The following is a 144179-nucleotide window of genomic DNA, read 5'->3' as shown; positions in this document are numbered from 1 at the left end:
AAAACAAAGTAAAAATTAATGACTAAAATATATACCTATAGAAAATATTATTTTGTGTACTTTAAAAAGAATATGTATATATATATATATATATATATACATTTACTTGTTTATTTAGTACAAAAATTAACAACATAGTCAAGTTGAACATTAAAGTAGTTTTACATATTTGAAACATTGGTATATCACTCTTTTGAAACTGCATAGATAGTATGCAACTGCTCACAAAAGTATTCGAACGTTTGCATACTAAATTGTTAACGAACGTAATTTGTGCGCTGAACTTGTATTTACAAAACAATACTGCAGGAAATGGAAGTTATAAGTCTTGAGAATATGTAGATAAAGTTCGAAAAAAATCCGACGACGTAAAGTATTCGAACACGTAGAAGTACAGGATATAAACACTGTACCGAATGTAAACATTATATTTCAGTCGATGTTGATACGTCGTTTAAGGCACAGAGATTACGTAGTAAATAGTAAAATTGTGAAATTCATAAGTATGGATGCAAAAAAATCAGAAATCAGTAAGTGTGAGCGTCAATAGAGTGAAACTGCATACAGAAGGAAAACCTTACCAAGAAATTGCGAAACTTCTAAATAGAAGCAAGTTGACTGTACATTACATGATTAAGAAGTCAAAAACTAAAGGGAACATCACAAATAATGCTTGTACCAGACAACCAAAAAAATTAACTGCCAGAGAAAAGCAGCTTATTGTACGAGAAATAAAGAAAAAGCCAAAGCTCCAAAACTTGCTGAGATGACCGCTAACAATTTTGGAAAGAATGTTCAACCCGAATTGTGTCGCAAAGATCTGCGGATCAGCAAAGTAAATAGTAAGAAAAGATTGGCCTTTGCAAAAAGCTATATCGACATTTTGGGACAAAATGATCTTCTCAAATGAGAAAAAATTCAACATTGTTTGAATCAGATGGACAACATTATACATAGAGAAAGAAAAATGCAGAATTAGACAAACGAAATTTACTCTCGACTATAAAGTACGGAAATGGTTCTGTTATAGTATCGGGATGCATGGCGGTGAATAGAACCGGAAACCTCGTCTTCATTGACGGAATTCTAGAAAAAATATAAATATTTAACTGTTTTAAAACACAAACTGAAAGAAAATGCGAATAAATTGAGCTTGTTGCAAGATTTTTATTTCCAACAGGATAATGATCCAAAGCATTCCGCTTTTGTTGTTCAAGAATGGTTACTCTACAATACACCTCCCACATTAAAGACTTCTCCGTAGAGCCCAGATCTTAATTCGATCGAGCACTTATGGGCCGAAATAAGAAGGAGACTTAGGAATTACGAAATAACGTCGGAAGAAATGTGAAAATCGAAAATAATGGAAATATGGAATTCCATAGAAAAAATACAATGGAAACGCTTGTACATACTATGGAACATCGATTGCAACAAGTAATTAATGCCAAAGGTGGTCTCACTAAGTATTAACATAAATTAATGGACAAGAAATTCGTGCGTTCGAATACTTTCATGAACTCCATAAAAGGTATGTTCACATTTAATATTCGGCCAATTCTGTATGCATTGTCAAATTTTTTTCAGATTTTACCCACGCACTATCAAGACTTGTATCTTTCATTTTTTCAGTATTCTTTTGTAAATATGAGTTCAGCGTGGAAATTTTATCTGTTATCAATTTTGTATTCAAAATACAAAAAATAAAATCGATCATTTATGTAAATTATTGGTAAAATAGTTACCGGAAATTATTGCAATACATTAAGCAGAGTAACAGACAATTAACCTTAAGGCGCGACGGTGAACATGAAAGGTAAATGTGATGTAAAATTCGATTTCACACTCGATAAGTACCCTATTGATGCTACAAATTCGTGAACATAGTTTTCAAATCTCTGTGGTTTCTACATTTCAAAATTCATTTGAGTAAAATCTAGAACCATGAACAGAATCGCAATAGCATGATTAAATTAACGATCGATAGATCGACATCCCGCTAAAGGTCAAGCTAAATGGGTTCACCTAATTTACGCCATCCATCCCTGCCTGCCGACCCGCTCAGAAATGTTAGGTGCGCGTGTGACAAAGGCCACCCCCACCTTCGCGATAAAATCGCGATCTGGCGACATGCGTCACCCGGAAAGCTGCACGCCGACTATTGGGGTGATTCTAATGCCCTCAGTCATTTCACCCTAAATACATAAATAGTGTTTAGAATGTTACATCTAATTTCGTTATTTATCTTTCTTACGTATAACAATAGAAATTTAAAAAGAAAGCGAATAACAATTAACAAATCTTTTATTTTCTCACAGATTTATAAATTTTTATTTTGGTGTTAAAAGAATAAATATATTTCTATTCACCAAAACATTCTTTCATACAAGATTCTGGTTTTTTTCAGTAATATTGGAAATGTTTTTATTATAGCAAATTAAATAGTATAGCTTAGATAATTATACTATAAGAAATCAGATAAATCAAATAAGATAAATCTATTCTTTGTGTACACTCATATATACTATAGACGTATATTATATTATAAATTAAAAAATTTTAATTAACGATTAGTACAATGTGTTTTCGTCAGGCTTGCACCTAGTCAAATGAAGAATATTATTTTGATATAATAGCACTAATTTACAAAAGATATTCTTCACTAATATAATTTTCGGATTCGTAAACCAGAATTATACATTGCACAGGTTTTATATGTTTTATTGTATTATGTACCATGATTGAAGAGTGATTCTACATCAGCTTTCCTTCAATTATTATTAAAGCAAAACTAATTAATTGTTATATTCCTTGTCCACCACCTTAGAGATGATTTCCATTTCAATTCTAAGAAATATAGAACTTCTGTATTTGCACAAAGACGAATAGAGAAAACAACTAGTGAAGATAGTGTTTCGATAAATTACATCAGCAAACTACCTTTCACAATCTTCATTTTGTTACATGTTTAAAATCGCTTCAATTACGTGTAGGTTAATTAGTGACTATACCTTATTCATAGCTATACGCTGAAAATCTTTAACTTTGGTTAAATTTTTTTAACAGTAATACGAATGAATCTCTTATATTCTGCTGATAAAGATGATACTGAACACGACCCAATTCAGATCGTTGTCAATCTGTATCATACCATTGGATGGTTAGAGTATTTCACGTTTATTGCTACATGTTAGAGTACCGCGTATTAAACACCCAAAATTTTTACTCAATAGCTTTGACAATTGTTACAAATGCATTGTTTATACCTTTCAGACAACTCTAATACTAGACACGATTGTAGTGGCATCAATTGTACAATCGGAACTGTCTTGGTGCAATTCGATGCAGTTTGGTGTTACATTAATGTTGGCATTTGTAAGAATTTTCAAAGCTGTTAAGTAAAAATTTTGGGTTTTTAATGCACTGTACTATTTGTAGCGTTTAACTGCACCCGGGCATCCAATGGTATGACACAAGTGATTGACAGCGATTCGAATTATGTCGTGTTTAGTATCATTTTTATTAGCAGAATATACGGAATTCATTCGTACTACGTTTAACAAAATTTAACCAAAATTCGAGATTTTCAATAAGTACCAATGAACGTATTCGCTAATAAGCGCAGTCTAAAGGAGGACTCATTGGGCCCCTCGCCTTTTGAAGTCGAGCGCACGTTGGTTTATGACCCGATAATCAAAGATTTATAACTTTGCCTCAAAATGTCAACTCTGTTATGATGCGTGTTATTATTATAAGAGCGACACAAATGCATTTCTTATGTTCTGCCGATTAAAATGATACCAAATTCTATGTAAATCGGACTATGTTTAATGAGGTTAGGTTAATATTGTGCAAACCTTTTTTGTACATAATTTTTTTACTAATCATTGAAACTGTGTTGTGTTTAGTATGATTTTCATCGGAAAGACATGAGGAATCGATTGGTAGTGTTTTTATGTCGAAATATGATAAGAAATGTAGAATTGCATATTTTGATTTGCTAAGGCCTAGTGCTGCCTTTGTTTTAGAGGTTTTCCTTTTCTCGCACAGAGGAACCCTTTGCAGACCAAGGGATTGAATACGAAATTAGTGTCCATGTAACACTTATCTGCACTCGATGTGTCCCGTATTAGGTGCAGTTATGCGTTACACTACTTTCTTGGTATGATGTCGATGTTAGTATATCAGTGAAATTATCCTTTATTTTGCAATCTCTTCTTTCCTGTGTGTACTTTTGGCATGCCACAATAACGTGACCTATTGGTAGGTGTAAGTTGCAAGCATCAATCATAAATAGATGGTATTGCTTTAAGTATGTAAAGAAATCAATATCATATGTCCACATAATGCCCAAAATAATGTTATTATTGTATTGTAAATCTGAACGAGTCTTAATATTATAGAAATTTGAAATAGATTCATGCGGAACACTTGCTTCTTGTTTTACACCACTTCCACACGGCGATTCGTGAATCGTGATTCATGTATAGCGGACTCTGACCGTATATATAATTTAATGGAAGCGTTCAGATAGGGATCCTCGTAAGATACAGAATCGCGATACTTTTTTCATATCGAGGTGACTGACAAGACATACAAACAATTTGCTGCATTTACATGGCGGCTGCAGCATCGCATACATGAATCGCGATTCACGAATCATCGTGTTAAAAAGATCTAATGTATTCTCCAGCTTACATCCCATTTTTGTTTACTCAGTAGTACAGTATATTTACTAATATCTGAAAATGTGTTACATATAAAATGGTCTGTTAGTATTATAGTACATGCGAGTTTTCCTGGGAGATCAGCCATATCATTTCCAAATATGTTTTCATGTGATGGAATCCAAGTGATTACATATTTGTGTAATCTAATAATTTTTGTTGTATAGTTCTTGGATGAGTTTATTCATTCCTCTGTTATTAGGTATTTATGTTCTGAGTTATTTTAATACCAGAGCAAGAATAAAAAAAAATTATAAACTTGGAGTTAGTAGAATCATTAACAAATGTATAGACTGTAAAAAGTGCACATATCTCAACTAGCAACTGAAATTATCTCTAACATGTTTGTCTTTACCTCCTCTTTATTATTCCTCAAATACAAAATATGGTGATAAAAATTTTGAAGATTTGGTTAAGTAAGCAAAAAAAGAGGGACGAGCTACTCTCATGCCATTTGCCACCTTGTTCCCAGTATTTAAGTTCGGTGCGAAGATCCAGCGTGTTTGTACAAGCTTTAAATCCTCCTCTCCTGAACCACGTGTTCTGCATCCTCGCGGAATGCTTACACCTTCGAACTCAGAGTGCTTTTCACCTACAGATACGAGCATAACGCACACATACACTCCACGATCGTCGTGATTTACCGGTGAGAAATTCACGCGTGGTGGTTCGCCCCGAGTATTGGAAGTTAATTGCGTGGAAATTAATTGAGATCGTCGCGGGAACCGCTACTCGTTGAATTTTGTAGGAACGCACACTCACGAACGATCGAACCGCGTGATCAGGACACATGCAACCCCGTCAATACTAATTACCTAGTCCAACTCTTTTTCTAACTCTAATTCATTAAACAATGCCTTACATGTACAGGATATTCCAATGCTGTAAAACAAATTTAAATACGATTTCGAATAGTTTTTAACACGTTTGACGGCAGCTGTACCTTCAATTTTAAACAACTTTTAAATATACTACGATTACCCATTCAATGATATCTTTATCATCCATTTCCAGAATTTTTGTTTGCGAATCAATCTTTTGTTGATTGATGTACATTATAAATTTCAAAAAGCTGAATATTTTTGGCAAATTTCCATATCAAAATGAAGTTAAATATGGCATGATACAGCTTGTATTTATTCTTAAGTCTATGAAGCATCATAATATGATCCTATAACATATGATTCCGTGTAAAAAAAATTACATTCAATTTCAAAAATAGTGTTTAGCAAAATAGAAAACTGTATTCTCAAGCAATGCAACAACATAAAATATTTGACTATTAGCTATTAATTTTAATATTTTTATTTACTATATTTCTATTCTGTAATATTTGTTAGCACTACTTAAATATTCAAAATGTTATAAAATTATAGAAATTGTATAAATATCAAATACATCGAACATGTAGTTTCTTATGATATAAATTACTCAGTAAATGAAAGATGATTGCCGCTAGAAATACGAAAATATAACGACACACGTAAGACTTAAGTACCACTGATAGCGTTAAAATTTAATTACTTTCGAAAATCATTGCATAAGCTGTTAATGCGCTGGGTTTCTTTAAAAAATTAATAGCAATGGAGTAAGCGGGCGTTTAACAATTTGGAACATTATATTTACCGTTTCTATTATTTTCATAACAATAAAAATAAAATAAAACAATAAATAGAATCATAAATTAACATATGTCAAATTCCTCAATCTCTATTATTTAAGCAATCTCAATTCTAACAGACAAAATAAATTTTGACTTATTTTAAATATTCTATTATAACCATCAACATGCAAATACTTCTTCATACCATAAGAATTACAAAATTGAGTACTGCAAATGACAAATTCTCGAAAAAGATAGATCCTAATTACTACTGTGAGGAAAAGTACGCGGTAAAAATAATTCCAATCCACCCCCTGATCACAGTGTTCGTTGAAACGCTAACCTACGCTCCTCTTCGCATATAACCACTTTAATCTCCACTTTGAGATCGTCCGTTCACTGAGAAAGGCAAAGAAGTTGCTTCCACGAAACTCTCGTTAGTCTATTCACGACAAATCCCGAAGTAGACGACACGATATACTTTTGGTCTTTGAGTCGGTTTCCTCCCTTCGTCGAAGTCACCTCCCCACATATCCGGCTTTTCCATGAAATATCGAGCTTGTGATCGTTGTCACATACAGAGACAATCTCTTGGAACATCTCTAATGTAATTGATGACTTTATGTACACACCTTCGAAAATATTCTCCATTCGTAAACCAAAATGATTGTAAGAAACTATAAATAAAAGTTATCACAATCAACATTATATTATGTATGTATTAGCTGAAGTATTTGCAGACATCTGGTTGTTATAGTTTCTCAATAAGAAAGAAAAAGATGGTTCTTTTAAGGGCGGGTTAAACCATTCTGCAAATAGAAATCAAAATTATATTATTGGAAAGCTTGTGGGTTTTAAGTTAAACAATAGGTATTACACATTTCACGATTATTAAGGAATTATTTAGCTAAAGTAATAATCTTAAATAGTATACGGGTATACGGTGTATACGATTTATACAATGTATACCCGTACCTTGATGTTGAAGAGTTAATTCAATAATTTGCATTAGCGATTTTCCATTATTTTCAGAGTTCTCCACAGTATATTTTTTAAAATTAAAAGTGAAAAAGTAGTAAGAGTTTCAAATTGAAATTATTATACATTTTATAAATGGAAGCAATATTTAATAAAATATAATAAAACAAGCCATAAATTTTATGACAATGAAAAAGTTAATTATATGTATATGAATTAGGATAACTATCATGAACGCATTAAATGAATGATAAGTATAAAATATATAAATGATAACAATCTATGAAATACACATACTATATGTGTATGACATGCTATATGTATACACACACTGCAGTCTATTAATCATTATTTTAAACAAACGGGAGAAAAAAGTTTTTATTTACACTGTCTGTATTAAATGTAGTTGTGCTCAAAAAACATTCAAACTTTTACAAGTTTGATACATAGATGTGGTATTACAGATAAGAATTTTTTCCCTTTAACATATTTAGTATTGAGCGTAAAAGATACCAGAAAAAACAATAGAAAAGATACAAAAGGGACGGAGAAGTACCGAAATAATCGTTTGCTCCGACTTGAGTCAAAGTTCGCACAGTACTCGATAAAACGTACCGGGGATAGGCTGCAAAAGAGAGATCAAACTTTTTTCTCTACAGACTACCATCTTTAATAATTTCACACTTGAAAAAAATGAACAGAGTATTCATAATCCTTTCCCTCGGCAGAGAAGTCCTACTCTCACCGAAAAACCCGCCAAAAGCGATCCACAGTCACCCCCTCGCTTCCGTTCTCGTTTCTTCCCCTCGCTCTCCCGCCGATGGTGCGCTGGCGGGTGCTCATTCATTTAATTTCAGTCATTGCTGGCAGTCGCACCCCTGTCGTGCGACCGACAAAAAATAATTAGTGAAGCCTTACACCCCTCTACCAGCCTCCCTGGCGACCTCCCCTAACTCTCACCCCTCATTTTCGACTTCATCCTCCCTCAGTATACGACGACTACGACTACCACGACGACGACGACGACGACGACGACGACGACAGCAACGGCGGCGGCAGCGGCGACGACGACGACGACGACGACGACGAAGATGACGACGAAGACGACGACGAAGACTACGACGAAGACTACGACGAAGACGACGACGAAGACGACGACGTCGGCGACTCGACTCCCCCTTACAACCCCACGTATACGTACCTTGCGCTCAAATTCCCTCTCTCTGTCCTTCCCTCCCTCTCCCTTTCCGCTCCTGCCCCGTTTCCCTGCCAACCTAACCAACCAACGAAACACCCCCTCGTCCTCCCGAACCTCTACCTCGACTACCCCCTTTTCTACCTCCTCCTGTTCCACGTCGTTCTCCTTCACCTCCTCTCTTGAGCCACTCTACTGAGCGGCAGCAGCAGCAGCAGCAGCAGCAGCAGTAGCGGCAGCGGCAGCAGCAGCAGCAGAAGCAGTAGCAGCAGCAGCAGCAGCAACAGCAGCCGCCGCCACCACCACCGTTCTGCCGCCAAAACCCTAGCTCAGTCAGCCACCCTCCGTTCTATGTTCCCTCCCTGCCTCTCTCTTTCTCTTTTACGTTCCCTGTCCTCTGTCCCCCGCGGCCGCTCACCCACTACGTGGCCCCGGGCGGGATGATTCAGGCGCCAGTAGGGCGCACCCACCTTCAACAGGGTGTGTGTCCGTGGGGTGAGTAGTCGGAGCGGCGGATGATGGCAGAGGTGAGGAGGGTGGTAGATGTGGGGTAGAGAGAGAAATGTAAGGGAGAGGGGGCTGGGGGAGGGGGAGGGGAAGGGAAACGGGTGGATGGTAGTGGGTGGAATTGGGGGAGAACAGAGGAGAACAGAGAGTGTATCGGGGACTAGGAGGGTGGATAGCCGACAGGGGGAGAAAGCGGGCTGGCAGAAGGTGGATGGAGACAGAGTGTGGCAGAAGGTGGATGGAGACAGAGTGTGGTAAAAGGTGGGATGAGGCGGGAAGGCAAGGGGGAGAGATACGCGTACGGAAGGTGGTTTTCCTCCGCTGAGATATAGGCACCACCGACGCCGCGGTGGGTTATATCCAGGGCTAAGTAATCCAAGGAAAAGTGCTACGTGAAGACCCCGTCCCCCTCTTTCTCTCGCCTTCTCTTTCTCTCTCCTTCTGCATTTTTCTCTTTACCCATGCTACTCCGCACGGGATTGTCTGTTCTCCTTCTCCTACCGCTTCTATGTCTTCCGTCCCCTCTCCGTTTCGCTTGCCTACCGTCTTTTCTGCCGTTCTCTGTTTCCACCACGCTCTACGGTGCCGCAGTCTCAGCAGCACAGGTGCATGTCGTGATGCATTCTCGAGGGGAATGCACCGCATCGAATATAGGGGCCAACTTTCTTGCGCTGACGAACTCGGCTGTCCAACCACCACGAGAATGAAATGAATTACCGTTGCTCATTAACGGATACTTTGGCAAATTATGTTGTACGGATGTCGCGCAATGGTCCCGTTCCGCAGGAAAACACGTCCTTCACGACTCCTCTTAAGCGGAAACAGCCTGGGATAATCGTTTCGGATCCTTTCGTGCCTTCACGACCCTGTTTTCTTGCATTTCCGACGAGCTCCTTTCGGTCTTGATACTTGATACTGTTGCATGTGTCTGAAACGAATAGAATAAAGCTCACACTCATCTAGTATAATGAAGAGTTGTCTATAGAACAAAAACTATAAGGAAAAAAATAATGCCTCACGGAAAGGTCTTATAAGTCAAGCAATTTGTGGGTACCTAGGGTATTTCAAGAAGTTAACATGAACTATTAACAAAAGCAAAACCATTTAGCACAAAGCAAAGCAAGTTAAGGGCTAATGTGATGAAATTATTTTGAGATAGGTACTTTCAGATACCTTTTCTGTATTTTAAATATTTAATGAAATTAACCTTCATTGAAATTGTTGCATCTATCTCGACTGAAAGTACGGAATCTATGCCAAATGTTCGGAAAAAATGTCACACTTTTCTATTTCCATGTATTTTGTAAAAAGATAACCTATTTCGGCAAACAATATTCCATAGAATGCTCCTAATATATTACAAAAGCTAGAATATGAAAAACTATGAATGTTTAATTACTATGTACAGTATGCAGTAGCAATATGTAGCAATAAACATGAAATACAATTATAAAGGCAACGTGTGATAGACTTACCTCGAAAAACAGCAAACTTTCCACAAATAACAGAGGAAATTCGCTCTCCATTAACTAACATAACTAAATAAACAGCAATAAATTCATACGAGTGACAATGTAGCAATTATTTATCGCCATCCCTTAAACGTCGGCAGTGCGGCATCTCTCCCATACTTACGCTATAAATCGTAATTAATTGTCATTGTCATTTCGATTAATTAATTAATTGAAAAGTAATTATTCAGTGCATATAAATGTCAACTAATTAGAAGTATACGTAGTATTATGTAATATAATATTATATTAATACATAGCAATTAATAATATATTATTATATTAATATAATATAATATATTATAATGCATCTCATGATAAGTACCTTCAGATATAACCAATTAATGAATAGTAGGTAATGGAAGAAAATATATGGAAACTTGTATCGCTACTTTTTATATAGAATGTCATTGTGAACATATTCGTTTACTTTCAATTTTTCAAGTTTCTACTACGGTGGTTTCATGTTCTTTTTTTAATATTATGCTATAAATATAAATGTATTTTCGGTTTGGTATTCCAGACATATAGAAAAAAAATAAACAATGAAAATAAAGAAATAAATAAATTGAATAAACAATTTTTATTCATAGTAACATTCTACACGAAAAATAATGATAAAAGTCTCACTATATTTTTGGCCTATCACCTACTATTCAATAATTAAATGTATCAAAAAGCACGTATCGTGGAACACTCTACATATATAATCATTGAAGATTGTTCAATTAATTATTCAGTTTCAGCAAATGATATAAAAAAAAATAACCAATTTCATAAATGTAATAATTATTATAGTAACTATATCGAAATCTGACAAGAGTTGTTATAATAATTAATTAAATTACTAAATTCACTAAATTGAATATAATTTGTGTTTTGAATAGAAATAGCCTGTTTAATAAAATAAGTTTGTATAAAATTCTGCAATGGGAAAAATGACCCATTATTTACAATTAGTTATATTTTACACTTTAACCCTAAAAGCACGTTATATTTCAGCAATTTCTTTAAGTAAATTTTAAACATTCCTAAAATATTACGTATAAACGAAAAAAAAAATTCCCAGACCTACGTATCCAAACCTTTTTTCATCCTTAGGCTACATTTTTGATGTTACAATATAGAAAAGTTGTCCGACAATAAGTGTTAGAAGTTCGATCGGGTGATTCTATATATGAAAGTAAGACAAAAATCAAGAATGACAAATTTTATTTGAGGCTTCGTTTCAGAGTTATTAAGTATTGCAAAAAGTCTAAAATTCTAAATAAAAAATTCTACTGCCGCCGTACATTGGTTGGATCCGACACAGCGAGTACAGTAGTACTCAATAATTACTAACTCGAAAACGAAACCTGAAGTGCAATTTTATCTATCTTCATTTCCGTCTTAGTTTGGTATATAGAATCATTCCTTCAAAATCTGTCGCAGAACACCTTATGTATCAACGTAATATTAAAATCTAATAAATAAATTTATTCTTCTTAATTTTTAAACCACAATTATTATCAATACATATGCTCATATTTCAAGGGCTACCTAAACTTGAAAATATTTGTCAAATTTATGAATGTTTGAAAGCTTCTTGACAAATGGTATATTGTTAAATACATTTAACTAACATCTATAGTATCAAGTAGTATACTTTAATATAGTAACGAATAGAATATTATATACACCCTATAATATGCATTTGAAAATTAGAAGTGTAGCGAATTCAAACAATATCTACATATAATAAGTTGCGCGTCAGCTTGAATTGTCGCAGACAATACTAACGAAAGAAGGGACATTTCGTAAGGAACTAAATTCAGGAAAAAAATGTGAAGGAACCAGCTGAGCTAGTGGAAAGCCGACGTGGTAACTTGAGATGGATGACACATAGATATAGTTTGTAGGTTCCGCGGTCCGGGGCAAAAGAAATGGGAAGAAGAAAGATTTGCGTAGAGGAGTCGCATTTTTACTCATTACGAGTCACACGTAAGAACTATATGAATTTAAATCTCCGTAACGTTATTAGTAATTCCAAAATGACGTCAAAATTTGAATAATTATGTTCTCTATCATTTCTTTGAGTTACATCAATACTTACAAAGTGTTAGTAGAAAAATTCGTCAAAAGTTTGTCTATACAAAGTAACAAAGATAAGATCCCATAATACATATTTTTCATAAAATTGTATCATTAAACAAGAGATTACATTGCCCCATCTCATTGTAATGATAATAAAATCTAATGAATATTTGAAGACTATTATACAGATTATATTTAAACTTAAAATAATTACAATGCACGTAGTAAAATGTTTAACGCAAACAATTCTCATGACGGAAGAAAAAACAACAGAATCAATCAAAACTTAATCGATATAAACTGTCGCAACTATTCCGAAAACCGCGCCAAGAGCACATAAATTGAAATTACTTTCTTAAAAAAAGACTAACAAATTCTGTCTGATCAAAGATTCTACTCACATTGCAGTGTATTAATCTTTTTTTATTTTTACGGAAACTTGTTGAGTAGTTTATAACTTACTATACCTGCCTATGTATAACACGAAATACAGGGTGTCCCAAACTAAGTGCAGGAGCCGGAAATGGGAGATTCCTGGGGTGATTTAAAACAAAATTTTCCTTTGCAAAAATATACTCCGAAGCTTTGTTAATGAGTTATTAACGAAAACCCCCGACCAATCAGAGAACGCGAATAGCGAGCGCTCGGCCGACCAGCGACAGGGCACAAGCTACGCGGAGTTTCTGCTATTCACCGTGCTCGAGGCTTGTGCAAGAAACTCAAAATGTTTACGTCAATGCTCAATTTCTGCTAAACTATTGGATGAAAAAGAATGAAAAAAATTAGGACCACGTTAGCTATCGCGACACATATTACAGAATTTTTTCAAATTTTTAAATTAATTATCTAAGTTGTGAAAAATAAAAAAAGGAAAAAGAATTTAAAAATGCCGATTTAGTAAGGTAATGCCATAGTAAAAAACATAAAAAGCAATGTTTCTGTAGTTCCTACGGATTGTGCGTTATTTTATTGTGTATCAAAACATTGAAAACTGTACAATAATACTTATTTCATAATGAATGAACGAAAATTGGACGTATTAGTTGCTATAATCGGTAAAAAGTACGGAAACATTTATTTTTATTGTTTTAATTATGACGGATCAAGGCAAAAAATGTTGAAATAAATTGAGATTAATAATAATATGACTCTAGTAATACGAGTAATTACTATCGGTAAAACTCACCCATTCGGAGAGGATATTATGTGATATATCTTCCTCTCAAAGCAACTAGGCACACAATATTCTACAGAAATCTCTATAACGTTATTAAATTTGTGTATATAAAGAATAACTAAAAAGAAACACATTTTTCAATAAACATAAATCAATAAACGTATGTAGTTCAAAATAATATGATATTTAGTTAATATAAAAATTAATAAATACGGCCGCATATAAAACTCATATGGTACATCACTTAGTAATATTAAATAATCAATTAAACAAAAAGAGAATTTGTCTTAATCAAATGCTTAATAACATATCGATTTAAACGACTTGTAGTCTATATTGATTTAACATTCAAATTTTTAGGTCACGAAATATGTTATGCTTTTCTTCTAACATAGAAACAAGAAGTTGAATGCTATTTCTTTATAATCATAATGCGATCTCTAGAGCGCTAACTGTTTTTACTTTATTTTGTTGCTTGAAATTTGCATAGTCCCGTTCCTAGTACGAAAGATGAATAAATATTTTTTAGCAAACAGTACAGCTGGAAGAACAGTAAATACTAATACGGGAAGTAGACAGACTACAGACAGACTAGCTTCTCATGGTAGTTGATGCAAAAAATAAAATTAGAGTAGCATTTTGTGTTCATATTACCTGTTTAGATAAAAAATCCTATTGTAGATTTGAAATGTAATTTCAGATTGAATCCCAAAATTGTTTTTTGATAAAAAAATAAGAAGTTTTATACTCATTGTCAGTACTATTATACATTTTTCCTGTATCATATCCACCGAAAGCAGTAGGATATCAACACGAAAAATTCTCTCTTACACGGATAAAATTAGAAAGAACCTATGAACAGCAGAAGTGCGACTTCGTTTTTGCCTATGGTTTCTTCGAGCACAAGCATTAGGAACAGTCAATTATGTACATAAATATATTTCAAATGGTTTGAAATATGAAAACGGTATATTATTAAATGTTTTAATCTGAAATATTGAACAATGAAAAACAAGACGCAAAACGTAATTATAATCTTAAACAGTTATTAGTTTGTAATACTTCTTTAAGAAAGTAAAGGCATATATATAAAATGTTTATTTTGTAACTATTTAGGTTTTAAAATTATCCTGAATCCTTATAAAGTAATTATTAGACTCCGGATGTTTATGCAAATTCCTATATTCATAAATAAAATTAGAAGAGTGGAATCTAAATAAAAATTGTTTTCATCCTCCAAATACTACAAAGTGTATTTAACATTCAATATTTTGTACATTTTTAAAAAATGTATTACTATACTACTCCAAACAAAATAAAATTATGGTGTTCGCAACACATTTTATGGATATAAAAATATTACATTCATTGACAACATCTTCACTCTTAAACACCGGTGGTGTAGATTTGATTTGAAACTAAGTCTTAGCCCTTACTAACGTTTTAAGTAGATTTCAGTAGATATAAATAAAATTTACTAACTTTTAACGATAATGCTCGAAGAATACCTACACCTAAAAATTGAAATGCATGTTACGCTACTTAATGTGAGAAAAATCTGTGTTACATTTTTATACGTAAATTAATTATTTGAATAGTGAATAAAAATTAATGAAATTAATACGCTTTAACATCTAATAAAGTAAAAGATGCTTAAGTAATAAATAAGTATAACAGTCTAAATTAAACATTATTCTAAGCTTTTACCACATCCTAAATTCTGCGTCCCCTAAAAGTTTAGAGTAAATTGTCGCGTTGTTCAAAACACCACTACACAAATCATCCCCTTCTGCGCCAACGGGGAAAGTGAAATTAGCAAAAGTGAAAAGTGAAGACACCCCTCTTGTGTCGCTAATACCACGGACCAAAGACGAGCATTCCTTCGCACAAGGGGTAGCCAAGATAAATTACATAACAATATAAGTAGGCGTTGAGAGTGCAAGGTCTGTAGGGATTGAAACCCCTGGAGGAAGAAGAATAAAGCGCCGTGCAAACAGTTCTCGCGGAATCCACTCGCCCCGACGAAAGTTAGTCCGAAAAAAGAACGCTTTGTTTGTTTAAACGTGCTCCAACATGGTACAGCTTGAGAAACAATAGAGAAGCTCCTATCCCTTTTTACTCTGCCCTTTTGCGTCGAAGACTTTGTAATATGTACACAACAACATAGGGGTAATTACAATATATAGACAGTTAATGCATATTATAGTCATTTGTAGTACAAATCGAAATATAGGAAACTTGGCAATGCTGATAGTAATCGTTGGGATAAGTCGATTGGTTAAACATTTTAAAAACTTTATGCCATAGCCTCCCTAAATTAATGCTAGACATAATGAAATATCATTTTAATTCCATTAAATTTATATTTACATTGAATATACTGTTACCTAGTTTCAAATATTTGGACTTATATTTCATTCAAATTTTTAACATTTCATTTAACTTCTGCTATCATAAGTTGTTCATAAATTCAAATTTAAGAGTTCTACCGAGTAATTTTGTCACAGATACGAAGCATTTAAAAAAAATAACTAGAAGGAGTTCGCCTATTACCGAACATTTAAGGTGTTCTTAAAACAAATAAAGGAAGATGATGTCTTACTTTTTTGTTTTGCATTAATTTTAAGTTAACATTATTAGAATTTAAAATAAAAAAGCAAAATAACCAACATTATCATACTATTGATTAACTTAACTTTACACTTTAGTTTAAAATTTTAAAGGGCAGTTGAATAGTTCTTATTATCGGACACAACAAAGATTAGTGATATAACTTACGAGAGCACGAGATCTATAAATCGGGAAATTATTATTTGAAAACTGAAATTTCAGCACTTCTGATGATTGCACTTCCTAGAGCGATTAGATAAATTCAACGAGATAAATGTTCATCCGCTTGCTTGATTTATTAAACTCACCTCTCTTTATTTGCTGAAGAGCGTAGGTATACCACCACATACAAATGGATTCAAATTCATTATTCTCTATTTCCTTCTTTGGTTGCTTAGTCAATATAACTCAAGCAAATTTGTGTATTCTTCTTATATATTGCCCATACATTCATCAAATTTAAATACGATCATTGACATAGTACCTACCTACTTGAAACTAATCAAAAATGAAATATTTCCGTACCACATGGTCATTTTTTGTTACATGTTTAAACACGTGTACAATTTAAAGTTTCTTGACGATCACTTTTTTGAGATAATTTAATCTTCAGACACAAATATCTCGAGATACAATGAGCATAATAATATGGTCGGTATGGTCTTTGAATTTGTTTTTTTGAAAAAACTTTCTTTCCAAGATATGTTCTCGGTATAGTGTAATTTTGTCTTGAGAAGTATTTTCATATAATAATAAATAAGACTGATATTTAGGTGAATCCACTTAGCTAGTCCATGCTGTATATCAGATAACTAAATAAATAGGTATAGATACAGAAGACGATTTTTATCAAAATTACCCGTACAATTACTCCTTCTGAACATTTTATCCTCTAGAAATGTTACTTTTTCTCTGTCAATGTTAATTACAACTGAAGAAATGGTGTAAATTGTATACTTTGTTCTTGGTCAAAAGCCTGCAAAATTGACACTGTAATAAAAATAAACATATGTTAGCCTCAATTGTTCAAGTGTTAAATTGTAACACATATAAAATTGTTTTAAATTAAACTTATTCATTGAAATATTACACCCATTTTTAGAAATTTCAGTATAAAATTTAGCTACCATGATTAACTCGCACAATGCTAAAACTTATTTCATTATTACATTCTATAGGATAGAATATATAATATAATTTTTTAAACAATTTTAATCCATGAAAATCTGCAATTTTATCATGATATAGTAAATCTTAAACTGTAATTTGATAAAGAAGACTGATACTTCTTTTTAATAAAAAGAAAAGACATTCATACGTTAGGGAAAGTGGAGATGTAGCCGTAAACAATAAAAAAGGCAAAGATGCTTAGCAACACAAACGCGTGGCAACTTGTATCGAGCGACAACGTTTCAAAAGTGATACCGTGCAAAGGACCATTCATTTCAGTCACATTGTTTCGGTTAATACGTGACATGTGGTCGAAAAAACACGGCAAAACTCCAACAATGCACCAAGCAGCGAACCCTTTATCGTGCCAGAGAGGGGTTAGCGATTCATCCCTTCATTATTCGGGAATTAGTAACCCCATTTCGTTTCTCCTCCCCAGTATCCCCTCCACCTCGTTACTCCCTGACCCTGTTATCTCGCCGCTCGCGTCCACCTTTTCCATCATTGTGCCGTGCTCAGTAACGCGAAAAGGACGTTAAACTGATTTTTACCATAATGATATTTACCGTTTACTGTCGTTGTTCTTCATGCGCACATCCCGTCTTTGAATTTTAGAGACTCCTTCTGAAAGGAAAGCAATCTTATTGCTTGGTCGAATAAAATTCTATCTAAACATACTCACAATAAATCAAGAATTTCAATCAGCTTGTAGGCTTGGAGAAAAATGAAAAATAAGAAACACATAGCTTTTTAAAGAATAAAGTAACTGTCAACATGCCATTTCTTTGACACTATTTTAAACGATTATACACACGAACAAATGCTCAAGACGATAATCTTATATGGAAAGTACAATAAAGTTCATACTAACAATAGAGAAATTTGTTGAAGCAATAAGAAAATTATTTTCGTTGCATTCAGCATAAACGCAAAAAAGATAGGAAACAGATTTATCATAAACGTTTCGACCGGCTACAGGGTAGAAAACTAAAATAATTAACTGAATTCAATAATGAACATATACCGAAAAATTTTGGTCTGTGGGTTTGAAACAATTTTTCTTAAAATAGAATTTTTATATGTATTAATTATGAAAATTCTCATTAATGGCATAGTAATTGAAACAACTATTATTATACATACAAATATTAATTCGTAAGTTAAGTACTTTTTGAGACCATAAGTAAGGAATGAAAAAGATTTTTTCCTAATCAATTATCCTCAATATTTTTGTATCGAGCATTCATAATGTAACACAAAGTCATTTGAAACAATTATTAAAAAAAAAAGCATAATATGCTCATCAATGCAAAAGCCGTATTTACAGACAGATTAATTTTCATCTAGTGTTATCGTGTAAACATACATAGTGCGGAAAGTTAATCAAGAACATACAAAATTGTATTGATTTCTGAAACAAATTGGAAAAAAAGTATCTGCTAATAGTAAATATGTTTCCTGATGTTAACTAAGATATGAGTGCTAATTACTGTGTGCTGGCCGATTATTATCGATTATAAAAACATAAGTATTTTCAATATAATAGTGCTACATTTTGTTATATGTAAAAGTAAAGGTGGGGAGGGGGGCCAGAATAATGGGATCAGCACATAGTAACTGGTGTCCTTACCATTTTCTCCAGAAATTTTTCAAGACATTTCCACTAAAATATTGTAATAAACACGTAGTGATAAATCAAGTCCTATGTAACTTGGCTCTACAAAAACCGAATGAAATCGATATAAAACCAGTCACAATCACTCTGTGAGTTCAATAATTTTCACAAAAAATATTAAACACATATTCTCGTGTAAGTATCAGTATTGCTCATATATCCTGTGGGCGTGTAGAGTGAGCAGACAATATAGTAATGCACACGTTACCTCAACCTCACTCATAAAATATGTAACCATATAAAAACATTGAATAAATAAATTAATTGATTTTTCGAGGACCACAGGTCGATCAAGCAATCGACGTTGAGTGAGATCAAGCGTGGTTAAAATTTTATAGCGATCAGCGCAGCTAGTGATTGTCTATCCGCTCCAGCTGACTGTGACGACCGCCAGTGTCGAAGGGACGCATCACCAAAACCGAGAAACATCGCGCCAATCGGCGAGGATCAACGTCACGCCGCGGTACCATCGAAATTATTTATTTCGATTTAAACAAGCTAACGTAGCTGGCGCGCAACTAGGCACACACAGCATACACAGACACGTAGCGTACATAGAAGGCAGAGAGAAAGGCCGACACCTCGGCGCCGAACTCACCCCCCTGAGACTCTGCAGACTCACCTCCATCCCCCTTCCATACACCCTTTCAACCACCCCGCGGGCGAAGCATCCCAATGGTAGTCCCCGTTTCGCAAACCTACACCCTCCTCCACACCCTCCTCCACACCCTCCCACCTCCTTTCTCCCTGTACCTCTCTCATCCCGCTCCCTCTCTCCGTCTAACCTTCTGACTGCACTCTCTGGGTCCCCATCTCTCTCTCCCTCTCTCTGACAGCCCTCTGCTCTCGCCACGCTACTCGTCTCGACCCGACCATCCGCCCGCCCGACCACCCCCGCCCACCAACCTACAACTCCTACGTACCGAGCGACCCTCGAGCTATCTCCAAAATCATCCCTTACATTCTAGAGCTCGGCGCGCTATCCTTTATAGAGGATAGAAGCGAGTGGAGTCGGACGTCGTCGACGACGAGGCTGAAAGGGGGAACCAGAGAGGGAGGAAGGGAAGCTTGAAACGAGGGTAGACACTAGCCGGGATATAGGTAGGTATACTGGATACTACGAGAAAATAAGAGATCTTCCCGCACGACTCGCGATACGAATTACAATGGCCGCCGGGGGTGGCGGCGACCTAGCCATCTCCATCCACTTGCTCGTCCACCGTTCGCCTTTCTTACACAATTTGAGCCGCGGTAGTCAGAATTTTGAAACGACCAATGGCACTGGGACCGTGATCGGCTCCGCACGCGAGATTACTCGTAATAGGACTGTGCGATATGAGACGGTCTCAGATATTTGTTAATAACTAGATTTCCGCCAACCTCCTCAGAGAGGATGGCTTTGAGCGGTTTGAATTTACCCTAGGAGTGGTGGTCTAATTTCAAGCTGTACTCTTGGGTTAGATGTGAATTTTCTGGAAAGGAAGCAGGTGTTCTGTGAGTGGAGGTGGAAAAGGGATGTTCGTGTGAGTGGAAAATGGTTTATCTTTAAGGGAGATTGAATTGGAAGTGTTGAATGTAACTTTTACGGATGAATTTTAGTTTTTCAGACTAGTAATATTCTGTAACTTTTGATATGCATCATCTCACTACACAAACATAATGTAAATATAGCTGAATATCGTAGAATTTCGAGTAAACAGGTCACAATTATATCCTATATTTGTTATCCAAGATTTGGGACATACTATGTATGAAATAAGTTTGCGGAAGAGCCTTGACTCAAATTCATGCCATGATTTCATAGCAATCTGCTAAATAGAAGAAAAGTTAATTATTAAGATGGGCCTGAAAAGTTTTTTATTTTCATACAACTCTGATTCAATTTTGATGGCTATCCAATTAATCTATCTATATCTAATATACATATATTTACAGAATATATATACAGAATGTAATAAAACGTAATATGTAGTATGAAGTGTAATAAAATGTAATAGAAAATATTTAGAATTTCTAAAATACTTTACGCAGTATTGATGTATTCGTAAATATGTAAATAGGGACAAAGTGTAGGTACATATAACTATCAAACGGATAATTAATTATAATATACAATGTATTATGATTTTTTCATTAGTTCTACATCAACAAAATTGCATTATTTTCAATTAGATCAGGGAACATGCATGAAATTAACTTCAGAATGGCAGGAAGGAGTCCTTCGTAAAGTCCTCCCTATACCAAAATATTTCATTGAATATTAGTAACAAAAAATTTGCTTAAAAATATAATTCCTCCTTTTTGTAATATTTTAGTTACACATTGATATAGTTCAATAACAAGGTTAATACGGTGAATATTTCAGAATAAATGATTCAACATAATGATAACTAATTTTACATGTAGGAACTACATATAGTACTAAATAAAGAATATGCAATGACACTTCTTCGTCAATAACCATTTATAAAAACAAATTAAACCCCAATAAATATCAACTACGAGTATCTAAGTATTTTTAATTTTAGTCTATCATCTGGGGCATGCATAGCCCAACAAAACATTACTAATATATGTATTTAATACTGTCCTATAGACTAATAGATATTTATCGTAACAAATAAATCGAACTGCCATTGTGGTGTAGCCGCACAATTTGTTTTTTTCCCTTCACCCTTCCTATAAAAGAAGCGTGACAGGGAGATCACGAAATGCTCCCTGAAGAACAATAGACATCACGCACCAGGGGTTGCAAGCTAGCGACAAGGAATAATGTCAAATCGGCCGCTATTTGATCGAATTACATCACTTCAACCCCGATAATATGGTCATGGTCTTGTAGATAAGCCTTAATTGGTAAAACGTATCGTCGAAAATGGAAATCATGCAGAATAAATTAGCTATTCATTAGGCTATTTCAAAGATTTACTATTTTGTAGATATTCTAGTGTTATAAATGATGTTCAAGTCTCTTTACACTTGATTGAACAATACGAATTCAAACGAATCACCAACTTGGCTAATTATTGTGACTGAATAAGATGATAAAACATGTCAACAAGATGTCCAAACGAAAAAATCGTAATTTTATATAAGAAAATGTAGTGAAAATATAGAATAAAAGTATTCGATCTTATTTTATTATTAATTTTCATCTATTTTATTTACTGTTTTGTTTTTTGTCTATTCAATTTTCAGTTTTCAGGAATATCTTCTATCTAGTCCGAATCTTCGTACAGCATGAAAGCACGGAACACTTCATACATTCATAACGGTAATATGTCTTTCTTAGTGTGACAACTATGCCCGTCAGAATTGACATAGTGATTTATCAAATACAGTATCCCCCAATTCGAAAACCATCAACCGAGGCACCGTTTGAGCATCACCGACAAAACGTAGTTGGAGATCAATCTGTGACTTTCGATCGAGAATCCCAAACGATTTCGTATTAAGGAAACTACGTACATATATGTATGTACATATATGCATAATCGATCAAAAAATAAATTACGTATTTTAAAAAATGCATTATTAATTTAACTAACGACAAAACTAGAAAAAACGTGCACACATACATTATATTGTTAATAATGTACTTCTGCTAGAACGTAAAATATTTTGTGACTGATTATTTTGTCATAAAATGTCTAGTAAGTGTGTGTTGTAAAAAAATAAGGGTTTTAAGTATCACGAATAAATCAAAATATTCTATAAATAATTTGATCCCGCGATTTCTTTTATTTCAGATCAACCATCGTAAAAATATCGTACTTATAATTTTTATTCTTTGTTGAATAGATTCTTTTTTAATAACATTTATATTGTGACTAGTAGGTACAGGGCTATATGTATATGTAAATATGTATGTATAAAGTATCTATGTTTTAGTATTATAAATAGTACTAAATAGAAGTATCTCTATATCTTGTACGTTTATCGCAGAGTTACAATGTCTGACTTTCTTTTCAAAATGAAAGGTGATAATTTCTTTAGAAGAAATTTCATTTTAGCACTCGATTGTTATTAGGAATCAAAAAGCCCAATCTAACTTCGAAGAAAGATATTTTCAAAACGTTACTTATAACGATTCTAGCTGCTTCGTCTTCTGTTCAAGTTTCAATTATTGTCTGTCACTTCTAGCTATTACGCCGCCAGGAACTCGTTAGTACGTATTTGGCAACTATCGAAACTGGGTGTAGGGTCATTCTGACCCATGTGTGACAAAGTCGTATTTTTCGATAGAATCGGAGCGTTAGGATCTTCGTTGAATAAGTTATTAATACGGCTCCTCAAAAAACTGCTATTTTTGAGCTGAAGATATTTTAGTTTCTTTTATTAGTTATTGCAGAAAAAAGAAACGCGACTTTGAACTTTCGTTTGTCGCCTTGCGACATTTACACCTAATGTGGAATATGCACCGCAATTTCTTATGTATTCAAAATATTTGATGCAGGAACATATTTAGAATTGTAAAAGTTACTTTAAACAAATAAAAATAAAAAATTGTTGTACTCTTTATTCTGCTAAATTTTGTTGAGTATGTATAATTGCGCTACTTTTCTTATTCCAAAATTGCCCTCCTCGAATACGTCAAAAAAATACCTTTTTTGAAACATGCATTAAAAATTTATTTTTTTTTTTTAAATTATTACATCTTAACATCATCCTAAAGTTTTTGCAACGCAGGTTAAGACATAAAAAACTTATAATTTTTTTCACAAAACTGTGTTTTTTAGGAACTAACAGTCCTACAAATTTTGTTTAAACACAATACCATCCAATTTCTTAATTTTCTTCTTCACTGAAATATATTCTACAATGTTGAAACTATGTTCATTCAGTGTGATAATCAATTTATTCTACCGACTTTGCTGTATCTGACCTGTAGCGGGATTCTGTTAATTTCTACCGACAATTGTCGGTATCGATACGTATCGACGTTTGTAATTTGCGCTATCGATAGCGTCGATAAGGGGCGATTCTGTTAAACAGCGCTATCGAGACTTGTCGATGCAAACTGGAAATTTAGTGGTATCGATAAATTCGTTAGAGTTCTTAAAAATTACTAGGATTTTAAGGCACCAATGATCATTGCAGTAGTGAATTTTTATTTTGAGACATATGCAACGATCTCCTTATAGTATAAAAGTAAGTTTTGTTGCGTTTTCATAATTCAGAGGTAAATTTAAATTTCTCCTTACGAAATTATGTTATCGCTTTGTATAAATCGACAATATCTAAGACTATTATAGTTACACGCTTAATAATTGTAATAATTTCATCTATTTTTCTTAGCAAATATATAAAAACGCTCGCACCAATAAATACTTATTTATCAAATACAAGTTTTGGGTATTGGGAATACTCAAAATTATACAAATTTCTATTATACAACAAGCAACTCGTGTAACTCACAAACAAATACATGTATAATCCTTTTTCACACTTTTATACGTTACGACTTCTAATAATCGTAACATACATAATCAAAATAACCCTTCAAAATATGACTAACACGCTCTTCAAAAACTGTCGTTAACCTCTACCGATGGCCTCAGAACACCATTGACGATTATCGTCAAGTTAACGGGAGTTTTAACGACAAATATCGATACGTTCATGTAGTAGAATCACATTTATCAACAATTGTCGATAGAGCTCGCTATCAACACCGAAAATTGTAGATAGAAACTAGCAGAACCCGGCTACTGATTAATGCAAGTCAGCAGTAGAGTAAGCCCTAAGGTAGACACATTTCACGAGAATTTTAAACGTTTTTGCAACAACTAATAACTCTGAAACGAAACCCCAAACGCAATTTCGTTATTCTTAATTACCGTCGTACTTTTACATGTAAAATCACCTCTTAAAACTTCTGACACCTGTTATTCAACACTCAGTGTGCACTTGTTAACTTGTTATTTCATCTATTTACAATTATATTATATAAATAATAAATTTAATGGCGAATAAGTGACATAATAATGACTACACTACCGACTAAAGATAAAGAGCTATGTATATTTATAAAATATGAGCTATGTATGTTTATAAGTATGCACCGTGTATTTTTCTAATACCATGTACATACAGTAAATATGTTGCAGTTAATGTCTTCAGTGGTATATTCCTTGTATCGGGTTTTGTGCAATGCAAAGCATATTATGTATGTATATGTACGTTTCGCAAGGAAAGTGTAACCGTTCGTTGAAGTCACCGAACCGAGTTTCGGCGTTTCTTAATTTCCGCTGTTGCTCTCAAAGTTTGACAGTACCTTAACTTATTACTTACTCATAATAGTAATTTTAAGTGATGCATAAGAGTAAGAGAATATTTATTTTGGAAATTATTTTTATAAAAACCTTAGGAATTAATTTACGAATTTATATTGATTACAAAGTGATAACAACAAACCCCAATGTTTCTCTAACTGAAAATTCTTCAAGCATTAACACGTATTTTAAATAAAAATAATTAAAATTTCATATTATTAATTAATCATTATTACGATGTAACAATGATAATATTAGAATAAAAATGCATTTGCTTAAATTTCATTTTCAAAAAGTTCGTTATTTTGAAAACACCTCAAATAAAACATTTTCATCGAGTAAGTATTTCTTTAATTACAGACTTAAAGTACAATTTATTGGAATACCTACTTTACTTTGACTGCGGCGCAAAGTACGAAAGTCTTACCTAAGGTTCTATCAAGTCATATAAACATCTAATTAAGAATTAAAACTATTAAATAGCTGTAAACACAATCTGGATCAAACATAAACAATTTTATACCAATAACGAGACAATTCACGTTTATGAAATTCTTAACTGGACAAGACTAATTTCCTTCATAATTAGGAAAATACGTATTAATAAAATATATAGTACCTCAGAACTGGCAAGCAGAAAAGTGATAATTCTATATAACAAAATAAATCGAAAATATAGAAAGTTTTATCATATGCATAGTTTTCGAGAAAATTGATTTTGAAGTTTAGCCAGGGACAAGAGTACCAAAGTCGAGTTTCAGGTATTTGTAGACTAAACAGAAACTACGGGAATGTTTCTAGCATAGGGTAAAGAATGTCACTGGTCAGTATTCCCCTTATTTCGTATACCTTTCGAGCACCAAAATCTGCACCGTACGCTTGTATCCAATTATAATTCAAACTCAAATTTCTGTAGAATCACTACCTTTCCGCTTGTATCACCAATTCTAGGACACCCTCTAATATATTTTCTGCATATAAACAACGCCTATATATACATAGAAACACACTTATACACCTGCATACCGTAATATACTTAAATAAAAAAGTCGTTAAAAATTTGTACATTTATTGGAGATATCTAAAAATATTATTCTAAAAGTACATTTAAGAGTCAAATATTTTATAGTAAACTATATTCTGGAATTCGTTTTCATCGTGCTTTACAAATTCAATTTATGTCGTTCTTCTAGATACTTTAGTCTTTGTTTTTTATAATAATTAACTAGTTTGCAACTAAATAATTAAAATAATTTGTACCTATGCTTGAACACAGTTTATAATAATTGTTAAGTCCTGTTACATATGCAATATAGGTACATATACTATTTTGTTATAAGAACGTTTAATGTATCCAATAAAAGCTGAATCTATATTTAAAAGACTTTTACTGATTTTCACAAGTATATATTTCACATCCTTGACCTGTCAGTACTTTCCCCTCAACGCTGAAAATCACAGAAACATAAGAATTTCTAGAAGCAAGTTCAGCGAACATAAAATGGATATATTCTTTGAAATCTGCTTCCACACTAATCGATTAAGCATTAACGTTTAAAAGCAAAAAGTTATGACAGAAGAGGATCGTCGATATCCTCAGGCAGCAAATAAAGTCCATGGCAGGATGGGGTAGGAAGAGTGGCCCGACCTGGACAAGAACGGGAAGGAAAAAGAGAAGACACTTGGGTTCCTTAGAATCCTCGTTATTCCAGATGAGCAGAACCCGCCCTGACCGAGAAAAGCCACGAAATATCCGAAGAAAAACACGTTTCGAGGGCAGAATCGATAGCAACAATGCCGTGGCAAAAGCACGAGGTCTCGGTTCTGCCGCTACTCGGTAAGGGGTACCGAGGAGAGGGAAGCGCATTAGAGGGAGTCAACCAGAGCAAGGGTGAGAGAACAAGCGGAACAGGGTGAGCGGTTAAGATAGAAAGAGACAGAGAGGAATGGTAACAGGCAGAAAGAGAGGGTGGAAAGCACGAAGCACGAGGCTGCTTATTGGAACGGCAGAGAGGGAGGTGAGTTTTCCTAAAGGCTAGGCCAGGAGGAGGAAGAGGAACGGAGAAGACAGGTGGCAGGGGGTGAAGAATAAAGGAGAGGAGGGATAGAGAGGAACCAGGAGACTTAGGGAGAGAGATGGAAGTCGGTTGATGGAACGAGGTGCTACAACGTTGGCAACAGCCAGATGGGTAAAGCCTGCATTACCTAGGGTACCTCGAAGAAACGATCTTCACTGAGGAAGCGCCAGGTAACCCGCTTCTGCCTGTCCTCCTTCGTTACAGAAGACTCAATCATTTCTTCTTCTTTCTATGCGATATTAAAGTACGTTCAAGCACCTCCGTTACTATATTACTGGTCGTGTGTGGTCTACATTAACGAAAGAGAATTGAACATTAATGAAATTTTAATATTTTGTCACTCAAACGTCAATAGTTTGAGATTTTCGAAATTTTTGCCAGTAACAACGTACCGTAGAGTGATTACTAATTTTTGTCTTAATGAACAGATAGAGATGTATATTTATATATTGTTCGTTTTTAAAAAAGGGTCTACCATTCTTAGGAGCTGTTAAAATATATTAGGTACTTAGTTTATACTAAAGTAATTTGAATAAATGGTTTCATCATTTAAAGCAATCTCTCCCAAAAAATTTATACCTGAATGTTGTGAATATGTTTAAACACACTTTTTCTAGCTTCAGCTCACCTGTTCAAAAAACAGTCAACAAAGTATAAAATAACTAATACATATATTCCAAATGCAGTACTAAATATGTAGTAAGCTGAATGTAGCGCCTTAAAGGCAACTGAGAAAATTTACAATGAACCCTGTGCACTCTGTACTGTTATAACAATTTGCACTCAGTAGTGTTTTATAAGACCACGTTATGTTAATACTTAAAAAGAGTAAAGCGGATTGACAAAATTATTGTCAGTATTATTGATCGTGTGCGGGCCCCTTTATGGTTAGAACATTGCGAACGATAGGCTCTTTTTGCAACCAAATTCAACAGTTTGAACTATACACGAAGATGAATTAATGATTATAGGTAATCTTATTGTAAAATTTATTTCAGTACAAATAGAAAATCGACATGAACATCATTTTTCAGCATAGTCCTCTTGCTTTTCAACGCACTTGATCTATCGTTGAAAAAGCTTTCTTATGCTTTCGGAAAATACCATTTTTGGCTGAGCAAAGATCCACGCCTGCACCGCTTTTTTCACTTCTTAACGTCTTCTTAGACAAATTACCACTGTCGATTAAACACGGACCCATCATTACAAGCCGAAAGCTAAGTAACAGAGTGTGTAGTGGAAATGTCTACAATCACTTAGGAAGAAAAGTTTCAAAAGTCAATTATTCGCAGGAAAATTGATGCTTACAATTTTTTGAGACTTACGTGACCTAGTACTGCCTTATCTTACCCTTTTTGATGATCACGTGTTTGATTCACTCATCATCATTAAGGAGCTATCGATTCACTTTGGATTAAGCAGTAACGGAAGCAACTCATACGTGACTCACTGCTTAATTGAAAATGTTATTTTCTGAGAGCAAAAGGAAGTTTTTCCAACAATGGACCAAGTGGATTAAAAAGTAAAGGGAAAATGTAAAAAAATTATGTTAATGTCGATTTTATAATTGTATTGGAATCAAATTCATAGCTATTGTACATTGCAGTTAATTATTGATTTATTCTCCTACACAGCAATGATGAAGGTAGTAACCCCAAGGACCTTTTTTAGATACATGGTTACCATATTTTAGGAAAGCGAATTCACATCATGAAAAATTAATTTGATTATTAGAAAAGCTTACGATTTATTAGTTATTCGCTTCTGCGTAACAAACACCAGTGGATCTCTATAGAGCATTGAGAGAAAATCATAAAGCAACGAACTCAACATTTTAACGAAATTACCCACTAAGAGTTTAAAAGTTACCTGATCTCAACCGAAAATACATTCCATCTCAGTAAAATTTGTATAACCAATCATTTAAAAATCGTAAACTTTTTTCGATCTTGAACACAGACCTAAACGTAATTACACACCAGGACTATTTGGATCAGCCCTGGACGTTTAGTAACCTTATCTACATAGCAAGTATTTTCTGAGTTAATTATAGCCCTTTACTGAAAAATAATTAATAGCTACATAGGTTCAATAAATGTTGATCATTTTCTTATAATTATTAATAATTGCCTCAGATATAATTCGAATAAAATAACAAGTTACGACCACCCATAACAAAAATTACTTTTTTTATTTTATTTAATTTTTACTTCAAAAATGTTGATAGAAGACGTGTTTTTGCCATGTCTAGATAGAAAACTCCAAAATCCGATATACTGAGAAAGTGCGTATTTATATTGTAATCTAGTGTCCTACTAGTGTCCTCACGTGTAACTTAGACTATAATCAATCTGTATAATACATAACGTGAAGCATCTTTGTAATTAAATTAATTCTATATATTTAGTAATCGTGTCTCTCCCACGCCCATTTCTCCAACCATGCGCAAAAGTTCATCTTCTGAATAGTTTCATCTATTTATCTAACATCTTAGTTTTGTTAACAACGTAGATGAAATGAGCGAAGCAAGTGACTTCGCAAGCTATGTTTGGATAATAATGTTTGAATAGGACATCATTAAGAAGCATTCCTACACCTATAGTGTATAATATAGAGCAAATTTTAGTTAGAGACACGCAAAAGTATTGGAGTTTTTGTGATATAATAGTATTCAACAAATAGAATCCAAAAAATACTATTCATAGTTTTAGTAATTCATCCATTGGAAAGTTATGCGTTTGAAAAACTTAGTGATTTTAATTTGCTTGACAAGTTATCTTGATATTATATTAGCTTCTATGCATAGCCTGACTGGTTGATATTACTTCCACTTAATTAATTCTATATAGGTATGTAATTATTTAGAATTGCAAAAAAAAAAAATTGTTTAAAAAGCAAACCTAGACTTACTATGATCAGTCTTTCCGTTTCCTTCTCAGTTACAAAAATATTGAACTACTGCACATGGTCGAGATTTAAAAAAAAACTGTACCTTGGAATTCGACAAATTGCTCAAGTTCCATTTAAAGCAATCTATTTTAAACCAAAAACACATTCACGAGGTAGATTTCTCTGATCAACAAAAATTGCCCCACTTATCGAATTGTATCTAACTCGCCAAAAGGACCGTCACCAACATACACTTGAATACGGTCAATGCAGTCAGTGAATTGACTATGGATAGAAGTGCACATGGGGTGTAGGTGGTCTACCAAACACGGTACAAACACTAAAAATTTTGCATATGCATAGCTTTGTATCAAAGAATTCGTAACTTAAAGGATAATAGGTACTAATCTTGGTAAAAATTTTTTGACCGAACGCAAGAATACGAAGTTATTTAAAAATATTGCAGTTTCTAAAAATGCAAAATACTACCCTACCAAACCCACCTAATTTTCCCATAAATTTTCTATTCATATGACAACAGTTTACATTTCAAAAACTACAATATTTTTAAATAACTTCATATTGATACGTTTGATCAAAAGCTTTTTGCCAGGGGTAGTATTTTTAGATTTGTCGAATACTATAAGAATATACAGAATGTGTCAGAACTGGTGGTGCAAGCAGAAAGGTGATAATTTTACACGACAAAATAGGTCGAACATGTAAAGTACAATTTTTTCTCAGATTACTTCATTTTCGAAAAAACTGTCTTTAAATTTTAACTGAAAACGAGAGTACCGTAGTACAGTTTCAGTTATTTGAGGGTAAAAGACGTGAATAATTATGCATGCTTCAAAACTTAGTCTGTTTTACATTTAAATTTGAAATGATCTTTTCACATATACATATAAAAAATGTAAACAATAAATATATTTTAAAAATTTTTTCTCACTAACAATAGTTTTCCTTCGTGTTTTATAATTAAAGCTCATTAACAAAAGGTCTAGTTTAAAAAATAAGAATATTACATCATAATGTGTACATATCTTTTTATAACAAGAAATTTCAAACTCAGAAATTGAGAAAATTTAAATCTTTACGGTATCTTTTTTAAAGTAATAGTAAGTAAAGCCTCCTTAGTTTTTTACTTTCATTTCATTTTTTGTCAGTGATAGACAATTTGTGATGTAAAATTATTTTCTTAAACAGAGTTATGATTTGAAAGTTACTCTTTGTTTATAGAGTAAGAGGAAACTTGTAAACAAAAATGGAAAAATAAATTGCAATCGTTAATAATAACCATAGACATGAAATAGATTCTTGATAAAAACAGATTTCTATACCAAATCTTTCTTTCCGACTTGATAGATAAAATTGAATTGCTAAAATAAAAAATGAACTACTTTACAATTAGAGGGTATAGTGAAAGTAAATAAAAAGTCACATGTTAATGTTTCGTGTTCTCATATATTTTCCCATCTGTTTCAGGTGGTGTGCAATTTAAATATAATAAAATAATAATAATTAATAATTAATAATAATTATAAGAATGATAACTGTCACGGTGATAATAATAATAGCAGTATTACTCATACATTAATACAGTCGCGCATTTTATCACTCCTTAACAACTAATTGCATTATGTTACAACGATTATGTACAAAATAATAATATTCGATGCTATTTAACATTTTGAAGATTATCCTCTCCCTATTCTCGACTATCGGACGTCCTAACGCACATGTAGGATGTCTGTACGACTTTCGTTCAACTTTCGAGGTTCACTGGCTAACAACAAGCTATATATTACACGAATAAATACCCTTTAACTTTTAAATATTATACACGACATTACACGGTCGAAAATGCAAAAAACGTTTAGCGTACTGGCACACACCAGTAGAACCACTCGCTCTCGATGATGTTTCGTACATCGATAAACAGCCCTATCGAATCCCGAGGACATTATTGTTCTAGCAGTTTGGCCTTCTTACGATGCCTTTGGTATATAACAATGTCTGTGCAAAACAAGTTCCCTATCACTTGGAAACGGTACCATTTCGTTACAGTAACCAATACAACAAATAAGTTGACTTGTACAGCCAGAATTAAGCGTAATTGTGCGCATTATAATCGCGGTTAATATAGCATCAACGTTGGAAATTTCAATGACGAAAAATAATGCTTATTAAGGAAAAGTTACTATCATTGTTACGTCGGTTAGCTGCTTAATCCTTTAGTTCCGGCGCGTTTTAAATATCAAATAATTTAAGTACCTATTTTTTAATTTCACATTAATCTTCATAAACATTCACATGATCCCAAATAAGATGTTACTCCCAATATATTGGCTGCGGTTGAAGTAATTCTAAAACATTTTGAAGTCTGTAGTTGGTTGCCGCCGACGGAGTGTTACGTTATTTTAAATTTTATAATTTGTTCCTGCTGATGTAGTTCTACGTCATTTTAAAGATTATACTTGTAGATTTTTGGAACTTGTCCGCGGTATCCAGCTAAAGCTCTCATGTTAGAACCACCCATTGCAGAAGGATTAAGAAGTACATAGATATACGCTTGTTGCAGATAAAGGATTAATATACTAATTTGTTTCATTTTTTAATTAAACACAATCAAAATTTCCTTTCTGCATAAAATTCCAATCCGTGAATTATATTGACATTCTTTTGGTTTTCAGAAAGTATTTTTGCTGTAATGTATGTCAACAATCAAGCATGCCCGTATGTGCTACAAGCATTCATGAAGAAATTAAATAATAAAAATCGTTACATGTATCACTTTCTATAACAGCAAAGTTGAATTATCTTCCGAAAATTACTGAACAATGACTTATCAGACACAGAAGCCAGATATCGACCCATACTGATCCCATTTGATCATTAAGTATTCAGAAGCAATCCCCGCTCGACGATCGTTTCTGTCGGAGTCCGTCGTCCATTTCGGGGCCTGCCTAATGGACCGGATCTCTAAATATCGAACGCCAATGCCAAATTGCGAATCGGTGACGTGCACGACCGTCGACCTATATTTTGACAGGTTCACAAATAATTCGTCTCGTTTCGCCATTCCTATATCGAGAACGCAGAACGATCCTGATGCCCGATCCTGACTTGACTAACTGACGCTGACGTTGGGACGCCGGACGAAGTAATTGGTCTTATCCGTTTTAATAGATGTCACGTTGCCCGATAGTTTGAATGGTAAGTGGAAACGTGGTATTGGCCGCGCTTGAATTGCTTAAAGACCGTAGACAAGTTCTGGAACAAAATTTACCCCTGTCTTGACATTTCTTGATCGAGGGTGCGGCTTGCAACTAAAATAAGTGACTTAGTAACTGGTACCGCTTAAGTGAAAGTCAAATGTTCAGATGCTTTCCTTGTCTCTGCAAACATACTTCTAAACTACTGAATAAAATTTGACCGGCAATTTTACTATGTCACAGTCCAGTTTAGCGAATTTCAGCTAAAACAATAATCGAACTCTTTGTCCCTCGCTTCATTCGTTGCCTGAACTTTTCAGTAGTTCAGAAAACCAAGAAGACACGCAAAATACGTCAACGAAAGATACATTTAAGAGAAAAGGTTAGTTAGAAGAGCTTTTCTTCCATCCTCCTAATCAAGTAGCAGTACTTCATATGTGACTGTCTACCGTCTGTACAGACACCTCGGATCCCATCATCATTCCGTTGGTCAGAATATTTGTCGACGGGGGTAGAACGAGGGGGCTATTTATCGTCATTGAGGGTCTGAGCCTCTCAGTTAGGGCTAGCATCACTTGGCAGTGAAGGTGTTGAATAGTAGCCAGCAAATTAAGATTGGTGTCGATCAATCCGGTTGCAGGAGAAAATCTATCCTTCTCAACAGTGTCGATTTCTTCCGGCGTTACAACGGCAACCTGCTCAAGCTCGGTCTCTTTAAGTGCGGCAGCCTTGTTCTTCTCCGCTTGCAGCAGCCTCTGCTGATGCTTCAGGTACGAGGTAGTGATAGGAAGACTGTAATCGATAGGCGTGTTTTTGGGATCGAGCCCAGGGCTCCACGGCCTTGGCAATGGCTGACTGGGCTGAGGGGACGGCGTTCGCCCCTCTGGCAGCATCCTTTTCCTCTTTGACGAAGCTGAACTTCTTGAGCTAGCTCGATCGGATTCGGGAGTTCGCCTGGATTCGGGTAGGGTTTCAGTGCTGGGCAAAAACCCACCCGTTACGGGTTCCTTCTTCAAAAGATTCGTGATACTCAAGGGATTGTATTTCTCTTCTTTCTCCTTATCAGGTTTGTCCGTCAAGATGTTATTACTCGCCTTTTGGTGCTTCTGATGCCTATAACTGTATAGACCCTTATTCTCGCTAGTATGATTCCCATCCCGTAGTTTAGGACTACTTTGCACAGAGGTCGTTGACGCGGTCGTCAGAGCGGCACCACCTACGACTGGGTTAGGGCTCAACGGTGTCGTCGTTGACGTCGACTGCGACTGGTTAGATAAATTCGTCGGGCTTGGAGTTCGAGGACGTCGTTGGCATTCTGTGCAGCCCAACAGAAATCGTGTTACCGCTTCTCGAGGAAGGAAGGCGTACGTTTCCGTGATCTGGAACAAAATATAGTCTCCGTATGAACTTTCGTCCACTAAATTTTTAAAAATTGTTTTCTTCTTAATGTTATGCACAGTTATATAACTTCTAATCGTTTTCTATTGTTATTAAATCGTTTTATACTGTACGTGTAATTTTAAGAATTATAAAGTAAAATTTCGGTAGCATTATACGTGTAGAATACAACAGGCAAGCTTTTCTGAAAACAGAAACTATTACAGATAATCTTTACTTTCTTAGCTAATAAATAACAAATTTATTCTTCTCTCTTATTTAGTTCCTTAAATATTATAGACGCATATGCGTATGTAAATTTTACCAGATAAAACTCTATTTTCATAAACAGCTTACATTGAGTATTACAACTTCAATATCCGCTTAAACAAATTCACTCCATCACTAAAAATTATATTAACAGTACTAACATTAGAAGAGCATGTTAAGAAATCTGAAATTTTTAAATTTGTTTTAAAATCAAATCAAATATTTACGTAACTTAAAATATTTAGAAGGTTTTTTTGCAAGACTTCATGATACGTCATTTTTAGCAGATGATGAAAGATTCATTGTTACACCCACATAAATTATACTAACAAATATATAATTTTCTAGTAAAATATCACTAATTTATACACCTGACGATCCCAAATGCAATTTCCGCATCTACAGTAATGGCCTTCCTAACTTGAACCACTAGTAGTATTTAAAATAATAAGAAACGTAACAACATAAATTGATAACATGCGCATCTATTTCTAATCTATGTTTTCAGAAATTTCCACATAGATAAAGTATGTTTTTGAGAATGTCTACTAATATGGATACATTATGTTGGATCCAAACCACTTTTGCATTTGTGTTACTTGCAAGAACGGCCTAGATAGTTTTTCATTGCTTGCCTTTTCTCGCACAAACTAATGGAACAGAAAAAGAAAAAAAACCAACAGTATGACAAATGAGTATAATACTGCTTTTCTCGTCTCATCTTCTGACCTGCTTGCCACTATCGGAAATCCCTCTTCGAACTTCTCAAGCTAAAGATATAAACACGAAAGGAACTTGACAGGGGGATTATCAGCCTTCAACTAGATTTGACTCGCTCGAAAAAATACAGTAATTAACATGGTTTGTAAAAAAGCAAATAAAAAATCAAACTCTATCGTAGGAGTGAGAACAATTGGTTAAAAAATGTTTAAAAACGTAATGGTAGCTTCTCATTGTACCTATAGAATTATATTACTATTTTATTACTTGAGCGCAGCCTCAGAAACTGACAAGACTTTTCTGAACAGTTGGTACCACAAACATAACTCTCCACTCCAACCTTGATGCAACTTCACGTGGATACAATACTATTCAAGTATATCAAGAGCGATTCAGCCATAGTTGCAACCGTACTTGCAAGCAGCCATGTTCGTAAGCAATAGAAATGATCTGAACGCAACAGTCTATTTAGAAAGAAGTAAAAGCCAACGGTGTGTTAACCGCCATTTCTTCGCTCACCTAAATTTTCCTAAGAAAATCGATCTACCTCAAAGATAAATGATAAGTAAAAACCTAAGGTAACGAATTCTAAAAAAAGGCCATAAATTCATTCATATGATGAGCTGCACGACATTGTTCCGCAAAAAGCAGCCAGCAGCCCACGATTTAATAAATTGCGCACCGTAATACTGTCTTACAAGTAAAACAGTTTCAGGGTCGTGCGCGATTACTACATACGTGCGTGTGCGCGCATTAGCACCCTCGAGTGCGCTTGTGTGTGCGTGTGCGTTGGTATGAGTGCACGAGTAAGCAGGCAATGCAACAAGTGTCCTGAGGATTTGAATCACAAGCAGATCGCGCAGTGGTTAAGAGAGAGAGAAAGAGAGAACGCGGGGTACGCGGTTTGGGGAGGAAGGAAGGAGGGGGTGAAGAAGCGAGATGGGAAATGTGGTAGGGAAGTCGGGGCGGCAGCGAATGGAAGAAAAAGGTACATACAGGCAGAGAAAGAGAGCGAACCGGTTCGGCCGCAAGGGAAGAACGTGTCAGAGCACAGATATGATACCCCGGAGAGAGCTTCGCGCGACGCGCCCGCACCCGCGCCGGAACACGTGAGATGACGTGTGGTATCGAATGTTCAACGCTTGAATGCCTCGATGCTTTCCCCTGAGAACGGTAAATATCGCGTGTCACAGCAGACCATGCAAGAATTCGGCCTGCTGACGATACTGAATGGATTCGGGGTCACCAATGTACCAATACACCTTCCCTTGGGAGCACGTTGTCAGCATCGATTGAATTCTGATCACATCTGATGCGTCCTTGAGAAACTGTTTTCTCTTTGGAAGGAACAACAAAAGTTATAATAACTAATTCAACTGAAAACCTAGCCACAGTCACAGCAGTATTATTCGACAGCTGTATGTTAATATGTTTATATGAATATATCTAGAATGGTGGCAATACATCGATCTGAAATTCATCCGGCTTTACAATTCGTGTATGTCCCCTTCAGTTGATGTCAAAACGGACTTCACAAAGTAAGCTCTCAATGATAGGTACATAAGCATTTAAAATAAAGAACACATATCCGAAATCCGTTTTTACTAATAGGCCGTTCGGGTACTATGGCGTTACATATTGTTACGGATCGTGTGTGATTAATACGACTCATTCTTTTAAATCTATAACTGAGATAAGATTGTCCATGATCGCGAAAAAATTATACCTTCTGCACTTCCCTTTTAGAAGAAAGTTTCCCTGCTAGAAGATGTTGGGAAATTTCTGATATTTCTAGAAATCCGACAACGAAGATGAATTAGATTTTCGCTAAATCTACTATTTCCTTCTGAGGGCCATACGCATTTCTCTGTTTAAATTATTGTTTAAATTATTTCTGCTACGCAGAAAACACTCCGATGAAATGCCATCGCTACAATTCGTATTGACTTTAAAACCTCACTATCTTATATTGGATATCAACATTTCATTCGCATTCGATATTTATCACTTTACACTTCCACTCATTAGCAATCTTGCGAGTCAGAGAAAAAACATTCCAGATTTTTTAGAACTACGATCACCCATAATAATGATCCAGGTATGAGCCCAAACCACAAACCATTAATTCACTAAAACAACATTACTGTCTGTTAACAGAGTTTATGTGTGGTTTATAAGAAGAATCCTAAGTGGGAGTGCCTAAAGTCCCTCAGGTATGAATGAAATATTTAAGAAACCTTGGAATTTGAGGAAAGAGAGTTCAATCACCGAAAGGGATCAATACGTACATTTATTTTAATCATTCTATGCATTTGGGCATACACATTCAAAATCACAGACATTTGAACTATCATTTTATAAATATAGTATAATAATCACTATCATCAAAACACAGTCACAGTATTTCTCTGATTTTTTTACCAAGTTAAGACTTGACATTTTCAATTTTAAAGATTTCAGATTTATACGTACATATATTTACTAAAAATCCAAGAAACGATAATCAAGGTATACACATGATGTTTGAAACTCACCGTCCGGTAGGTCCTCTTCTGACCAGCATGCTTTCCTGGACGACCCTCAAGATCAACGTGGACAGCATGAATAATATCGAAGAAGTTTTCGACAATTGCGACTTTCTTGTACACTCTTCCAGGTGGAACTGTGTTCTCTGCACCATTTAACGTCTGAAATCAAAATACATCAGGATTAATATTCAGTTCGATAACAACCGCTTTGGTTTATAGATTTCACTGCCATCTAGTTTACTGTAAGTAACTACGCTCCAAAGGAGATTCCTACTTTAACATCCAATGTGCACTAGATTTCTTCAACTCTACCTTACTCATCAAGTATTCCAAACTTGTATCGACTGTCGGTAAAGTAGACAGCTCTTTTACTTCATATAGATAAGATGCGTTTTAGAATAACAAGAAATTATAAGTTAAATAACTACATTTCTAAGGCATTTTGAATTGCGTATCTCATAAAACGAAAAAAATTGTTTACTAATTGATTTTTTCAAACATCTTGAACAGTTAACAATCCTATAAATATATAACAGTTTTTTTACTTCTCAAAACCTAATCAGGTATTAAAAAGATCAAATTAATCTTTTTAGAGCTATGAGAAGAACTAAAAGGACAATATATTGTTAACCTCGAAATGACATTTTCACCAAATCCAAGCCCGAATCATGTGCATGACTGCAAAGGGAAAAAATTCTAACTTTCTAAAAAAAACTCAATTAACGTGGAGCGCAAACTGCGTTACGGTCTGCCCAGCATGGCTCCGCGGTCAAATTGTTCCGACGAACTTTGCGACCTTAAGAAGTTGAGGGCGCATGCGCGACATTATTGTCTTTCCCTGAACACCTGTTGAAGGGTAAAGTTGAACTCGTGTGGGAGGAGGTGGTGGGGCTCACAGAATCGGTTAAGTGGCTGCGGTTAGGTAGGATAACAATGCCAATATCTGGGTGACCGCCGCCGTCCCCACCTTAAAAATAACAACGCCCGCTCGATCAAACAACGGCATCCTCATTACAGAACCTAATCAAGATGTCAATTCTGGATGGCATCCACGAACAGAAATCAATGATTGCGTATGTATCAAAACAGCTCAGACATTTGATTTTCAAGCACGTTTGGTGTACCATTTTCAAATTAAGGTACTGACTGCTAGTTTCAGCCTGAATATTCAGTATATTTTTAAGTACTTCAATTCCCTTCATTTGAAAATAATAATTGAAGTTTCAAAATACTTTGAATTATCCATCTTTTAGACAATAAATGAAAGATCTATCAGACCCAAAGTAAATATACAAGATTTATCTATAGTATCTTTTTGGCTGCGGTTGGTTTGGAATCTTATCGCTGCAGCTAACGGAGCAATGAACTTCCCAAGAATTACCGAATAGGTCGGAAACTAAAGTGAGAAATATTGAAGGGTAGAGAAATACGATACAGTAATATTTCAATTATCGTTCCCTTTGTGAAATCAGTTTCAAGAACTGGCGATACGGTAGCGATACGGAGCTGCAACTAACAAGGTAAAAATCGCTATAGCTAAGCGAGTATATATCGTTCTCGTATATCACTAATAAAACTTCAGCTTGTGATTTGATTGACGATTAGATTTTTAATTCTGTATCGTCCAAGGAGTAGAGATTCTATAATACGAAAATATGCTCAAAATTAAGAGCAGTCATCGGTGACCCCAATCCTACATTCGCTAATAATTACAGACGATTCAGGAGTTCCGGGGTCGAGTGACGTCCGTCATCCCCATCGAGATAACCGGCTCGATCGAAACGGGCAGAGATTAACCTACTTGAGGGTGTATGCGTCTTCCAGGCGTGCTTATGTAAACGCAAAGGGGTGACTTTCATGGTTGAGTACGCCCAAGCGCGCCCTGCTTGGCATTCTGTCGCCTATGGATGGCCGTGTCACGCGTATAACAAGCGCATAGCCGCCTGATATACATATACATAGTTCTACAGGATGATATCTATCTATTGTAGGAGTGTCTATGTATATCAGCACAGACTTCTGATTTTTTCTCATGTTTAATTTCATGTGACTTCAATATAAATTATGATTTTCAATTTCCATTTAGTCACTGTGATTCCTTAAACCTCTCTATCTAAATGATCTCTTTAAGTCACACAGTGAGGAATACTTCTGTGATAATTTAGAAACTTTTAGAGCATTGATGCCAAAGAATTCACATTCTTTTTTTTAGTAAGCTACTAACTTGTACACATTTTTAACATGTAACATTTTAAACATATACATATAATTATGGAAGATTACATACACTCTTCAACCAAAGAACCTACATATTTTGCATGAAATCTTCAATAGTATGTAGTTTGTTAATCTTGCTATATTTTCACTACTGTCAAGTTTTTTAATTACATGTCTCGTGTTTTATATGCATCGTTACTACACCTGTTCCTTTAGTTATGATTATCGCATCGTACAGTTTCAGTTTCATGTTACATCGTAATGATCAGCATTATTTCTTTAGTCAAAGAAAAGGAAGTATTTGCATATTGCATATGGACACTTCATATTTGCAATAGCAAAATACATCCGTTGCTACGAAATACACTACATTTGAATGACAGAATATGTACTTGGAATGTTTGCATATTAAAATATTCAGATAATAAGTATTCGGATACCAGAGAGTCTACTGTAAGTGCAAAACTTTCTAGTCATCATTGCGCTTTCTTTCCACGCCAAAGCTATAGGTGATTCGTGCGGAAAATGACTTAACACTTTACTACCTGCTTCTCAATGAGATCTGTAACTAATTTCTCAATTTAGCGTAATATTCGAAATAATTAAATCGCGAACGTGAAAAATCTCAGTCACAATGGGTTTCGGAATAGAAATACGTCAGCGGTGCCATAAATCCGCGCGCAAGAGGTGCGATACGGGCCAAGTTTTGCGGCGCAAATCCGGGTATAGCGGGTGTTTTAAAACCCCGTGGACCACGAGTTTGCATTTTAAACGAACGGCCGGGTCAGGGGAACGAGGTGAGGGCGGAGAAGGTTGGGTGGGGGTAGAAAACAACGCGGCAGCCACGCAAACGCGCCGGCGAATCGGATTAAAAAAATTCACGAGGGAGTCGGCAGCCGTTCCACGAGCGTCGAGGCGCGCGTTAACAGCATGGGAGGGCGTCGGAGGAATCACGTACCGGGTGGTTCATTTGGAACACACTTTTTCTAATCACCGTCTGTCAGCTGAACCGTGCCGACATTTCATCAAAAAATAAACTTTGCGGACACGCTGAAAACCAATTCATATTTTCTATCCTCTCTTGCCTCTATAGTTATCTAAGTGCTCAATGTAAATAAATCGAAAAATAATTTCCTACTAGAATTAAAACAACCCTAGTTGCGAATGCGGCAACTTCACGCATTCTTCGATGACGCAACAGAGCAAGTGACGTCAAAAATTGAAAAGCGAATTCTGCAAATAGTTGTCTTGTCGGGACGCAATGTTAATGGGGCTGTCCTGGTACACCAGTCGAATCTAGGCAATGCAGGATGAGATCTAACGGCTCGTTGTAGCCATTGAAACGGTCCCGAGGTGGCGGCGTGTCATTGCATAACAACGATACTAGGAAGCGGCCGCGAAAGTGGCACGGGGTATCATTGCGGCCGGCCGTTAAATATTCTCAACGAGGTCGGATTACTTCCATTACGCCAAGGAACAACCACTGTACCGGCGACCGAGAAGAACGAGCCCATAGAGTACGCGGAACTGGCCTTAGGGACTTACAGCGTATACGGAGGCATTCGTTAGAACGCGTATACCTCCATATGTACTCTTAGCGTGAGGCCGAAGACAACATGCTTGAGTCTTGGAAGTGTTGCAATTCTGACGCAAAGTATGCAGATTGATTATACTCTAACCACGCATATACGTGTAAAAATACATTTCCAGTTTTACGCGTTAGAATAGTAACCCGATGTAAGCAAACGAGACCCTTTTAGTGTTCATTGCCCGATCTATTTGAGCAAAGGATTGCCATAGGCAAGAATTCAGTCGAAGCACAGGCATGCATGTGAAAGCAACTGTAATGAACAATTTGTTCATCCTTAATCTCAGTATTGTTTTTTGTCTAAATTGTTACCCTTTACATCTTTTATTGAGGAGAAATATCTGAGTCCTTACTTCACAATAAAAGGTCACCTGATCTGCAAAGCTTATGCAATCTAGATTTTCCGAACTTTATATTATTATCATAACCTACATGTTCCCCACTGAAACTTGCTAAACCTTTTCTTATCCTGTCTCTTTCCCGAAATTCCAAACACTTATTCTATAAGCCTAATTCTGTTAATTCGCATTTTGGTTTTAATTACAGTCATAAGTTCTACTCTCGAATTATTATTAAAATCATCTATCTTTAATGTTCAATGTTGAGTACTATCATCATAAATATAATGTATTTATCATACATTTAGATATTCAATATTTAAAATTACATATTTGCCAGAAAATTGTTATATGTTCCTATTATAAGTGGAACACTGATTTTACCAATTATACGTAGGTGAACGCGCAAGAATCGATTACATTGATGATGTATTTGTCATGATAACAACAATACTTTCAAGCCTAAGACACAGGACTTCGTAAACAGTCCGTAATAAACAAACAGTAGATACCTAATAAGCAATTGTTTCATAAAAAAGTAAAAAAATGAGAAAGTTTCCATTGGAAGTCAACCTGATAACTTCGAGCACCCCCTTCGAAATCTGACGTTTGTAAACGTGTTATGTCAGTACAAAGAAATCAAATTACCATACAATAATTCTCCATCGTTCTAGTACTAAAATCACTGATTAAGCGATATCTAGAAATGATGAAACACTACGTTGCTTCCACCTTGCATACACCTCAATCTATCTGAACCCTGGGTTCATCGACGTTTGTTTTTCGGGCTCCTTCATCTTACGCAGCGGACGGCCGCTCGCAGCCCCGTGTGATTGGGTTAGTTTTGGTTTGTTAGGACAGGACACTGCGAGCCAGGCCACCCAGTAGCCATTTAGATAAATGACCCGGCCCCTGTTGAGTGCTACGGGATGCCGGTAGGGGGAAAACGAGAGAGACAGAACGGCAGAATGTGAAGGAGAAAGGAATACTGTGCGAGAGAAATAGATATAAGTGAGGCGCACAAGGAGAAGGAGAAAGACTGACGTGGGCTGTAAACAGAAAGGCGACGGGCGGAGGAAGCGGAGAAGATGGGAACCCGAGGTCATACTCGCCTCAGGCATAAAAAGTGTTTGGGTTTCGGTGACGGAACAAAGAGTCTCTCAGCCACGGATCCTCCTTTCACGTTCTCGTTTATTTGACGAGAACCTCCCCTCCCGCCCTTAGATCCCGACTGAGCGTAAGACGCGCCGATATTTGTTGATCTTGCTTTCAGATCCGCCTGACGTCTGCCGCCGATCAGCCTCCACTTACTTCCTTCTCGCTGGAAATTTGGAGACTCCTTACTTGGAATCGTCCAATCGTCGGTTCGATGGCTCGCAGAAGACTTTCAACCGAGCTGGAGAAAGCACTCGTACAGTGGCCGATTTTTTTTTTCATGCGAGTAGTAATACACGAACTCTCGGCAATCCTGTTTCCCGCAACGGTGTTTCTTTTACGAAGTGATCCGGCAAGGAAGTCCGAGGTATCGACTTTCCACCGAGCTCGTGGCACTTACGAACCCTCTCGGACGCGAGAGAGCGAGGACGCGAACCGCCGGAACTCCGAGGAATGTTCTCGTAAAGCGGCGCCGCTACGAGGAAAGGCTCTCTGCGTTATCCGCGAGATTGCCTTTCCTCGCTAATCAGACGCCTTCCAAGGGAACGCTTCATCTTCGAAATTGGCGAGGGAAACGCGTCAGATCTGAGACCTTTAAGCACATTTTATTTCCTTCTATAAGTTCCATCAACAATTTAGGCATGGAATAAAGAAAGCGACTGTCTAATAAAATTTCGAAAGAAAATACAGTAATGAAAATATTTCATACATGAGTTTAACATTAACCTTTTAAATGCATTGACCATTGATGTCCTTACTTTCTGTACGAAAGTTAAAATTCTTGAAAAGTTTAGATCTTTTATCTTTATTCAACATATGAGCAAAAGTATTTTGTTTCCAAAATTTCTGTAGAGCATTCATGTAGGTAGACAAATTAACAATTTCTTCATATAATTCCCGAGAATGTTAAGAGATGAAATTCGAAAATCCAATACAATAATATTAGGTGATCGTCTCTATACTGTGATGTTACGTAATATTTTACATTGTTGTACGATACCAAAACAAAAGAAGAAAGAAAGAAAGTAAAAGTTCATGGTACATGACTATGCTAAGAAAAGACGAAAAAAGCGAGGCTTACTGCAGTCCTATGGATTTTTTGTCTAGTTCGCCTTCGGTCGAACCACAAATCGCACGATTTTATCGGCAGCAAGACCATCATGGTCGACACCTCGCACTGAGTACTAAAGAAGCCCTGAAATGGCGCGACGGATCCCACAGACTGGGAATCTTTTCTCATAGGCGACAAGAACCTATTCAGACGAACCACTTGATTGACTTGCAACTATTGAGGATATTTGCATCATTTCTATCCCTTTTTTCCTATATGTTATTTCTTAATATCGCATTCTTAGATATCTACAGAGAAAAATGAACGGACAAGGTTATTGGCAACATGGTATCAGAAAAGTAAAGTCATTGATCAAATGTAGTAACCTGTTTCAGATGCACTTAGTTAACCTCTCAAGTTACACAGTATTTGTATAATTTATAAGTCTTGCTTAGACAGTCTACACACCTACAAACGACAGTCAGAAGAGTTACAGGTACTCATCAACGATCACAATGCAACCAAATGTAGGATAAACCATGAAAAGTACGTAGAATTATTTGTAAAAATAGACGTAAAAGAAGATTAAACGTAAATAACAAAAAATATACGTCAAACGGATATCAAAGCTATTACTTTCACATAGGTATTTATACGAAATTACGGGTCTGTACCTGTACCTAATCTCTCTGGGTCAGTTTAGTTAGGGACTTCTCATTGGTAAGTCTAATAATTTCATTTAGAAGATACAAATATGTTTGCCCGATATTGCATAACTTTGAGGAGCTGTTAAAAACTTAATCGCATAAATGATGTCTTCCATCAGAAGGACTAGTTTCTATTTAAAAACTATACCTAATCTAATTTTTTAACGTAGATCCATTTCCATGTCATTATTCTTGAGTATCTTGGTATTTCCTATTACTAGAGTCCAAACGGGTCGCTAGATCGCTAACGATGAAGCGCGAATCGATAGGAGACTACTCTCTCTTTCCAGTATCAAGGCGACGACCTGGAACTCAATACGGTGGCCCGTGACCGGAAACCGATCGTGTCGACCACGCTGGCTGGCCCAATCATCCGAAAAGTCGCGTCCGGTATGTCTGCAACGCCGATCCCGGAAAACCGGAACCTCCAGCTACTCCCACTACCATCAGACTGCCCCGCCCTACGTCCGCGCCGCTTTCAAGATACTACGGTGAACGCGTTCCGGCCTGTCCGCGTTCATTATCGACACGCCCGGACGTTTTACGACGCGTCTACCCGCCCGGTCCAGGATTGATTTCGAGATTTATAGTGAGCGGATGACTTCGTTAACAGACCTATCCATTTACGTTCTTCGACAATTGTAAATTCGTTCGGAGACAAGTACTTGGGCGGATCGTCGTCGATTTGTCCCAGCTAAGGGATGAATAGTAAGCAAAAGATACTTTCATTCAAGGCTTTAACTCACGATCTTTGACATTTAATGGTAGAGAAGTATTCATCAAAATATACTTTTTAATGTATAAAACTAAACATTCATTGATTTTAGCAACTTCCTCAATGAACCTCTTCCGGGCAGCCAATTTTCAACATATTATGTCTCGTTATCCATCATACTAGAGTTTACTGATGTAACAATTACAATTCTTTTGAATACCAAAAGAATCCCAGTTTAATGCCCATTAGTAACAGTCTCGACTTAAATAAGATTAATTATACGAACCAGCTTGTTACCTTTTTTCAAGAAGTATACAAATATTAGCTCATTAATTACTCGCTAAAAGATATATGAGCAGTTTGCGTAAAAATCTTACAAGCAGTATCCAAATAGTTGGTATAATCCAGAAATTTGGATGCTTATCATATGATAAAATATTATTAATTAGCAATTTGAAACAAAAATAACTGCTACCTATACTTGCTCAACCACGTACGTAACAACGAAGTTCACTCATGTAGCAGACAGAAACGACGGCTTGGTGTGTCCACGTGCGTGATTGGTAGGGGAGAATGTAACGACGACAGTGTACAGTGTGATCGTCCTTGATGGAACCACAATGATGCCGCCCACATGCGCATAGTGTCAGAAAAGACGCCACTAAATAATAGGCTTAAGGCCGCACTCACATAAAGTATGTATTTAGAATATAGTGAATAAAAAAAGGTTACTTGTAATTATAATTTGTTAGAAGTAATATTAAAAACTATTGGTCTTGATAACAATTCACCAAATGTATATTTTTGTATATTTTTTGCTGTGGCAAAACTGGACTAACATTGCGTGTGTACTATATTAGGTACGTAAAAAATCATAACACTTAGGCTCTAATAATATAAATGAATTGCGCTTGTACACACACAAAACACTGTCATGGTTAATTTCAATCGATATATTGCTCGATATCATCTGCTTATATCATGCCTCTTCAACTCGTGACTCCAAGAACTACTCTTTTGTAAGTGAAAATTACACACATATTTGGATAATCGTTGTCAACTACAAAACATGCATTGTGAACCGTAATTCATAGTGGAAGCGTATGAGTGTAGGGATCATAGGATCCTATAGTACCTTCGTACATATTATTGCATCCTGTATACACATATACATATGTCTACATACTACATTTACATTGGATACCACCCTTCTCTGACTTCGGACAGTCAAACCTTAAGTTTTATATCACCCAGTTGAACCAGCCTCACGTATATTGCTAATCTATAAAAACATTCACAACTAGATTAGAGACAATTTCAAATTGCAAAATACCGAAAATCTCGGCTCGCATTATTGAATCGTTCGAAAGCTTCCAATGCAGGGATTCAAACGGCTGTCACTACCGCTTCCCGACGTCGAGGAAAGAGAGCCGACAGCAAAACTAAACCGAATAAATTATTACGCAGGCTCTTCCATCGTCGTCTCTCGCCCTTCGTAGGCCGAGGACGGGTACCTCTCTGCCGTTAAGCGCGGGCCGCCCTGCGGCTACGAAGATTCATATCTGACTCGAAACCTTGCGAGCGTTCCATCGGCCGCGGCTTCGAACGGGACCCCTGAGCCCGGAGCGGGACAGGATTCGGACAATACTTGTCCCGTTCCACGCTCGAGACAAAACTTCGGCATCCTCTGACTCCCTCTACCCGACCCGATGCCCCCCTTGCCACCCCAGCCGCCCGTACCGGGTGTCCCGCTCCCTCGTGGCGGGTCGAAGTCGTCTGCGGTGCCCGAGAGAACCCCACGGGGGGACGAGAGGGACAGCAGCATACGGGCAGCCAATGAGAGCGACGGAGACGGCGTCTGCGTCAAACTGGAAGCCAGCAGAGATACGGCGGGACCCGTATGCGCCAGAGAGAGAGAGAGACGAGGAGCGGGGCAAGGAGAAACGCGTAGGACGGGGAGAGACAGCTAGCCCCGATCACGCCGCGCTGGAGTCAACGGTGGGAAGGGTAAGGGTGAGATTGAGGTGGAGGCGAGCAGGGGGCGGAGGAATCTCCAGAGATTCCACGCATGGAGAGTCGTGGAACGGGCCAGACCGGGCTTGTTGGTTGCACGGAAGGCAGCTGCCAGCCGGCGCGCATTATACCAGACGGGTGAGACGGAGAGAGGTAGAACGAGATGAGCGTAGCGGGCTGGAAGGAAAGGGAACGAAGAAAGAGGTAGCGCGTACAGAGAGCCGCGACGGGAGGGAAGAGGGACACAGACTGCCGGCTATCCTGTAAAGATCAGCGCTAAAAAGTACACGGCTAGAGCCGCGCGCGGCCGAGCTGAACAACTGGCCGCAGAGAAAAAAATGTGGAACCGCTGACGGGGAAAGGAGGGCCAAGTGAACAACCACGGCTCGGAGCTACCGAATCCGAAACCCGGTAGCGTTTTCATACTTCTACCGCGACACCGATAGAAGCGACAGCAGTCTTATGATTTCTTTTCTTTTTTTACCTTCCCCTTCTTATGCCCGGAAATTTTTTATGTGCGATTTGTGAAACGGGCATGCCAGGAATGAGAATGAAAGAATGAGGAAGATAGTGAGAAATGTGTGGGGAAAAACGTGGCTCCAGTCAACTTTTTTTTAGAAATTTATGTGTTATGGATAAGTTCGAAGGATATTGGTTAAATAATTCGTATTGTTGCAATTATTAAACCGTGAATTGGCAGATGGTAATTAAACAAATAACTAAAAGCTTCGACTAGTTTTGCTCCCAAATTTTCTCGAGAAAATGTCAATTTTGAGACTCAGCAAATTAAAAATACATATTCCACGTCTCAAGTTGAAATATTTATTACAGTAGAAATATAAGAATATAGTTCGCCTTTCATATCGTTGCAAGTATGTAGATATAAAAAGAAAAATAATGAAAAATTTGAAACATTTTCAAATATTTTATAGAAGCTCAGAGCTATCCTTCGCAGAGGATGTGAGATCAGACGTGGTGTTTAATTCCCGATTGGCGCTAGAAGGAGCGCAATTTTGGTGCCCAAAGAAGATTAAGCGATGGGCTTCCAATCTTGCCAAAGAAGAAAGGCGAGGAGATTGTTCAAACGAGCGATCGGTGGCAGTCGGCGGTGGGTCATTCCGTAGCAGAAAAGGTCGCGAACTCTTAAACCAATTCTGGCAAGGAACGGTACACGATCTTGAAAGAGTACATATATATGTATATATACTAGGAATGATCGGAAAATCTTGGCTACTCACTATTTCTCCTTCGAAAACCTCAGGATTCAGGGACAAAGAAAATGAACGCTTTCTGATTTTCCATGTATCTAAATTTAATATATGTATCGATTGATTTTACTGCATGATAACATTTCTAAGATTGATTATGGTAACTTCACTTTTCGCGTAAAGAGGGGACTGTGTAATTACTAAAAACTTGATGTATCGTTTGAGGACACAAATAGTCGCTGGAGATCGATAAACCTCAAAAAAGTTGAAGAGAAGAAAAGAATATTCCTAACGATATAAGTACCTGCATAGCCACTGCGAGCTATATAGTGGTATGAACATCTTACAAATGTAAAATTATCTGTCACACACTTCCGGAAAAATTAAAAATGAAGCTACATTTTCTCATAAACAACGTATGCACATTGCAGATCTTATTATTTAGACTAAGAAGTACATACTACGTACATATGTATATAAATAAATCTTAGAATGAGATTAAGATGTATGTATTTCAGTAAAAGTCTTAAAAATTTCTACATTCAAGGAAAAGAACACTCAGAAACCTTCCCAATTCGCAGCGAAAGCCATGCAGCTATTTAGTTCCTTAGGTATGACAGTTAGACATAAAAAACGAAATATAGCGACACTAGAAAAGTGACCGCGCTTCAGTCCTCTGCAAACTTCTCTTCCCCTTTGGGCGCGTGGCGCGCGTGCAGAACCGCGTATTTCCCTGCACAGTAAAAAAGAACTCTCATTGTGGGACGGTCTCGTGTTTCCACCCTCGCGCACGATGACATGGGGAGTCAGGGGCCACCGGGGGTAAAGAGCACGATCCACAGTCAACACGAACGGCATAAGCCCACCCCTCGTTCCGGCCCCGTCTGTCCTGTCCACCTCCTTCGTGCTTTTCCTCCCTCTCTGCCTAGCTGGCGTGTCGGATTTCTGTTTGCGTTACCGTGTCACGCATCGAACCCCCTCGCCTCGAATTCGTCGTCACTACCGCACCCATCCCCTCCTCCACTTATCCCCAAACGCGTTTCTATTTCGATCGGGCGACGGTCATGTAATCTGGACCCTCTCAAGTGCGATTCCGGCTGATCCTACCTTCGAGCACGTGAATTATTAGACTGGTATTTAGGTTCGTCACGGAATGATAAAACGGTCCAATCCAATTTTTTAGTCTCGATATGTAGACTGAATGATGAAAAAATTGAAATCTGTTGTGGTCATATTAAAATGTTTCTTGTCAGAATTTTGTTCTCCTTTGATGATATCAAAATGTTCGGTACCTCAAGCCTGACGACAATTTTTTGTAAGCAATCCCTTGCAACGAAGGTGATGACAACTTAACATGAACTATTTCCCGTCATAGTTCTCGCTCCCCTCCTCGGGAGACTTCTTGAATCCGAAACGAGCATCGTGAAATGCGATTTCTTCTCGATAACCGAATGCATTTCCCGCCGGCTATAGGATTCTAGAAATTCCAGGCCACGCCAAGGTTCTGCGAACGCCAAAAAAACGACTTTATCCTCCAGTCGCCGTACCAACATATTTTCCAGCTGGGCGTTTCCCGGCGAAGCCCTATGTGAGCTTAAATCCGCTAAAATCTGCCCGCACTTCGAGCGTAGCCGTTTTTAACGTTCGTGTACCTCCCACCATTTTTATCGAGGAGGGAAGCACAGCCCCGGGAGCAGTTGAATCATAAATGAAACGGTGCTTGGTGAAGAAGGCGACGATGGAGCCGGTACGTTTGAATTCCGGACTATAAAGCTCTCGGAAAAGCGGGGTGTTGCGCGCAGGATTTGAAAACCCGATGACCACGGTCTGGGATATATAAAAGGCACGGCAAACGGCCGCCACAGCAATACGCGTGCTTCTTCAAAGGTTTGATCGCACACTATCCATCCCAGTCGTTCATCCGTTCCACTCGCGACCCATCCCACTTTAGGATCCATCGCGTCCATCCTCTCGCGCGTTCCTCATCCGCTACTCCTTCCGCCGTTCCCGTCCCGCCTCATTGTTTTTCCCGCTTCCCATCGACTTGTTCCGGCCACTCTCGCGCTAGCTCCATTTCCAGAACTTTTCGACAGGTCTCTGCCTGTGTCTAACTTTACTCCTAGCAGGGACTCCCACTCTGCGTGAAATATCTATTGATTTCTTTCCGTGCTAAAATTACTTCAATTTTTTCATAATTTCAGGTTTGTTTGTAATAGTTCTAATTTCTACATACAGTTTTGACAGTCAAACTACTAGGAAAATTTGAATTATCTAGTAGTTTTACAATAATTGTTGATAAATGTAAATACATGTACATATTTCTTATGATCTTGTGTCAAAATAGATATGAATATCTTGTATTTATTCTGTAATGATAATTTTCTCGTATTTTACCTTTTTGTTTTTGTTTAATAAGTTTAAAAAATGTATCACCATTCTGTAAATTTTAAAAGATTTTTGTATCTTACCATAGTAATGATTGTCCATCAATTATTCTCCTATACATTTAAAGTTTCTTTTTTTGTATTCTATCTTCTCGTTTTCCAAAAAAATACCTTTTTCGTTATGTGAAATTTAAATTACACCAATAAAATACTACATTTATTTGTACCTATTTCTTACAGCATACTTCCCTTTTTATGCTTTTTATGTGAATTCATTTAATACTATAAACATCCAACGCATTCTGTTTAACTTTCTTCTTTGTAAGTTCTCAAAATGTTTTCTCAATTCTTATCATATTTTCTTCTTTATTTTATTCGTGTAAATCATATCTCACAGACTTCAAAATTGTTGTATTACACTTTTCCAAATAAGTTTTTCTTTTCCTAAATTCGTCTTTCTCAGTTCATAGGATTTTCTTTTATTCTTACGTAGTTGTACACGCAAGTTTCACACATTTCAAAGTCATTCTGTGTTATAATTGTTTTACACGTTTTCCAAATTCTTCCTTTTCAAACTTCTCCATTTAATCATACCAGCACATCCTCGAATTCCTATTCGAATCATTACACCGATAATTCTTTCATCTCTTGAACCTTTTCGTTTACGATTTTTTCTTCCGACATTTCAAAAATACATTTTCTATTCCGTATATCAAATTCTGCCGTGCCTCCCAACTTCCCGTCGGTCGATGCGGATCAGCCTTTAAGCGGCAGCCCGTTCAGTGGGAGTTGGTACTCGACGGCGTGGAAAGGCCGCCGGCGTCGGTGAGTTTTCGCGCGTGAACAGAACGCTCGAGCAGATCGCGGCGAGTGTGGAAGATTATGCGGCACGGCGCGCGCGTGAGAGACAGAGAGAGAAAAAGCGTGCATACCTGGGACGATAACCTACAAACAGGAGCGTTGGCTAGGATGACGACGTAGTAAATAGCGAGATCGCGACACCGTTCAAGCGAGTCTAGCGGAGCGAGATCAGAACGCGCGACGTAATGAACGGGTCGAGGGAATTTCTCTCGTTGGACTTCATTCCGTGCTGGCAGAAAAATGTTCCGGCAAGAGGAACAGAGACGACGAGGAGAAAGAGGGTGGGGAAGGGGCGGGTGCAACGGAGAAGAGGGGGAGGAAGAAGAAGCGAGGAGCCGGGCAGAATTAATCTCTTACCGCAGGGGCTCGAGGAAACGGTGGCTCGCCGCGGTTTTCAGAAAAAGGAACGCGTTAAAGCACTTCCCAGACCGCGTGCGATTTTGAACCGGCAAGAGGAACGAACGACACTCTCGCGCGCGTTTCAATGAAATTGTTCTGATGGAGGTAGCGGAATAAGCGCGCGACGAAGAAAATTGATACGCCGGAAAGCCGTCCCAGGAGGAATTTCCTGCACATTTTCTGTACATCCTCGAGATAACGTTCTTCTCCACTTTTCCTCTTGCTTTTTTTCTGATTTTCATCTGGGCTAGATCGATGGCGGCCGAAATTGGAATGATTTTTTGCAAAACGTTGCGACCAACTTTAGAGCATTCTTTCAAGTGTTAACGAAATTTAACTGCGGTAATCAAGTTTGGAAGAAATGTTTATGCTGAAATATAAACCCAGTCTTTAATCCCAATATATCTAAAGAAATCTTTGCGTGTTGTAATCAATGATCACCTTGGCCATTTTAACTAGAAATTTGTACTAATTAATATTTAGTACTAATAAATAGTACTAATTTGTTAATTTATAAAGACACAATCGAAACATTATAAGACTTACAACTAGATTAGAGTACGAAAATCTACGTTGAAATATAAAGTACTGATTACTGACTGTTAAAATTCATTGTATAGTTAACTGCATATAAAAAAACAATTAAATTTAACTATTAAGTTTAACTATTAAGTTGTAACAATTTGTTCAAAGTACATAACCTTGGGAATAGGTGCTAGATAACACTTATTGCTTAAGTCCTCTGTACCAATAAAAGACGATTTGTCCAATAACAAAACGATTGCAACGTTTAGAGATTAAGAAAATAGTTCGATTTTTTTTAATTTGTCGTAAAATTGAAATCTTGATTTTTTGTGTCAACTTTAGGAAACGCCCTACATGTGGGTATATCTCTACTACCTGAGCCTTCAATATATAATATATCTATCTAATCAATCAATTTCTCCGCGTTAAATATCCAAATTTCCAAGTACCGAACAGATTAACGTTTCCAGTCAACATCGTTGAGTACTTTCGTCAGATCAAGATCATTGATATCACTCATCTCAGAAGTTTCTTGCCTCGCTTCCTGCTTTTTCGACCATGAACAACACGTATATAAATTGCGAGCCAAATAATGTTAATGGTGCAGTGAGGGTGAGCGTGAGGGTGAGATGTATTTAAAACCCATTCAGCAACGTATTGATACCGACACGCATCGATGTAAACTCGCCCCACGACCCGTAGAGATTAATGTTCCCACATGCAATCAGAGGACGTGGTTCCTAGCAAGCAATAACTACCAGAGTCGGCGATTACCGTATTGAAACGCGACTGATTACTCGGAAAGAGGGGGAATTACCGTCAAGACTTATTGTTAGATTGTTAGACCAAAGAAATCGCAGAAATTTGACTAGTTCGCAAAACATTCGCTAGGTACCTCGGTCATATGGCTTCTGTAAAGCGTTAAGGACCTGGTAACTATGACTGTCGTTTGATTTGCATCGAAGGGCTCCATCAATTTTTGGACTTTCTCGTGATAGCTTTGTTGATTTTTTAACCATATTACGTAATTAAACGAAGTGATCGCCGAACAAAGCTGATTTTCCTATAGCATATTACCTAATATTAAATATGCTGACAATGTTTATTAGTTTCTTTGCAGAACACCTTATACACCTTACCCACAAATTGTAAGCGGTTTAACGAATTTAGTGAAATATATCCACAACACAGGTAAACATATAGGAGCTAGTAAATTGCAAAATAAGTTCAAACGTACGTTTTTTGGTACGATTACATTAAAAACTATCTGCATTATTAGAATAATGTAATAAATTATCGGTTTAATCGGTAGGAAAATAGGACCTGCTAAAGCACAAGCTGAACAGCTTTACATGGCGCAAGTCGGGATTGCAATTCTACATCATTTCATTTAAGTAAACTAATGTGACGTTAAAATTTCTATAAACATTACTCCTATTCTCATTTCGCGACCTCAATATATAGTTGAAAAACTCTGTAAATACACTTAAACCGGATGTCACCTAAAGCCTGTCCAGCAGGTGTATCGTATCTCGAAGTAGACCAACAATGCCGGAAGTGCCATATCCCAGAGACTCTATAGCCTGACATACACCGTAACAACATCGATCCTCGCGTTTCGAGGCATCGATCGTTTGCAAGGACACGCACACAGGCTGTGCTCATGAAAAAATAATTCCTCCACGGTTTCGCGGCTCGTTCAATTACGGGCGCGACCGTATCGGGCAGTTTGCACGATGGCTTCCTGGCTGGACAGCCGGTCGCAGCTGCTAGCGACGGCGACGTTGTCGCCGTGGCTGTGCTGTAACCATGAACGGGTGTCGGTGTCGTGTGTTGGGCGCGGTAGTGGTGGTAGTGTAACTGCCGGCGGCGAAGCAGCTACTGCTAGGCGGCACGGCGACGATATCGGACATAACGTGCATGTGGGAGTATGTCATTACCGTGACGCCTAGGCAGCGCGACGTGGCGCATTGTGTTCGAGGCCGGCAGAGAGGAAAGAAGGAAGACGAGGAGGACTCGGTGCGAGAGGAGGGCGTCGGCATCGAGGGGGACACGTACGATGCGCGTGCGCGCGAGCGTGTGTGCGTGCGCCTCATTAACCAGACGTTTGCGTTCGACTACCGAGCCAGGCGGCGACGGAGGAGGAGTAGGAGGAGGAAGAGGAGCCTCGCTAGAGGTACGGTCGGCGGAGGCCAGGCAGGGTCGAGCAAGAGGCCGAGTTGGGCCAAGCAAAGCCAGGCTATGCCGCGTCGAGCCGTGCCGGGCCAGGCTCTCCAACCTCACCACTTCTCCCACCCAGTCGCCCGTCGTTATCTCTCTTGCGCACTATTTCTGTGTCGCTCTCGCGTGCACGCCCTCTGCTCCTCTCTGTCGTCCCTGACCACGGCTCCATCTTCCTCCGTCCGCCTGTTGGATCCCTCTCCCTCTTTGTCTACCTTCCTTCTATCTCTCTTTCTCTCTCTCTCTCTCCCTCTTCCTCCCTCTCTTTCTGGCCGCTTCTCACCCGGCTTGGCTCTGTATCGCCGGCACGGGGAATCAACACACCAGTCGGCCGATTGCGGGCTGCTAAACGCCCGAAGCCACGATCCCGCAAGCGGCGACATTTATACCGGGTGACCCCGAGGGCCGCGTTCATTGCACCGTGTGCAGCCTCCGCCGACCGAATCGATCATTCGGAAACCGTTCCGGTCGATCAGTCCACCCCTAAGCTCCGACCAGCGTCTCCACGGACTCGCCCCCCCCAACCACTCTGGCACGCGTCCTCGAGAGAACTCACCGATGACGAAGTTGAACACTATCGAGATTTCGGGAGGGCAACCCGTTGTCGGTCTTCCGAGCTGACTCGTAAATTCGCGGATATCGGTGAACGGTCTCACGGCACGCTTCGCATGGATGCGCACCCGCCGTTCAGGGCTTTCCGGGCGTGCCCCGTCAATCGGTAACCAACTTTCCGCTGTACACTTTTTACACGGCGAATTTTGCTCTCCAGGTTGCAGATTTATTTCATGTTATGGATCCTCCAAGATTACTTTACTGTAATAATGAATTTGTCTCTTAAAAAATTAACAAAATTGAAATACTTCATTGCAAATCTTTGCTGTTTCCTGAAAAGTTATGAATTAACAACTTAATAGAAATTTCCCACATAACCTAGACTAGGTTTAGTAAGAATAATCACATCATGTCTAAATATCCATATAAAATCTACTTCCAAATATTTAGACCCAAAATATAGGAAGATCGACCAAAATTTGTATTCGAGGATAAGCCTGGAACGATTCCACCAGCAGAAATCTGGAAAATTTGAAAAACTCCATAGCCATCCATAAAACTTTCCGCCGGCTGGTTTCGAGGGAACCGTCGTTTTTGCCCTCACGAGGAAGGCCAGGAAACGAAGGGAGGCAGAGGGTGGAGGGAAACGCCGCGTAAAACTCGACTTCGAGTAATCGAAGCCACTCTCGCGGCCGTTTCGTTTCTCGCCGATCTGGACGAACGAAAAAAAACGAGGAATGTCGGGGGCAGAATCATCGATTTTCAACAGGCAGACAGGCAGGCAAGGCAGGCAAGCGACTGGACGGTAGCACGTACTGATGGCGCCGCGAAAGAAGCCAGCACATGGACATTTAAATCTAAAAACGAGCGGACGAAACTCGACCCTGGGGTAATTGGAGGGTCGCAGAATTTGTTGCCCTGCCGACGTGGTGTGAGGTCGGCCAACAGACGCTGAAATACGAGCGACGGTTAAACGCGCTTTCGCACCGGCTATGCTGCGCGAGAGAAACGGAGAAATGACGGAGCGAGAGGAACAGAAACAGCTGCATACAAATAGACAAAAGGAGAGAGTGAGAGACAGAGGAAGAAGGAACTCGCAGACGGCGGGAGAAAAAGGGACAAGTGCGCGGGGAATTGTGCCGGGGTTGGAGTGGGGCGGCTAATCGGGGCGTACCGCAAATCCGTGTGCGTGTAAGCGAGTTAGAATACTACTGAACCGAGACGACCGGAAGGAGGAAAACGGTGTGGCGGCGGAGGAAAAACCGGAGAGTCGGGATAAAGAAGCCGTATGGACCCTGAGCCGAGATGGCCTGCTCCGGGAACGAGGCAAAAAAGTCACACACGGATGAAAAAACCAGGCGCAAGGGACGGACAAGGACGTAATGGCTCGTAGGTGCGGCATTCGCGTGTAATTGGATTCATCCCCCTTCGCCACGCGTTTCACCTCTTTTCTTTATTCCCCCGAGACGACACCTCGGCCCCCTCGCTGCACGCGTCTCCCGACCGAATTAACCCCGCGCAATCACGAGACAGACGACACTGGGGGCGGCGTTGGTCGCGTCGCTTTGGTCGCCCGCATCGCGCCTCCGCTCTCTCTTATCTTCCTAACTTTTCCGTACTTGCTGACGTCAGAACCCCCTTCCCTTTACTTCCCTTCTTCCCATCCCACTTGGCTTTCCTTCTCTAGCCGACTCCACTTCCCCAACGTAGTTCGGGTAGTTCCCAAGCGTCTCTCCCCCCTCGCCGCCCATTCAAGCCGACAGGGGCAAAATTTCAAACTTCTACCGCGGCAGCGGCGAATCGTAAAACTCGGGGTGGTTACGGGAGAGCCCAACGAGCGCACAACGATCACCGAACGCGCGTCGCACGGAACACATGTGAGTCGCGGCGCCGCCGTTTATATGTGCGCGCGCACCGGACCGAAGCGGATGTAAAAGGTTAGAGTGGGACCCGCCTTAGAATTGCTCGTACCGCGCTCTTTAACGTGGGCGCGTAATGCAGCGATCCGTGAATCCATTGCGCAGCCACCGTGGAATGGACTTTTGAATTTTTTTCACCTTTTTTTCTTTTCCTCTCCTTCCCCTCCTTGCTTTTCTTTTCCTCTTTTTTCACCTTTTTGTCATAATCTTGAGCAAGACGGTGCTTCAAGAGCACTGATCTTTTTGTTTGACTGAAAAATTTTGATCTTTTAAGTTGAAGTAGTTTTCATCTTCCAAATCAGTAATTTAATGATTTCCAAGTTTATTTTGTGGTATGCAACCGCTCTGTTTTTAGATCCAGGTACGAATTTAAGTTTATTTATTTCTATTGTGTAGCTATTTAGCGAAAGTTTTTTAAATCCTAGTAATGACAGAGAATGGAAACGGAATCTTTTCAAAGTTAATCTTAATAACTTACGCATAGACCAGTGACGAGTCTGTTCCGCGGTTTATCAAAGCCAAAAGGAGCGAACTGAGAATGAAGTGTCGACTCATGACGCGCTATCTGCCGGGACAATCGATATCGTTGTTGAGGAAGATAATTCCAGGCAGAAGGTAGCCCCGTATAATGGCGATAACTATCCTCGCTGCCATTCATATTGCTGACGATATTATCGGCTATACCTCAGATCTTTACAGCGAGCGCGACGTCCGATAACGCCTCCCGTTAACCAACTGGCTCAGAATATTCAGCAGAAACCAGCGGGACAACTATATTCCACCGTGGAGTCGATCGATAGACACAGTGCTTAATTTCCTTTAGCGTGATGATCAAATTTTCTTCCATTTATTTTTCTGTAACATCGTTGTGTACAGTGACAAATCTGACTCGTGGTCACAATTTCGGACCAAACGTGAACAATCAGACTCATGGTATTGTTACCGAGAACACCTTTCCTCACGATTTTGGGCCCGCATTTTAATAAGATAATTTGCAGGTACTGCAAGGGGTTAACGTATCAAGTTAAAACTTTGCTCCTCATTTGTGCTAAGGTTAAAATTGCCAATAAAGTCAATAAATAATTTATTTAGTTTAAATTAATCACGAAAATTAATGAAATTACCTAGCAATTCGTGGAGATTCTTAGAGTTATGAAGTGTTTAAACGTTCTCAATCTCACTTTAATCTTAATCTCGATGACCAGACTACAATGTTAAATCTCAATCGATTTAGTCTTAAATTTTGATCTGCCGAAAAAAGAAGAGTGAACGATTAACCAGACAAATTCGTTGTATACAGCTACCCTTAATGAAGAGTAATACCCCGAGTAGTGACAATGTTGAATGCTAATTTGCGACAATCTTCTGATAGTTGAAGGTCGTGAGTGGAGACTGATTTAGGTTGCATATGCGTAGCAAACAAAGGTCACGAAACTCTGCTTGACTGCAAGCTATGAAATATCAGATCTCCTTTCTCTCCTCCACGATGCTTCTGTTTTCCTTCTGATGCCCATAGAATATTTATTTCTGTCGACGCAAGAATGATCAAATATAGTCACTTTTTTATTCTTACAACACTCGTGAATCGAGATTATAAGGGTCAAACAGACAGAAAACGAAGCTTATTCTAAGCGAATAATTGTGTGGCATTCTGGTTAAATGTAGGATACTTAATATTTTTGTAAGAAAAATCTGTTTAATTGTATGTGAAAAGTATTTGTTGAGATTTATCGTTCTTTATTTATCGCTCTTTTAATCGCCGTAATCTTTTTGGTACTCCGATTTCTCAAAAAACGTATGACATCAGATAGCAAGAATAAAAAATTGAACCATTTACGAAATTTTAAGTTCATAAGAAATACAAAAATTACATAAAAATGGAGCTATGTTCAACAGCCTGACAGACACATGTAAATAAAACGGCTGGAAGACGTCACTTTAACGCAAAGGACTAAAAGCGCTCTCTTTTTCATTGCATTTGCTTCTAAATTTCATTTTCTTTTAAAATGATTACACAAAAAGGATTAACAATTTCACAGTTCACATCAAATGCCAGATTAGTATTACACAGTTAAAAGAAAATTATTTAAGACTTCGAATTTTCTACATTCTAAACATAAAACAGATTTTTACATAGTACATCTTTGATATTTATTCACATGGATGGGGTGGCATGGCGAATCAATTAATAGATGAACAATTTTATTCCAGATTTTTATTTTAGTAAAGAGAATTAGATGAATTTTTTCTGGCCATACGTACACCACATATGGCTCAATCTACTTTTCCGGTTTGAAAAAGGGGGTCGATACATCCGATTTCCGCGGAGACAGAATATCTCGTTTCCAGGAACACGATAAAGAAGTCCGTTTCGAGCGTAAATCGAACATCCAAACTCACTAGAAATTCCAGCGATCGTCAACGGCCAGTCGAACCGCTTCTCGTCGATCGATTCTTAATTCCGCGTCTGTAGGCCTTCCGATTTGTCCAAGAGCGGACCCCTGTCGACAATTGATGCACAGAAGTACGGATCTCGAGTATCCGGAACACGTTTCCCTCGTTCCCCCGAGGGACAACGATCGTCGCGACCGAGTGAATGTTCGGGGTGAGAGAAGGAAAGACGGAGCAACGGAGATGAAGCAGAGCAGTAACAAGAGAGAAAAGGGAAGAGAGGGAACGAGAGGCCGAGTGAAACTCCTCGCGGCCCCGGTATCCGTTATCCACGGCTAATTAGCCTCACCTCGGCCGCGCTCTTTTATCATTCCGGCATTTCCATCGCTTTCTTTTGTTATCCGTCGTTTCCGCGCGCGGCCAACCGTTTTTCGTGGAACGGTCAAACAATTCTCGGCCCCGGGAGAAATTTGCAGTCCGTCGTTTCTTTAATGCCAGACAGATTAATCTCGAAGCCATGGACCCGAGCTTTTAGTGGCGAAGTATAGCTTATCTGGTATATATACACGTATATGTACCACATATTTATTTAGATATTCTTCCTAAATGTGACTTTGTGTGAACAGATTCTAGTTTTAAGCTTTACGTTCCATATTCTAATATACGTTTACTTCAGATTTCGGTATTTAAAAACATACAAGGGTTTCTCCCTTCAGAAAAACATAGCTCCACACTCTTTCTGATACTTCGTCTCTCTTGAATAATAATTACGAGTAGATCTCAAACGCGCACCTCCTATCAAGGGAAATAAATGCGAATAGTATTGTACATGGGTGTTACGATATTTCTTCTTAAGCATTAGTTCTGCACAGCTTTTGTCAAGAAACCAAACACAAGCATAGTGTCTCGTTCAATTAGGGCCGCGGTAACAAAGATTACATAGACATGGATTGCGTTTAACAACCCATTCTTGCTGAAACAATTTGCATCTTCGAGACTTGTTGTTACTTCAGCTAACAATAAATATTTCCTTGATCTAACACGTCCGAGCGTGCTAATTTTTTAACAAAGTCGATCGGTATTTCTTTTAATTACAAATTTCGATAAATAATGGAAAAGAACGGGATTTTTTAGCGATAACTACACATCTCCCCTTATACATCAATAAAATGGTGATAATTCGTCCTCTGTACCCAACCCAAGAAATTTCCATCTCAATGTGTCTGGACGTTTTCGCGAATCGTCGGATGTGGCACCTTCTATGTGCCACTCTTCATTTCCGCGGTCACGACTAGAGAAAAGTCTGAGTCGCGACGTCGTTTCACGGAAAGCCGCTCTAATTCCGTGGACCTGAAGTGTGTTTACGACTGAAAATCAAAATCAAACCCAGGAAAATGCTGACTCCTTATCCCGCCGCTGTCGTTCCAACACCAAATAAAACAATGAAGATCCGTGAAATTCGCGGGACATTGCATTTTATCGTCTTAATTCGATTCACTATTGTAGCTTCATAACAATTCGCAGTCTAACAGTTTTTTACTTAAATTAGCACAAAAATTTTTTCTATAAGTCATTGTTATTACTGAATCACTTTATATTATTTATTTATTGTAGGGTCGACGTCATCCTTCCTATTTTTGGAAATTATTTCTTTTTCATTCTCTTGCACTTTACCTATGAATAACTCAGAGAAGTCACCATAAATTAACTTGAGAAACTTTTTGCCTACTTCCCATAACCTTATTGCTTGTACCAATTCTATGGATCTCATAAATGACCACAGACACGAAAGATCGTCGGAAGTTTCATGAAAAAATCTGATTACTAGCCGCAGGGAATCTCAGAGACAGGGTACATCGCGAACGTTGGAAGACCTCTGCCGCTGACGGCCGCATCTTTGTATCGTATAAAAATGTATGACAGCGAGGAAATGCTATTTTCCAGCTAGAAGAATTCTATGCACGGAGAAAACGAATTCCCGATGCTCGGCGTAGTTCTGCTATCGATTCCTGGAGAGGGAAGGCCTGTACCAGTCGTTCGATCGAAAAATTTGCAGAGTCGGCCTTAAGGCTTTCTTAGAGCTGAAAATGCTTACGAAATTTTAAGGTGATAAAACGCACAACTCTCTAATCTTTTATGTTTCATGTATGTAATAATTGTGAAGAAATTAAACATAAGTGTTCTCTCCTTGGCCAAAGAAATCTTTTCAAAATTATTATTTAAGTATGTACATATAGTTTAGGAATCTATCAATTTAAGAATATCATTTATTGAAAAATGATTATCTGGAGAAATAGTATACATATTGAATCGTGACACGGAATTTTATATACAGAATAGAAGAGGTACTATAAAATTTATTTTTCAGTGACAAGTTTTCTAGTTTTCGTCTGATTATTATAAAGAATTTTAATCATTAATTAGAGACACAAAACCTCACTGATTTCCTGTAATATATTTCCTATTTCTATTCCTAGTACAGATTAGCCTTTTTATGTAAATATAAAATACTTTTTAGCAAATTTTATTAGAACATTGAATATTATATTAGTTGTATAAATATAAAATAACACTATATTTGAATTGCACACTAGATTCATATCCGGTCTCTATTCAAAGATAGGTTACTACAAATAAACCATTTCTAATGTTCCAATCTGTGCAGATCCAAAAACACTTTAAAACTTTCAATATAGACTTATAATAAATGTGAAAAAATTGTGTTCGATCAAATATAGCAAGTTGCGAAAAAGTTGATGGATTTGAAAAATTGCGTTGGTCCGTGATGGGCCATCGCGTAACTCGAGCGGCCGAGCTCCGGCTATCCAGTCATGGTTATAACCCACGGAACAGAATCGTGCTGGCTGTTGTGCGCGGCGCGATGCTCAGCGGCCCGTAGCCAGGAGCGGCAGGCGGCAATTAGTAGCGGGCCGCCAAGGGAGCCTCAGCCTCAGCCTTTTTCCTCGATCCGCTGCGCGCCCATCCCGCGCCCGCTCACTCGCCCTCTCCGTCTTTCTCACACGCCACTCCTCTCTCTCCCTCTCCCTTTCCTCTTCCTCTTTCCGCCTCTTTGCCCTTGGCGTACCCATCGTTGCGCCGGCTGCTTCTCCGTCTTTCTTCGGAGCTCGGCTTAGCCCGACTCGACTCGACTCGACTCGACTCGACTCGACTCGGCCTGGCTCGACCCGACCCGACCCGACCCGACACGACCCGACCCGACCCGATCCGACACGACCCGACTCTGACTCCGACTCCGACTCGACTCGACTGTGCTGGGCTCTGTGACCAGACTCTCTGTTCCTCGCCTCTGCTGTGTCTGTCTTCGTTCCGTCGCCGTAGCTTCCTTCTTTTTCCTCTTTCTTACGCTCCGTCCTGCTCCGAAGGGCGCGTCCTCGTCGCTCGCGTGCTCGATTGCTTCGCCGTCGCCGAAACGGGCGCGACAGAGAGGCGGCAAGAAAAGGACAGGATCAGCTAGTTTACCGAAGAACGACGAAGACGGAAAGCGAGAGGAAGAGGGAGAGAAATCGTCGAGAACGGAGCGCGGCAGAAGCGACGTGGCAGCAAAAAAAGAGGCGCACGGAGTGAAAAGAGCGATGAGGGGGGCGAAACGAGCAGGAGCGGAGAGAAAAAACGTGGAACCACAGGCAGAAAGAGTGGGAGAGAATGAGAGAGAGTGAGTGAGACAGTGAGGAACAGGGTAGAAGCCGCAGGCTTTTTGTCCCGCCACCACCACCGCCGCCACCCGACAAAAATAGACCCCGTTCTCGTGTTCTCCTCGTCCCGGCCAGTCCCCCTCGCCACGTCTGTGCGCGCACGGGGTATCGGCGTGCCATAGAAACGTTCTCCGCTCGTATCTCGAGCTTCAATGGCGCCAACGGGTCTTCCGTCCTCGTTCTCCTCCCTTTCCTCTCTCCGACCCTTCTCACACTACGTTCTCGTTGGTCGTTCACGGCCCGAACACGGAGACCGAGTCGAGTCGCGTCGAAAGTGCGAGGTTGTTAGAGGGTGGTCGAGATGAGGCCGATAGAACACGCCTCGATGATCTCTATCTGCCGGGCGTCCGGTAACACGCGGCCGTAGGCGGCAAGGTGCCTATACGCAACCCGCTCGCTCGATTCTCCCCCTTCGTTCAGCCACATCGTCCCCTGCCCAATAATCCGGTCGCCCAGCAAATCGCGATACGTATCGACCCCTTTCCACGACCCCCTTCCCTACAAATAACTTCCCAAACTCCTTCTCCGCGGACGGGATCCCAGGGTAGCCGTATGCTCGGCTGCCGCGCCACGCCGTTTTACCCTCGTCGCTCTCTAGCCGTGTCCCGCGTCAAGCTGATGGCCACCCAACCGTGGGCGGCGTGCAGGGGAGGAGTTGGATTACGTCCATGGGTGCGGTTGACACTTGTTCGCCGCGGCTGACACCGACCACGATTTACGGCGACGCGTTTAGATCGCGACGCGTACAGCGCGCGGCTTCCACGCGAAGCGAAGGTGTTCCCGAACGTTGCGAAAAAAAAGAATATAGCCCTATGATTACTATTAAAACACATTTGCAATTATGTTGCAATTAGACGCTACAACGTTTCAATATTTCGTCCGTATAATTTATTTCAAAATTTGAGAACTCTCTTCTGGAACTTAAAATTAGAGAGCGATAGTGTGTGTACTATGTCATCGTGCAGAAGTAATATAAGTATTATTATTAAGTTTGTAATTCACAAACAATTCTAATCAACATAATGTGCTGAACATGGAATCCAAGTTTCATTTTTGTGATCCTATTTATATACTCTTTAACTTGTTGCAGTTTTGGATATGGAATATTTTTTGGATCACTCAGGTAACTCAGAATGTCGGAATACCTACATATCATTCAAGATATAACGCATTAGCGAGTGGATAGTAGGCGAAAATGCAGTAGTGTTGAAAGGTAGTGACGACAGGCCAATGAGCAAAATAATTTTCATTGAGACGGCGAAAACCAAGAGGCTAGCGACGCGACTTGCGCAAATAAATAGAGGATATGTATAGATGGCAGTGGATATATAAATCGATCGTTACGCCAGCTTAAATTCAAAACGATCGTCGACTACGTAAATAGGCGGACAAAATAGCATCGCGCACCCGTTCACACGCCCACGTTTTCGTATCGGTTAACCTGGTCGACGGGGTGGCGCGTCGGCGACCAGAATCAATCACGCGATCCCAAAGGCGAGTTGAAGCCAAAGTTTCCGACGTGGTAATCGGAGAAACAGTAATTAACTACGGCTGCAAGTTATCAGTGGCGAGTTGAACGATCAACGATGCGTCAAGCTGTGCGATCGTCGCGTTAATTTACCTTATGCTATTGAATTTGAAGGAATTAGTAGTTTTATGTAATTCGCAGGCTCTTCAGATGAAAACGAAAAGCTGTCTTCCCATATCTGTAATTCATACTACGGAATACCATTAGCCTGCGTCTCCATATCTGCAGTGAAGACAGAGAATCATCAGGTTTTAAGTGTTCTAACTCTTTGGAACGAAGATGAAACAGATTCTGCATAAGTATTAATAGTACGGTGAATGAATTTGTTTAATTGAATTTAAAAACATATTCTCAGGACGCGTAACCTATCTTTCTTGATTAGTGTTATCTTCTTTTTTCTACATTACTGACTAAGACTGATGAATTAATTATTAATTGTAAGACTAATAAATATTAAAAGGGTATTATCATGGAACTCCCCTTTCAGAAAAAAATACATAAAGATTCAACGCTAAGTTAGTATATAAATATAGGTAATCGCCGGCGATTTTGTCCATACTTTTAACAAACAACTTATTTTCTCTTATCGCATATTCATAGTTTTTGATTTCGAAGACACTAATAATTAAATTCATTAACTACTAGACATTCTATAATACTCTCCCCTCAACCACTGGAAGAAGAACGAGTGATTTAGTGTAATGTACGAAACCATCCCCGTGTCATCCTTTTCCCGTTTCGCAACGCGTTCGAAGTCCAGGGGCGTGTAACGATAACGCTTCGAAACGGTAGAACTAACAGTAACGATAACGAGTTTTATCCGACCGCGGAACAGATATCAGCTCGTAAACTTCCAATGGCGTTTTTCCTCGCGGGAACAGAATTTTTCGTGGAGGAAAAGTCTCGTTGGCTTCCGAGCGCAGCAAGAATTCGACGAAAACGTGGCTTCCTCGGGCTATTATATCGGTTGGATGCTTTTGAATTTCGCTTGCTTGTACAAAAGTAAGTAAACCCTTCAAGCCAAAAAATCATTTCGAACGTAGAAATAACAGTCGCTTTTTATATGCAAATTGCAGAATCTCTTAATTGAATTTCGCCATATTTAACCAAAATTTTGGAAAATTTTTATGAAAATACCACTAGTTTATATGTTAATTATTAGCGATGTCTAGGTTTTTAGAACTTTGAATTTCTATTGAATCATGAATTTATCGACATAGCTAAAATTTGAGTTTCCAAATATTCTGTGTCACCGAGATTCCAAAAATTTTCACAAAAGAATAATACAATAGGAATAACTAAAATATTGGTTCTAATTCAATCACATACACCGTGTACAGAGAGTAATTACCTGCCATTAGGTCTAATAGTGATCCTACGCAAACTAAACATGTTTTCTATTTTTTTACCAATTTTACCAAACCTTCTGCACATCAAGTTACTAAAAAAATTCGAGGCAAGCCCGCAGCGTCGCAGGAAAATCGAAAGGACGATAGCAGCACGAGCGGGGGAAAAATATTGACGCTCCACTGGTTGGAATGGTTTCCAACCCCTTGCCCTAATATATCCCGTATTCCGGTTCCTCGCAGAGCACGCGCACCCCTTTCGACGTCTCTCTCTCTCTCGTTCCATGAGCGCGGGCCAACAGCGCACGATTATTATCGCCGACCCTGCCCCGATAATGAAAGTACACGCACGTGCTGGTATTAGTGTCGGGAGAGCAGTAGGGTTCGCCGCCTGGTTGCATTCAGGCCCGCCCGGACAGGACTCGAGAGGGTGGGGACACAATGAGGGTGGCTCCAAGCCGTGCGCTGTTTCGGCTCGGCTGACTCACGCACTAAAGAGAAACGCGTGAGGCCTCTTGCGCCATGACCTGTGGCCCTCAGGGTCAGGCTACCTAAGTTTTCGTGGAGGTATTTTCATTTTTTGTAAAGGGTCGAAAAAAAGGTAATTATCTGTTATAAGTGCTTCACCTACGATTTTGATGATTTTCAAATATGTTATAAAGGGCGTTATATTCAATAACTTTTTCTTTTGAAAAAACTTGCGGACGGCTTTAACTTTCGAGATATTTGCAAAAAACTATTACTGCTACTACATTGTATTCTGTTTATACGTGCACTAGAAAAACACATTGCCTTTGGGGAAGTTCAAAATTTCAAAGCGTGGGCAGAAGAGGGACAGAGGCGGGGCAGAGCTCTGCACCCTCGCCCCTTAAAAGAGCCTCACCCAGACCAACTCTGATTCGTCTCTCTTTTCCTGTTAGGAGAGGACATGTACGAAAACATTATGGAAAATATGGAATGGACATTTCGTTGAAATTCAACATTAAAATTGGCCAATTTTAATCTTTTAGTTTACCCGTTATATAAGTTTCCTGCTGGCTGCCACCGACGTGCATGTACAGACAGAAATCACTGTAGTAGTAACAATAGTCTTTTTGCAAATATCTCGGACATTAAAACCATCTGCAAATTTTTTCAACTGAAAAAGTTGTTCAAGATAATGCCCTTTATAACATATTAGAAAATGATCAAAATTGGAGGTGGAGTCCTTTTAGTAAACAATTGCCGAAAGAAATATCAATTTAGACGAGTTTCCCATCAATTCGGCTGGGAGCTCAATTTCAAAAGAATTATGAAACTACGCCAATCAGTATGCCAAATTACACAGGAACAGATTAATGTACTGGTCCAATAAATTGACGAATAAACTGTTTACTAATGAAGACTATAATTCGGAGATTTAAGAGAGCTAAACCAAACGATTTAGCAGAAATACTATAAAAATTATGAATCATAAAAGAAGAAGGAGACACTAGTAAGGATTCCCCTTCCACATATCTTCTTTTTAAATAATTACATCCAAAATATGGAAATAAATAAAAGAAAAAAAAAGAAAAAAGGAATACATAACTCTAACAAAAATTAATCAAAATTACGTTATTCTTAATTTCTGAGTTCCATGTGCTTTTATTGACCATTTACTTTCATTTATTTATTAACTTGTTTCTTAATTTATATTGGTTAAAATTTGAGCGATAAATGTTAGAATTTTAATCCTGTTAGATAATCAAAACTAGAAATTTTTTAAAAATAACAAACTAAGTATTGGTTTATAAATTGCCTCGTGTTTGTGATTTGAGGCTATGATCATTACTGTTTTTTAAGGAATCCATATTTTTTAAGGATTTAGAGTAATTCTAGTGTTAAATCCTCAATTTTCTATGAATTCGAATAAACTCTTACATATTCATATTACTAAAATACTATCATTCATCAATTTGTCTTCATTGTGAACAAGTTTCTACTCACTTTTCTCAGTACTTAATCTCATTTATCACAAGATAACCTTATAGGTCATACCATAGATATCCTATAGATATTTATTATTATAGTTATGATTTTTGCAAAATTATGATAATGAGACGAAATCACGAACTTATATCATTTTCTTGACTTTGTTTAAACGAATCCCAATACTTTTTGACGTTCAAACAAAAAATGCGATTTGAATAGTTGATTTTACCACTGACTCGATCTACTAATGGGCGATTTCATCTTGCTTCCCAAATATCCACGAGCGCACTTGCTGGTTCCTAGCAGCGACGACGTTATTTCCTGCTCTCCTGGAGGAGGTCAACTGTTTTATTGACTGAGGGGGTCGGAGGTGCGCGGCCTCGGGACCACAGTTACGGTTAACTGAGCCAAGCCTCCGAAATCGTAGCGGGGAATTATCGGTTCAGTTAGCCGCTCTGCTCAGTTTTTTCTTTTTCTATATACGCAAGGACGCTACTCTCGTGATGCCGGAACGCCTTAGAAACACGAATCCTACTGTGGTTCCATTTTTGCCCTTTACGGTTGGCAATCCTTTTACTCTTCATTGCAAATGTCTAACTTACTACCTTTAGAATTGTAATTGTAAAACTTGACTAAATGGTTAACAAAAAGTATAAACGTTTTTAATTTTTGATTTGAGTGAAGCAAATAGACTGAAACTAATGTCTTTAGTATTTATATCGCTTTGCTCTTGAAAAAAAAAAGATTTTAAAAAGTTTATAATGAAATTGCAAGTATCAAAATTATTGATTTTTTAAAATATGTCTCATTTAGTCCTTATATCTATAATGAAAGTCTTTGCACATGCAACAATCACTAAACGTAGTTGACTAAATAATCAGACTACTATAGTATATTATTAATCTATTATACAATATACCTTGTGAACTAAAAATATATTGAAATTAAAGGATATTTTAATTAACCAACACCATTGCCGTTATATTTTCCTTCTGTTATAGGAACTAGGAAGACTTAATCCTTCGACAATATTTTACTAGATATCTGGAGTCAATATCAATAGTTAGTGACTTATAATGAATTGAAGGACCACGAGCTACGAACCATTGAATAATATGTACTTCCATTTCGAGAAATGGAAATAAAATAGCTACAGAATTAATCACTGGACTTTGATAGATTGAAACCCAAGGTAAATTCTTTTCCCCCAGTATTTATTGAATAAAGAGCCTCCAACTCGAAAATTGCAATCGTGATGGAGTTTCGTGGTATTATAATTAGAACATGAAATGATTCATTGCAACGCGGGTATCATTTCCTGAGCAGTTGTCATCATTATTTTCCCATAAGAATGTCTTTTTAACGTAAACCATTTCTTTGCAATTGTGTTTCAAAATTGTGTAACTTTACTCAAAGTGATATCAAAAAGGTCTCAAATAACATTGAAGATACCATAAAATACTGAGAATTAAATAAAATTTAGTTCGAGATAATAAAAGTTGTCATGCTTAAGAGGGAATAATTTTGCAATGTTAAATCTCACAAATATCTGGTAAAGCAAAAATTGTTTTAAACAAAATTGCTCCAGCTTTAAACACAGTGTCAATCTTAAAATAAAAGAACTGTTTCTTCTGTTTTTTATTTTATTAAACTGAAAATGAAAAAAATTTCCTTGAATTTTTTTTATCTATCACTAGATTTGGGTTATCCACAAGAAATGCATGTAAACTATGTACATACTTTTCAGTGGTTTACAAGTGAATTGCAAGTACAAAGTACAGAAGGATACAAAGTACAACTCGAAAAACAGCTGCTACTGTCAAAATGCTGTCCTACCATAAAGTCCAAGCAAGCACAGTTACGCGTTTCTGTGGCCATTTCAGCACGAACTGTTGAAAAGCTTAGCAGCTTTGCCATATCGAAAGCGCAGAAGCATTCCATTGGGAAAGCGAGCGACGTTTCAACGATTAACCAGCTCGCCGGATGGAAAAGGAGAGGCGAAAATCGTCGGTCGATCGTCACGATAACAGATGCCGCGATTGCGGTGTCAGAATCGACCGCTTTCTATTGAAGCTGCAGCCGACCGCAATCTTTTCCCGAGGGATACACACAATGGGAGAGAAGACCACGGCGCATGGCGCGCGGTACAGCGACAAAAAGCGTGGAATCTGCGCGAAAATGATCGCTCTACCACAGTTTTCGAAGAAGGAAACACCACTAGGTTCAAACGCGGCTTTTCAAGAGAAATTAACTCTGTCGAATGGATCATTCCGATTAGTCTGATTTCAAAATTCGTACGTTTTGGTTACATGGTCGTTCCCCTTTGTTCCTTAGAAGAAAAGTCGAATCACAATGAATCAAATTTAATCAATTACTGGCAGCTAAATCTAGAGTAATTTAAAAATACAAAACTTAAATTAAGTAAACGTGCATGTTCGATAGTGTATTGAAACTTAATAGTGAATACTCTAAGAATTGAACCTTAATAAGAATTGTATATATATCTGAGATATTGGAATATATTGAATCATTTAAGATTTGTAATATTAATACATGTATAGGTACATGTACTTATTAGGTAGTCACTTTGGTATTCTGAATAGAATTTCGTTGTAAGCATAATCAAGACCTTTCGTGTGAATGGAACGAGAGATGTAGGTATTTATAATGTTCGACAACTCTACAAACGTTTTCATAGACCCGATTCTTATTTAATAGTAATTTGAAATACTACATTTATGCATATATTCTATTAAATTTCTAGTGTTGTTCAACTAAAAAAGTTCGATTTACGGCGTGCTTAATTCGATATTTTCACGATCCGAGTTGACTTCAGCTTCTCCTTACTATATCCAACTTTTCCTCAACTCGATCCAACCTATCCTTGACAGTCCCATCTCAAGCCCTACTCTTCCACGCTCCAATTCAATATTTCTCCCTGGTGAACCGTAGAGTGTACACCCCCCCCCCCCCCCCCCCCCCTCCGCCGCCCATTATGAAAAAAGTACAACAAAAAGAAGCGCAGCATTCGTTCCCTTTTGGGAGTACAGCGTCCCGGGCGGTTCCACCAATTTCCAGTCGAAAAACCGCCAGGGTCGAGAGAAAGACCGTTTCTCGAACCGGTCGCCGCGTTTTTCTGGCTTGGCTCGTTCCGGCGCGGCGCGGCGACCAGCCGAGCGTGCCTTTCCGACGGCGCGGCGCGCCGGTGCGCGGTGAAACGCGTGCGTCACGTACACGCGATCGTCACGTACACGTACGCCCACACGCGAAGAGCAGCCACAGCACGCTCTCGCTCACAGGCCCGTACTTGTACGGGACCTTTAGCGGCTCGCGAGCCGCAGTCGGGACGATCAATGACAACCCGTCCCCCTCGCCCTACCCGCCGTCAGCCCACCCCCCAGGGTCCCCTCCCACAGCCAGTCGACTGCCTCGTGTTCACGGAAGGCACGATAAACGCTCTCTCGCTCCGGATCACAGCTCTCCTGGAGAGCGTTCCTCGCTCCCTCGCTCCCTCGCTCCTTCGCTCTGTGTCTCGCCATCCCCCAATCTCCTCGATCCCCTCGTCGCGACCCGTGCCGCCGCTCCGCCAGCGTCGTTCCTCGCTCTCAATCAAGATAGACGCGCGAGAGGCTTAGCACCGGGAGAGGAGGCAAGAGCGTCGGCAGAATTTCTCCCGTGACTCGAGGGAGCGTGGAGCGATATAGCCGCGGCGGGGGAGGGCAAGGGGACGAGGAACGGGCCGAAGCCACAGGCGGCAGAACCGAGAAGGGAGACTTACTGCTTCGAGTCGCGGCCGGGTCGGGGGAACGACAGGATAGCGCGCTAGCGATGATTCGTTCCCTCGCGAGTCCTCGAACAATTTTAGCTTTTAGAGGCTAAGGTTATTATCAGAATCCTAACAATTAATTGAAGAATTCATCCCTCTTAGTCTAGTCGGAAAAAATGATAACTGCGTACAATACCTTTTATGAAAGTTCGATTTCTGATTGATACTAAATTAAGAAATTTAGTAGTGTTAGTACAATGGCATTGTTGAAAATAACTTGATAAAAAGTCAGTCGAATGATTAAATAATACATACCCCCTTTCGTAATTAAAACAATAAATTACAAAATAAAGAATTATTGTATGTTGTTGAAACTACTTGTAAATCCAAAGAAATTCTGGGCCTCTCCGTTAAAAATAAGCAATGAATGTACGATTTACTTTTTGATATTTATATTTGTGCTGTAGTTATATCTCGTAGTAATATCAAAAGTCTATCTATGTATTCTACTTTCCTTTCTACTTTTTTTACACAGAAACATTACTTAAGCATACAAGATTCTTCTTACGATTTAATTTTTATGCCGCGCTTAACACATTTTAAAAATCTGTCAGAACTCAGAGGTTTACTCTAATGGAATGTGTAAAAGTTTGAAGGTTAACAAATAAATAAATGCAAAAAAAATATCTTTTCTAGTTTAGAAAAAAAAGATTTTTGTTTTAACTATGAATTGTAATTTTGATAATACAGATGCAAAACAAAAAAAAAACAAAAAAGAGTACTTTGCGTTCATTTTGTTCCTAAAAAATGAAAATGACCTATTATAGATAATACAATGATGTTATAGATATTCTAAGTGTACCACAAATGTTCAGATTTATTGAATTTACACAGTTCACCAGTCTGAAATACAAAAATTCCTAAAATCAATTTCTATTTCCTTGCAAACTAAAATTCCAATGCCTACATTTACGGGTCTATCGACATTTACCTTGCACATGCATCTCTCAACTGCGTAGTCTGTACAAACACATATTCTACGTCTGTAGCGTTCAAAGGTATAATTTTACCAAAAGTGTGAATAAAGTTCGATCCAAGCAATTCTAGAGTATCTCCTAGCCATCGCTGAGGGTGGCCGGTATAGAGATGCGGCAAAGCGCAGCTGAGAGAAGGAAACGGGGCGGCGGCGGCGGCGTCGTCGAGGGAAAGAGAAACGACGCCAGCCGGAGAAGGCTATATGTAGACGAAGAAAGAGAGAGGCGGCAGGCGTCGGGCGGACGGAGGGAGAAAGCGAGACGGAGCGGATACCGCCACAGCCTGTCTGTGCCTCTGCTTCGGAAAGTGACTAATGACTAGCTGGCCAGACCTACTCTTCTGCCACCCAACGAGAGAGAGAACGAGGAGCGCGCGCGCCCGCGCCGGCTAGGGAACAGATATACCGAAGAGGTGAGCCGCTGTTATCTCGCGACCCTCAACGACGGTCAACCGTGAAAAATGACTATGGCGACGAAGAAATATTTTACAGGGACCGCGATCGGGCAACGTCGTTACGCGCCACCAGAAAGGGGGACAGGGACAAGGGAAGGGGGTCAGAGGGAGTTTCCGAGGTGAGCATCGAGAGCGCGGTGCGGCATGCAATCGAATGGGAAGACGGTTGATCGATCTCCCAAGAGCAGCACGCGGAACTGAATCCGGATCGGATGAACGAGGGAACCGGGCAACTTTATGCGCCTGCTCTTCCTTCCGTGGGAAGCAGGGCCACTCTCTCTGTCTCTCACTACGCTTCTCTCTCTCTCTCTCTCTCTCTCTCTCTCTCTCTCTCTTTCTGCCGCCTCCACTGCTCGTTCTCCTCATTACTTCCGCGCCTGGAATCCCACGCTTACGCCGCCGCGGACGTCAGAGGCGTAAATCCGAGTGAGCTTCCTGGGCTGCGAAGCGTCGCGGCGTCGTTAATGATAGCTCCGAGCCGCTTCTCCGCCTCTTTTCCTCTCTGCGTCTCCTCTGCACGCTGGCCTGAGAACACCGCGTAGTGTTCGTAGAACACTGAGAGAGCTACGAGGCGATGAAAAATTTTGTTCGCTTGATCGTTCAAACGGTTTATAATTAAGTCTTTGACTTGGAATCAATGTGGCTTGGCATTCTTTGCACAAAGCTGGACTTCGTTCAGCTATAACCAGTAGACAAGTCTACAGTAAAGTAGAAATCTATCTAGAATAAAGTCACCACTACGCTTCGCAAGGTTGCATTGTATACTATACAAAAGAAATTTAGTTAGGTTAGCACGAAATATTTATAAGCTACAAATAAATATTTAGACTGGAATTGAAGACGAAGCTAGTAGAGTTTCATAAATAATACAGTAGCCAAAAAATTAAATAGTTTGAATGGGTATACTAATTAGTTACAAATACAGCAGTGTATTATTCTGAAATCTTGTACATGTTTCGGAATAAAACTAATGAGATAATTCATGAGTTTAAATTTCACTGATTTTTTTGTACTTATTATCATTGTGATCCTTATAACATAAGGATATTCACTTGAGATCTATGGATAGCATAATACCGATATTAGATCGGTAATGAAAACAGTAGTATTGCTGTTTATGTGAGTGATATAAGATTAGAAAGCCTGAAAAATAATATAGTTGAGAAATACTACAATTTAAAAACTCACCAAAATCTTTAAAATGCAATTTCAAAGCATTCTATATTTTCTAGTCACTGATAACCTAACAATTGAACTTACTTTGGGTCTATAAATAAACATGGTTTAATTAAGAAAGATTGTAATATTAAAAACTATTAAACGCTAGAAAATTGAAGAAAATTCTACGTCAAATGGAACAAAAAGCTTTAACAAAAACCGGAGCGTAGTATAACAGTTTCTAAGAACCAGACAGACGCCTCGAATCGATTCCAATCGAAAGACCGATTCTTCCTTTCCACGACTCTGATTCCACAGAAGATCGATCTTCACGAGAAGCACACAGATTACCATATATACCTGCGCGCGCGCGCGCATGGAATCCCCTCCGGTTTACCAGACAACTTATTATCGGCTATTTATCACGGGCCGGCCCGTGACTGAAATTTTTCGCGCGAAGTATCAGGCGTTTGGAATCCTCCGTTCCACTTCTGACGGGAGCCAAGCCACGAGCTGCGTGAGAAATGGAGGAGCCGTTCCGTGCACAGAGAGAGGGAGAGAGAAAGAGAGAAAGAGAGATCGAAGGCCGCGCGTTACGTCGGACCCGTGGCCAGAGAAACTGCTGCGAGCTTGATAAAGCTACCGAGATCTGGGTCGAAGTGGATCACGTTGGGGACGGGAAGCAGGAAAAAATGCAATCGTGAGTCAAAATACTGATCTCCTAGAATTTTTGTCTTTCGGAAACTGGTACGGATCGTAGCATTACATATATTCACAAAATTTTGTTCAAATTAGTTGGCTCTTTAAAATCGACCTAAAATTATCTGTTTTCACTCTATAAATTTCTACAGCAGCTGAAAAAGCATCGACAATTTCGAAACAAAACTAGCTTAAACGTCAGATTATTTTTAAGATGTTCCTTTCTCGCGATTGTGGTGAATTGTCCTGCAACTTTGCCTGACCACAAACAATGGTGCCTAATCGCTCCGTGACGAAATTGCAGTCTGGTACGGTGAGAAATCGCGGAAGGGACGTTACGCGTTTCGCGGAGCGACCGTAAGCGCCAGTGAGCGGATTTCATAGAGTTCTGGCGAAGCTCTGGTAAGTGGATTGAAGCGCCGTTGCTTGGCGCTTTTTCTCTCCACGACGACCGCTGCCCACTGCCGGCTACCTACGTATCCGTGTAATTAGGCGTAATTAAGCAGCTACCTTATCTGAGCCGGCGAACGCCTTTTCCTCTTTCTCCCCGTCACTTCTTCCCCTTCCGCCACCGCCCCGTCTCGGGTCGCGCGCGCGTGATCCATTTTCCTGGCAGCCCATGCCCGAGATTTCTCGCGGTTTTTCTACTCGGCCGCCAGATAAATTCTCGACCCGTAACCTTTCCGTTTCAGTGGACCGCCGCCGCGTGAATCCGGCGAGAAATCGCGTTTGTGGTCGACACGACGGTCAGATCGTGAAACGCAGGAACACGTGCTCTGACGAGAGGTAGATAACCCGCTTTAATCTTACCAGATGCATATGTATTCCTACATTTCTTTTCTATTTGAAATTGACAAACTGATTGTATAATGATTAATGATAAATTGCTACTTATCGTGAACAAATTTTCTGTTTATCCTCAATTGGATATTCAACAGATCGTACTAGTATTATAGATCGAAATACTATTGTAAATTGGTTAAAATGCTAAATGTATCATATATGTAATGCTATTCTTGAGAAGATTAATATACAAGCTATTATTTTGGAAGATATCTACGTTAAATCGAAAGAAATTGCTTTAAGTACTGAAGCAGCTCTAGATGAACAAAAATTGCTAGAGTACTGCTGTGAATGACGTAATTCTGGATTATTTATGTTGTTTTCAATGGCAAATTGAGTTTAGTCTACAAAATTTTAGAAAATTTATAAATGCCATTTTAGGTAGGTATTTTATTGTAATGTGTATATTTTATCATGTTTGGAATAATAGTACCAACCCACGTTTCATAAAAATAGTGACTACTTATGCTATGTAACTGTCCAACGTGGCATTAGATATAGCTCCACAAATTAATCAATGTTTACAATTGGTAAGAAATATGACGAACTAGTGTCAAGGCAGATTTATCCACATACTCGAGGAATAGAAGTTTAAAAAAGACGATTATGAACAAAACTGAAACGTACTGAACGTGTTTAGACGTGGTTAGAGTCTATTTCGTACGTCGTTAGACAAATGTGTGAACTCAATATGAAGTATTTTTAGAGCAGACTTCGTTCGAATATGTTTGGTTAGAAAACTTTGGGTTTGTGATACTGAATTGCTCTCTTTAATTCGACTAACTTATCGTTAGTAACATTTCTACAAATTATAGAAATAATCTATTTCGATTTAGAAGCTGCTAAATCGGCGTTAGCCAAAGTTCCATCATTTTTGAATAGCGATATTTTCTTTAGATCAAATTAGTTAGAGAACCTTCGGCATGTTGCAAATTTCGTTTCAATTTGGAAAAATAAGTTTACATTCACTACAGTTATGTACGCATACACAGTTGTGTACATACCATTCAAAAATATTTACTTCCTCCAAAGAATGTCTACTAAAAGACCATTGAATTTAGCTATACTCAGTTTAGAAATTATCCAATAAGGCTATCTGTAGTTACAGATTATTAAAATCTTATAGAAGTTGTACAATATTCATTTTGCAGCATCATAATGTAAAAACAACAGAAGTGTAACACTAGAGAGCATAGGATTAACCTATTCAGTGTCTACTAACATTTTGAGACTTCGTATTTTCGCAAAACATGGTCGTAATTAATTGAGTTAGCCTACTATCTCCATATCTTAATCATTTATCCGAACAACTAAATATTCTCAGCATATAGTTAATAGAGTACTTCGAATTCCACGGAAGCGAGTCGTGCATTCCCGCGGAACTGGAGCGCCCATCAGCATCGAAGCAGCAATGACCGCGAAAAGCTCGATAATCCAGTCACAGACAAACTCACCTTGTTGTGCGGCAGTTGCGTGGGCACGTAGAGCGGAGGATCCAATCCAGGACTCGTCACTGCATGACGCCCGATAATCCTGTCTGCCGGTTTCGCATCGTATCCTTCTGGCTGGCCAATGTGGAAACCCTTACTCTTTACCCAAAACCGGAACTTACTGTTCTCTGCACTATTCACTTCCTCACCTCTTAATGTTCGCAATATACGCGCATACTTTTTAATTGTGATCGTCTTGGTTTTCGCCAAGTCCCCATATGTTTTGATCACCCAAGGTTGATAGGCGTTGAACATCCCGTCGTTCTGGAACTTCTTCGGCAGGCCTACATTCTCAGGTTGATTCTTTTGCAGTCCATACTCGGCCCCGTTTACATTGGGAGAGATTCCAGGGAATGGTAAAGGAACACCATTTTTTGAGTCCATCATGTTCCCAGCACTCCCGTTATTAATATAGCCAGCACTCAAACCACCGGATGCGTTGGAACTCAACGAACCACTAGTCATGTTTGAGATATCCAGGTACGATACAGATGAACTTTTGCCCAGATTTGTTGCGTTCCCAACGAATGTTGCCATCGACGAGGACATGTATGGTATTGGGGTGGGCATGCTAAGAGTGCCAGCGCAGAGGCCAGTGGTTGGATTGGGCGTCATGTTCAACCCGGGCACCGACGCGTACGTGGACATATCAGACATGCCTGGCGTAGCGGACCAGCTGGTAGACAACACACTGTTGTTCGATGCCGCATCCGTTGTGGACACTGACGACGTAGACACTTTGGTCTGCGTGGTAGACCTCGAAATGGAACCACCACGACCTTTTGAGGATGGACTGACCTCGGGAGATGATGAAGACGAGGAAACAGTGGAAGATGAAGAGGAAGTAGCCTTTGTAGCATTAGTTGAGGTTCCGCGGGATTTCTTCGTTGGTGGCTCGTCCCGAGAAGAGTTTATCGAGTTCAGATTACCGTGGGACGGACTGTTGTTGTTCTCGGACCTAGAGCGCTTGCTAGACCCGCTGGATTGGCTCGATGGAGTTGGCGAATTGTTCACCGGCACTCTGCGACGAAGTCCCATTGTTCCACTGGCCATTATTTCTGGCTATATCTGGGACGGGGCAATTTCCCTACCGATTGATCGATTATTTTGTGCCGTTACTGGTTTACCGAGTACGTCGTCGTCGATCACCGAAACCGTCAACCAGCGGCATTATCGTTCCAACGAATACACACAGAAGTACCTAGACACTAAGATGTACACATGTACCAGCGACGTTGAAGTTGCTGTCCTCGTTTCCACACCTGAACAAGGAGGAATCGACGAATTCTCGACCAGAGCAATCTGCAAAAGGAAAAGAAACCAGGTTTGACATGACAAGTGGGATTAGCTATGCGCGATTAAGCGGCGGAAACGTTTAAACGAGGGCGCCGCTAATGGACTAGCGACCAAGTAGGTGGAAACCGTGGCGGCAAGGGTAGTGGGGGTGGATAATACGTGGCTGAAATTCACCTACGAAATTGGTTTCTCTTACTCACGCGCGGCGCTTGTGAGTGCCTTTCTTCGCCTTGGAAAATACTTTTCAAGTGAAATAATGTTCTTGGGTAGAATACGCATGCACGATATTTTCCAAGGAAAGAAAGGAAATTCTGCAATTAAAATTCTAGTTGATCGTCGGTTTGCATGATTTATCAGAAATTTGTTTTATGAAAGATTATATTATTAATATATTATTAATTATTACTTAACAATACTTAATAAAATCTTTTGATAATATAACCATAATAGAGTTTGAGGTTTTTGACAAATTCACGACAAAGGAGAATCTGTAGAATTAGACAGAGAATTTCAAGGGATAGATACGTGTCAGAAAGTAACCATAATGAAGTATGAAAAAATTATATAAAATATTTCTATTTATAGATATAACTATAAATATATGATTCTAACACACAATTACAATGATTCGCTGAATGGCATATTTGGAAAAATTTAAAGGCAATTTTCAACGAGTGACATACTTATAATCCTTACATCTGAGAATCGTGTATTTTACTGTTGTATAAAAAAAAATTTCCATGATTGTTCTAAACATTTAAGATGATTCCAAAATATGAAACGGGGGTCGTAATACCAGTCCATGTGACCGCAATTACAAATTTCCCAGTCAGCCAATTATCTAAGTTCGTGCATACGGGCGGCTAATGGATTTTCGTAAGACAGGTGTTAGAACGACGGCGCGACATAGATGGTATGCAATTAGACGCGAGTGCGACTCGGACGGTGCGGCGAATTAGGAAACCGGTTATTTAACCAGCTACCGACTTCCTTCGCGTGTCGACCACCCGCCATTTTGAAGTATCACTATGAAAATTGTGGCTTGCATGTCGTCCTACGTCCTAGAAATTAATTTTGCACTAATTTCAGACATAAAAACAATTTTCGAAAACATTTTAAATTCTTATGAAATAATTACATTCAAATTTTGAGAAGCTCAAAATTTCCAAAAGTCAGTTAAACTGTAAGTTAGACTTTTAGTAGTATAAATAAAGAATCATCATACTTTTGGCCTAGGAAAATCTTAACCTAAGTCAAACACAACGCGTTCACTAATTATGTTAAAGCATTTCCTGGTGACCAAACCGAATAAGAAAAAAAAAAGGACGAATGCACTGGAACATGAAAATGAAGAAATGAATTTTCACCGTCCCCTTGGAGCTGTTTTCCCCGCGCAACCATTTCCTTCGTCGTTACGCCCCATGACCTCGACCCTATCTTAGATCAAACTAACTCCCGCGACAGTCCGTTTTGATCGAGACGAGACTCCCTTTGATTGGAGGATGCAATCGTTGAACATGATGAGTGCGTTCGTGGTGTCGAAGCTGCATTTCCCAACTCAGAGTACTTGCGTTTTTAATAATGTTTTGGTTCAGATTTGGTTCGATACATGATAGACGGTGAGAGATATTTTAAAGGTACGTTACAAATACTGTGTAATTTTTTTATTTATGATAAAAGCTATAATATTTAATACTTTTTTCAAATTCATGTAATCTACGAACCTAGTCATAGTAAACATTGTATAATTATTTCAATTTAAAGCTTTCATTATATAATTTTAATTCCAATTAGAGCTATTCAAATATCTCATGTGCACAGTATGCAATAGTGTAACCTCCGTATAACTCAATAGTTAAATTCCAAAATGTGTTCCTAACAATATGACTAACAAATGTCAAGTTTAAAACTTTCTAAGGAAATTGAGTTTAGTCGCCCTTAACCGCTATCAATGACGAAAATTTTTTTGATTTCTTATTGTCAGTGATGTTTATCGTTAATGAAAAAAAAGTTCAGTCACTGCTAGCCGTTGTAAGTAAAACAGAATTTGTAAGTAAAACAATTTTAATCGAGAAAATAGTTGTTATCCTTACTTTTTTATTTTGGTTATAGTAGTTAGGGTTCCTATAAATAATCGTGAAGTAAACCCAAGAGTGAGTCCGAGTGAATCAAGAGTGAATCAATAAGTCCTATTGAACTATCCGTGACGATAGCCTGGTATTGTGTAATAAACTCGCCACTAGGTACGCGTGTTCCTTCATGTAACGGAAACGAAGCTTCAGGGACAACGATACATGTCCCACCTTGCATCCCATTTTGCCGAATAGTTTTATTAAAATTCTAGCCAACAACACGATATATATCAAGTAATCATTGCTTTGAACTTGTAATCTATTTTACTGATTAGTAAATTGATTTCTTGTAAATGATTGAACTTTTCAGAAGCTAAATTCATTAACTAAATGAAACAAAATGCATACAGAATTCACAAGGTTATACAAAATCTTTTCTAAAACCTAATATGAAGCACAGTTTCTTCTTAAACTACTTGGCATCTTCTTAAGAGTTTCTTTCCTATAAATCAATATAATTATAACTTATAAAATCGATTGAACTAAGAAAATGAATTTTAATGAAGAAAGAACAATTATTTTGATTTTCTAGAATATTTTTTAGTATGTACTTTACCATAAAATTCATAATCCAGAAATTCCGCGAGCAGTTGTCTCATCATTCATCTTCAACCTCTACCTGAACCTCATTTATATCTAAGATGCAGCTTCAAGTTGAAAGGATGCAGTTAGGAAGAGTCAACGAAGAGTCCACAATCGAACTACGACATCTGAGTATCGTAACCAGAGACGATTTTCGAAGATCGTTGCAGCAAGTCCCGCCAGTTACAAAGGATTAGAATCAGAGAGAATGATAACGAAGCAAGTCCAAGAAGGGAACGGAGTCGATAGCCTCGTCGCGATATAACCACGCTCCTTTAGGTGGCAGAAACGAGGTCTTTAGCGCGACGACGGCTTAAGCCACGCCGCGCAAGCAGTTTACTGTAAATTATCTTCTCTGTCATTATCAAAGCTTGCGCGTACGACAGAGAGTAAAAATTGAGGGAAAATTGTGTTGCAGAACTGTTCCGAAGATCTTAGTATGGGTCAAGTCTTGGACTCCTCTTGAGACGATACAAAACACATCAAATCGTACTTTTAAATCGTGAAGATCGAATGAAAATGTGGTTTGTTTTTATTACCACTCTAAACCTACTTCTCAGCAACTGACTGAACCCCCTTATGCATTTGCAGTTAAAAGGAATAACTTTCCCTATATTTGTCGAAAACTAACAAATTTTTAATTTCCCATGACACGATACATTTTCCATAATAAGAAAGACTCTTAAAAGATCTCTTGACAATTTCACCCCAAAAAAATTGAACCAAAATGTAACTAAACAATACCTAAACTGATTATATCCAAGAAATTTCGAAATTCTACACCCACTGCGTCTCGTCCACTTCCCCAAGAATGCAACACACCTTCTGTCGCAACTCGAACGCCTCATCCCCTCCATGCACGCAATCGATTACGCGCGGTCGAAACTCGCCGATACCGGACACAATAACCCGCACTCCTTTGCTTGACAGAAACAGGGTCCCCTGGACGATGTCGCGACTCAAAGCCGCATACAAGTCACGTACCAGCATGGGACCACCAAGTATATGGCACGTCCTCCCCCTGGCAACCCTCTCTCCCTATACCTTGGCCTTCTCTCTAGGCCCGGCGTGTATACACGTTACGCGCTGCGTATAATGTGGGCGCCGGTTGCACACACCAACCGAGCCGGTGTCACGCTACGTGCTTCCTGCCCGCGGGCAGGCCGTAGTGTGACAAAAGGCCTTATGTCCGCCCGGCTCGTGGAAGACTCGTGATCGCAATGTGTAATCAAGCTCGCATGGCCACTGTATTACCGCGTACCGTCTACCGTGGCCCGCGGCCATCCGCCGCGTACGTGCACGAGCCACACGCACACGAAACCGAAGACTATTGCAGACGGAGACGGGACACCGATGGCTCGCGGGCTCCTAGCCGGGACACAGGCCACGGCCTCTTCGACGTTACGGGTTCAATTGTTTTCGATCGTGTTAACCAGGAAAGAGAAGCAGCCTCTGCGTCCGATGAGAGTTCTGCTTTCACTCGAAACTTTCAGCGCAGTGGTCATTTTTACTAGCATGTTATATGAAGTTTGAACTTTAAACTAGTTTAGTAGCCAATTTTATTGCACCTATTGAATGTTACTCACAAGCACTAAGATTTCTGTTCTAGCTTTATCATGAATCGAAATTTTTCATGTTCCGTGTAATCCTTGACGGTGTTATAGCGAACGAATAAGAAAGATGTAAAAGAAACAATTAAAATATAAGAAAAATTACCTAATAAGTGTTGTGTTTAAAAAATGGTAGATATATAATAGCTAGATAAAGTGTTCAGATGCATTTTGACTCTCTTTCAGCTTGTTGGAAAAATAGTGTTTTTAACTTATCACGTAGAAGAATGATATTTCTCTGAATGAAATCTTTCATCGCCGTTCCCAAAGAGAATATTCTGAATAGAAACGCAGGGATAGGCTAAAAAGTTGTGAAAGAAAGAAAGGCCAATCCAGTTAGTGTACGTTGCACTTTTGGCAGCTTTCAAGCCGCGTTGGGACACAGGTTGACACGAGTAACGTGTTTACCTAGACTATTGATCAAAGGGAAGCGAGATCTTTGTTTGGTGGAGGTGTGCGGGCTGCGGAAAACTTCAGCCCGGGGAGTGTCCGGGATTTTTGTCGAGTTCTGGCCAGCTACGTTCGGGGATATTCGAGAGCACAGATAACCGAGGTTCGTGTGTGCTCGAGAGGAAACTTCTGAGACTTCGTCTCGATGATTCAACGACACGCATTACGAGTCTATTCGATATTTTCCTGAACCAGTTCGAATTTTCTATCGATTTGATTCTTTCGACTGGATGCAAGAAACCTCACATCATGTATTGTAATATTTTTACATGTTAGATTTAATTTTCTAATTCCACATTTCGGTGCTTAATTGTGTTTCGCCAATCCAATTTACTTCTTTTTACAAATAATAATTCGATACCTTCTTATCCTATTTTCGTAATGAACTAAAGAGTTGTAAATACTTGTAGCAAAAGAATCTGTATGTATGTCTATACACTAATTTTAATCATATGTACTACCTTAAAATTTTCATGGAGTTAGTCAATATTCCTGTTACTATTAAACTGCTTATTTAATTTTACTACGAGAAATTATAGAAATAAAATAACTATAACAAACAATATCTGGAGATTGGAAAAAGTAATGTCCTAGTTATCTTCACAGGAATCGATGCCATGATTTATCTCAACTTTCGATATGTCCAATTCTACTATGATATTCTCGCAAAGAACTTTTAATAGGTGTAATTATACTACTCCTGTATTTTCGTTTCTTCGTTACATCGAAATCATTAATTTTTCGAGAAACTGTGGGATTTCTAACGGCACAGAGCACGCAAAAGAACGTCGTGGGCAATTTCTGTGGCAATTGGATGTAATCCGCTGCGAACAGCCGCCTTTCGTGCTGTCCGTTAGACCGAGGAGAAAACGTCGAAGACTTCGGTCCCGAGTGGCAGTAAGTTGAATTCCCAAACGGGCGGGTGTGGCGACCGCCCCGCAACGGGCACCGAAACGGATGCCGCTATTTCCACCAACACCGCCGCAACTCCCGCCGTTTCTCCGATTTCCACTTTTATCCTCCCGTCTCTCTGAAGCTGCGAGAAAAATCGCACGGAAAAAACGATTTTCCATCGGAGAAAAAAAGCATTTTATGAAAAAATCGTGAGAATTATAATTTGTCGATCCTTTTAAGAAAGCGTCTTGGAATAAAACTATCGATGAAAACTAAGTGTACTCGATTGTAAAGCACTGCAAAGAGAATTCTCGTACAGGCAATATATATTATGTTTTAAATGATTTTCTTTTGTCGGAAAAATGTTTCTAAAAATTACGAGGGAAGAAAATACGAAGATAATGTTAATATTCAAGATTTTGAACGACAAAATCGATTACGAGCACGAGAAATCGATCAAAGCACTTTGTCGGACATTGACATTGTCATGACAGAATTGTACGACAAAAAAATCCCAGTTTTCGAACGACAGCTTCGTCTATCTATGCAAGCCACTGTCCAAAATCGGTTCGCGGTGACGGGCACGCTCCAGTTCGTGAAAGCGTAACACTCACGATAGCGTGCTGTCAGCGACGTCATCGATCAGACACTTTCCCACCGCCTCGTGACACTTTTTCACCATGGAAATTTTGCTTACGAATAATATTCTTCGATTTAAGCACTTTTCCGTTGCCTACACTTTTCAACACTTTAATTTGGATCGTTGCTCAAGAGGATCCACAACTCAACGATCCGCGAGAGAGTCGAACTGGTCTCTGAGAAAAAAAATAAGGGAAGAAAAGTGGCAAAAAAGTCGAGCACAACACGATACGAAGATCGGATCGACGACGGGAAGAGGAAGGCAGTGGAAAAAAAACTGACGGCCGTCTCTATCTCCATATTCATGGGGGAACGTCGAGGCGCGCGCGACGATTCCGCGAGCTCCAACGAGCTGTGAAACTATCGAAAAAAGCGCAGCCGCAGCGACTAACATACGTACAATTACCGCCGCCTTTTCAAATCACCGCGGAGTTATCGGCGGCACGGTTGTCACGCAGCAAAAATGGACGAGCAAAGAGAAAAAAAAACACTCACTGTTTCGCAATTGTTGTCGCGACAATCCTGGGTTACTGGGCCTGGTGGTCACAGAAAAAAAAAACAAAAACTGTCGAACGCTGATCGAGCAACAGTGGAAAAAAGAAAACTTGGAAACATACACACAGCGAAAAACGAAACGAAACAGCACTGACTTGAAGCATAGGCACTGACACTGTCACCGACCTGCACGAGAGCACGGTAGCCAGCGGAGTTCTGCTGGATCCTCACGTATCCAGCGTGACGATCCGTGCGTGCCGCGTGTCCACGTTCCGAAAGTGTCACCTCCCTCTCCAGTCTCGGCTTCAGAGACGTGCACCGGCGAAGATCCGTGAAAGGAGGAAGAAGAGGCGAGAGATCGGGCAAGCCAGTCGCGGTTGGACGATGTCGGTGGCGCACACTTCTCTCCGTTCTCTCGGTTCCCCTGTCTCTTTTCTTCTTCCCTCCTCTGCCCGGTGTCTCACCGTTCCTTTTTCAACCGTACGGTGTGTGCGTACCACGTGCGTTTTTTTCCTTTCCTTTTTCTTTTCGTTCTCTCAGCAGAAACCACCAGCTAGCCGCGCGCACACGTCCGACGTCGCGCGGCGGCAACGAGCCGAGTATAGGAAAGAGAGTACAGCGAGCGACGGAAAGGAGGAAAAGGAGAGTGAGCGTGAGGGAGAGGGAGAGGGGTGAGAGAGGGAAAAGGAGAGCACGCGCTGGCGACGAAAGAAGGAGGAATAAGGAGGTGAATAAAAGAGCAGATGCCGTAGGAAGCGACCGGACGGGCGGAGAGTGAAGGAGGAGGGAAACCGAGCGACAGTGGCGGCGGCGGCAGACTCGGTTGACTCGGTGGCCGAGCGGTATCTCACCCGCGAAAAGCGTCCCGCGATCAGGTGACAGCGGGAGTACACACCGGCGCTACACTCGGGAGTGAGAAAGAGCGACGCGCGGGGATGAGAACGAAAGGAGCCGAGACGAACGAGACGGAACGAATGGGCCGGCCGTGCTCGCGACGGAGACAGTGTCTGAGCGTCGGCGCAGGAGGGGGGGAAGCGTAGTGGAACGGCGGGAGGTTAAACACGCCGAACGGCGGCCGACGGGAATAGAGGGAGACGAAGGCGCGGAAGAGGGAGGGCACGATAGCCGGCGCTCGTGTGTTCCCGAGTGTGACTGACGGCGAAAAAAAAGAGGAGCCAGGGAAGAAGACGAAACTGGTGGGGAAAAAGATGAGGAGCAAACAAAGTGGAAAGCGGGACGAGGACGATGCTAGACATCCCGTCGAGGAGAACAACGAGAAATGTAGCGTGTGTAACAGGAGACGAGAGAATAAGGAGTAAGGCAGAAACGGATATATAGAGGCGGCGTATATAGCGGCAGGTACACGATGTGCGATTCGCCAGGATGGAAGAATGAGTGAGCGCGCGCGCGCGCGCGACTCTGAAGGGGGAAGTCGAGGGAGAGAAGGGCTCCCTGATCGCTTCTGAGTGCAAACGGTTCGGCGTGCGGTGGGACACTGGCAGGCGGGCGGCTGGCTGAAACTGCTGTGGATAGCGGGTGGCGAGCGGTGCGATACTCGACGGGACGGGACGGGACGGGCCGAGAGCCGGGCCGGGACCCCCATCCACGTACGAACGCACACAAGCGTGTCGCCCCTCGCCACAGCGGGACTCGGCGCGGCGGACGCGCCACGCAGAGAGCAGCGCGCACATAGCCGCGCTCTCACACGGATAGTGAGTCAGGCAGGCAGGCAGGCAGGCAGACAAGCAGGCGGGTGAGCAAGGCAGCCTCGATGTGTACGAGCCATGGCACGTTACTACGCCAACGGCACTGCCTGCCCTCGGCTCGATTCGGTCTCGCTCGGGCAGCCGTGTTAGCCCGACTTCGCCGTCTTCATCGCCCGCCACGCTCCATCCTTCTCCCCCTACGCTAACTCGTCTTTCGGCGCGCTTCTCTCTCGCTCTCTCTGATTCTCTCCGTTCCACGCCGTTACCATCCTCCCCCACCCTTCTCGGCTTCGCTGCTTCTCTACACCCTCCTCGCGTTTCAGCCGATGCTCCCTTTCGCAAGCGCGCACGATCCCGCCTCTCTCTTTTTCTCCACACTTCTTCCCTCCTTCTCGCGGATTTTCGCTTCCTGTCTCGTTTCACCTACAGTCCCCAAAACCTCTCCATCCCTCTGACGGATCGTGTGCACCGTTCTCTCGGTCTCTTTCTCCCGAGCGTCGGCTTGCTTTGTCGTCGCGTCCTCGTCGATTCGAGTCGACTCTCTTTGTCAGACTCGCCATCACTCGTTGCAGCGCTCTCGCGCCGTCCTCTTCCTTTTCCCGCTATCCTTTTTCGACTCTGTGGCGTGTTCTGTTCTGCAGCGAACGTGCGCGCGCCCACACCGAAGCGGTAGCATATCGTAGGTCTGTCTGCCTACCGGAGCTTTTCAAACACCGACGAACCCGCCGGAGGCTCCGAAAGCACTAGAGGAAGAGAGACAAAGAAAAGGAGAAAAAGAATGGAAAAAAGGGGCTGCCACAGTGGAGCGAGAAGAGCGAAGTAGCCAGGGTGAGAGGCAGACGGAGAAAGAGCGAGAGAAACGTGACCACGGAGATGTAACGGGTGTGGATGGAACGCTGGCACGACGACGACGACCGGCCGCCTTGTTCACGAATTTTTCGCCGCTCCACGGTCGCGGAATGAGTTTCGGGAAGCCGGCAGCCGAAGTGGAAATTGCTTCCAGAGAAATTGGATTTCACGATAATGGCGCGAATCGGTTCCAGAGATTTTCAGGAAACCAAAACGCCGGAGAACAGGAACGGGGAAACCTGCTCGCTCTCTGCTACCGTTCGATTCGTCCCGTATTGGGCGGTAGCTGTAAATTTCTCGATACACGAGCGAGAACTCGTACGTGAACTTCACCGTTCCTATTCTGAATTTCACGGAAACTCCAGAAGTTGTCGTGACGCTGAGAAATTAGCATTTTTTTCAATATTTCAAGTTCTAAATTGATGAAGTCCGCACAATTTACAATAGATATTGCTGAGAATAGAAATTTTGGGAATATTCCTATAATTTTGCGTCATTTTCAATTTATGATGAATTTATATAAGTTTTAATCGCACAAATCTTAAGAGTATCAAAAATATCAACAACATTGACATTCATTAAAATTTTTCAAATTTTCTGCATCACCACACGTAGAACAATATCTATTTAGTATGAGTAATTTTAAAATGGAAAAAGATATCAATGGAACTCCAAGGGCTTTTCCTTGCAGTTTAGGGTTCAATGCGCTTAATGATAAAAATAGTGTAGATTATATTTATAGATTTAGGAGAAATCGAAAATGTCGATAGGATTGATGGCCATAGAATAAGATAATTTTGTGATGTGCACAACTTGTTGCAATTCAATGTTCTATGACACGTGAATTGGTGTAACGTTTCCACTTTCACTAATTGGCTGACCCTTCAGAGCGTAATAACTCGTTACGAGTTACAACTATAAACAGGATTAACGCGCTTTGCAGTTTTGGAATTTTGCTTTAAATTTTACGAACAAAGTTTGTGATATATTATAAGTGGATTAATTCTACATATCATTCCTGTAGAAAAATGTTACTTCTTGAATTTTAAGGAGGTAGTACGTACCTTCTTGATATAAGATCGATATAGTTCTTTTAGTTACACAGTTGAGATAGATTACGTTTGATTTCCATGCTATGCGACGAAATAATCGCTATTGCTTAATTTCACTGATAAAAGACAGCATTAAACGAACAAGTTTGAATCGTTTGAAAGGCCAAGTAAAGGTGCCAGAGACCGAGTATCGGTCAGTACAAGCAGCGCGGAAGCGCGCTCCGCTTTCGTCGCGGCGCTTCCGATCGGGGGGCAAGGCGCTCTGAGGTATTTCACCCAAGTATTCCGCACACAGAGCCGCAGGCGCAGTCGCTGAGTCTCCGAAGTTGCCTTAATCTCGATCCGTTTCTCTCCCCTCCGTCACTGAGTACGACAGACTTTGAGGGTGACTTTGCGCTTGAGAAGGGAGCAAAGAGAAAGAGAGAGAGGGAGGCGTCGAAACGAGTCGTGGAACCAAGAAGGATACGAATATAATTCGAGCGTAGAAAGACCGGTGGAAAGAAAGAAGACGTTTTTGCGAGCGGTGACAGAGAAAGAGAGAAGCCATTCTGGCCAAGCACAAAGGCGCGTTCGAAGTGGTAAAATACAGCGTCCTCGACGAATACGTGAAACTTTTGGGCCCGCATATCTTGCGACGACCGCGTCCTTTCACGCACGACACGGTCTGTCCTGGCTAACGCATTCGTTTCGGGTTACGATGTGATTGTCGTCTATGAAAGTCGGCCGATCTGTCCACAGACGGTTGCGGGGGACGAGAACAAGCTGGGAGATGAACACAGTGGGAGGGCGGTGCCCCCTTAACACTGGGCACGAGGCAAAAAGGGGTCCAGCTGCGCTGTATCCTTGTCCGGGCTGCTCCGAAGGGGGTCGGAGATTATTAAAATGCCAGAGGGGTGGTAGAGCGTTCTACAGTTACTTGGGGCTCTGCGTAGCCACGAAACCGGTAAAACCCTCCCGTCTACCCTTCTCGACCCCTTCCCATCCCACTCTTCTACAAGGCTGATTCGGTATTCAAGTTCGAGACGCAGTGCACAGGCCCTGCCGCTGCATAAAATTCCCCTTACAATGATACCAATCAACTCTTCGCCACCGAGCCCACCAATCACCGAGACTTTGATGAGAAGCGACAAGAATTCCGGGATTAATTTGACCAAAATTCCTGTGCTAAGGTTGAATCGATTGACCTTACGAGATGCTTAAGAAACAGTGAAATCTTAATATTAGAAGAGGAGTAAATCTGATGCAAGATTTTGCGGAGAGTGCTTCTATGATATAGGTATGTACATTGCATTGTTTTATACCCTATGGTAATCATGCTTCTCTTTTTGTTCATAATAAACATGATTATACCTAGAATTCGTTTTGATATATTCAGCAATTTAAAGTCATTTTCTTATGATAGATTATTTTTGAAGAAGTTATAATTTACAATCTATGATTCCTTGTAAATTTTAATTACTTGTGATTCAGTGCACTGTCGACCTCTCCAATCCTATATGTATACATATGATGATACAAAAATCAGTATAAAACAAACTTTTAATAAACTTTTGAAATGTCAGAGGACATAAGAATTTGAAAAGATTATGTAAACGTAATTACGTACGATCCCTGGCGTCATTTACCAATCTAACCCTACGACTCTACGACCTTTTGACTTCCTGTAGCTTCTTGGACACCTTGCATCACACAGACACAAAGAATCCGTGAAACATGTGTAGTCTGTCCCTCGACTTCTAGTTACTACATACCTGTGAGCTATAAGGATCCTAATATGTTCGGGGTGAGCCTATTGTCAAGGCAAAAACGCAAAATGAGACTATTAAGAGACGACTCGACAGGATCCTAAAACAGCCCTTCTCTACATCATCTTTTAAGTTCTTATGAACAAGGTGCCTCGTTTTTACATTTCTTCACAATTATTTGTGAAGTTATTGCTTATGTTTATTATTTTACCGATTTTGGTCGTAGGGAGGAAAATATGAATTTGATGTTCCATTTTTTAAAGTAGAAGTATAATGATTTAGAATATAAAGTATAATGAATATACGTACGTAAATTCTGTTTTGCTGATAATTGTGCAAAGCTCCGATATCCTGTATTCACTTGTTCCCTGATGGCATCCAGGGGGAGAATTTTGGTACTCCTGAAAAAGCAAATAATTCATCATTCTTCTTGGTTATACCCTTTTAGTAAGACTATCAAATTGATGCATAAATCTATTTAACAGGGTTTTATGTTATAGTGTTCCTAACTAATAATCAGGAATGTATAGCATCAACAAATTTGGAGAATAATTGTCCTTTCATATTTTTTTCCTAAAAAGATAACCGTTAGTGAACGAAAAATCCGTTACTGAGAAATACTTTCTTCATCACATTCTCGTATAAGTCCTATATTTAAACAACTTCAAAGCATCACATTACCAAATATGATATATTTTAAACAATTGAAATTGAACATCAATATCTAATACCAAAAACCTTTATACTTTATACATATTAATCCTACAATTTTACACTTACATGAACTACTATAGAAAATAGACAAGATACCACTGTTTTACTTAATCCTCCTTCCACACAACGTTTCTTCCTAATTCGCATATTTCGATGACATGAATGTGTTCAAAATCGAATATGACCGATGCAAATATGATCCTATAAACAAAGTAACAAAACATGAAGTAGCAGGACCGTACCGTTTCTTTAGATCCGCAATTGTCTTCTTCCGCCTTGAAGCCAGGAAGAGCTTACTCGTGGCCTAGGCGCGCATAATCGCACGGAAACGTTCCGCAAACAGCTCCGCCCCGGGGTCCAGAGGTTCCCGTCGAGTTTGTACCGGGTATTGTCCAGGGCAGTTGCGGGGAGGGATCGCCGGCAACGTTCCGTCACTAATTACATTCTCCTCACGTAATCACGGCCGTGTGTACACTTACAGGCGTCCCGTCCCGTCTCTGGCTCACGTCCAACTCCACTGCTGGATCAGAAGCTCCTTACCTGGCATCGAGCTCTTTCGCGCTGCTGTTCTTCCTCGAAACGGTTCTTCCCGGTACCTGCTTCCAACGGTGGCTCGCGTTCGGGCCACCTAGGCACGCGAGAAAACACGCGTGTCGGCAGATTGAGACCTGAAACTCTTGAAACACCTTGCGGTTCTCTGAGAGAATCAAGATAACAATTATGACGTTCTGAATGTTTTTTGAAAAAGAGAACGTACGAGAACTCTCTGGCAGAAACTATTAATTCTGCTTAGCACTGGGAAGTTAGAAGTTACTATTACAGTTTTTTTCCGAAGGTAATGAAAATATTTGAATGCCACCTGATGTAGATTTTAATTTATATATGTGGTAAGCAAAATCTACAAAGGTCTTGAGAGGAGAATAGTTTGTTAAATGAAATATATATAATCTACTGGAGTTATCTCTTTAAAGGACGATTTATGAATTCTGATGAAGGGTAAGCATTAGGGAAGCACTTCTGGAGATTTCTTTAAAGCTAGTGGAAGTTAACTGAGAAGGTCTTACTTTGAGCTTCTGCTATGATAGATTTACTTGAATTTTGAAAGAATAGAATGGATTTTTAGATAAAGGCTATAATTTAAGGGAGTTAATCAAGAGAAACATTAACCTGATTTAGTTAGAATATTTGTTTGTGAGAATTTATCGAAGAAGAAATATTAAAACAGTAAGCGTTCGAATGGATATTTTTAAGGACTAATGATTTAATTTGATATTTTTTATGAAAAATCCGTAATAGGTATTGAGAATACGACTTTTCTGAATGAATATTAGAGGTTATATGATGAATGAAAATTCAAAAGAAGTCTAAATTTATACTGTAAAAAGATATGGGAAAATTAAATTTGAAACTAGATGCTTTAATGAAGTTTTATGGAATTTGCTATATGCCTCAAAAGACAAGCAAAACACAAGGATGAAAGTCTAATTCTAAGTTTTGGGTTCTGAAAAGTTCTTCGTGTTTAATAATTTCTGATAATGTACAGAAGTTCCTTTTCTGAATTTGATAACAACAGATATAATAATGTTTTTAAAACATGTAATTTGTACTTGTAATTAATTTTAAAGTATTGGAAGATGTTTTCATATGGATTTTATAAATTACTAAAGGAAAACTTTGGACCATTTTTAAATAATTGAACCTTAAAAGTAAATATAAAATATTTACATTCGAATTTACAGATTTTTTATAAAAAAATCAAAGCACTCGAGCTATAGATAATATTTCTAAAAATTCAAATACTATTTAAAAAAAACTTCAATTGTTAAGAAATATTGTTGACGACAATAAATAAAATAGAAAAATAAATTCAATAACTAACAGATTGAACATAATTGATGTTATCAAATACTGAGATTGAAAAATTAAATATTTAGTACCCAAGAACTCGTCATTAGAATTTCCTCAATTATATTCAAATTACTAAAACTGCTAATTAATATTACTGTTATATTAAATTCCATAAAATAGGTGAACTAAAAATTTTTGACTGAAAAAAAGGAAAATAATGATTAATTTCGTATAAAATTTATCTGACAGCGCGATCGCTGTAACTGAAAAAAGGAAAAACATATATCAAGGTCTATTAAAAAGGAAGTTCGTGATACTGAAGCGCTGAAAGCGATAAAATTTTATCAGGCGTCGGAGTGCGTCGTACACGCGAGCACGCAAAAATCCATGTACGCAGACATCTCTCCAATACAAGGCCGCGTTATGGGGTGAGACGTGAGACCTGTAAAAGTTGAAACACTCGGGAGCGGGGAAACGTCGCGCGTTTATCCGCACGATTGCGCGGAGATATCGAGCCGCTGCGATATCTTCACGAACCGTTTCCGGGATCGGAAACTTTTGTGAAGCGATGCAAAGCGGCAAAGGGACGATTATCCTTGAAAAGGACCTTCAGTTCTCCAAATCGTAGGGTTCTACAATTTTGGTCACTTCAAATATTCATGAACAATTTTTTCTCTTTCTCTTTTCGCTCTTCTTCCTTTAAGAAAAAGGAAACTCTTGCACAAAGTGTTTTTAAAAAATTAATTTATGTGTGCTGCAGGAATATTTTGTTTTCTGCAATTGTTATGCTCTATTGACTTATTCAGTTAGTTCATACAGTGAAGGAATAACTTGAAAGCTTAAGACAAAGTTTGGAAATTTGTTCAAACATTAATTTTAAAGCTCTCAATAAAAAGAACAGCTTTCTTATCACTGAGAAGTTCGTCAATTTGGATTAAAATGAGTTCACCTGATTCCAACGTTCAAGTGTTTTTTTTTTCTATTAAAATAGTTTCCAATTGCTTCCCCTGCGATAACCAGTTGTTCTTCAAAAACTGCTCTTCAAATTTCGGTTAGTTGGTCATAATTTAGTGAAGTGTCCTTCGATTAGATGCTTTGAATTACTCGATCAGATGCTTTCTTCAAAATCCAGTGCTCATCTAGTATTAATTTTTAAATATTTAGAAATTTCCTCCAATTTGTTCTTAAAACTTTGTCTAAATATTTTAACAGAGTACTCAAACTTTTACAAAGACCACGCATGCTTTGATATTTTATGTACAAAGCAAATTATCTTTATATTAAAAAGGAATGGAATCATTTTAACGACTTGGAATTTTATACGTAGAAAATATTTTCGTCAACATCTTGCAGGTAAGACGTGGGTGGGAAAGCAGACTTTTTCTTAAACCAAGGTCTGTTAATTATTGGAAATGAGTAATCCCTCGTGTTGATCTTAGATCTCGTGGATGGCAAAGGGCATTACACAAAATTTTTTGAGAAAATATAAAATCTTTCAGAGAAAAATTCTACCAGAAAATTCGAATAATCCTTAATTTGGAGGGAGGAGGGGACTAAACTTGAAAGCAAGTTTGGTTACGATTTGGAAAAAGATTTATTAGAAATTATGATTGAATTTCGGATAGAGTTTTTAAAGCCTGCTACTTCTAGATATTTTGTTTCGTCTTTCTAAACAATTCTCTTGAGAGTTAACAATTTTTGAAATACGAGATCTTAGAAAATTGTGTCAATTGCTTAGTGGTTAAGTTGAGTATGTAGTATATTTTACTAAAATATTAGATCAAATTCAGATTTCTCTAAATTTCGACTAACATCTCCGAAAATTTGAATTTATAATCCAGATTTAAGATAACATTCATCTTTTATATCAATAAAAAAAAGTTTAATTTTGTATAATTCCAGTATAATATCCTCGTAATTTTATAGAAATTTAAACAATGCGTGTTCAAATCGAAAACACTCCCACAATTAATCATCAACAAATGAACGCTAGCAGCATAAGCGACTATTTTCCTACTTCACTTGACTGTCGATAATTGTACGGAAATGAGAAATTGTTTCTTCCAAACTTTGCCAAAAATCTAGATTCGAATTAAGCTTAGGCAATTTCAAAACCGATCTCCTTTGGACAAACGTTGAATGTGCTAAAAAAACTAGCGTTTTCCGGTCGAGAAAACGGCAGAACGGCCGAAGCACGAAGGGGGGTGAACGGAGTAAAGTGAGCCGTGCGGCAGGGAATAAAGCGAAAAATCAGTGAACCGCGAACAGGTGACGTACAACTTTAGCAGCCACCGCTAACTGCTCAATGTATAACCGACTAATTACGTTAAGATGGATTACTTGGGAAGCATATTTCAGTCGAACGAATTGGCTTAAAGGAAAGCGGACGTACGGCTGCTTTAAAGCTGATGTGCGCGTCAGTGTAGGCGCGCACGATCGTTTAATAAATTACTAATGCTAATAACGAAGAAGCGCTAATTATGGGGCCAGAAAAAGACGGGGGATGAACCGCGTGTGCGCGCGCGGACAGGCTTGTGCACGCGGGCAAACACAGGTTGGGGCAATTAGTTAAGCGACAGAAACGAATGAACCGACCGTAAAACTCACCGTTTATGGGTGTAAATTAAACGAATCATTTAGGAACTATGAGCATCGGTCTGGTGACGGCAGAGACCTGCGAGTGAATATTTCGCAATGCTTATCGATTGTTGAAAATTCAGATGGATTGTTTGTAATTATCTCGAAAGTTGGGAAAATATTTGTTTCTTTGGTGTATTTCGATTTTAATGCGTAAAGCTTATAGTTTAGTTTCACTAAGTAAGACTTAGTGAAAGTTTATAATTCTGGTTATATGGTAATATTGGTGATTGTATGCCGATTTAAAAGAAATATTTAAAGTCTGTAAACAAATTTTAATTCATCGTTAGCTATTGTCGAAAATAAAACGTAACCAACCTTTTTTATGGTTATAAGACAAGAATAGGAAAATTTTAAGCACTCCGGTACGTTTGTAAAACCGACAATAATGTTCAGTAGTGATCGTACTGTGATATGATTAATTTTACACAAATTCTATTAAAACAAATTAAACTGAAAAGTATGTTAAATAAAGAAGAAAGAATGTTTACCTACAAAACCACTAAATAAAAGTTACAATTTTATGTTTTATAAAATTTTAAAAAGGAGTAAATTCGAATAAAAGTGAATCTTTTCTTCTCGCACAACTAATAGATGTATGATTTGTAAAACAGTAAATTACAGATTAAATGAAACACAAATTACTCAGTTATGTTTCAAATGACGTACAAAATCAAAAGCCACAAGAACACGATCAAGAGAAAAAAGCTCACAATCCTATTCTATGTCCAGATGTAAAACTAACCAAAGGATGGCCAAACAAACAATTGAAAATATTTATAAATAAATAGAAACATCCAATAAGATTGCTTCGACTCTAATCAAATCTACAGATGAAACTGACTAAAAAACTGACTACAGATCTAACAGATTAGTGACTAAAGAAAAACCAGTAACTTAGTAAAGTGAATCAATAGACAAAAAATCGATGATTTAATAATTCAACCATATGTAGACGAATAATACACTAAAAAACTTTTTTGATAAAAGAAATTTAGTTTCCAAAAACCAAGGAAACAGAAATTTCGCTCAAAACAAAACACAGTAACAATGACTGTATCACAAAACACTTGTATTCCCAAAAATCCAACTGCAGCGTATCTAGAAAAATCTTTCGACGAGATAGGATCAGTCTCTTCGACTATCTACGTCGAGTAATTCTGGCGACCTCGTCTGCCTCTTCGAGATTTCCATCAGTCACGACTGGGTCGACCGAAAAGCCTGATAATGACGCGCCGCCGTTGAATCTGGGTCAATTAGGGCGGTAATTAACGTAATCGCGCCGAGGCGCGGTGCGCGGTCGCTTTCGCCGCGATCTTCGACCTCGTCGAGATTATTCCCCTCTTTCTAGCCACAGTGCTGCCTGAAACGGGACAGCGGCTGGTTCTTGGCCCGGGACACTTATCGCGGAGTTTCGTCTCCTTGGTTTCGCGATCGGACGAGCAACACGATCACATCGAAACTAAACGCAAATATGATTTTTCCCCGACTAGCCTAGCCTCGACTTCCCCCTACCCTTGTCTGTTGCACCCATCAGCTTCTAGGATCCGCGTAACTCTGGACCAGTTTTCGATTCTAGGCTGTTTCTCACGGGACGGCTAAGAGGGATGCTGAGAAACTGGACAACGGTCAAGCGAGCAAGCGAGCTAGTGGTCCGCTGCTGGTGTAGGGGTTGAATCTTCCGAGATCGGAAGGGGTTGCGGAGTAATTCTGGTTTGATCTGGCGGGATAGTGATACATCCGCCCGTGAGAAAGGGTCCTCGGATTCGACCTCTGCCTCTCTTGTTGTCTTTCGAATCGCACGAGATGTCTGAGAAAAACGGTTGCTTTCTCGTTACTATGCTTGCGCGTAGCGTTTTCTTGACCATTACTTGACCAGTAATTAGTCTTTGAAATTGGAATTTTCTACGATAGGCTTTATTTTGTTTGAGAATTGTAGCTTTAATCTTTTCCCAGTTTCTCGTGCACTGAACTGTCGACTGAATCGAGTTTATTTTGAACGATGTTACTCTGACGGAATAAATTAATTAAATCTAATTAAAGAAAATAAGAAGAATTTATTACAAGAATTACATTACATTCTCAAATTGGATGGTTAACGCATTACGTATTACGTATAATAAAGTATGGTTGTGTCAAAACGTTAGATACTCGGAGACTTTCTGATGACAGAAGTTTAACAGGTTTGGGAAACAAGTTGAAAAAGAAATATATAGATGTTTTCTTCGTACAATGTTTGCATTTGAATTTTTCTTAAAGATTATTTTGGTAGTTGCCCTTCTAAAGTAAATGTTTTAAGTCTGCAAAAGAGGTAGTAGGATTTACATAAAAAACCTTAAAGGCATCTACTAAACTTTCATAACTGAATGTATTAATTAGGTTTATAAAATTCAAGTACCTAGTAAAATTATAAATAAACAAAGAATTAATTCATGTTCTAAAGAATCTTGACCAAATGATGTATTTCAAATCCTATTTTCTCTTGTAATCGCAATATGTATTTGGAAAAAGTTATTAGAGTTACGGTTTAATCGAAACGAATATTTCAAGTAACAACCCATATTCTATTAATTATACACTTTGACTGAAAATAAATCAGAGTTCAAAAGATTTCACGAAGAACTTAACTGTAGTTTCGCAGAGATCAACAGAGCTTCCGCTTATTAATACTTTAAGAACAATAATACCTACTGTGGTTAAGTACAATAATTAAAATCTGAAAAGTTGAATTAAATTTCTTCGCGTTATCCAAAGTTTCATTATATGAATTATAACGAGTAAGTTTAAGCAGAGAATAACAAAACAAAACTTTTGCAGCAAAGCTAATTTAGCTTTTGGAGTTAAAGTTTAGAGAAATTTTTTAAAGTATGTATTACAGTGTTAAAATATCTGTCAGTCTGTATTGTGCATGACAGACGAATCAGCCCAATTTTTATCCAAAATCCCGACCATCAAAAACTACAATTCAAAATAAAAAATATCGATCTCTTTCTCGATATTTACCAATTCGTTTCACCGCGCCACCGATTAACCCAGCACGATGGAATAAAAGGGAAGGACGAGAAAAATGGAAATTAAAAATGGTCCCGCGAATTAAGTCGACATTGGTGAAAGAATTACCCCAGCATTGTTCCCTGGACGAGGCTCACCCCTGCTGGAAACAAAAGAAAAGTGAAGGGTGGACAGGTTATAGTTATTTCTAATCGCAAGTTCGGCACTAATCGGACTAACCTATGTTTTGTTAGATCCTGAAAAACTAACAAGCCCATGAACGTCAATTTAATGGTGGCATACTTGCGGAATTCAAATATTTACCCTTCAGCACAATCCACAGCTATCCAGAGTATCCTGGGAGTGGCAATTGCAATTCGATTCGGTGCGTGCATATATAGCATCGATAATAATTGCTGATCATTGAGGACTATGTTTCTGAAGAAAGTGGGTATGGCAGAATCTTTTAATCCCTTTCTGGGTATGGCAAAATTGAGAAAAATTCACGAAAATATACAGGTTTATTTGCGCTAAGAGTCTCGTATAAGAAAATTGTGAATGTAGAAAATTATTAGCATTTATGAGAAATACAGTTGAAAAAACAGTTCAAGACTACGGTGGGTGGATCAACAATAGAGTACCTACTTTCGGAAATCTTTAAAGATTAAGCATGAAAATGTAAACATATTCAATTTTATTTAAATATTTTCATTTATAGAAGACTTACCCCCGGTCTCCCTAATATTTTCATTTTTTAAGCGTTTATAAATTTGAAACGTTGTGCACATAATAGTAGAACATTCGCATACATAAATCTCGTTACGAGCATTTCACTCTTACTACTTGCCAATTTCTTAAAAGACGAGAAGACAAAATTAAAATTTTTATAAGAAGTTTATTGCGTATGTACATTTCAATCCTAACTTAAAAACTTTTATTTGAAAGACTGTTAACTGAATTATAACATATAATTTAAGTTTCTGAATTAACCAAGTGAACAATTGCGTATTTCCAAAATTAATGTACAATGCTTACCCAATCTACCACGTCGTTTGTTGTACCCTATACCCAGTCAATAAGATCGTTTTTCGGGTCTCCTCTATAATCATACATTCAAATCTTGATAAAAGATGGAGTAACTCATTTCATTTTCAACGTTAAATAAATGTAAAATACTTATGTTAATAAAGCCATTGCCAATACAGAGAAATCAACAACTTGACTGTCTCAATACCAGGTGTGAACGTCCCTTAGATCACCTAGACACAATCAAATAATCGCTGGAAAATTAGTGACGAAAATATCACGAGCAATTAGGCGAGCTGCACGCGAGGACTCTGGTCCAATGTACGCGGACGTCTTAATTAAAATTAATTGTCTCGACCGCAGGGCGTCGTAAATCATAGTAACAGGGTCCGAAAGTTATGGATGCGCCGTGACGCTCGAACGAATCTTTCATCTCGATCGGCGATCGATGGTTAACCTAGGGGAGCTCACGAGCGAACTCCAAGTGGAATCGGGACTCCTCGTGGCCGACAGTGATTGATCGTCCGTGTGGAAGCGGCGGATCCTTCGCTCGACTACCGTTTCCTCCCCCGGCACGCGAGGAAAACAAGCGGCCGATCGAACACGACGTGACACCCGCCGGGTGTCAAGCGACCATGCGAGATACCCTGCGCGTATTCGAGCCGATTAGCAAGTCTGCGTTGGCATGCTGATTTTTAGATGGTTGATTGTACCAAAGTGAGCAACAAAGCGGCTACAATCATGCTGCCTATCATTGATATCATTTCATTTGAAGACTTTATTTCTTTCTCGTTAAGTACGTCCGAAACTTTCGTTAAAGAGGTAAATGTTATCTTATAGTCGATTTGCCATATTTTTTTTCAAAATTGCGACATTTCCAAATTTTTAGTTAAAACACCTGAAACATTTTGTAAAAAAGCTGGATCCGCTAGAAATTAAGAAAACCGAAAATAAATTTATTGTATATTATACATGTATTGGTCGTTAAATATGATACTGATGTAAAAATATACATACTAACTCACATAAATTCTACTTTAAAAATGAATTATAAATCACAAACTTACTCAATTAGAAAAATTGCACTTTTAAAAAATACACAATAGTCAAGTTTGTATTTTACATTCATCAGAAGATTTATCATATTAATGAATTTATTCAAGATTCAATTTATTTTTTCTGCTGATATTTGAACATAGAAGTCGGTCTAAGAAAAGTCCTTAAAATGGGTCTTTATGATAGTTAAAACAGACCTACCATAAGTACATACTGCCAACATCGTATTAGAAATTGACCAGCAATGTTTAATAAATAAAATCCTTTAACTATAAATTTTTAAATATAAATAATTATAAATTAACGCTAATTGTATTTAGTTGTTAAGCCCAAATTCTAATGTACCTCATAAAAAACAAAAAATAGTACATTCAGCTACTGGGGCGCAATTCAAGTGTCGGGAGATGCACGTTTAGGTTATCTATTTACTAGGACATTTGATATCTTAAGTGTCCAGATATTGGAACATTTACATTATTTATCATACTTTCTTACAAACTACGGAATGGAAAACAGCAAAAACTGCAGATAATTAGGATTTAGTCTTTGTTCTTTTTTAACTAAATATTTAACATTTAACATTTGGTTTAAGTCGTTATCATTCTCTTTTTCGTTAATATTTTTATTCTATTAGATCTATTTTGAGGAGTTTTCAGGGAACCTGAGAGAACATACGAAAGAGTCAAATACTGCGCATTTATTATAGTAATACTTATACGTTGTATTAATTTAAAAATAATGTCATTTAAACCTACCCACAATTTTATACTAATAATAAGTGGTCAATCTCGAAATTAATTTTTCAGTGCATTAAGGGATAACAATTTTAATCTTATCTTTAACAAAAAATTTCACTATTAAATTAATAACAATTTATGCTTGTTCGACGAATTAATCTAATGTGAAATCAAAACCACGCACACCCCTCTTGACAACGATAAACACGCTCAGTGAATTTCAACAGATCCAACAAAAATGAAAAAGATTCCTCCTCTATTTCCTCAAAAATCCAGACGCTTATCGACCGCCGTCTATCTCGATACGTATCGCACCGATTCCGGAAGAGAAGCGAGGACGGCGAGTGGAACGGGGGTGCGGGGGTAACAATTCAGAATATAAACGCGGTTGTGCGACTTCGCGATGTATTATTGGTGAAAGGAGAGAGAGCAATCTCTACCGATAGCGTCTTTCCTTTCTAACAATAAAAAGATCGATATCTCGGCGTGTTTCGTTCGCGACGCGACCGCTGGGATTCTTTATCTGACATCTGTGTCAAGGAAAAATTCCTTCGATCCACGCCAGGATCCCGTCGTTCTCGGCTCTCTTCGTAATCCTTTTCCCTCGTTGCTCGCGTAGGCGGGACTTTCCCCTTTGGCTTTCCCTGTGGTCGATAGTTTCACAAACGCAATCCTGAACGAGGATTCGACCGAGATTGGCCAAGATTAACGCGTCCTCCGAAACCTTCGGATCCTTCGTCGATGCGAGACCAAGATTTCTTGTTCACGATTCTTCCAATTCGATACTCGAGTATCGGTTCACATTACCCTGTAAGCTCATGAATTCCTTCTTTCCTCGAGTGTCATGGATGCAGACCTATGTATAAAATTTGTTATTTTTGTTAAACCTTTGAGAATAATATATGTAAAATAAATGCCTGAATGCTTGGATGGTTAACACTAAAACTAGCGAGGGTAACATATATCTGTTTTTATTAAAGTGTCAAAATTATAGGTCTTTGATAAAATACATAATTCATACAAACAATCATCAGTTATGCACTTCTCTACTTTTATTCGACATTAGTGGATAAAAATTACTATATACTTACAGAACAAAATGTTGATAAGGAGTAACTGTGTCGGTCATTTGACCGCTCTGGTAATTTTAGTGTTAAAATACCAAATATTCCAGTAAATGGACAATCCAAAATGCGTGTCCTAACTCTTGAATTGTGTCCCAGTAGCGGAATATACTGTTTTATAACACTATTTTTTGTGTTTTATTGAGTACATTAGAATTTAGGCTTAAAATTAAATAAAATTAGGGTTAGTATTCATAGTCGGCTACTAGGACATTTATCTTACCTAATTCGTAGTTTGTAATTGTACTTTAATTTCTGTGTGTTTTTTTTTATAATACATTACGTATTTGTTATAACTAGACTGCGAACGTTTATGCAAATATCTATTTTCATAAACACAATTACAGAAATGAAACCTCAATGGGAATGTGTTTTAACCTTAAAATATTATAAAGTGTATTTAATTTTTGATATTTTGTACATTTTTGCATATCATATGGATACTGTACTTCTTTTAACATTGAAATTTCCCATAAATGCATAAATATCCGCTGTCTAGTTATAACCTTGCGACTTGGTTTAGCAACGAGTTTATAGCGAGTGTGAACTGCATTTCTGAAATACAATTCTCTGAAATACAAATTCCCTGAAAGAGAATGAAACAATAATTTCAAGTAATGAGTATAAAAACTCAACTATTTTTATAATATTAATGATTTAGGAAACACATTTAATATTTTGTAATTTGTATTCAGATCAATAGAATACCAATTACCATGATGTTATATTTTTCAAAAATTACATGATGTTATGTTTTATACAATTACAGATTAACAAATCAAATTCTCTTATTAGACACTTTATTAAAATTACAATTTTCACATTTGGTTTTTCTCTTATACATTTTCCAATCATATGAAAATTCTTGTTTTTTAGATCTAATGGAAAGAACGAATGGATATTCGAGTAGTTCGTGATTTAATGGATTTTCGTGAGCGTCTAGTATATTACATTTGCCACAATGTATGTGAATGATTTTAATTGATTTTATAATTTTGAAAATAGGGATTGAAAATTATTTGAATATTTCTCGACTTCAATTAACCATGCCTATGATAAACCAGCGACAATGATAAGTGACATGAAATTGATCGGCAACGTTCAGAATAATAAACAAATCCGTTTACCGGAAATTTTAAGTAGAATTTGGATTAAGGTATTTAAAAAATACTAAAAATTATGGAAAAGATCAAGATTTACTGCGTGAAACGTATTGGACAAAAATACTTACAATTAATAGGCAGTACATAATGTAACAACTTGGACCACTGGTAACTTGATGTCGGCTGAGTTAAGTTACGGTTGCCATTCTGTAGGCGCTATGGAACAGTGAGGAAATACACAATACCTAAACATCAGTGAACAGAATAAAAGAAAATGTTCAATATTCATTTAATCGCATAAAATACCTTTCTAAACTTTGAGTAAAATCTATTTAAATTTCCTACCATTTTTTTAGGAGCTTATGTTTCTGACTTATGGCAACTTTCTCACAGTATGCAACATGAATTTTTTACTATGTAGTCAACAATCAACCCTCACAGGATACAAATACAAAAGGACAAATACAGGATACAGAATACAAAAAAAGAATGTAGTGGAATGACCTTTCTACACACACTTCGAGACGAAAAATGTCCCCCAATCAAATGAGAACTGTAAGGTAAATGCCCCATGCTTAAATGTTTAAAGAACCTGTTTAACTTATATTGATTATAGTCTTATAATTTAACTGTCGTTTCTAATTAGTACTGATTTGAAAGGAAAGGTCACATTGTCTGCAAATGAAGAGTAAAAAAACTGGTTTATTTAGTGCTTATACCAGTACTTTTTCCTAATTTTCTATAGCTTGTAACAGGTTACGGAAACCTTTGTTGAGCAAAAAATTTTAAACATCTATCGTTTACAAAACTTTTATTATAATTTTATGATAATAACTACTTATTTAAAAATATCATATTTTGCATATTATGAATATCAATAAAAAGGTTTAATACAAATAAATGAAAAAAACATGCTTAAGCATAGGGACATTAATACGTTCGCCACTGCCATTTAAGGAAGGAGTCATTTACCACAGCCCACATTTCAAATTTTACCTTGATCGCTATCACAGATATATGACATTAGGGCCTAGACATGTGTGACCCAAGGTACCGAACGTGCTAAGGACTGGGTCTAAGGAAAATTTCCTATTGTCCAGCCATGTTCTACAAGAAATCACGCAATTGGCCAATATTAGAGCCTTTTCTTACGAGTAGATGATCCCCAGTTGCTGAATCGACGCAATGCGATGGCGAGCGTCGATAAATACGGCGCGTGTCTGGTCTTTGTTGCCACGGGAATCGACAATTAGCGAAGGACGCGACGCAGTAACGGCGTGGCGTACAGGCATCGCGCATTAAGAGTTGACGGTGAGACGAACGCGGAGCAAAGCCCCGCCGGAAGGAGATGATCGCCGCGGAGGCTCCAGGTAATCCCTGTGGAGGGTGCAGGCCGCGTGGTGTGGGTAGTCTTTATCGGGGGCATATTTGCCGGCTCCTGCAAATCCCACCCGGGGATTCTGCGTCGCCTGGGGGACAGAGAAGCTGCGACGGGAAAGAAGGACGGAGAAAAATTCAACGAGTGCCTGCCCACCACCATCGCCGCCATCCCGTGTCGCTCACCACCACCATCACGATCAGGAACGGGCGACCCTCCGTGCGCCACCGGTTAGACTCCACGGCTTTGAGGGATGATGGAACGACAGGGGGTGGCAAATAGAGTGGGACAGCGCGAACAAGGGTGCCGTGACAAAAGAGCGAAGGGCCCGCGAACCGGAGGTGGCAGAGGAGGCTCCGAACGCGCGTGGAAGAGTGAGAAGGAGAGGTGGCGGACACGGCGGAGGAAACGAGACATAGATCGAGCGGAAAAAAGAGGAACAAAGGGGCTGACGGAGATGGAAGCGACAAGCCCGGCCGAGGATCCGACGGCGACAGAGTAAATGGAAGCGGACGGGAAGGGGGATCGGTCGCCGGGAGAAGGCCGACGGGGTTGAAAAGTTCAATTGCGCGTATTTTCGCAGTGACGTCTCGCAAATCCTGTGCTACCCTCCCTCTCTGCCCGCGCTCGCCTCGTCCCTTATAGCCAGAGCCAGACTGAGGAAAACTGGAATGACACTCCGTGCCCCTTCGCCCCGCTTCCGATATTTAACTCCCAGCTGCTTCGTCCCTCGCACCGTCGACCCTCGCACCGCGCCGTTCACCTCGAAATCCTTGCGGAGGCACACCTTCGCGACGTCGCGCGCACTGGTCAGATTAAACGCGCGTATCTACGACACACATATGTACCACGTGCGGCCAGCCTTCCAGTCGTTGTTCACATTTTCTCCCTACTGATCTCTTTTTTCCCGTCTTCTAACCTTTAGCCCCTCCGTTGCCTTTTTCCGCTCTTTTTCGTTTTCTTTTTCATCATCAACCTGCACTCCTCTCCCAGCCCCCTACACTTTTCCGCCGTCCTCCGCTCTTGCTCTTGTTCATCTATGACTTCCTTTACCCTACTCTTCCTCAGCCCTACTTCCGCCGCTACACCTCGAGCAACCTCTATTTTTATTGTCATAACCAATTTAATTAAGTTTCGCGTTTCAACGTTGTACTTGTGGCTGTGTTAAACATTTTAATTAAGCGCTTCGCTCATTTATGCCACCATCGTCCCCCGCGCACAGTCTATCCGCCCCCGCCTGGCAGCACGTCAACCCTCCCGATTTGCTCCATCTTTGGCTTGTTTGACAGCATGTGCACGAATTTGTGAGACTTGATAGCTCTGGAAAAATATTTATTTATTGTTTTTCAGTTTTTGAGGAGTAATAATATAAGAAAGATTAGAAAAGTTTAAGATCAATATTTTTCGGTCGATACGATACGTACCTACATATGTAAGTAACTATAACATTTATCACGTTAAAGATATGGATTATTGTGAGATAATTCCTGGATTTTTAACAACGATGGTAGGAATATGTAATAATTTCTGCTCGCAAAATTATGATGTATTTATGATCGTCCATCCCTACACTTCCTTAAAAAAAAGGTTTAGAACCTTCGCATTCTAGGTAATGCATTAATTTTTTTCATCATTTATTAGAAACGATATACTTTTTGGAGATTTCGACTTGTTCTATCCTGTACTAGATATTCTTGAAAGGTATTGAAAAATAAAAGAACTTTAAACTGTAGATATATGTGCTGATAAAATCCAATTATTTCAATTGCATTTGTCTAATATTTGAAGATATTTTTCTTAGAGTCCGCTAATTTTACTACTAAATTTATTAAAATTTTACTATTAATTTTATTTAAAAGTATGGTACCACCTATCTTATTACTATAAAAAAGCGCATCAGAAATATCAATTTACTGTACCTTAGTATTACTTTGGAACAAACGAAGATCCCAAGATGATACAAAATTGTTACCCTATCATATGAATGGAAGCCCACATATACGAACATGAGCATTTAAACTCGTCATTCCTTTTAACAAACACGATACATTATATGTATGTATAGTACTTATTTTTTCCAGGACTTTCAGACCTGTACCCTTTCCATCAGTCGACTCATCGGTACGGAAGGGAGTCGTTCGACGATTTCACGAATTAATGAGGAAACGGTTTCGCTTCAGAGCGACGCGACTGTCGGTCCGTCGCGCAGATGGGGTGCTGGAATAGGGAAGGGGAAACGCACGACGCCGTCGACAACGAGGGTGGTCGTTATGAAGAGGAGGTGTTGATTCGGTGATCAACGAAACTACGGGGCAGCGGTTTCGAGGTACATACATGCGATGGTGTCGTGGTTTCGTGGGTAAGGAGAGTCGACGTCACCGAATATGGGTCCCCATAGACACCGAGAATGCACGCCGTGGGAAGCGTTAGTCGCATGAGTGTTTCGCCTTTGCAACATCCTGCGTTATAGAGAGAAATGTATATTGTCACAATGTAAATTGAAAAGAACAATATAATTCGATGGTCAAAGTTCACACTATGTCTATTTTATTAATAATTATGTGTATTTGTTTGTCCTTAGGTTCTTTCTAATTAACATGATTAAGTGTAAATTTTTCTCAGTAAATTTTTATACAATACACAATACACCTATGTTTCATATCGTTAAGATCTACAGTATGTCGTGAAATATTAAGAAGCAAACAAATAATATCTTTGACAAATCAAAATTTTATTCAATTTTAAAATTCAAGAAAATCTTCCTAAGAGTTTCAATTTTTGTCACATTATAGAAACTTTATTATAAACAAAGCGAAATAGTTTTTCAAAGTTTAGACAATTGCTCGTTTCTACTTTACCATTCGCAAAATAATATGTACAATGTAAAATAGAGAAAAAAATTAAGACTGACATGCGTAAGTATTTCCAACGTAAGCAAATAAATTTTAAATATTTAAAAACCCTTAAGTAAAAAATCATTATTGTATATGTTATTTGCTTCCTGTGAAATTCTAATTTCTTCAAATTCTTATTATCTATACAGATCTCTTTTATAACATTTCCTTTTGTACTGGAATTCACAAGTTTTAGTTAGCTAGAATTATTGAGCAGTAATTTCTACTATGTTGCTTAACTGCTTTTTCGCACATCTCAGCAGTCACGCAACTTTAAGCAGTAAGTACGTATCAAAGTATGCATGCATGAAGCTGAAAAGTGGGGATCAATTTCTCTTCGATCGTCTTTCACAAAATAACTCAACCAACTGTAGATTACAAGACTATAAGACAAACTATAGCATTTTTTTCAATTACTCAAAATAGAAATCGTTTTTTCAATAATCATAGGTAATCAATTAATACAGCGCCATACAAGTTTGGGCTCGTGAGCTTATCCCTCTACTTGTACATTTTGATTGCGTTAATACAGAAACTACGCAATGTGTCAAGACGTTAATTGTGAGTTTAGTTAGAGTAGAAATGATTTTAAATATGCTGAAAAGAAAAGAATGCTTTTAGTCAAGATATTACTCTCTCGATCTACTTTTTCTGTAATTAAATTATATAACATGCTAATGGGATATTTTAATATTGCCAGTGGCATCTATTTAAGCAATCATTTCTATTAAATGTGTCAGATAATGACCAATTAGAGTAGAAAAATATTGAACCTTCACATTCGTTCAACAAGGGGGTAGGTGTCAAAACAGTTCTCAGCTCTTTGATGAGGCATAACCTAAAATTACGTTTAAATTACGAATAATGTAATTGAAAATTTGTTAAATGCCTATTTTGAAATGGTTTTCGATTTGCAATTGATTTGCAAGCAACATTTTCTCATTTTTTAAATGTAATGGTTAAAGAATAAATATATATCCAATTTTATTTTTACACAGATTTTTATGACTTTGATTCAGCACGATTTAGGAAAAGATTAAATTCTCTTTTTACACAACTTACTTTTTATATAACATCCATTTTATTTTAATCCATCCATTTTACCTTTATCCAGTTAACAAGTACCTATGTATAAACCATATTTATTTATACTTTTATATTCATGAATTAGTCTTTATATTACTTTTCTTTAGAAAAAATAATGAAATTTACATACGTAAAAATAATTTTCTTTATGCGATTATAAAATAAAAAATGTGCTTAAATAATTAAAAACCAAATAAAGAGTTCGATATGATTTTTTGCCATCTTATTACTTCTACTGGATTTACATGTCTGGAACCAATTTTTTATTTTTTGGTATACATTCTACCTATTTTCCTTACATAGTATTCTTTGCACCATTTTTTTAAGATTTGAGTATAACTTATAGGGTAAAAACAAGAACAGTAAAAACAAAATAGTAAAGTAAAAACAGAATTGAGTATAACTTGTTTTTTATAACTCATCATATAAAAATTCTTTCATTTTGAGTAAAACAAATTTATATAGTGTAAAAATTCAGCGATGACAATTGTACAAAACGCGAGAAAATAAAGCATTGAACCATACGTAATATGTATTTATTGTGAACAAAATCAGTTAATCCAAAAGTATGTTAAATATACAATTGCAAATGTACCATATTCAAATGTTACACTATTTTCTATTTAAAACTTATGATTTTAGTTCTTTTCATTAAAAGTAACAAAATAAGTTTAAGGATCTGTTAAAAGTTTATTGAAAACCTTTTAATTGCGTATGTAATCAGAAACGAGGTGCCTGCAATCGCCAACAATTTTTCGCAATAAAAGAAAACCATTGGCGCAACAAATTTGAAGTTTTACGTGCTCGTTTATTGCTTCCATTCGAATGTTACGTATGAATTATTTAACGCGTTGTCCATTAATTACTAGGCGGTCGCCGATAGCCCCGTGCTGACAGTCGGAAATAATCCATGAATTTTATGAGACTCGGACCAGTTTGGGGAAAAGTGGTCTTTTTCGATGATAAATATTCCGAAATGGTCGCATCTTACTTCGATTGATGTGCTTTTGCGTTTCTTGAGAATATATTACAAAATTTGTTTTTTTTTTTGCTTTAAAGTAACAGAAACAAATGTTATACCATATTTAAGGTCAGCAAGACGTAATAAAAGGTTTATAGAGGACATCAACGTCTTTAATCCGGACATCTACATCCATGTTTTCGATTAAAAATTTATTCAAAGATTCATTAAATCTTGATAATTAGAAGTTGAAAAAATATTGTTCTAAGCATTATATTGGGAGAATATTAGGATATAAATATTACCTGCATAAAGAATTGATTAAAAGGTATATACTTTATCTTTAATAATTATCCTAAGAATCTAATATGTAACTTGGTTTGTTCTTTACTCCATAAGTCAAGAACTGGAACTTATCTTTTATGTTATTTCACTTAGTTTTAATAAAATGATTTTTCGCTTCGTATTTTATTTGCGGAATCACACCATTATGCTTAAAAACAGTAGAAGAATCTATGTTAATCTTTACATTTATGATGTAGGGATAATAGTCATTCACAGATGTTAAAATGTCCCTAGTTTAAAGTTAGATATATATGTAGATTAAAAGTAGTAATATAAGTAATTTAAAAATATTAAAGTTAGGATTTAGTAAATTTCAAAATGCTATCATTAACAAAATGTATACACCTAAACCGGATCACCTAAATATCTTCCCTAACTTTGGTGATGCAAAAAAATATTTTGTTCTTAATTTAAATGGTTTAAAGAGATCAATAAATTGCATGAAACATTTTTCTGTCTAAGGTCATTTTTTTCGTAACTCCTAAGGTCATGGAGAACCACCCTGTATAAAACAATAAATTCCAGAATCCTTTTTCATTAAATCTGATTTTTCAAATCATTTTATAAAAGAATATTAAGCTACCCTAACGTGAAGCTCCAGTATCTTGACTATCTAGGTCACACATGATCTGCAAGCTGAAATAGAGCAGCAGCTTCAGACCAGTGGATCTCAACTTATCAGACACAAAAATTCTTTCACTCGTAAAAATGTTTTCAGCATAAAATTAAATAATTAAACTAACTTGATTTTTCCATTTTTATAAAATATTTACATCAGATTCACAAGATATCGATTAAAAACCGCTGGGTGGTGAGGTGTCAACGAGTTTCAAGGAAATTCGAGCGGCGTTTTCTTAAAAGTTTCGCGAGGAATGGGGCCAAGAAGCGGCGACGGGCAGACTTTTATGTTTTATCATAACCGCGGGGAATGACTAATTGCCCTGCTTAGGGCCGTGCGACGAGTTGCGCAAGGGTGGCGGCGGGGAGCGAATTTACGATAAAGCGACTTTAATTTTGATTCATAGCACACAGCTTTCTCTCCACGGCTGAGCTATGACTGAAAAAAATTTTCCCGAGAAGATTCGCAATTGAGAACCAGTTCTTTTCGAATTCTCGTTAATTAGGGAGTTACAACGAAGGGTCGGGTGCTGTTTATTTCGTCCTTGGTGTCCCTTTCCGGGTTGATATTAATTGACGCGAGATTAGAGCGCTGCCCCACCGATTACTTTAGTCGAGCTTAACGCCCCGTTAAACGAAAAATTATTCGATCGAGTTATTAAGTGAACGGATCCGAGCGATGCAAATTATGAGACTCTGCATTTGATGAGAAGGTGTTTTATACGTATTCCTTCAAATGGGTTGTAAGTTTAAATGACTTGATCTAGAATCTAGATGATAAACATGAAATAATTTGGTTTACTAAAGAGTCTCATTCTGTTAGTTCAGTTTATGAAAAAAGGGCGTGACAAAGTACAACTATTTTTCTTAAATACAATTGCTTTCGTAGTCTGGTCATACATTTTGAAAATTATATACCACAGATCCGGTTTGAATGTGCTTTTAATACCTAAGAATAATTTGTTATTTTCTCGTAATGCTTTTTATTTTTTTTCCTACATTTACTATTATAAATGTAAAATCCTGGATAAGCTTTATTTATTTATACCCACCTTTTATTTCTTTTTCATGTTATTTTAGAAAATATTTATTAATTAAGCAATAATTTCGATAATGTATTTATAACAAATTTATAATCTGCGAACTTCTAAATGTAATTCTTGTAGGTTCAATTCTAAATTCTTTGACTTTGTTATTCTTATTAGCTGCTATTATATGTGAATTAAATTTAAGGGGATTCAAGCAGAACCTTATCTGTTGTATACTCTTTCCTTGTAGGTGTATTATATTTTTTATATGACACCTTAAAGGGACGAATATAATTACTCATTATTTATTATGTAATTACCTTTTTATTAAAGTAAAAAGGGAAATGATACTTATAGACTTAATAGTTTTAGTAACAAAAATTCCTTTATAACAGTTCGATCTCAGGTAATCAGGTAATCGGATAAGACTCGCAATTATTATCAAGCAAGTAGATATAATTAAACACAATTGAAACCAAAAGTATTAACATAACCATTTATATCATAAAGATATAACACAAGACAATTGAAACCAAAAGTATTAACTTAACCATTTATATCATACACATATTTTAGTTAGTACTTATATAACTCATTTCCTGTTAATATTTTATAGATAATAGGTAGATTTTATTCAAACAGGCCTTTAAAGTAAAAAGAACAATTCAGAACATAAACAGTTAAGCTTTTCCTAATTCTACGTAGATGCCATCGTGCGCGAGTTCTACTATATAAAAACAGTTATTGATTTCACATGACGAAATGACCCATTAACAACAATCGTCCCGCCACGCCAGAAGTCCTCGAAGCATGCTCAAGGAAAGATCACACGAATGCGTACAAAAAATCCCGCTCTCACATTCCAGTTTCTTCTCCGCGTCATTTAAACTTCCCACCCCTTGACCTCCTCATTCACAATTCGCTGGTCCATTAAGTCGTCCATTGACTCCACATCCGATTCCTACAGCGAAGCGAACCGTCGAACGGCTCAGAGATATTCTCGGTCGTCGTTCGAACATGATCAGGCTTTCCCATCGATTCGCCAGCGCGGCGGGGAAGGGAGGTCAAGAATACAAGGGCGGTTTCACGGTAACGTGGCCTAGCTGTGGAACCGGGGTGGCTTCCCCCTGGAGTCTGGCTCTCGATGGGGGTCGCCGCGTTGCAGTGGTAGAGAACGGGGCGGAGGGTGGCCTATAATAGGGGCTTGCTATGGCGTTATGGGATTATTGAGTGCGGGAGGATGGCTCCTGCAGGCTGAAAAGTCCCGGGACCCGTTTGCTACCGCAAGGTTTATGATCCCGAGGACGAAGACAGCGTGATTGCGCCCTCCTTTTGAAGCTCCTCGCTTAGGCTCACCCCCATTCGCAAAATGAACGAAGAAGCCCAGCCGGGAAACGAATGGGACGCGTCAGGCTGGACGAATTAATGCGACGATTTGTCGCGGGACCCGGCACCTAACGCTAAAGGCGTCCTGACTGACGCTAACTGAGGGTTGGGGTGCGCGCGCGGGCTGAATTCTGCATCAGCCGGGACTTCGGTTATAGAGAATATTCAACTTGCAATTCTTAGTTATTCTTAGTTTCTAATGACAAATTTTTAGCGTTCTTATTAATCTAGTTAATTGTTACCAGTAGATCTATTATTCAAAGTAAATTTTGAATTTGTGGTATATAATTCAAGAGTTCGTAATAGATTATCAGTCAACAGTGTAATTAGTAAGATTCAAATTATATGTATGTTGCTTTTCGATGGCAAAGAAGAAAAATACGGTAACGAGAAAAAGGAAAAAAAATTACTTTCGACAGCTACTTTATACTTATTGTTTTTATTCGTTTATTCTTGCAGTTCTCATCGTTTTTAAGCTTCTTTGTTTACGCCAATGATGATTAATTTTTCATTAAATTGGTCAACTCGCTTAATTCTGGCTACGATAGTTAGAAATGTATATTAGTGAAAATTGATATTTTATACAGTAATTTCTTTTCGCGTGTTATACAAAATGCCTTTCTATCTGATCTGGCGAAATCTTTTCTTATTTTCTCTGTTGATGTATCTACTCTTGTTAGAATGTATCTATTCTTATTAAAACTCAAAAAAATGTTCTTTGGCTGATTAAAAAATATTTTTAATTCAGATATAAGGGAGACAAGAAACAAACGTAACGCGGGACGAATGTAACAAACGTTACAAAATAAATACCATTGACCAATAATCTGCTTTCATCTTTGTATGTCATTTCCATCTCTCCTCCAGCTTAGTTTTTGGCAACACGTGATGATAAACGGTTCTTCGTATTTTAATGTTTTATTGAAATAGTATATTAAAAGTAAACTTATAGAGTCTGTTTCAATTACGTATTTCTTTGTTCTGATTTCATAAAATCCTTTGACTTTTTTTGTACTGTGTTCAATAGACATTGGATTACATTTATAGATAGATATAAAAGTTATGATTATAAATTAGATTGGTATCTATATTTAAAAAGATTGGTTTAATATATTGCTAATTTTTTGCTTTCGTTATGTTGTTTAATAATGTAGATTTACTGTAGTGTATGACCTTTTTAAAAATTCTATGAAATTTAGAAGTTACAGAGTCAAAAACCTAAATTGTTTCGTTTGTCCCTGGTTTCTCCTACGACATTGTATCACGAACAATTTTGGTATGTAAATTTCCTTTTGAAAGTTTTTGGAGAAGGAACTAAGATTGAGAGTGATTTGGTTAAATATACCTAATTCCTATTAAAAAATCAGATACAACACTGTGAGCAGAGATTGCACTGTTGAAAAAATATCTAAATCGCAATTCATTTACTATAGTAATCTTTCAAATGAAGCTCTTGATAATATTCTAGCGGATAGATATTAAAAAAGTCATTATATTATCTTTAAAGTAATTTATACTACTTAAAGTACTCCATAAAAGGTACTTTTATGTCTCTATACTTTGATAGCAAAAAAAGTTTCCAAGCAGTTCCAATATTATTTTCTTCTCGCTATGTCACGTATGTAATTTTGAATGATCGCTCCCTCACAATTTTTCACAGACGACAAAGTTAATACGACTGCCACGATAATTAAATTATAATTTGCAAAATCCGTGCATTTGTATTCCGGAGACAGGCGAGGAAAATTGCCGTGCAGGCAAAGCAGGCTTGATTTTCCTAGAGCCGCTGGAAAAATAAACTTCGTCCACCATGCAATTTTCCTTTTACAAAAAATAATGAAGAAGCAGAAATGGAGGAAAGGTAAGGAAACACCGTAACCCAGAAAACGACGATATTTCAAAAAGTACAACGACAGGGCAGGAAAAGGTACCGACGCGTTTCAGTTCCGCGTGTTACGCAGGAAATGCGCGATTTACCTCTATACAGGTAATTTCTATGCACGCATTCTGCAACCTATGTGCATGTTGCCGGCGTGCAGAAAAAAAGGTGTCGGGTACGCGACAGCTGTAAGCCCGCAGGGTATACCAGACCTCGACTTCTACCCCCCACGCTTGCCCTGGAACCCTCAATATTCACCCTCCTTTTCCTGTCCTCACTGTTGCACCCCTATGCACCCTGTCCCTGTTTTTTCTTCTTCTTTCTGTCCTTGACAACCATCCTTCTTTTTTCGGATTTCTCTTTCTGCCTATCTTGCTATTTTCCTGGTTGGCGTTACGTCTGTTCCCTTTTTCTCTAGATTCCTCTTTTGCTCTATTTTTTCTTCTTTTTTTTAAGTTCTTCAATAGTCTGTGTCGATGCTCTCCACTTTTTCTATATCTTTCTGTTCGCTGACTTTCGTTCGCTGCTTAGATATCTTTTTCGTTACTTTTATAGCTTTTCGTCCGTCGTCTTCTCTTTCAATTTCTTATTTTTATTCACGAATTCCTTTTTAAAGCGTTATATGTTTCGTTGAACTCTTCTCTTTGCTAGCCTTTTCTCGTGTTAAATGTTAGATTTGAATTTCTGACACATTCCGTAGTTCTTGTTTTCTGCCTTCTGTTCTAAGTATTTTATTTTTCTGCATACTGCAAAATTTTGTTTCATCTTTTGTGTGTTTTATATTTTTCTTAATATAAGATACTTCTTTCCTAATTCTAGTTTATATATTCTTTCTTATGTTTATTTTGTTCTTCTCTGTGTTACGTTTTTTACTTCTTTTTTTCTGCTTATGTAGACTTTTGTTGACACTTTCACATTTCTCCTCCAATAAGTACCTTCAGTTTTGTGTTTATAGAAATACTCTCAATATGCATAATTCTCTTTGCCACTTTTTCTCCCTTACTTTTTCTTCTTTCATCTTTTCTCTGCCTTCGTACCTTTCCCGTTACCTCTTCTCCATATTTCCTTCACTATCCAGCTGCTACTTCTGCACTTTCCTTTCTTTCCTTCGTATTTGTTTCACGCCTACACTAACTTTTTTCACATTCTTGCTCCTTTATCTCGTCCACTTGCGTTCACTGCCTCCCATTTCTGCCCATTTTTCCCGAATAACCCCGTTCTACCCCACTCCAGTGATAATCCCATTCCTTCCCCATTCAGCCTATGTCCTGGTAGCGTTGGATACCTCCATGGACTGCACGGGAAATGGTAAAATGACAGGCAGGGTGGAATAGGAGCGATAGGTGGAGAACGTGAGTGGGGGTGGAAGCGTTTCGACGTAAGCCAACGATACCAGGTCGGATGACTGACGATTATGTAATTTAGAGGAATATACACGTCCACGACAGATCCTCATTCGCGTGCCGGTACGTCCTGCGTTTATTTCACGTGACACCCAGCTCACCAACACTTCGATTCACCCCATTAAATATAATTTCGACGCGACTGCCAGCCGACCCTCCTTTCGATCCCTGAAACTGAGGGACCGTCTGTTACACACTCACGGGCCTCGTCATCCTTGCTATAATTGCTCGAGAAAGCGATACGGCAACTGGCTCTTATTCACCGTTTCACGGTGTCCGATACCCTTAATTGGCGACAACAAGAGCATCGTTTCACGGTTAACACACACCTTGCGCCGATTCTAGGCTCTTGTCTGTAACTGGTCAAATTTCAGATGGGATCGTTGCTGCTATATCGGATTTTTGAAACACATGTATTTTATTCTGATACTGTTGCCCTATATTTTAGTTCAACTCTTTCGGGGAAATTTGTAAACCAAGTCGTATAAAACCTTCAAAACTACAGACCAAGGATTAGGAAATAACCCTGCCTAGAAATCTGGATATAAGAAGAATTTATAGGAATTCTTTTGGTAATTTCTTTATAAATTTATTTAGATTCGAAATCAGTTTTGGAACTTTGTTTATTAATAATATTATACATACAACAGTGTGAAATCGATATCATAAAAATTTTCAAACTGCTATATGGTACATATGCTATTTCTTTCTAATACATTCATTTTATGACTTTTTAATAAGTAGGTTAACAATTACTAAAATTTCCTATGTATAAAAATTTAATAAGTATGTTTTTGTGTTATGCACTTATGCATAATTATAGTGTTTTGACTTGGATTAAATTATCACAATGACTAAATACATATGCCTATTCACTCATTAGAAAGAAGTTTTTCGTAACAAGTTAATTTGTTGTTCTCAGTTTCCAGTTTATATCATTCGAAAATACTCTTTACAGTTTGTGGCATAAACATATTCAACTTTTCTGGAAATAATATTTCGTCACGGAAATGGAAGCAAGAAATTGTTGTGTACATTTTTTTCAAATAAGGTATATGTCCCATTGCATGGACGTTTAAGATGTCAAATGTTTCACTAAGTGGATAACTTAAAAATGTAGCTGAATATTGTATTGTAGAATACTACCTATTCTTTTTTCTTTTTTTTTACTACGTTAGAAATAGGTACATTGAAATTCAAGCTTAAAATTAAATAAAATTAATGTTAGTCTTCACTTAATTTTCTCGAAAACTAAGTTTCTTATAAGAAAATTTTATTTTTTATTTTCAGTTTATTTTCACATGTAACATCACCTCCATCCTGATTAGACTACGTGTTCTGCCACGCTCTGTTTATACACTCTTAATCCCAAAGAACTAATTAGTTCATCCATGACGTAAAGAACATGACAATGTTAAAAATTGAACTAAAGCTTCCAAAAAATAAAAGCAACTCAATTAAAACGAAAATTACTGCTCTAATAACAAAATGAAAGGCGTTCTGTTCAGACGTGGCTGTCTTCCAACATCAGCAGACGATTTTCCATCGTTTAGTGACGCCATATTTTATTAAACCTGTCGAGACGCCGCACCGATCAGAGACGCGACAGATGCAATCGATTCGGAATCAGTTCCGAGTTCCTCGCTCGTTCGGCTACCTGCCACTCACTTTGTCATTTCTATTTTTAATGATGGGGCTTTTAGTCTTAATTCGGGCCTTTTAAATGAGCTATCATGCAAAAATTGTACAAACATCCTGCATGATTTAATCAATAATACTAGTGCTGAGTGTTTGCTCAAAACTTAACGGATTAACAGTGAGTTATCTATGGTTAACGATAAATTGCGGATCAAGATGATCTCTGAAAAATACATACATACCTACAAGCTCAACTTCTTTCTACAATCTAGTAAATTCAGCCTCGTTTCTTACGCAGTAGACGTATTTCATATTTAAATGACTTATTCGTTTTGCTATATTTGTACATTCTTTATTCCGTCCAAATTTAGTTTTGTTGGTTCAGAAACAGTCAAAAACAGTATACTAAAAATTTAATTATCAATTGAAACATTTAAGCTGAAAGACGTGATGGCATGTCTAAGTATTAGGATCAGCAATAAATGTTCGCTATCAACACATTACAGAAAAGAGGTAGGTCACCAAAACTTTAGTAGAACTATGTGTATGTCGAAATTTATTTTGGTTACACTATTTTGTTGGAAGCCAAGAAAAGTTAAACATGAATTTGTAGGCATGAAGTAGAGAACGTGACAGGTTACTCCAAGCGCATTGTAACTGCAAATATTTGCACCTTTTGGGGCCGTGTGTATACCTTTCCCCCTGGATATGCGTCAAGGATATGGTGATCGATGACGTTATCTAGCACAATGGTCAGGAAGATTATAGACGACTGAATGGACACCCTTTCCGTGGTAGAAAAGTGACCTTTACAGTAAAATAAATATACAATATTTATATAATATAACATTAAATATTTCAAACATTTTGGTATTCATTAAAGTATAAAATGAGTTAATATTCTTTTGCATACAAACCTCAATATCTATTACATAAATACTGTGTTAAAAAAAAATTTTAAAAGTTATATATGAATTTTTTACCGTATGTTCACATGCATGTGGAGAATAATACCAAAGAAATAGTTTATGTTCTTACTATTGTGGCAAAAATATTGTTACTTTTGTATTACAAGAACTTCTTGATTATATAAAATAATATGTTAATATCATGCAAGCAATGAAAGTACAAAATACAACAAGAAAATTATAAGATCAAATGAAAAAAGAACTAAGTCTCTATAATAAAATTTGAAAGTACATTTGTTTCCTCGCAAACATTTCTAAAATTCTACTCTTTTATAGAACTTTTAATTCTCCGTTTGAGTTAAAAAAGAGCCAATGATTGGTTTAAATTAAGCAAGTTATTTCATGTAACGTTTTACTCTTTGGCATTCATATAAAACTGATCAATTCCGATTCAGTGGAAATAATTAGTTTTGAAAAATTCCTTGATTAAGAAAACTAAAATATACATAAATTTTAGAAAATTTTCTAACGCTAATAGCTCAAAACTGTCAAGCTTGTCATTACCCCTTAATAAAATCAACTACCAAATAATCACTTCTATATTCATATTTCTAGTCTGAAGGGTACCGAAAATTCAATTTTTAACCCCACCATCCCGCACGCAAATTATAATATATAATTGCACGTTAATCCGATCCCAATTTCGGGCTTACTGTTTCGAATCGCTCTGAGTTCAGATCCCGTCGAACGAAACCCAATTAACACGCCACTAACGAAATTAATTAACCACCAACCGTCAACTGGGCAAACGTGGTCATTCGGCAATTCGCTGTTCTGAAAAAGAGAAACGATCTAAGAGAATAACAGTATCAGAGAGAGCATCTGCGACACGACATGATGCACACATACATCCAGTGGAATTAGATTTTTGGTGGGGCGTTTGGTAGACCTGACTGATCTGTAATAATGCAGTCACGAGTAAGCGTGCATAACCATTACCTAGCCGCAAGATAAAATGATGCCGTCATCGATCAATAATGCCGCTAACAGCGCAACAGAGCAAGGATCCCGCGAAATTGCGCGCCCGCTGGATTCGCGCACCGTTCGACCCGATTGCGACACCCGCGAACCGCTTGGTAGCTCGTAAAATTCAGTGTGACGGGTAATTCTTCTTCGCTGAATTTGAGGCGTTGCACGTACCAAATCCAAGCAGTGGTTGAATACATTCACTGTCATGGATTGTACCTCGTAGTGAAAGTAAAGAAAGCTCCTATAACATAAAAATGTGGTCATTAATACGTACGTAGTACGTAGCTGTCTCGATACTTTATGTCTTTATAACTACAGTTACATTTTTTCATACTCACTACTGGCTTTTAGTAGCTAAGTTTATATTCATTCTAGAATACAAGCTGGACAATGAATAATTTACTGATTTAAATATCTTGCCATTTTGGATCGTCGCACCGTCTTTCATTCCGCTTTATCAATGTGTTTAGAAAACACATGGAAAATTAATTATGAAGTGTTACACGGTCCAACAGCGAGTAACACATCGTTTAAACATTCTATTAAAATCATTATTACTGTCATTGTTAATATCCCGTTTTGACAATTTCATCTGACCACTTAGTTGCCAGATTTAACTAAATACATACATATGAAGCCATAGCGAATGTACCTTCTGAAACCTATCAAAATAAAAAACGCAATCAAGAGAGCTCGAATTTGTAGGGTGTCTTAAAGCAGACATCTTTCTGATATTATATTCCATATATAACTCTCAAGCATTGATAAACGATTTGTGTTAAAAGACTTTTATTTTTTATTTTACTTAAAAGTTAATGACAATATAAGATTACAAGTTATATATATACTATCCACTCGTTAAATTAATGAAATTTGAAGGTATTACGTTAAACATTTTCGTAAAAACATAAATTTTTTATTTAAAATGACACGATTCCTTAAAAGATAAATATTTTTCTCGTTGTTTTTTCAATTGCAATACTGATTATTGTTAATTATTCAGAATGATAAATATTTTACATAAACTGATTACTTTTATTTCTTGCTGTATTTACTTTACAAATTAGATACCTACACGCTAAGGTAAAATCATTAATTTTTTTTATAGCTGGAAATATCGAGCAATTTACAAACATAAAATTATGTTCTATTAACATTATTAAACTGCAGTATGATAATTTTAACTACTGATTTCATCCTTTCAAAATTCGTTTTCATTTACATGTTTTATCGAAATTAAAATTTACAGATTTGGATGCTCATCGAAAGTGAACAAAGTGTCAGGCAAAGTAACACGCAAATATCAAGTACTTATGTCTACGTAGATACTTTAATATCAGTAGCCAAGATAACATCGCCGATCAATAATATAGATATGTTGTTAAGTTTTTTGAGCTCGTGTTTGGACTAGAAGCATAGTGCAACCTGCTCGTTGTTTTGGCAAATAATGATGAATCGCAAGATCTACTAATTAGGTACACGCATAATTACGTACCAGCAATACTACCACTCATCTTAAGGCTGCGAAATGTGTTTAATATTTTTGAACAATTTCTTCTTAAAAAATGTATTAAAGTTTCTGTACGGGACATTCCACGCCAACTGGATTACTTTTGTACTACGATGTTAGGGATTTTGATGATAGTGAAATATACTGTGGTCCATAGGCAATTAAAGGACGGTTAAGTGACCATTTTGATAATTTCGAAATTATTTAAGAAATACAAGCCCCTAAAGTGTACAGTTTTTGCTGATTTTAACGACAACTCTGTCTTCACATTTGAATTTATATCTTCGAAACTATTAAATATATAAAATTTAGCTTTCTTTCCATTAATCTTGAAAGATGTACATATGTGAATTTTATTTCGTATCCCGAAATAGTTTTTTGTTCAATGTAAGAAAAATAAAAATATTTTTGTTTCGCAAAGTTGAACCCTAGTTCAAGTGAAAAAAAAGTGTGAAAAAAATATGCCCGTATCTCCTGGTCTTTCCCTTTTCGATTCCAATCTCTTAATTTGTGGATGCTTAAAAACTGTAAGTAGAGCATACCGACAAATGTCGGGGTGCACCTGTATGCAGATAGGTGCTAACAATTACATTAAGTTTGCCAGCGTGCCCTAACTACAGTTTTTGACCGTCCACGAATTAAAAAATTGGAATCGAAAGGGGAAAACCAGGAAATACGGACATATTTTTTTTTAATCGTTTGACACTTCAACCGGGATTCAAATTTGCGCAGCAAAAATATTTTTATCTTTCTTACATTGAAAAAATCTATTTCGGGATACGAAGTAAATTTATTTACATATGTACATATTTCACGATTATAAAAAAAAAACAGAATTTTGTATCTTTAATGGTTTCGGAAATATAAACTCAAACGCGGAGACAGTTGTCGTAAAAATCGGCAAAAACTGTATACTTTAGGGGCTTTTATTTCTTAAATAACTTCGAAATTATCGAAATAATGACTAAATCGTTCTTTAATTGCTAATGGACCACAGTATATTTCAATATCATCAAAATTCCTGACATCAAGGTACAAAAGTGATCGAGTTTGGGTGAAATGGCCCATATCTACTTTTGAATCGTTCCATTGAAAAGAAAGAAAAAAAATGTAGATAACACAGCAGTGTATGAGCAAACTTTCCTTACATAATGCATTTACTGCAAAACCGCATACATTTTATTCAATATATTTCTTTCAGTACAAAAGTGTACTGAAAAGACGTGTTAGATATTTTCGTGCAGTAGTTCGTCTCAAGAGGCAAATTTATGAAATGAAAATTGACATTGACATTTACTGTATTAAGGTGCATACGAATACAGTATGTAGAGACTCTATGTACTAAGTAGTAGTAAGAAATGTCTTTCCTCTCTCTGAACAATTCCTTTCTCTGTCTTTTCAAAAATTATTAGGAATAGCTTAATTGTACATGACATTTCGCTAGAATAATACACCATGAAGTATAATGTGCTAACTGAGTCATTCCAACCATTTTTGTCATCTATACCTTAAATCCATCGCTGAAATGACACATCACAATGACTTTTTATAATTAGTTTTTACGTCATCTTCAAGTTCTAGATAAAGTTATATTACTTTTTTTATGTATTTTTAATAATTAACTTAATTATACAGTCATTACAAGAGAAGAAATTTACTTATTTGATTTCTATACCTATTTCTGTTACTGATTACAAATTTCTGTTCTGACATTTAAATAATAATAATACTAATTTATTAAATACATTTATATTTTCCTCCAGTTATCCCTTAGTCTGTTGTACAATATTCACCTTTCATAATATTTTTTCACGAAGTAGTGTAGGACAGAATTTGAAATATCTTTCATACACAATTTTAACGAGTTATTTATAGTTTGTTAAATATTAAGACACGTATTCTACATATATATTTTTGTAGTTTCTTAGTTTGTGGAACTACAAGGCCTGCATACGGTAATAAAACATCTGGTGAGCCTTCACGGCCAAGGTTATTACAGTAGGTCCTTCTGTGCAGATTTTGTTCAAATGTTAATTTGACCATGCGATCCCCTCTTTTGTTATATTCCACCTCTACCAAAAGTAAGGGCTTGGAAGGTTTCCTTGTAACTATAAGGAAGAGGAAGACTCAGATCAGTGTAGAGAGAAAACTGTACAATACTCTTTTTTTGAATAAACGGATTATACTCTACCGGAAACTAGTTCACATAACTAACCTATCCGCACAAGCTTAAGTCCAACTGTGTGATCGCACGTCAATTTTCGATACCGCAAAGTGACATGTACAAACATTAACATAAGACAACTGTTAAGTGAATGCATGGGAGTACATTGATTTCTCTAATTTTGTTTTCACTAATGTTATTATAATACCGAACAATATAGAAGATCCTATCTGTAAATGGCACTGCAGTAGAATTCTAAGTGTTCCTAAAAAACGGACCTGAAATTTGACAAGATTCAAGTAATGGAGCCGCTCATCTGTCAAATTGATTAACTACACATAACAAAAACGTTTAATAGTTATTTTAAATATAAAAAGTCAAGTATCAATCAAGTGCTTTGGCGTCAAAATTTTTAAAAATTCAAAAAGTGGAGTTTATCACTTTGGAGTTTATCACCTATGGATTGTAATGTTCAAGTATACGTTGCTATTTTTTACTTTATTTGTATTTGTTGTTAAATAATCGTGTCTACGAATTTCTAATGACATAGAGTAAAACTAGTGTACTCCAATTTTGATCCCCTTCCTCTAACATAAAATATCTAAACATCCATAAGAATTTATTTTAGATAAATTCTGTATAACTTATAATACCTTTTTCTTTTATTTACTTGAGAATTACAATAAAACTAATTGAAGCGATTAGAAGATCGGTATAACACCTGGAAGTGATCGTTAGGGCAATTAAAGCAGGTAATAATGGATTAATTGCTACGTAAATATGATCGTCAATCTACTTACTATCATTTTCGGATTTGCTCATAATTCGATAATTAGTACACACAAACGTCATGATTTCAGTGCTCCAAACGGTTTCTTCAAACTAAAAACTCTATTATATCAAACAATCACACACGTGAAACTTTTCATCCGCTCAGAATTGTGTTCTGAACCCAGCGCCAAAGAACTTCGCCCAGAAAAGAACTGAAAAATGGCTGAAACTGCGGGGGTGTCAGAGGAGGAAAGCTTGTGGGCTGCTTACGACATTATAAAGAGGCGATAAACATAACCAAAGGCTCCTTTATATCGGCTTCCGTGAGAGAGGTGGACTAGAAGATCGGTGGCACAGGGTAGGAGGGTGGTTGTTGGTGGGCCGACCCACGTGTGCTGGTTACCCTCGTGCTCGGAAGCGCGAGACCGGGATTGCGGGGAATGCTGGAAGGCGGTGCTGGCGGTAGGAGGCTGCCCGGATTATCGATTATAATCATCGGCGTACGGGCGGGCGTCGCGACGGATCTGCAGTCATTAGTGACGCCTGGGCGTCGTTCCACCTTATTCTGACTGCTGGAAGCCAGCGGAGCGAACGTTTGAATATTTACGCAACGAAGCGCGTAGTTATGCATACCTCGAACTTGCGCTAAGACATTTTTCCATTTCCTGGGCTCGTTCGAACAACTATTAACATTTCGAGTAAAATTTTAAGGAAGTATACCCACTCAGAAATGCCGATTTAAAGCGATCTTTAAAATAAAGAATTATTATACCTAATTATAGACTAAGAATTTTGAAATTTTTCTTACGTGTTCAGATATTTTTCAACATAACGCAATTTAATTTCCATGCAATTATTTTTATTATTACTCAAGTTATAGTATATTTCCCGCTGTGTATTATTTTAAATGATTACCATGATGTCACAATAACGGGTTAACTGATTTCCTTCAAATTTTACACGTGTGTACAATAAATAATCTTTTATCCTCCGAACTAGAATTATTACCCCAAAGAAATACAAAATTTCGTGATAAAAAGATGTTGACTTTACATAAATGTCACTTTGTCAAAATACATTTTCTTTAGTTTAGTCTAGGCGTACACGGCCGACAATTTTGTTGGTTTAACTAAAAGCCGATTACCTCCAGACTAAATAATACATCTTCTTTCTAATGAATAAGAAGACAATCGATATATAAAATTCTTTTAATCTGTAATTGGTCTATAGTTAGACGTATGCGCCTAGGTTTATTCTAGTTTCGGAGGTAACTACGTACACTCGTATTGATTAAAGCTATCTTTGATTTTTCTACTTAAAATCACTGCGTTATTTTGAAAAATAATTAAACATGTAAACAAATTTCAAAATTCGTGGTTTCTAACTTTATGATAATTCTCTATGTTAAAAATTGCCTAAAATCAACGTTTTCAATAGAGAATAGCCTTTAACACGTTACAGATAATCGACAAAAGATTGTTGTCCATAATCCCACGTCTAAAGAAACCTAGGTAAATTTCGTATCATATTAGAGTGAAAACCTACGATTTTAAATTTTAGTTTGCAACAACGTTACAAAGAATTCTATGACATAGGTATCTACATATTCTTAAAGGAACCAGATAGAGTTACGTTTAATTTAAATCATTAATAAAATAATTGTTAAAATAATTTTATATTTGTACTTTGAATAATCTCTTTAAGCCGTTAAATCTTAAATCATTCTTTACAAGTCATGTTTAACACATAGATACATTACTGTCAGGTAAGAAAAATAAAATTTCACACTCGATAAGTCCTCTAATAAGGACAAAATATAATTTCATTCATGTATTAGTTTTTCCTAGAGGTTCGGAACAGTTCTAAACTTTTCGACATAGTTTCTCCGATTGGATCAACGGTTACTTTTCCCAAAAGCCGCAAAAGCAACCGCCGAGGGCTGTGCTTGATAAAACGACGCTTCACCGCTAATGAGCAGTTATTAATCGCTTGGTTTCCATATTCGCTGACCCAGAAATTTTCTCGGTAAGGCCCAACGGGAATGAAAGCGCCGCAATCGGGACGGCACCAGTCGGGTACAAAGCAGTGACAGAATATCGATTATCGACCGAATGCACGAGAGCCCGTATACAGACCACGGCGAATAATCAGGGAGAAATTCGGCATATTTGTACAGCGAACGGGCGGAGCTGGCCTCTTCGGTGGAATATTTATGCCGTGCGGTTATTTCGCATAAACAAAAGTCCCTCGACGAGGGAACGACTCGAGGCGATGGATGGCGGAAAAAGCGGTACCCTGCGTTTGTTGAAAACAAGCCGAGAAAATTAATCAATCGATAAAATTTACTAATTTGCATAACGAAATAGCCTGCATTGTTTCTCTTCTTTTTGTGTCGATCGTAAATAGCTTACACATGTTACTATTGTAAATACTTTAATGGAACGTAACTGAATTTCGTACAAAAGAAAAAAGTATGACATCCATAATTAGTTATACAGGGCGAGTTACCTAACGTTTGCACCTCAAACATCTTTGTTGTTTTTTAAAATACGTTAAATGTCTCAAGGAGAAAGTTGAATGGTTCAATGGAGTTCATACAATACCAAAAGAATTTTTGTTCTTTTTGTCATTTTTTTTAGAGGTATCAGCATCATTTTTCAAAATGGAACCACCCCTTTTTAAACAACCGTAATGATAGTCCCTTTCATTAGGAATTCAGTGACTATATTGTTCAAGATCATTTAAGGTCACGGACTGAGAAAACGTACAAGATTTAAAATATGAAAAAGACAATGGAGCGTAAATGTGTGGTGTGTTATTTTGAACGACAAATTAATCGGGCCACACTTTATTGCCGGAACGATGACAGGACAAAAACATTCTCAATTTTTGCAAGATCTGCCAATTTTGTTGGAAAATGTCTCTTTACAAAACCGTCATGATATGTGGTACCAACATGACGGCTATGCTGCTCATTATGCACGAGTAGCAAGAGAAACGTTGGATTCTAGATTTCCAAACTGATGGACTAGACGAAGTGGAACTGTTTTATGGCCGTCGTCTAATTTAAATCCACTGGATTTCTTTTTGTGGGGTCTGCTAACAGAGATCGTGTACATGAATGCTCCAACAACAATTGAAGATATGCATCAACGTATCATCACAACATGTGCAAATATCACCTCGGATATACTTGTCACAGTTCAACGTTCCTTCAGAGCCCGCTTACAGTAAGGTGTTGACGTAAACGGCCATCATTTCAAACATTTATGAAACACAGGTATTCCGTTCTTATATTTTAAATTTGATACGTTTCCTCGATCCGTAACCTTGAATGACTTTGAATAATAATAGTCGCTGAATTCGTAATGAAACGAACTATCATTGTAGGTGTTTAAAAAGAGGTGGTTCCATTTAAAAAAAATGGAGGTGACCTTGATATCTCTAAACAAAAATGGTAAAAAAGGAAAAAAATTTTCGGCACTGTGTGAGCCCCATTGAACCATTCAACTTCATCCTTAAGACATTTGACGTATCTTTAAAAACAATAAAGATATTTGAGGTGCAAACGTTAGGTGATTCGTTCTGTATATCGATGATTGTAAGATAAAGTGACCTAAGTCCCATGTTTCTGTTTTCGAGATATTCGCGTTAAAAGTTTTCAATTTCCATATTATCTTCGGGACTTGTGTCTTTTTGAACCCTTCTTTTTAAGTGAAAAACTCTTTCAATGCTTTTTATCCTTTCTGAGAATATAAATTTTATATTCTAGATCTCAATCAAGGCCTTAATTCGAATTTCTTGAAAACATGATACATGTCGTTCTAACTTACAGTCACATATATGAACTAATTGAGCTGTATGAGTCTACATTCTGATAGCTGAAATAACTAATGATACAAGTGTGTTAATAATTTCAGCAACTTTAGGATTTTTAAGTTTCAGCAATAAACATCCTGGTTTGTCTACCGAACGCACAGAGGAGAATCGGACTTTAGTAGACCCCTTGGTGAGCAATCAAATATGGTATTGTGTTCTACTATATAACACCTGCTGTTTTCCTATATGTAAATACAGGAATGTTATCACGGGCATTCAGAAGTCTAAATTATGATTATTTAAATGAAAGAATAGGTAAATATATAAAGAACAAAGAAAAATCGAAGAAGATTAAAAGTTTTTGGACATTTCTGTATGTAAATATGTAGGTAATGTAATGCTATACAATATGTTATTTTATAGAGCAGAAATTAATTAAATTATGAATTTTCCATTACTATTTGGTCATACTTCGCTCCAAATATAATTGTGTTATTTATTAATATATTAAAAACTGTAAAATTTTGATTTCGAAACATGCTGGTTATCTTTCTTGACCTACAAATATTTATTTTGTAACGATAGTTTACAGTAGTGATTAGTGTTATACCGATATATTTGTATTGATTTGTTTATATTTTGTATAATTTAATACCCATGTTTGTATGAAAATATTTATATCTTTAGGTACTCATATAATATCGATAGTACCAAGTATCTATAAAATGGAGATATTTCTTTTTTTTTAACGATCCACGTTTTATGAATATTTTTTTTAATATTACTCTTTGACATAATTTTAATTTATATAGAATATGTAATATCTTAGACAATCAGAATATTCAAGTTGTGTACGTTCGATGACAGGAATGTAAACTCCTCTTACGTATTTCTTTATCACGGCTGGAAACTTGTGCTCTACGCACATTCGGTACGCCTACACGAAATTACCTTCGCAAACACAACCTGGGTGAATCCAAATTCAATTACCAAGTGACCGAGGCATAGCTGACAGTTTCACCCACAATCACTTGCTTCGGTCCAAATAGCGAATCAAACAGGAAAAGCTTAACCCTCAACTACTTCTAGAGACATGGAGTGGGAGATACTTTTAACAGTTCTTTATTCATGATTTTGCTTCTTATTAAATGTAGCTAGAATTATTTCGTTCGTGAAATATTCCCAATTGAATTTTTTACATAGAGTATTCGACGACAGGTGTCAGAAAATTCACTGAGAATATTCGCATGAAATATATCTGATTTAACCCTTATTCCCACTACTGATGTGCACTACAGTCCGATTTTTTAGAGTTGAGCCTCTAACTTGCGACGTTGTCATTTCTCTAACTTGTGAACGGTGCTTCTCCCGCGCGGCGCGCACCGTACTTATTGAGTCTTAACTGGTTAACTATGAATACTTAATCGTGAGTCTTCACACGTCCTTACTTATTCTCTATCTTTGTCTGACGTCTGTCGTCTTTCCTTCTCAGTGGGGCTATCCAGTGCTGTTTTAATGGCGGTCAACAAGGGTGTCGAATCCTATTGGCAATTTGAGAAGGTTCGTGACGCAAAAAAAAAAATTACGGACAACTCGGTTCTATTTAACGCAAACTCAGAACAAGTTTAACAGTGTCTTTGACTACCTTGTAACTTCTTGCAGGCCCGTTAAAATTGAATCAGTATCAGAATCATTTAGATTGATAAAAGAATACGCAAAAAGTAATCAATTTAGCACGGGGTGTCTCGCAGATCAAGGAATCTGCTTTATCGAGACATTGAGAAAGACACACTTGCTCTACAATCTGACAACATTGCTTGAAATACGTATCTAACGTTGAATTCCTGCCGGGCCATGTACCGGTCACTTGGCAGATGAAAGCAATACAGATTTAATTGATCGTACCAAATACGATACCATTAAGATACCATAACAATAACGTTTTAATCAAAAAAATCTCACTAATCAATTTGTAAAATTTTCATTAATAAAAAACTAAATATAAAGAAATTTTATCAATACATTAGTATTGTCTCATTTATACAGAACCTAGCAAGGCAAGCTGTCATCAAATCCCTCCCGTTTCAAGGGGGCTTCCCGCTAGGAATAGGGTAGACCCGAGACCATTAGTGTGTAGTTCCAGAAGTCTGCTATTGAGACAATACTATACATATAACCTCAACATTGAGACAATAAGTCGGGGCTAGGGGCTGGAAAATGTCTAAATCAAAAAAACTCTTTGTGAATGCATGATTTAATTTGTCAAATGTTATCGAATGTTCATATGTATAAGCTAGTTAAAGTATTAAAGATATGCTTGTTTACGATCTTTTTGACTTTATCTTAACAAATTAAAATTGTGCTGGCGTACTGGTCCGGAATTCTCCCGGGTTTACGGTGTATTTCTATCCCCAGCAATTCTTGGAACTGGCATCTCCGAGTGACACACGACAAACCAAGTAGCCCATAACGAGCCTCAATGACCTCGCTACCCCCTGTCGGGTATCCGTGTCTCTCTTGCACTCAGTGTTTCTCACCCTTCCTTCACACCTGTCCCAATGAAAACAAGCCCAAGAAAAAAACATTCGAGCATTCCTAGAACTAAGACCACCCTTGTTAATGGCTTGGATATGGTCCCGACCTACGGTCTGTTAATCCGACACCACTGTACATATATTAAATAATATTCATCTACCGAACGCAGGGACCATTTGGTTCTACCTCCTTTAGGAAGACATAGTAAAGTATAATTTTCCCATACTGTTCATAAACATAATTATAGACCATTAAGTATATGTAAGGGAAGACGAACCTAAGAATTAATATGTTTACCAATATTTTTTATTTGAGTAATGCAACCAATTTCTTTTTCCCTTGTAAAAATATATCTTGCAAAAACATTAGGGTAATAAAATTCACTGCAAAACCGATGACGACTAGCTTACTGTGCGGAGTTTCAAGCGCAGTTCATTTCCCGTCATAAACAAGCAATCCAACCAATACAAATGTCCCTCAGAGTAATTATTCCGGTTAATTCCGTTGTTTTCTCGCAGAAAATCCGATCTAGAGACGGCGATACGATCGATCGTCGGAGTGTCGACGGGTTGCGGAAAAGGCGGCGAGATTTTCGCGGTGAACGCCGATGCAGCGCAGTTTAGGCAATAAACTCTGCACGCCGCGACTAGACTGGCCTAGGTACCGCGCAATAAACTCCGCACTACGTCTTCAGAACAATAGGGACATTCTGGAAGCGTTACACGCAACGCTTGGCACCGCCGCAACGTGGATGAAGCGTTTGGCAGTAACACGGCGGAGGCATGGCGGTTTCAAAGAACGCGATCAATCTTCCCTTTTATTCCGACGTGGTCCGTAAGGCGTTATCCGCGAAAGGTCGGCGTCGCGACGACGAGGTATACCCACCACTTGGCAAGAACTATGTATAGGGTGTTCCGTAAAGAAGTGTCAGTGTTTCACTAGTGATTGTCACGAATGATTCTAATAAGATATAACGCAGAACATACAGAAACAGAGAAATGTAAATCATGATTTCCTATTATGGTTTAAAACTCAAATTATCGATGTACTAACAATTTTGCTGGTTAGGTTTCCTGTCATTGCCTCTTTACATTTATATCTTATAAAATTGTGATATGTTGTGGTACTGTACAATGACAATATGTACATTACTGTCATTGGCTTGCAGGAAACTCATAAAGTTTACGTATGGATATAAATTAAATTGATTAAGTATTTGAAAATCGATACATGTATATGTATACTGTATAAAGAATTGGTTTAGAAATCGAGTATTGTGTATGGAGTTAAAATCGATTACTATTTTAAAAAACGATTTTGTTAATATCGTTACAGTATTGCCTCGATAGTGGTACCAACTTTGGGACTGGTGCGGTCCCACTATTAAGTAGGTATTACGAATTTCGACGTCAGCTTATTTGGAAATGAGGGTCGGCGGCTTGCTTGCCTTGCAGAAAAGGACAGTGATTAAAAGAGGGAGAGGGACTGAGAGTCGAGGTCCCGAAGAGGTTTAAATGCCTGCGTATGGGCGAGACAACACTAACGTAACGTTATTAGAAAGTATAAACCTTTTTGTTTTTGGATTTTTGCGAATAAAAATTTCATCGTCGTATTGACGAGAATTTTCTGATTGACACAATACCAAACACGATATGATTTGAATTATATTTACCGGTTTAATGAATGTTAACATTTCTTTCATTACATACATATCGCTTTTCATAATTTACAAATGGTCCGAATTATATCATGCTTGGTTTCATTTTCGCTTGCTGTAACATTTGAATTAAAGAACCTCTAAGTGACAGCGGAGACAAAAAGCAAAACAATTCAAAGTATACAAAATTGGTGTATGAAACCCGCAATATGCAGGGGAAACGTTTTCACGCTTTTGATTTCCTTGTGTATTCTACTCACATTGACAAATTCATTCCTTGTATTCGGAAAATGCTCTCATACAGTAGTAAATAAATATGATCGAAATTATATCATGTTTGATACCATTTTAATATGAAAAAGCTTACCAATCAGTTTATGAAACTTTTATTGATGAAAAACTAAAAACAAAGAAATATTAATAGTACATTAATATTGTCTCACCTATACAGAACTCAGATACACTAGCACAGGCAAACCGACACCAGAATGCTACCTGATTGAAGGAGTCCCGTACTTGGAGAATACTATTCCAACTTCTAATAAAGTAAACATAAAAAAATAAAAAATTCAAACCAGATTCAGATCAGGAATTTGAAAACCTTCTAGAACCTACATATCACGCACTACTCTATTGTTAACTGCAATAAGTTCTCCATTTCCCCATGTTAATTCCTTTTTTCTTATTTAGAGTTTCTTAGTTGTCTTAAGTTTCTTATTCCAAATTTCAAAGGTCAGCTATAAAATAATGATCTGACTGAAGACCATTTTTTCCTTGTATGTGTGTTCCTCGGATTGGATTCGTTTGATTATAAGTTGAGCTGTTAGAAGTTTCAAGATCTGTCCAGTTCTTTCGCTTTGTCACAAGCATTACTACTTGATTCCCTAGTTATAATCGTGGTATACACGAGTAGCTAACAATCTTTTTACGAAAGTTTATCTTTTAACTGTATAACAAATATGTTACCAACCATTTTGTTTTATCTTTCTAATTGTAATCTTATGATATCATTAAATATTTTTAAACAATGCATCTTCATCCGTCTACTTAAATTGTCAACGGAGTACGAAATATTAAATACTAAATTACAAAAAAACAAGAAAAAGTAAACAAAACAAAAAGTCATCATGAGGAGCTTGTAAAAGTCATATCCCTGGAAATTTTTCCGTGAAATTTCAAAAATGAAGCAAAACTTAAAAGAGAAAAAACTCACGCTCAAACGTGATTTTTCCATATTCTGCACTTTTACTTTCATTCCCTGTAGTTCTGTTATCGAGTAAGAAGGTCTAACCACCCCTTAACGAAAAAAAAAGGGAAACGGTCTAACCTCGAGTAAATAGCGTGACCCATGCGACACGAAGAACGTTAAGGTATACGGTTCCCTGACCACAAAATTCTCCCCGAGACGGCATCAAAACCGTGCAAAGCCCGTCATATAAATTACCCATATCGCGAACCCGTATTCCAGTCGCCGCTAAACTGCCAGTCCCCAACCATTTCTCCCGTTTCCCGTTTCGCGTCAACCGTCAGCAGGGGTTGTCCGACCCTCCGCGTTGCAAACGGGCTTAGGTGGGCGGCGCCCTTGCTTGGGACCGCGAAAACAAACGAATTTTTAATTGATCACCTGCTAATGAGCCAGCAGCCCACACCAGGAGGGAGGAAGAGGGACGGACCGGTTCTGGAATGCGCCACGGATCGAAGTCGAAGGAAGGGGTAGAGAGAGAAGAAGGATGGGAACGGTGGATGATAGGGTCTGAGGTCGAGGGAGGAACGCCAAGGATCGGGGAGGGCGGGGAAAGAAAAGGAAAAAGCACGTGGCAGACGGTTGAAACTTCATCATCGACCGTTTCGAGTCTTCGGTGAACCGTGGGCGAAGGAGAAATTGGTAACACGGGGTGGAGACGAACGCGGGGGAGGCTGAGAGATTCTGACGCTTAGGTTCGCGTTAACCCTTCCCCGTCGGGTTAAATATTGATGTTTGTTATGTACTGGGTGACATTTCTTTTAGCTGAGTAACTGTTTTTACATTTCTTCAGTAAATTCTTCAATATTTTCTAATTTAATATATTCTAAATATAAAATTAATTTTTATTGCGGCATTTTGATTCTTTTGTTATCAGAAATTTTGCTATAAGATAACGAAGAGTTGAAGATTTTATTCTAATGATATTGGTAAAGACGAGAACTAATTGTTTAACATAATTTGAATAAATGGTAGATATGATACGAATTGTAAGTATATAAAATATTCAAAATATTTTCTCATTATAAACTCGACACATTTTCACTATACTCTTCCAACCTACCTTCCACAAGACAAAAACAAAGATGTGTTACCAATGTACCCGATTTCTTATAAACTTGTATTAAACTGTGAGATTATATTGAGTAAGTAAACGTATTTTCACCAGTCTTTCTGAAATGTTCTATTGGTATGCCAGGTAAGTTTGAGGGCTAGACATAGTGTAAAGCTTGTGTGCCCAGGTTTTAAGTTTGCTTGGTATATCTATATCTGCTTAAAATTTCCAGAATGATATTTTTCGAGTTAAGAAATTAATTCACTCGCGTGAAACACATTGTAAAATTAAGTCATTTCTCTTCTTCGATGGAAATAATACGAGTTTAGAGCTTATATGTACATATCTACTTTTCAAATATTATAGTCACATTCTCAATATTTGATGGAAGTCTATAAACAGCACAACACAATTGCCCTTAAAGTGCGTAGTATTTACCAAAACTTATGCGAAGTTACAATTGAATAAAATTATGGAAATTATTTTATTTACATAAAACGAATGAATTCATCCTTTCGCGTACCCTACATACGAATGACATATACGAATCTTACATGAATTTAGTAAAATTTCTTGATTGAATTCCATTTATAAAAAATCAGTTGCATAGCTTCGCCATCGGAACGATTTATCTCACCCGATATATTAATCCAAACACAAAACAAGCCAAGGAAGAGAGGCGGGAAGGAAAGCTGGCTTCTCGTACGGAACGTTTTTCCTCAGCGCAGATTTACACGGACGCGCGTTAACGAGCGGCACCGGTGTAATAATTAGTGGCACTATATAGTCGTGACTCGGAGGTGCCCGAGGTTCACGCACACCAATGTCAGAATTTCCAGGCCGATTATCAGCGTCCTGTCGGGAACGGGCCACTGAGGATCGTGCTCCGCTCGAATATCGATTTCTCCGGCTTATCGGGCCGCTTGCATACCCTCCCCTTTCCCGCTCCCTCTCGCCTCCGCAACTCACCGCCCCTTCTTTTCCCCTTTTTACCCCCCTCGACGATGCTTCCATGAGATTTTCGATGCCTCGAAGGTCCTCTCCAGGGAGAGCTAAAATAACATGACTTCGTCAGAGACGTTCGTTTTCGCCAGTACTCTGTCGCCCCTGCTTGTACTTTGCTGTCTCCGCCTGCTTCCTTCTTTACCTCCTCGTCGCCGCCACGCCGTGCCTCATCTCTTCCTTTTTTTTTTCGTCGCCCGGGCCTAGATATTTATACGGGGCTGGGCTCCGTAGCAATAGGAAGGAAAAACGCTCCATGAAATACGAGACGATGTGTCGCCACTCCGCGAGAACAGAACTTTTGAAATACCTCCTTTGAGAGGCGTAATTGGAAGGTAATGGCCGTAAGAAGCTGGCTAAGGGGGGAAAAGCGAGAATAACTACGGTGGTCTGATGAGACACATCGAAAAGTGACGACGATTTAATGCTAACGCTTCAAGTACAGAGTACAATGGTTCCTTTTTGAACACTCGAAGGGTGTACAAACGCTATAGCCTCATCGCTCTCCTTATTAATACTTCGCATCTCTTCTCTCTGATTCTGATCTTACCTTATTCGTTCTCTTTTTTCCCCCAATTTCTATGAGGCAGAAACTTGTAGCGGATATAGTGACGTTAGAAACATATCCAAGATTCCAAGATAGGAGACTGTACCGTGAAAACCTTAATTACGTGAAGTTCTAATGAAACAGGGAATAATGACGAATTTATATCGCATATTAGAAGTCAAGTTTATATAAATATATGTAGGGGAAATAAACAGGTACTTGGTGATTTAATGTTAAAAGATATTTAATAAACAAAAATAGTTGCTGTTAATAAACAGCACGTTTTGACTACGAACTACACTTGACAACAGACATTCAACAACTGATTCCGAACTCACGCAATCTTCGTTCATTCTCTTAAAGATTTACACTATCATCACACACTCAAGCCTTGCATTCCTGATCCTAAACTGCGCCACGCATTCTCCGGAACCTCTGACACTCGACACTCAATCTAAACACTCACACAAAATTCTTCGCCATTCTCCTAAACACGTTTCATTCGCACCTCACTCTCGAAAATGTTTCATCCAGCAACGATCATTCTTATCGCCAAGCATACCAACTCGCTCACATATCACATATATTGCTTTTTTTCATGGCACATGTGTTGGTAGCTAGGTAAAAATATTGTACTATTTAGTATAAAGAGACATGGGCTTCTACATACTGACACTATTTCTGCACGCTATAAGTTCGTTGCTAGTCCTGAGTTTTACGATTTTCTACGAGTTTTATGAGTTTTTACGATTTTATTTCACTGAAAGAGTTCAGAATTGAATGAACCATTCTCTCCATTACCAATGGCGCTAAAGTTTCGACATCGAAAAATCTTATGTGGACTGTCGGAATGATGTTTTCTTCGGCGAGAAAAGCAATACGTGTACTATTACCGACGCAAAATATCCACGTTATCGTTTACCGCAACGCCGCGCCGTAGTGTGAACCTTTGACGACTAATTATTTCCCTTAATTAAAGTGAAACCCGATGCAACCCCGTCAGAAATTAAACGTTTTCGTAATCGAACCCAACCCTTCTCTCGGTCTGCTCTTACCTGGATTTATTAGCGAAAGTAATCGTTCAGCTCGCAAACTCGTCAGGTCTATTACACCGTGAATTTTTCAGCGAATCACCAGTTTTCATATATGCGATGAATTAATGATACCTTTTTTTCGCAATTTTTTCGATAAAAAGCCAAGTAATAGTATGGTGAATTTTTATACATTAACACTCTATCAACGCTCGGCTGAAAAACGTAGTAAATCATGCGAACCCTTCCCTGATTCCGTTCTACGTTATTTGGATCGGTAGAAGATTTTGTTCATTTTATTGTTTTTAATACAAAAGTTGAGGAAGGAGAATAAATTTTCTGCTTGTTTGTTACGTCTTGATCCTCTACACATATTGAAAAGTAGTAGAAAAAATGATAAGAAAAAGTTTATATAGGTATGTCTGTATGCTTGAATTTTTAGTATCTATGTTAGTACTACATAATATTTATATATTATTTATATACGATTATTTGTAGTCGCAGGTACATGTATACTTCTTATTACATTAAAACTTATATGGAACAAACGAAAATACTCAACTGCTTACTATTTTTTTAATATTGTTTGCTGTGTATTTCTTTTATACTGCATAGTCACATGTACTTAGCACCTATATAATAATGCACCAAATCATAAGTTATCCATTTTTTCCTACTTTTAACGGGGGAAAATATTAGTTTTGTTCCTTATGAGAATATAAATATTTAATGAATTTATAGATGATAAATTAACTGTAATTGGTTTAAAATAAAACTCTAAAATTAGAAAATCATCTATGTTTATACTTATGTATCTCTAGCAAGAAATTACAACTAATATTATACAATAGAAAAACATTGCAAACTGGTTTTCACAAAGAATGAGAATATTCTAATAATAACAGAGTTTGAATAAATATGCAAATACATTCTCTTTATCTTCTTCATAATACATATAAGTATGTAGAGGTATACATTCTTTGCGGAGAGCATGATAAACTACAAATCCATATGCATTATACTTCAGCAACTTAAAATTTATCACCAACTTATATTTCATTCTTCATGACTAGATGACTTATACTTAATATTTCGTGTTTTAACGTTATTCATTAATATAATTATTTATTATACCATACAGGATGTCCCAGAACTGTTAGTACAACTACGTACGAGATGATTCTACATGAAAAGGTAAGTTGAAAATATAGAATAAAATTTCTTGATATCGTGTTTCGTTTTCGAAAAAATTAAGTTTGAATTATGATCGGGTACAAGTGTGTGAAAAGTAGTTTTGGGTGCTTGAAGGATACACAGGATAAAGAGAACACTCTCGGTCTGATCAATGACTGCCTTTACCGTAAGCTAGAAGTATTCTTCTTTCCCCATTTACCCTTCAAACGCTTATAACTGAACTTCGATGCACTTGTACTCGATTAAAATTCAAAGTCACTTTTCTCGCATACGAAACAGATACAACAAAATTTATTCTACATTTTCACCTTATTTTTTCGTTTAGAATTACACCCTTTCCGTTTGTAGTACCAGTTCTGAGACACCCTGTATATTAGGTTTATAAATTTTCTATTAGAACTGCAACATTATAAATAAGTTATGGTTCATTTTTCCAAATATGTACAATAGTGCTCACACATAGTCATGATTTCTGTTGAGTAATCGCACGCTACTTCTTTGTGTTTTAAAAATGGGTATCATGGAATAATGTAATTATTATTTTATTGTCCCCAGTGGTACTTACTATTTTATATTTTAATAACTAACGTCTAGTCCCTCTGAACTCCATCTATTAAATAGACACCGTTTATAATGTATTTAATGAGTATGGAGCGTCTTGTTCACTCCATGGAAAAGATAACAGAAAAAATAAAATAAAATAAATATAATGCACTATATAAAAATAGCATAAAAATGTAGTATTTAATGAGATAGTCGTTATTAAAAAAGTAACCAGAGATGTCGATACGTATTTGATCTGTACACATAGTGCGTGTTGATAAATCTGTCTCGGGTATACACAAAATTCAGTGCTTAGATATGTGCAACATATTTGAATGTATTCATCAATTATTCGGTATTATACGAAGTTAGCCTTTATATACAAGAAAATGGTGATCGTTGAATATATTGAACTTTTTACTTCATTTTATCTTTTTAAATGTTTTATTAATAATCGTTGGATATACCTCAAACATACAACTAGAGCTATGAAGCTTACTAGAAGAATATACATTCTCGTTATTTAATAAAAAAAACTACTCAAATGAAAAAGGAACTTTTACTACTGTTTAAAAACAGGTATTCGATTAACTCAAAAATATTCTACACCCTCATCGTATTTTGAGATCAAAGGGGGCACATTAACAGGGCAAATACTTATCAGCTACATTTTACAACGTCTTACCACCACTGCAACGCATTCAACGCCCACCTAAGCTCGGCGTGACGGCGTTAACACAGCAAAGTCCAATTACTTTCTCTGCCATCCCGTATGCAAATACCGACGCGCACGTTAGCGCGTAATACGTCGGTATAATAACGACTTGACACGTTCGTCGGTTTAACACCACGCTCCGTGGACCGCGAAATCCATCGCAATCGCGCTAATATATCCAACCATCACAAAATAAACTGCATTTAATTACACAGCTCGTGTCTCCGATCCCCATCCCTCGATCGTGTCGTTGGCGGCACGGTGGCAGCATCGGAGGAACGGGTATTTATTTCCACTGGCAGAAGAAAGAGAAACGGTAGGCCGCAGGGAGGCATCGACCCTCTTGCTCGCCCGCCACGGATCCTGGATATTCATCCATTAATCCGAGCAAAACGATGCACCGTCCCAGCTCTGGCGCCGCTGACGTCGACGATGGGAGGCAGCCGTAGAACCCTTCTTGATTCTCCTGGATGCCGGCCGAGTTATTAATGAGTTAACAGGATTTCCTTCGTTCGGAAAATGCGCCTGGGAGAGGCCTCCCGAGGATTTGGGTTTCGGTCGAGAAGCTCCCTGGATTCGAATTTGCAGCACGCGCGTACATGCGATGGGCATGCATCGCCATGGTCAATTGATTGCTTTCAGAAGTTCGTAAAAAATTTAAATCGACCAGATTGAACGGTTTTGAAGATGCTCCGAAGGAAAATGTGGATCCACACAGAAGTACCAATATTAGTATTTAGCATGAGATTGAAGAGAGCGATTTTAGTGGAGCAATTTGTTTTAACTTTGGACTGATTTGCAAGGAACTGTTGCTGCAGTTAATAAAAAACTTTGAGTGGTGATTTTGCTTCACATTCGTTTGCCTGTTTATGCAGAGGCTAAAGTTAACGCACATAGGTAGGTACTAGACTTTAAGCGAGATGTGTAGATATCATTTTATCTTGTTAAAATATAGAATATGTTTTGAGGAATACATCAAGTATACAATGTAAATGTCCTAGTACCTGAATAATAATGCTAAGTTTATTTAATTTCATCCAAGTTTATATCATAATGTAAAAGTACAGTTAGAAGAGAATTTTAGTGAAACATCGAAATCTAATTTTATATACCCTGTCGCCTGTACTCTTTCTTCGTGTCATTAAGTCGTTTATAATGTTATGTGGAATTTTTGAAAATATATTCTAGAATTCAACTGACTAGATAAATATCGTTCTGACTAGCAGAATAATGTTTCGAACAGAAAAAACAAATCAATTATTTATGAGTTATCAGCGTTTATTAGAAAATGAGTTAATAGATCAATGAATAGAAATGTCTGACTATTAAACAGTAATTTAAGAAACACTGTTCATTTTTTGCTACGGAAGTCTATAGCATAAAACTACATGAAAATAAGCATTAACAGTGTCAGAAATTGAAACTTGTATTTAACAACTCATAACTAATTATATGAGAAACAGCACATCTAGTCCACTTCGGTAGACAAAATTTTTTGAAATTGAATATAAAATCTTGAAATGATGTTTCGCTATGAAAATTCATAAATACATCATCATTCAGAAAAGAGCTTGCTCACTGCACACGAGCGCTGTCAAATATTCGACACACTTACATGCGCATGAGCCCGTCCCCACTCAGTGATATTCCTTCGCGTCGCTTCCATGCTCAGCCAATCCAATCCGGGGTATAAAAGGTCCAACCGAAATTATCGGAAAGACTGGACGTTTCGCGAAAAACGAAACGTGGAACGGTGGTTCCGGACCGAGGGTCTAGTTATCGCTTTCTAAGCGGCTTCTGTACCGATCTGTGTCTGAATAGAGATCAGGGAAACGCATGGTCTCGGTGGTTCCAGCAAGCGATCGATATATCGGCCAGCCCGCTATTGCGAGAAGCTAATCGCCCGGTCTCGAATGCGTCCGACCTGGAGCAATAATTTCTGCCAGGCCTATTTAAAGAATATTGAGCACAGAATTTTGCGTTTAATTTGGACCAGTCTGGGTTTCTGGCAAGTTTAATATGTGTTCGAGTCATTCCACGCGAAATCGGGCACGTTTCGGAGCAAGTTCTTGTAATTTGCTCAAATTTGAATATGTTGTAGTCTTTAACGATATTTAAACGTACCCTAAAGGATTTTTCAAAATTTTGAAAATTGTCGATTTTACAGCTGTTTGAAGTTAAGTGCTACCTTTTTTTTAAAAAATTATAGCTATTGAACTAGTAAGCGGATGGAGATGAGCTTTACGGTGCTTATAGAGAAAACATTGAAGTTTGTAAAAAAAATTATTTCGTTTAAAAAAACTTGTTTTTTAATCATCTTTTTTGCAATTATTTTAAACAAATGCAG

At 37.9% G+C, this 144179-nt stretch overlaps 1 protein-coding gene across 1 annotated transcript; it reads right to left on the bottom strand.

Moving 5' to 3' along the window:
• Window positions 1-31921: 31921 nt before the first annotated feature.
• Window positions 31922-88365, bottom strand: LOC143188755 (uncharacterized). The gene is made up of 4 exons (XM_076393182.1): window positions 87093-88365; window positions 78773-80110; window positions 38588-38740; window positions 31922-35065 (listed from the first exon to the last, which is right to left on the bottom strand). Exons 2-4 carry the CDS (start codon window positions 79859-79861, stop codon window positions 34118-34120), a joined length of 2190 nt encoding a protein of 729 aa, XP_076249297.1. The 5' UTR covers window positions 79862-80110; window positions 87093-88365; the 3' UTR covers window positions 31922-34117.
• Window positions 88366-144179: the final 55814 nt, after the last annotated feature.

Source organism: Calliopsis andreniformis, chromosome 3 (genome assembly GCF_051401765.1).
Source record: "Calliopsis andreniformis isolate RMS-2024a chromosome 3, iyCalAndr_principal, whole genome shotgun sequence".
Classification (NCBI taxonomy): domain Eukaryota; kingdom Metazoa; phylum Arthropoda; class Insecta; order Hymenoptera; family Andrenidae; genus Calliopsis; species Calliopsis andreniformis.
The sequence above is the reverse complement of the archived record's forward strand: the minus strand, read 5'-3'. Positions and strand labels throughout refer to the sequence as shown.

Bases quoted from the DNA above. Each gene is read 5' to 3' on its own strand.
- LOC143188755 (XM_076393182.1), bottom strand. From the start codon at position 79,861: ATGGCCAGTGGAACAATGGGACTTCGTCGCAGAGTGCCGGTGAACAAT. The intron at 38,741-78,772 runs GTGAGTTTGTCT...TTTTGATTTCAG, and splicing joins CGCAACTGCCGCACAACAAG to ACGTTAAATGGTGCAGAGAA. The intron at 35,066-38,587 runs GTGAGTTTCAAA...ATTTTGTTCCAG, and splicing joins AGAAGAGGACCTACCGGACG to ATCACGGAAACGTACGCCTT.